Here is a 144,179-nt window from a genome sequence, read left to right on the forward strand (position 1 = left end):
ATTGGACGCTGGTTTAAACGAGGCAGATGTGACATGTTTGATCCTGTTACGGGTCATGAATTCTTTGAACTCAGCACTGGTAAAACATGGCTCGTTGTCGTTCACCAGGACATCGGGTAGGCCGTGTGTGACAAACATGGCCTGCAGGCTTTCAATAGTGGCAGCAGACATACTAGCCGACATTATCTAACATTTAATCCACTTGGAGTATGCATCTACAACCACAAGGAACATTTTACCCAAGAACGGGCCTGCATAGTCGACGTGTACCCTAATCCACGATTTGGAGGGCCGAGACCATAAAATTAGTGGCGCCTCCCTGGGTACATTGTTTAACTGCGAGCATGTATTACATCTGTGCATGAAGGACTCTAAGTCCGCATCGATACCAGGCCACCACACGTGGGATCTGGCTATCGCTTTCATCATTACGATGCCTGGGTGGGTACCGTGGAGGTCATTGATGAAGGGTTCTCTGCCCTTCTTGGGAACCACTACACGATTGCCCCACAGAAGGCAGTCTGCTTGTATAGACATTTCACCTTTGCGCCGCTGGAGCGGCTTTATCTCTTCCTGCATTTCAACTGGGACACTGGACCAGCTCCCATAAAGCACACAGCTGTTGACTAGGGATAATAAGGGGTCCTGGCTCGTGCAGGTTTTGATCTGCCGGGCAGTGACGGGTGATTGCTCACTCTCGAATGCTTCCATAACCATGGCTAAATCTGCGGGATGCGCCATTTCCACCCCCGTGGTGGGCAATGGCAGTCTACTGAGAGCATTGGCATAGTTTTCTATACCTAGCCTGTCATGGATGGCATAGTTGTATGCGGACAACGTGAGCGTCCATCTCTGGATGCGGGCCGATGCATTGGTATTTATCCCTTTACTCTCGGAAAAACAGGGCTATGAGTGGCTTATGATCAGTTTCCAATTCGAATTTTAGCCCAAGCAGGTATTGATGCATTTTCTTTACCCCATAGACACATGCTAACGCATCTTTTTCAATCATGCTGTAGGCTCTCTCAGCCTTAGACAGACTCCTGGATGCATAAGTAACCGGTTGCAGTTTCCCGAAATCATTAGCTTGTTGCAATATACACCTGACGCCATATGATGCAGCATCACATGCTCGTATCAAACGCTTACATGGATCAAACAACACAAGCAATTTGTTTGAGCAAAACAATTTTCTTGCTTTTACAAAGGCATTTTCTTGACTTTTGCCCCAAACCCATTCATCCCCTTTTCGTAGTAAGACATGCAGTGGTTCTAGCCGTGTGCTGAGACCTGGTAAGAAGTTACCAAAGTAGTCCCAAAAATAACCGCAGCTCCGTCACGTTCTGTGGCCTCAGTGCATTCTCGATTGGCACCGTCTTCACGTTGGTGGGCCTGATGCCATCCACCGCAATCCTCCTTCCCAAGAACTCCACTTCAGGCACCAAGAAAATGCACTTTGAGCATTTTAAAATGAGCCCCACGTGGTTGAGTCGACTAAGAACCTCCTCCAGGTTCTGCAGATGCTCGGCTGTGTTCCGACCTATGATCAAGATGTCGTCCTGGAAGACCACGGTTAGCGGGGCCGACTTCAAAAAGCTTTCCATATTTCTCTGGAATATTGCCGTCGCTGATCGAATCCCAAACGGGCATCTGTTATAAATTAAAAGACCTTTGTACGTGTTGATGTAGGTGAGGCCCTTCAATGATTCCTCCAGTTCCTGCGTCATGTAGGCTGAAGTCAGATCCAGCTTTGTGAACGCCTTTCCTCCTGCCAGCATTGCAAAGAGAACGTCGGCCTTTGGTAGTGAGTATTGGTCCTGCAGGGAGAAACGATTGATAGTTACTTTGTAATCGCCACAGATTCTGATGGTGCCGTCACCCTTGAGGACAGGAATGAACAGGCTGGCCCATTCGTTGAACTCGATCGAAGAAATAATGCCCTCTCATTGCAGCCAGTCTAGCTCGATCTCTAGCCTTTCTCTCATCATGTACGGTACTGCTCTCGCCTTGTGATGGATGGATCGTGCCCCCAGAATTAGGTGGATCTTCACTTTTGCTCCTTGGAATTTCCCAATACCTGGTTTGAACAGGGAAGGGAACTTGTTTCAGACCTGGGCACACGAAGTGTCGTCAGCGGGCGATAACGCTCGGACGTCGTCCCAGTTCCAGTGTATCTTTCCAGCCAGCTCCTGCCGAGTAGCATGGGACCATCGCCCAGTACCACCCAGAATGGTAGCTTGTGCACCGCTGCATCGTAAGAGACCTTTAGGTAGCACTGCCAATTACGGGAATCAGTTCTTTCGCGTAAGTTCTTCGTTTGATACGAATTGGAGTTAAGGCTAGCCTTGAGGCCTTGTTGCACCACAGCCTTTCGAAAGTCTTTTTGTCCATGATGGACTGGCTTGTGCCTGTGTCCAGTTTCATTAAAACCGGGAGTCCATTTAGTTCAACATTCAGCATTTACAGGGAACAATTCGTGGTGAATGTGTGCACCCCATGTACCTCTGCCTCCTCGGTCTGAGGGTCTGGTTCATCATGGTGCTCCCTGGATCTGTCCTCCTCTGCAACATGGTGGTGTGCAGATTTAACAGGTTTAGCAGCTCGCCTGCACAAACGCTGGAGGTTTCGCATTGTTCCATAGCCTTACAAACACACCCTTTGAATAGGCTTGAATGGAAACGATGATTACCCTCGCAGCCCCAACAAGGTGTTAATGGCCATGCATTCATCACCCTTGATGGTGGACTCTGATACATCTGCAGATGTGCAGCTGCAGGCATGTGTGACCTGCCGTGTATGTTACAATTCGAAAACAACATCACTTTGTTCACAGTAATTGTAGCAGCACTTTTGTGCTGAGAGAGTTGCTTCATATTGTCACTGGTGGCAATGAGCGCCTGGGCTATCGCAATAGCTTTACTCAAGGTTGGGGTCTCTACAGTCAAAGGTTTGCGAAGTATGGTTTCGTGGCCAATGCCAAGTACGAAAAAGTCTCTGAGTATGTGCTCCAAATGTCCTTCAACTTCGCAATGTCCTGCAAGGCATCTTAGCTCGGCGACATAACTCTCCACTTCCTGGCCTTCATATCTCTTGCATGTGTAGAACCGGTACCTCGCCATCAGACCGCTTTCCTTCGGGTTCAAATGCTCTCGGACCAGTGTGCACAAATCATCGTATGATTTTTCTGTGGGTTTCGCTGGACTGAGCAGATTCTTCATGAGGTCATACTTTGGTGCCCCACAGATGGTGAGGAGGATCGCCCTTCGTTTGGCAGCGTTCTCTTCCCCATTTAGCTCGTTGGCCACGAAGTATTAGTCGAGTCGCTCCACAAAAGTTTCCCAATCATCTCCCTCCGAGAATTTCTCCAGAATGTCCACTGTTCTCTGCATCTTTGGGTTCACGATCTGTATCTCGTCACCAGTTGTTATGTATGGAGAAAGAGTCAGACTGAACACTGTGAGCTCAAATTAAAGTGTGACCTTAGTCTTTTATTGCAAGTCTCCAGAGTGCCTCTCCAACCTGTGAGGCCTCCTTAAATACCTGTGCTCCCAAATTACTATGGGATCCCTTGGGACTCCAGGGGATGAGCCCTCTGGTGGCTGTACAGAGTAAATACAAGTTCACATATATAACATTAACCTTACCAAATTTGCTTGTGGCTCAGATAGTAATCCAGAGATTATTACCTTTGTGGTTCTGCTTTTTAACTTTGGCCTCTGCACATAATCCCTCAGCAGAACCTCTTTCTTTGTTCTATCTATGTTGTTGGTACCCACGTGGACATAACAACTGGATCTTTCCCCCCCTCCCATTCCAAGTTCCTCTTCAGCACTGAGGAGATGTCCGTAGCCCTGGCACCGGGCCGGCAACATTGTGTTTGGGACTCACACGCTCGTCTGCAGGGAACCTTATCTATCCCCGCAATGATACTGTCCTCTACCACTACAACATTTCTTTTTACTCCCCCCACTTGAATGGCCCCTGTACCATGGTGCTGTGGTCAGTTTGCTCATCCTCCCTGCAGTCCCTACTCTTGTCCATACAGGGAGTAAGAGTCTCAAACCTGTTGGACAAGAGCAAGGGCTGAGGCTCCTCCATCACTATATCCTGAGTCCCCATACCTGCCTCGCTCATAATCACATCCTTCTGTCACTGACCTTGGAACAATTTTGAATTAATTTATCTAATTTGTGTGATTAGCTCCTGGATCGCAGCGTCCAGGTAACTCTCCCCATCTCTGATGTGTCGCAGTGTCACCAGCTTGGATTCCAGCTCATCATCACGGAGCCGAATTTCCTCGAGCTGCAGACACTTGCTGCAGATGTCGTCGCTGATGACCTCAATGTTGTCCACCAGCTCCCACATACCTCAGCCGTGATGCATCGTCTACCCTGCCATATATAATGTATTTAGTTAATTAAGTTTTCAAGTTTTGTTTTTAATCCCAGCTCTTAATTCAAACCAGTGCCCCAGAAAAGAGAGAAAAGCTCACCAACCAATCACTTAGAAACATATAAATTAGGTGCGAGCAGGCCATTTGGCCCCTTGAGCCTGCACCGCAATTCAATAAGATCATGGCTGATCATTCAACCTCGATACCCCTTTCCTGCTTTCTCTCCATACCCCTTCATCCATTTGGCTGTAAGGGCCATATCTAACTCCCTTTTGAACATCACGAACGAACTGGCCTCAACAACTTTCTGCAGTAGAGAATTCCACAGGTTAACCACTCTCTGAGTGAAGAAGTTTCTCCTCATCTCGGTCTGAAATGGTTTACCCCTTATTCTTAGACTGTGACCCCTGGTTCTGAAACTCCCCAGTAACTGCAGTAAGATCTCCCTGCTCCTATACTCAAATCTTCTAGCTATGAAGGACAACATGCCATTTGCCTTCTTCACCGCCTGCTGTACCTGCATGCCAAACTTTAATGACTGATGTATCATGACACCCAGGTCCCGTTGCACCTCCCCTTTTCCTAAACTGTCACAATTCAGATAATATTCTGTCTTCCTGTTTTTGCCACCATTATACGGCATCTGCCATGCATTTGCCCACTCACCAAACATGTCCAAGTCATCCTGCAGCCTCTTAGCATCCTCCTCACAGCTCACACCGCCAACCAGCTTAGTGTCATCTGCAAACTCGGAGATATTACACTCAATTCCTTCATCTAAATTGATAGAGAATTCAAGCTCTGCAGCCTGGCTGCAGTTTTGAAAAAACACAGACCACATTAAGTCATCAATCAACTTGACATTTTAGGACCTTGGGTAGTGAGCCAATTAAAGGTTAACAGACTATCAAATGAGCCAATAAGGTCAAAGAAGGCGAGTTATTTTCTGTAAATTGAACCAGGTATAAGTACAGCCATTTTGGCCATGTGGTCTGAGAAGGACAAAGGCCTGGCTTAAAGCCAGAAGCTTGTTGCTGCTGCCAGAATAAAGTTACATTAAAACTACAATCGGAGTTCGTATTTCATTGGAAAATAAGAGATCTAACAATTTTGGCATCACGAACACGATCGCTGAGGGAAGAAACTGAATTTTGGACATCGGACCTATATACTGAGGTAAGGACTCCTCTTTATAAAAGTCCTCGGTCAAAAGTCTAAATTCGCCTCTCCGTCTACGCAATTCCGAAAGCCTCTGGTTTGCGAACCCTCCGGTTGGTAGTCGGCTCGAGGTCCCATAGACATCTAACTTCGGCGGTATGTCACCAACCTACTGATCGACTGGAAAGCCTACGACTCGAGACCCCAGTAAAGAAATCAGTATTATGGCAGCAGGAGATAAGAGTAAAGAATTGCCTACAACTGTTAAAGGCGGGCGGGCACCACCTGAGGTTTCGATAGATGAAATCCTCGAACAGTTGAAAGAATACATAGAGCAACAATTCAACTTATCTAAAACCTGTATTAAGATTGAACAAAAGTACGGAACTTCCAAAGGACAATGGTCCTTGGACGAGATTAAAAGGGTCTGGGGAAAAACAACCTGTATGAAAAATAAAGAGCGAACTAGATGTTCCCTAGCCTTTATGGGACAGATCCGAAAGCAGAATGAAATTATAATGCGTTCCCAACATGATCGAGAACTGACCAGTACAAAGGACCAATTGCAAGCTGTTTGTGCACAGCTGCGACAGAAAAGACTTGAACTTGAAAAATCGGAAGCGAAAGTTAAAGATCTTAAATGTGAAATTAAAGAATGGAAAAAATCATTAGGTCAAGAGACAGTAATAGGAAAAGGAAAATGTATTGGTCAATTCCCAGGGTACCCATGTTTGGATAAATTAAAAGCGCAAACCCGAAGACACGACCAAGGAATAGATACGGATTCTGAATCCTCCAACGATACAGGGTCAGAGGATGAAGAATTAGAGGTGCGCTTTGCCCCGTTTAAAAAAAGACGAGTTGTAGTCAAATCAGAAGAGACTGCGGATGAGGGCAGAACCAAAAAAACGAGGAAAAGGGTGTATGCAGAATACTTAGTTCATGATCTGGCAGACCCAGAGAAAATGTATAAATGGTCCAAGGAATTGCCCAATCCAAAGAAAGGAGGAGTAAAAACGTGGGACCAATTGGACCGCTTAAGAAATATATATCTACTTCATCCCTGGGACAGAGTGCAAATTTTGACCATAATGGTGCCAAAAACACAAGGAAGAAAATTGCACGACAAGGTAGAAGAAGCTTTGGGGCAGGATGAGCAAGAATTAAATGCAGGATGGGAGGCGATTAAACACTGGCTGCAAGCCTTCAGTCCAGCTAAAACAGACTGGGGAAAAATTTCAGCCTGCCAACAGAAAGGAACAGAGGAGGTCCTGGAGTATGACGAGCGGTTTAGATGCACGTGGCCACAACATTCGGGTATGAATAATACAGATGAGGAAATGGATGAACAAGTGTTTGGACCCCTGAAAGCAGCTTTTGTGGCAGGTCTAAAGCCAGAACTGTCCAAAATGCTTAAGGTAGTGTTACCGGACTGGGAAGGTAGAGGAACTACCTTTGCAGCATTGGTGGATCGATGTAACCAATTAGATCGGGATATGGGAGCTAAAGTCCAAGCTGTACAGGCTATGGGATGGAAATCCCAGGATTCCGATAAACAGTTATGAGGAAAATTACCCTGAAAATGTCATTATTGTGGGAAAGAAGGTCACTGGGCCAAGACGTGCAAGGCAAAACAGCAAGGTCGTGGCTGGGGAAGAGGACGCAGCCAGGGATACAATTCAGCCAACAAACCAGGCTTGTCACAAGATAACGACCTCATAGAAGCATTTAAGCGACTGACAATACAACAACAAAAGGAGTTACTTGGGATAGCAAAAAACGATTAGAGCCCACCCTAGCCCCCCTCCTCGCACTACTACAACAGAGGGGAGATGGGATATATATAACTGTGAGGGTAGGCGATAAGGATGTGGACTGTCTTTTAAACACAGGGACAGAATTAACATGCTTACCCCTACAATATGGAGACTTTTTTCTGTTGGATGGTAGGGCACGTACAGCCTATGGAGTTGGGGGCCATAAAATGGAAATTAAAAGGACAACACCGGTACTTATAGGGCTGGGTCCACATGAACTAACCACGCTGGTCTGGATAGGCCCAGTAGATCAACCCCTTTTGGGAATGGACGTTCTAATCCAAATAGATTCATCGTTGCATTTCGAGAATGGTCGGGTGACATGGTCAATTAGAACTTTGAAGAAAGAAGAATTGAAGGAACACCCGATATGGGCTAAAGATAAGAACGATTGTGGCCTACTCCAGATGGAGCCTGCTTCATTTACCGGGACCAAGCCTCCATGCACTAAACAGTATCCCATCAGTCCAACTGCCATCGTGGGAATCTTACTGGTTATTCAGCAATTGGAGAAACAAGGGGTGCTTATTAAAACGCATAGCTCCTCCAATAGCCCCGTGTGGCCGGTACAGAAATCAAATGAGACTTGGCATTTGACTGTCGATTTTTGGAAAGCTAACCAGTGTATTGATCAAAAATCTCCTTTGGTCGCAGATCCCTCCACCAGTTTTAATGCCCTCAAACCGGAACATAAATATTTCTCGGTTATAGATATGGCCAACAGATTTTGGTCAGTGCCTCTGGCACCGGAGGTTCAACAGTGGTTTGCTTTCACGGTCCAAGGACAACAGTATACTTGGACCCAGTTACCGCAGGGTTTCCACAACAGCCCTACGGTATTCCACATGGCTTTACAAAGCCATTTGCGAGAATTACCTCCCCTGTCATCCACAGTCATCCAAGATGTAGATGATATCCTGCTAGCTTCAAACACGGAAGAACAGCATGAACAAGATTTACGAGCTTTGCTGGACCACCTTTGGCTGAAAGGACATAAAGCCAGCATCGAAAAAGCACAAATATCCCAAGAAGAGATTGTATACCTGGAACAAAAGATTTCACAAGGAAAGAGAGAACTTACCCAGGATAGAACTGCAGCCATTCGGGCTGCTAAAAAACCCACCACTATTCAGGAACTAAGGTCTTTTTTGGGATTGTGTAACTTTAACAGAAATTGGATTGACTCCTTCACACAGCTTGCTCAGCCATTGAATGATATCTTAAAGGGGAAACGTGCCTCGAAAGAAGCCATCACCCTCACTAAGGACCAGCAAGAGGCCTTCCTCAGTTTGAAAAAGGCTTTGTGTTCGGCACCGGCTCTGGGAATTCCCGACAGTGGTAAGCCATTTACCCTGTTTGTCCATGAGAAAGAAGGATATATGACAGCTATACTAACACAAGAACATGGGGATCGGCAAAGACCTATTGGCTATTATTCGGCAAAACTGGATGCGGTAGCCCTTGGATGGGAAAGTTGCCTAAGGGCCATGGAAGCTAGATGTCGAGCGGTAATGATCACTGTGGGTCTAGTCCTCGACCAAAAGCTGATTGTCAAGTGTCCCCGCTTTGCTGTCTATGACTAGAATGTCTCAGGTGACGGCAGCTAGATGGACCCACTGGACAACAGTTTTGGAAGCTGCTAATCTCCATATCGTCCGGGCCAGCCCAGTTAATCCCGCAACTATGCTCCCGATGTCAGAATCGAGGGAGCAAGAGCAGGGAGAATGTGAAGAGCATGACTGCGTGGAGATTTTAAAAGAAATAGAAGAAGCAGCCTTAGCAGCAGAGGAGCCTCTGCACAACCCAGACCTCATCCTGTTTACAGATGGTTCCGCCTTTGTTGACAATGGTACCAGAAAAGCAGGATGGGCAGTTACAACCTTATATGAGGTAGTGGCAAAAGGATGCTTATCCTCAGGTACGTCAGCACAACAGGCCGAGTTACGGACCCTGTCAGAAGCATGTTGAATAGCAGAAGGACAGACAGCTAATGTCTACACAGATTTGCGTTATGCTTTAGGAGGCGCTCACGACCTTGGTCTGTTATAGCGGAAAAGAGGATTCCTCACTGCTGCTGGTACACCTATTCGAAATGGAAAAGAAGTCCGAGACTTACTGGAGGCCATACAATTACCTCAGGAAGTGTCCATCCTGAAGTGTAAGGCCCATTCCAAGGAAAATACCACGGAAGCACAGGGAAATGCCCTAGCCGACCAGGCAGCTAAAGGTGCCGCCTCACAGGGCGCTCCCCCAGAAAAACCAACACAGATGTGCAGATTGAAAGCACTCAGGACTCTGACAAGAGACCTTCAAACAATGCAAGGCGAGTGCTCCCGAGAGGAAAAATGGACATGGGTTAAGGCAGGAATTAAGCTATGCGAAGATGGTGTCTGGAGACAAAGAGTTAGCGACAAACCAGTCGCGCCACAAGCGCTTATGCTTTTTTTAGCCCAACAAATCCACTCGTGGGGACACTTGGCCTCACAACAGATGACGGCACGGTTCCAGAAAAGCTGGTGGGGTCGGGAATTTAAAAAACACGCCCAGCTGGTAGTAGACAGCTGTGTGGTCTGCCAGAAAAATAATTCTGGGCCCATCACGGTAATGCCCCAACTGAGGCCCCTGCCCCTGTCAGACCATTCCAGCATCTGCAGGTTGATTATATATCTCTTCCTTCATGCCAAGGATACACTAACATTCTTGTCATGGTCGACAGATTCTCTAGATGGGTAGAATCTGGCCCAACTTAAAGAGCCACAGCCAATCACACTGCAAAGGTCTTGTGTAAGGATTACATTCCGCGATGTGGAGTCCCGAGTAGCATTGACTCAGATCAGGGAACACACTTCACAGGTGCTGTCTGCCAAGAAGTCTGTAGGTTACTGAACATTACATGGGATTTACACTGTCCTGATCATCCACAATCATCAGGACAAGTAGAGCGAATGAATCGAACTCTGAAACAACAGCTTGCCAAATATCACCAAGAAGGAACACCATGGCCCCAGGCACTACCAATAGTGCTATGTAGCATTAGGGCAACCCCGAACAGAACTACAGGTCTAAACCCATTTGAAATTATAACAGCAAGACCCATGTCGCTGCCACGAACTATTGATTTAAGGAAAGCAGCTCACTTAATGAGTGACACTTTGTTATCATACTGTCAGAACCTAACCAATGCTATTAGTTCTGTTTCCCGACAGGTATCGGCAGCTTGGGGTAATCCACCCGAAGGAGGTCACGACATCATCCCGGGAGTCTGGGTGTATGAAAAAGTTGCATAAAGAACCTTTGGGTGCCAAGTGGGAGGGACCTTATCAAGTATTATTGACCACCCAGGCAGCTGTTAAAGTCCAAGGAAAGAAAGCCTGGATCTACGCTTCACATGTTAAACGAGCACCCATCACTGAAGCTGAAATCTAATAAGGACAATTACTTTTTGACAAAATGTATAAATTTACTGTATTACTGATTGTAGGTATTCTAGGCGTAGACCTACTTACTAGCCGACCCTCTGCACCAAAGGGAAATAGTAGAGTACCAAGGGAATTACATGGAGTTCAGAAGAATGAGAGGGGACCTCATAGAAACATTTAAAATTCTGACGGGGTTAGACAGGTTAGATGCAGGAAGAATGTTCCCAATGTTGGGGAAGTCCAGAACCAGAGGTCACAGTCTAAGGATAAGGGCTAAGCCATTTAGGACCGAGATGCGGAGGAACTTCTTCACCCAGAGAGTGGTGAACCTGTGGAATTCTCTACCACAGAAAGTTGTTGAGGCCAATTCACTAAATATATTCAAAAAGGAGTTAGATGAGGTCCTTACTACTAGGGGGATCAAGGGGTATGGCGAGAAAGCAGGAATGGGGTACTGAAGTTGAATGTTCAGCCATGAACTCATTGAATGGCGGTGCAGGCTAGAAGGGCCAAATGGCCTACTCCTGCACCTATTTTCTATGTTTCTATGCTTCTATGTTTCTATATATGTCATACATTTATGCCAAACAAGGTAACATTTCGAGTTGTTGGGTATGTGCGCATATTCCTATTCACTCAAAGGGAGGGATTCCCTTGAGGCCAGTTCCCTTGAATATCTCGGAAATGGCTGAGTGGATAATTAATCAAAACAAAACAGGCAAGGCGTTTCAGGATACGGAAAACTGGGCACGTAAATGGAAGTCAGCAGGTTACAATCTGATGACCTTTGAAGGGGGATACCAACCGTGCTCCAACAATGCAAACCGCCCCCATTTTTTGTTATCACTAATACAACGGGAATAGGAAGACTGGGTGAATCGGTCTGTCTGATTAGAAACATCAAAGGAGGCCAAAATATGGGGTATAGTAACTGCTCCCGGAATTATAATATAATCAAGCCACGGAACCGTCCAAACTGGGCCGATGTGGGAATTCTTAACCCAACAGGGATTCTGAATAAAACAGATGGAAAAGCCTGGACAGGCCCCGGAGTGTTGCTGACAAAGAAACAGCTAACCTTCATTGCATATAATGGCACCTATTGGGTATGTGGCCACAAGGCCTACCCTTGGCTGCCCCAGAATTGGACGGGATCCTGCTATTTAGCCTACATTGTGCCTTATATGTATCATATAAAGTCACTGTCGGAACATTTACACCGTCCTAAGAGAGCTATCACAGAAACAGAGAGGTTCTTTGCCATTCTGATCCCCAGGTATGGGACCGCCAGACTGGCAAGGGAAGCCATTAACATGGCCTCCATTGTGGAACAGCTAGCCAATGATACCTCAGAGGCCCTAGTTAAAATCAATGCAGAAATGGTAGCAATCCGCACAGTAGCCCTACAGAATAGACTGGCCCTTGATTACATCCTGGCTGAAAAGGGAGGTACTTGCACCCTACTCGGAACTGAGTGTTGCACATATATCCCAGATAGCTCCGAAGAAATTACCCACTTAGCGGAGCATATCCAAAAGGAGGTAGAAAAACTTAAGCAACCCCCATCATTCACTTTGTGGAGCGGAGCCACTGAATGGCTAGGTTCAATAGGAACTTCATTGGTGGAAGGTTTAATTCTAGTTGTTGTAATTATTTTACTTTTATATTGTTTGTTTATGTTGATTAAATGCTGTTGCAACCAGGCGGCTGTAGCTGCTGTCCCGCATGAGAGACACCTTGCAGGTCCCAGCAGACCGTCTGTACGTGGCACAGGGAAGGTTGTTTACTGGTTGAATTAAGATTTTGATTTGGATTAAATTGGAATAAGGTTAATTAACCTACTAAAACCAGACTTCCATTGTGGTCACGATGGAACTCGGGTTGGTGTAAATTTGTGTGGAAGCTACTAGTCCGGACATGTGGTGAAACACATCAACAAATTTTAGAAGGAAACTCTATTAACATCTATGAAATTATTTTTTAGAATGTTTAACCAATGATACCTGATGTTTTATGATTCAGTTTGTGAAAGAATCAAAGGGGGGATTGATAGAGAATTCAAGCTCTGCAGCCTGGCTGCAGTTTTGAAAAAAACACAGATTACATTGCATTAAGTCATCAATCAACTTGACATTTTAGAACCTTGGCTAGCGAGCCAATTAAAGGTTAACAGACTATCAAATGAGCCAATAAGGTCAAAGAAGGTGAGTTCTTTTCTGTAAATTAAACCAGGTACAAGTACATCCATTTTGGCCATGTTGTCTCAGAAGGACAAAGGCCTGGCTTAAAGCCAGAAGCTTGTTGCTGCTGCCAGAATAAAGTTACATTAAAACTACAACCGGAGTTCGTATTTCATTGGAAATTAAGAGATCTAACATAAATCATTGATGTATATTGTAAATAGCTGGGGTCGCAGCACTTGAACCCTGCGGCACCCCACTGGTCATTGCCTTTCATTCTGAAAAGGACCCGTTTATTCCAACTCTCTGCTTCCTGCCTGCCAACCAGTTCTCTATCCACATCAATACATTACCCCCAATACCATGTGCTTTAATTTTGCACACAAATTTCTTGTGTGGGACCTTGTCAACAGCCTTTTGAAAGTCCAAATACATGACATCCACTGGTTCCCTCTTATCCACTCTACTAGTTACATCCTCAAAACATTTTAGAAGATTTGTCAAGCATAATTTCCCCTTCATAAATCCATGCTGACTTGGATTGATCCTGTCACTGCTTTCCAAATGCGCTGCTATTTCATCTTTAATAATTGATTCCAACATTTTCCTCACCACCGATGTCAGGCTAACAGGTCTATAATTCCCTGTTTTCTCTCTCCGTCCTTTTTTAAAAAGTGGTGTTACATTAGCTACCCTCCAGTCCATAGGAACTAATCCAGAATCAATAGAATGTTGGAAAATGATCACCAATGCATCCATTATTTCTAGGACCACTACCTTAAGTACTCTGGGATGCAGCCTTTCAGGTGCTGGGGATTTATCGTCCTTCAATCCCATCAATTTCCCTAACACAATTTCCTGACTAATAAGGATTTCCTTCAGTTCCTCCTTTTCGCTAGACCCTCAAACCCCTAATATTTCCGGAAGGTTATTTGTGTCTTCCTTAATGAAGACAGATCCAAAGTATTTGTTCAATTGGTCTGCCATTTTTTTGTTCCCCATTATAAATTCACATGATTCTGAATGCAAAGGACCTACGTTGGTCTTCACTAATCTTTTTCTCTTTACATATCTGTAGAAGCTTTTGCAATCAGTTTTTATGTTCCCTGAAAGTCTCCTCTCATACTCTATTTTCCCCCTCCTAATTAGATCCTTTGTCCTCCTCTGCTGAATTCTAAATTTCTCCCAATCCTCAGGTTTGCTGCTTTTTCTGGCCAATTTCTATGCATCTTCCTTGGATGGCCAGCTCTCTAGTTAGCCCTCGATATATTGGTCTGGAAAGCCATCCACACTCCAGGAAATCCTCCTCCACTGCATTGCTACCAGCTTGGTTAGCCCAATCTATATGTAGATTAAAGTCGCCCATGATAATTACTGTACTTTTATTGCACACATCCCTAATTTCTTGTTTGATGCTGTCCCCAACCTCACTACTACTGTTTGGTGGTCTGTACACAACTCCCACTAGCGTTTTCTGTCCTTTGGTATTCCGCAGCTCTACCCATACAAATTCCACATCATCCAAGCTAATGTTCTTTCTTACTATTGCATTAATTTCCTCTTTAACCAGTAACACTACCCCACCTCCCTTTCCTTTCTGTCTCTCCTTCCTGAATGTTGAATACCCCTGGATGTTGAGTTCTCAGCCTTGGTCACCCTGGAGCCATGTCTCCATCATCCCAATTATATCATAATCATTAATAGCTGCCTGCGCAGTTAATTCATCCACCTTATTACGAATACTCCTCGCATTGAGGCACAGAGCCTTCAGGCTTGTCTTTTTAACACTCTTTGTCCCTTTAGAATTTTGCTGTAATGCGGCCCTTTTTGATTTTTGCCTTGGGTTTCTCTATCCTCCACTTTTACTATTCTCCTTTCTATCTTTTGCTTCTGCCCCCAATTTATTTCCCTCTGTCTCCCTGCATAGGTTTCCATCCCCCTGCCATATTAGTTTAACCCCTCCCCAACAGCACTAGCAAACACTCCGCCTAGGAGGTTGGTTCCGGTCCTGCCCAGTTGCAGATCGTCCAGTTTGTACTGGACCCACCTCCCCCAGAACCAGTTCCAATGTCCCAGGAATTTGAATCCCTCCCTTTTGCACCACTCCTCAAGCCACGTATTCATCTTAGCTATGCTGCTACTTCTACTCTGACTAGCATGTGGTACTGGTAGCAATACTGAGATTACTACCATTGAGGTCCTACTTTCTAATTTAACTCCTAGCTCCTGAAATTCAGCTTGTAGGACCTCATCCCACTTTTTACCTATGTTAGTACCTATATGCACCACGACAACTGGCTGTTCGCCCTCCCCCTCCAGAATGCCCTACAGCCGCTCCGAGACATCCTTGACCCTTGCACCAGGGAGGCAACATACCATCTTGGAGTTTCGGTTGCAACTGCAGAAATGTCTATCTATCCCCCTTACAATCCCCTATCACTATAGCTCTCCCACTCATTTCCCTGCCCTCCTGTGCAGCAGAGCCACCCATGGTGCCATGAACGTGGCTGCTGCTGCCTTCCCCTGGTGAGCTATCTCCCCCAACAATATCCAAAGCGGTACATCTGTTTTGGAGGGAAATGACCAAAGGGGACTCCTGCACTGCCTTCCTGCTCCTGCTCTGCCTGATGGTCACCCGTTCCCTATCTGCCTTTGTAACCTTTACCTGCGGTGTGAACAACTCACTGAACGTGCTATCCACGACATCCTCAGTATCGCACATGTTCCAGAGTGAATCCATCCACAGCTCCAATGCCGTCATGCGGTCTAACAGGAGCTGCAACTGGATACACTTCCTGCAAACATAATAGTCAGGGACACTGGAAGCGTCCCTGATTTCTGACATGGCACAGGAGGAGCATGACACAGGTCTGGGCTCTCCTGCCATGACTTAACCCTTAAAATAACCTAATTTGACAACAATACAAAAGGTTTCTACTGACAAGATAAGGAAAAAAGAAAAACTACTCACCAATCACTTACCCTCTTGGCTCTGATGTCACACTTCGTTTTCTTTTCCTTTCAGTTCGGGGAGACAGCACTGGTGGGGAAAACAAAACAAAGCACCACCTTCCGCTCCTACTTGCCCGAACTGTCCCATTTACCAAACTCTTACCTTTGCACTCTGAGCTGCTGCTGCAGTCCGTTTCCTTTCTTTGCTGTGATATCACACTTAGATTTTTTTTTTTTTACTTTTTGTCTTCAGGTGAGTTGATGCTGGTTGGACTGGCTGTTTGCCATTCCTCCCGACTCTCATGTTGTCATAGCCCTGACTCTCCCACTCACACTGCCTTTATGTTGCTTGCCGCACCTCCTGACTCTCACACTGCAGAGAAATCACCTCCAACTTTTCCCAACATTTGTTCATTTCTTTTGGCTTTAGTTTAACTGGACCTTTGTTCTGAAGCTCATGCCATCTGTTTTCAATGAGAGAAACCAGAGCCTCAGGTTCAACTGGTAGAAAATTCCTGGGGCTAGACTTTCCACTTAGATCGCTAGGGCCCAAAAAATGGGCGATGTTCCAGCCGTTGCGATATTTCAGCTCTCAGGATCACTGGAAGATCGCCCATTTTTTGATCGCAACTTTCGGCATGTTTTTGCTGGTGAAAGCGCAGCAATAGTTCAGCGATGTGCATTGGGCCTTAGCGATGTGAAATGGGCCCCAGCGATGTGGAAGGCACGGCGTCCCTAGCAATGGCCTTTCTGCGCATGCGGTTTATTTGCAAAGAAAGTTTCCCATTATTCTGGAGGTCAGGGGTCATCTGGGCATGCGCAGAAGGCAAAGGGAGGGAGAGAGCAAGCGAGAGAGAGACACACAGACAGAGAGGAGAGATTATTATATAAATATTATTTATGATATATAATATAATATAATATAATCCAACCTGGACCAAGAGTCGGTGGAGAGTGGCCAGGATGTGGAGAGGAGGAGGGAAAAACCCTTCTCCAGAGGCCAACGAGGCCCTCGTCCAGGACGTGCATTCGTGGTGGACCCAATTAACCTGGGGTGGGCATGGGAAACCTCCACCCCAGGCCTACCGTAAAATATGGGGCGAGATCACCAACGTTGTCTCGTTGGCGTCCCATGAGGCCAGAGGATTAGACCAGTGCTGCAAGCAATGGAACAGCCTAGTTGCGTCTGCAAGAGTAAGTATTAAATAGTTTTTGCATTGTATGTAAATCTTCTGTATTGAAAGTAAACTGGTTATTGTTGCATAGATTCCCTGCTAAGATGTGGAGAGGGCTTGGAACCTGTGGCCTTTTTTAAGTCTAATTTTGACATCATCTCCTTTTGGGTTACGTTGGTGGATAGGACAATACTGAGCAATGAGGGGCCCAGTAACCTTCTCCCAGACTCTATCATTCTCTCTGGCCTAGAGATTGTATTCAAGATGTTTGTGTCGAACTTTAGAACCTAAACACGATCTTAGTTATAACCATGCACCAATTGCGGATACAAACAGTATTAGCATATAACGGTTGGAAACTGTTGTCTTTTCATGACAGTATCTAGTCAATTAGCTTATGCCATGCTCTTGTCGTGTTTGCAGAGGAAGATATCTAAGAATCGTGCGGAGCGTAGGTGCACCGGAGGAGGGCCTGCACAGTTATATACGTTCACCGACTTGGAAGAAGGCGCTGCGCAACTGGTCGGCAGCCACAATCTCTCGCCCACTACCCGTGGTGGTGCAGATCCCTCTCTTGCGTCACGTGAATAATGTGTAAAGCAGTGTTAATTCAAAGTAATGTAACAGCATTTCATTATAATATATGAATGATGTCATGTTATGCATGCAGCTTCTGTACTACTCCCAGGTTAACAACATAAGAAATAGTAACAGGAATAGGCCACCTGGCCCCTCGAGCCTGCTCCGTCATCATAAGGTCATGGCTGAATTCCACATAAATTTACTACCATATGATGTAATAATACGTAATGTCTCTCGGTTCCCAATTACTGCAGTACTGTTGCTCTTCCTACGTAGCCAGCGCAGCGCAAGAATCATGTATTCCCTTCTGTTCTAATAAGCTCAATAAGCTCAATTGTGTTTTGCAGCTCCAACTCCACAGGCGCAAAGGGAAGCTGCACCAGTCCCTGTCCCCTTATAGGTGATTATCACCATGGGTACTGAGGAGGAGACCACACAGGGAGAGGAGGAAATGGTGGAGACTGAGGAGGATGCCCCTTGCATCCTGGTATCTGCTGCACCTGCGGCCACATCGTTGTCTTCGACGGAAGAAGTAGTGGACCCAAGCAGCTTGCAACAGGCGACCCCAATGCGTCGAACAGTGCCCACGCTGACCCCACGGAGGTTGAGTCTGTGAGGTCGGCATGCCCTGCGACAGGCAGGTCCTAAGGACGACATAGCTGCACTGTGCAGGGAGAGCTTCGACCTGAGTTGAGAGCTCCTCCAGGCATTCACGGTGATGAGCGGGAACATTGCCACAATATCCGCTCGCATATCGGAGGGTATCGAGCGCATGGCTGTGGCAATGGGCCAGCAGACCGTCATCAATGTCATCTGGCATGCGGTAATGATGGCAGATGGCACTACACTGCAGGGTGCCATCCCACCAAACACCAGGACAGATGCGAGTCAGGAGGAAGAACTTCCATCTGGCTCGGAAGTCGTTTCATCAGGATGTCTTCTCCTGCACCACCCCCTGAGAGGACCCTGCCACTGTCTCCCACCCACACCAGCTGATCTTGAGGTCGCCTATTGCAAGTCATCCAGGCGCGGTTACTCGAGGATCAAAACGGGGACCTAGGACACGGGGGCGTGTAGGACGTGGAAGGAAATGTGGTCGCAGGTAGGGAGGGTCGATTGTTATTACTGTTATTATTTATGTTGGTTCTGTTGCTTTTATTGTTAATAAAAATGTGTTGAATGGTGAGAGGGTGTTTGTTGAATTTTATTGTTGGGTGACTGTTGGGGGGTGTTATTTTTAAAAAAAATTATAATTTTGTCAATTATTAAAAATTTTTATTTGAAATTTTACAATTGCCATGCACTGTCTTCTAATAATGTAAGGTATAACATGAATACAATTCTTGGAAAACAATGGCCAGGCTAGGCAAGGATAAAACATAATGTAACGCAACTGCAACTATCACTGTAACTGTCACCAATGTAAGTTCACGTAAAGCGTTCATTTATGAGATGCTGACGCAAGAGTTTTGCAGCTGGGTAACTCCCATAGGGCCTTTCCAGTCTTGCGTGGGGGCATGGGTTCATCGCCAGGCTGATTGTTCTCCCTGAGGTCCTTGTCATCCTCCTCCTCCTTGACTTCCTCTTCCGCCTCCACTCTCTCCTGAGGTGGACCGGCAGTCTCATCGAACAATTTTTGTCCTCTCCTTAGAGCTAGGTTTTGCAACATGCAGCACACTACAATAAACTCAGTGACCTGGTCAGGGTGGTATTTGAGGCTGCCTCCAGCGTGGTCCAGGCATCTGAAGTGCTGCTTCAGCACTCCAATTGTCTTTTCGACAATATTGCCTGTAGCTATATGGCTTTCATTGTAGTGCTTCTCGGCTTCCGTCTGGCGATTATGCAGGGGGCTCATGAGCCAGCTGGCAAGGCCATATTCTTTATTCCCCAGCATCTAGCCATGACCTTGTGGCTGACTCTAAAAGAACAGGTCACAGAGAGTGCACGTCATGACGCTGCCTGGAAAATTTACATTTACTGCCATGATCATTTGGTTGTGGTAGACAATGAGCTGCACATTGAGGGAGTAGAATCATTCGGTTCCGAAACATCTCCGCATCCTTTAAAGGTGCTTTCAGGGCGATGTGCGTACAGTCTATTGCTCCCTGCACCCTGGGGAAGTTTGCTATTCTCGAGAAACCCAGAGCCCTCTCAGTCTGTGCCTCCCTGATCATAGGGAAACTTATAAAGTCCATCCTGCAAGCGTAAAGGGCTTCAGTCAGTCACCTGTCAAATGGAGCAATGTGTGGCCTGCTGAGAGATAGCACAAATGTCACCAGCTGAGGCCTGAAAGGAGCCCGATGCGTAGAAGGAAAGTGCTGCAGTAACCTGAACTTCAATGGGCAGTGCAGTCCTGATGGTGCTTAATGAGCTGACATATCTCAGCAATTACCTCCTTTCGGAAGTGCACGTATTATAGGACAAGTTCAGGGCCCCAAGTTTCCACATGATTTGTTCCTGATTTTTAGGAGCAACTGGTGGAGAACGGAGTATCTTAGAAATCGCAATTCTCCACATTGAAGTTTTCTGTAGTTCTAGTCATGTAGAACAGTTTCACTTTTGAACAGAATTTTTTTTTCAAAAGGGGGCGTGTCTGGCCACTGACGCCTGATTTGAAAGTTTCCACAGTGAAAACGTACTCCAAACTTTCTTAGAATGGAGCAAGTGAAGATTTTTGTAGGCCTGAAAAAACCTTGTCTACACATTAAAAAATCAGGCGCAGGTTACAAATTAGGCGTCGGGAACGAGGTGGCGGGGGGGGGGGGGAAGGGGAAGGGAAGTCATTACATTCTACAATAAATCCTTAGTTATACTTATACAAATATTATACAAATAATTCCAACCTGAATAAAAATTTATAAGCAAAGAAAAGATTAAATAAACCATGTTCCTACCTGTGTGAAAGTGCTTCAGGCAGGGAGAAGGCTGTAGGAAGCCTCACAAGTTGAGGCAGCCGTTCCCGATGGCAGCGGGGGGGGGAGGAGGCAGTGAGGGCCCAACCGACGGCAGCAGAGGGGAGGCAGGGAGGAGGCAGTCGTTCCCGACGGCAGCAGGGGGGGGCGGGAGGCAGTGCGGGCCCCACCGACGGCAGTGGGGGGGAGGCAGTGAGAAGGCTGCAGGAAGCCTCAGAAGTTGAGGCAGCCATTCCCGACAGCAGGGGGTGGGGGGAGGCCCCCCTGCCGTCGGTCGGGCCCGTCGGGAAACGGCTGCCTCAACTTCTGAGGCTTCCTGCAGCCTTCTCACTGCTGCAAGAAGCCTCAGTGCTGATCATGGAAGGGCAATGTGGTTGTATTAAAAAATGTTAAAAATTAAACAGCTACAAAGAACTACAAAAATGGCCGAGTGCCAATGTTTCCTTCACACTGCGCGTGCGCAAACGCTCCAACGCGCACGCGCAGGGTTGCCGGCATGAAACAAACTCATTTAAATGGTACCCGCCTCCTCCTACTTACAAAATCGGCGCGAGTGGTAGGCTCCGCCCCCTGGGCGCCGCGCCAAGCTGACATCGAGCTGCAAAACGCTCGAGAATAGCGCGTTTTTTTTCAGGCGCCGTTTTCGGCGCGAAAAACGGGCGCCCAGCTCAGAGGGGTGCCTGTTTTGCCGCATGTGGAAACATGGGGCCCGGGTATCATCGCTTTTCCCTGTAACTGTGTCGGGTGTAAGTTCTCCTCCTCCGCAGCTGTCTGCCTTCTACAATATACCTTCTCCCAACTTCAGTCTGCAGCATGTGATTAGTGACAAATACTGGTAGAGAAGTTACAGACACCATCACTATCGCTATGAATGCCCTAAACTAGAAATATGATCAGATGATTGCCAAAGAGTCAATTGAAATGATTGACAAAGAGACACTTAAAATAACTCTCAAATTAAGTCTCCTCATAAGCCCATTCTTCAAGCAGCCTCTCAGTTCCTCCGATGTTTAAAATGGCATCCATAGTGCCGAGTCCTGCTGAATACTGCCAGTCGGGAGCAGCTTTTCTCCAGCGATCTCCAGTGATCTTCTCTGTGGGCAATCAGCCCGGCGATGTGTGGGTGATGTGGCGAAAGTTGCGGTGGGCGATCACCTCGGCGATGTCAAAATCTTGTGTGCCAGAAGTTGGGCCAGTGATCTTTGGCCGATGTAACGGCCCAACTTTTCACTTGTTAGGTGAAATGGGTGATAGCCTGTCTATTTGGGTGATAGATGGGCGATAGCCCAGCGATCATCAGGGGAAGGTCTCGCCCCTGGTCTTTGTCCCACGATTCATATTGCAGCTTCGATTTTTTTACTCACAAGCAGCTCCGAAAGTGCACAGGCACACCCGTCACGTGGAAAGCGACAATTTTTTTTATGCCATTTGTACAGGGATAGGAGCGGCGGTGGGGGGTCTCATTGGCCTGGGATAGCAGCGGCACCAGCACCTGGGGCAGAGGGTCTTTCGGCCCGGGATAGGAGCGGCAGGGGGAGGGGGCCTTTTGTCCCAGGATAGCAGCGGCACCAGCCGGGGGTGGGGGGGCCATTCGGCCCAGTATAGGAGCAGCACTGGGGGCGGGGGTCTTTCAAGCCGGGATAGAAGCAGCGTATATTTCACTTTCCAACCTCAGCCCTTTAGTGCGTCCCTCGTTACCTTGGCAACCTGTTTTTGACACAGAGCTTAAGGACAATATGCACCGCTCCAAATTCAATGTTTATTCAGGCAAAACTTGGAACTTTTTTTGGCCCAGTCGGCCACTAAAAAATCGGATGTACCTCTACAACTGCGCCAAAAATCGGCCATGTGGAAAATTGGCCACAGTGTCCTCCTCACAGCTTACTTTCCCACCTAGCTTTGTATCGTCAGCAAAATTGGATACATTACACTTGGTCCCTTCATGTAAGTCATTAATAAAGATTGTAAGTAGCTGAGGCCCAAACATCCCACTAGTTACAGCCTGCCAATTGGAAAATGACCCATTTATCACTGCTCTCTGTTTTCTGTCCGTTATCCAATCCTCTGTCTATGCTAATATATTACCCCCAAACCCATGAGGCCTTATCTTGCGTAACATCCTTTTATGTGGCAGCTTATCAAATGTCTTTTGGAAATCCAAATATACTACATATACTACATCCAAGAAATAGAAGAAAAGCAAAAACATCGTCACTTAATTTTACACTCCCAGCCATCAGTTCCTCAAAGTCGACCAGTAAGACTATTTGCAGTGTCCCCCACTGAAAGTCAGCAGTTTTCCAGTAGCCATGCTGCAGTCACTGCATGACATCAGTCGGATAGGCAAAGGCACACACAAGACAATCACTAAGCGAATGCTTAAGAATGATGAGTTGATTTCTTGATATCATATTGGATGGATAGATGTATAAAGTTGGATTGGAAAGTTTGCTTTGTGGTGGCTTTTATTTCAGCATTGCAGCCAAGAGGACACTGTGATGGTCAGTAACAGAGGGAAGGCAAGGTGTGGGACAAATGTTGAAAGGGGAATTTGAGTTGTAGTCACTGGTATCGCAGGCAAATGATTCCATCCCAGATATCCCGGCCAGAAAGGTGTTATCTGGGTTGCATCCTTCCATCCACTGCCTCCTCTTCTGCATCTTCCTATTCCTTCTGTGAGAAAATGCTGTATATCTGAAATAAAAGCATAAAATGCTGGAAATGCTCAATAGGTCAGGCAGCAACTTGACCTGACATGTGAACTCTATTTCGCTTTCCATGGATGCTGCCTGACCTGGGGACTATTTCCAGCTGTTTCATCTTCTCAGAGACCCTTTAAGAAGCGTTGACAGTGTCCCTGTCAGTCTGCTGAACGCTCGCTTTTCAGAGTGAGCTTAAGACCCAGTGCTAAACTCAGCACTAAAGTCGAAGTTCGGAGAGCGTGATGTTATGTCGGCGTTGCACACTGACTAATGTCACGCTCTCTCCATTTACATCTCCAGAGCCAGCACTAGCAGTGCTAAATCCCTCAACAAAATGGTGGCCGCTGAGTTGCATGCCAGAGAAGGACAGCAGAGTGGCAGCTTCCATTATTCGTAAGGATAGCGGCTCAAAAGGGTGGCAATAAGCTAGGGAATATCTCCAACCCTATTTACCTAATCAAACTGCTCATAACTTTGAACACTTCTACCATAGATTCATAGAATGGTTACAGCACAGAAGGAGGCCATTTGGCCCATCGAGTCCATGGCGGCTCTCTGCAAGGGCACTTCAGCTAATCCCACTCCCCCGCCCTTTCCCCATTGCCCTGCATTTTTTTATCCTTCAGGTACTAATCCAATTCCCTTTTGAAAGCCATAATTGAATCTGCCTCCACCACACTTAAAACCAATGAATTCCAGATCCTAACCACTCGCTGCGTAAAAAAGTTTTTTGTCATGTCACCTTTGGTTCTTCTGCCAATCACCTTAAATCTATGTCCTCTGGCTCTCGATCGTTCTGCCAATGGGAACAGTTTTTCTCTACTCGGTCCAGACCCATCATGATTTTGATCACCTCGATCAAATCTCATCTCAACCTTCTCTGCTCTAAGGAGAATAACCCCAGCTTCTCCAGTCTATCCATGTAACGGAAGTCCCTCATCCCTGGAACCATTCTTGTAATTTTTTTCTGCATCCTCTCTAAAGCCTTCACAATGGGCGGTGCCCAGAATGTAACACAATAATCCAGTTGAGGCCGAACTAGTAATTTTATAAAGGTTCATCATAACTTCCTTGCTTTAGTACATTATGTCTCTATTTATGAACCCAGGATCCCGTATGCTTTTTTAACCACTTTTTGAACCTGTCCTGCCACCTTCAACAATTTGTGCACATATACCTCCAGATCTTTCTGTTCCTGCACCCACTTTAGAATTGTACCCTTTAGTTCATATTGCCTCTCTTCGTTCTTCCTACCCAAAGGTATCGCTTTACAGTTTTCTGCATTAAATGTATTCTGCCGTTGCCTGACCAGCCTGTCTATGTATTCTTGAAGTGTATTCACTATCCTCCTTACTGTTCATTATACTTCCAAGTTTTGTGTCATCTGCAAATTTTGAAATTGTGCCTTGTACACCCAAGTCTACATCATTAATATGTATCAAGAAAAGCAGTGGTCCTCATACTGATTCCTGGACAACACCACTGTGTATTTTCCTCCAAATCAAAAAATACATTCACCACTACTCTCTGTTTCCTACCACTTAGCCAATTTCACATCCATGCTGCCACTGTCCCTTTTATTCCATGGGCTTCAACTTTGCTGGCAAGCCTATTATTTGGCACTTTATCAAATGCCTTTTGGAAGTCCATGTACATCACATCAACCATATTGCCCTCATCAACCCTCTCTGTTACCTCATCAAAAAACACAATCAAGTTGTTTAAATGCAATTTTCCTTTAACAAATCCATTCTGACTTTCCTTAATTATTCCACACTTGTCCAAGTGACCGTTAATTTTGAACCGGATTATGATTTCTAAAATCTTCCCCACTACTGAGGTTAAATTGACTGGCCTGTAGTTGCTGGGTTTATCCTTACACCCTTTTTTGAACAAGGGTGTAACATTTGTAATTCTCCAGTCCTCAGGAACCAGCCCTGTCTCCAAGGAGGATTGGAAGATTATGGCCAATACCTCTGAAATTTGGACCTTTGCTTCCTTCAGCATCCTAGGATGCAGCCCATCTGGCCTTGGTGACTTATATACTTTAAGTACAGTCAGCCTTTCGAGTATCTCCTTCTTATCAATTTTGATTCCATCCAGTATCAACTACCTCCTCTTTCACTATGACTTTGGCTTCATCTTTTTCCTTGATATAGACAGATGCAAAGTACTCATTGGCTACCTCAGCTATGCCCTCTGCCTCCATGTGTAGTGTAACAATAAAATGTTTATAATGATTAAAATTGATTCTGTGTATGTATAAATGTTAAAAGTGTAGATTATATGGAAAGGCCTGTTTGTGTTGAAACAAAATGAAAGCCCACAGGTTGGCAGCATGGGCTGAGTTTTGTAAGAAATAAAATGGAAGCCCACAGAGCTGCCGCATGGGTTTTGTGTATTGGAAAGTCATTTAGTCTAATCAAGAGATGGCTGAGCCAGGCCAGACAGCCACGTGTGTGAGGAGAGCCAATAAGGAACTGCCCTGGAACCAATCGTGAGGCTTTCGGAGGGACAATGCCTTTTGAGAGGTATAAGGAACTCAACAAAATACTTTTCTCTCTCTCCTGAACCAGCCAGCCAAAGGGAAGTAACGTATATCATTCTTTATTATACCTCATTGTATCTGTTGTAACTAAGGTGGATGTGCATGTTTGAGTGTTTGTTTAATAAACTGTTCCAATTGTTTTAGAAGAATTGTCTCACTGTCAAATTTTATGCCAGAGATTTAGAAATCTTACAGTAGGTCTCCATTTTGGTCCCTAATCGGCCTCACCCCTCCTGTTACTACCTATTTACTACTTATATGCCTATGGAAGACTTTTGGATTCCTGTTTAAGTTAGCTGCCAATCTATTCTCATACCCTCTCTTTGCCCCTCTTGTTTCCTTTTATACTTAGCCTTTGAACTTTTTATATTCAGTGTGGTTCTCACTTGTATTCTCAACCTGACATCTGTCATACGCCCTCTTTTTCTGCTTCATCTTACTCTCTATCTCTTTCATCATCCAGAGAACTCTGGCTTTGGTTGCACTACCTTTCCTCCTCATAGGAATGTACCTCCACTTCTTCTTGTTTGATTACAGTTTTGCCTTCCAATCTTTGATTCCAATTTACCCGGGTCAGATCCATTCTCAACCCTGATATTGTCTTTAATCCAAGTAAGTATTTTTACTCTAGATTGTTCCCTGTCCTTTTTCACAAATAGTCTAAAGCTTATGATATTGTGATCACTGTTTCCTAAATTTTCCCCTACTGACACTTCCTTTACTTGACTCACCTCATTCCCCAGAACCAGATCCAACAATGCCTCCTTCCCGATTGGTCTGGAAAAGTAATGATCAAGAAAGCCAGGTCTCCGTTATCACCCCACATCATAATTCCATATGTCGATTTGTGCCTGCAAATCACAAACCTTATTTACCATGCACTTTAAACCTATCTTAGACCATCTTATATTTTCGCTTAGTCTGACCCCACCTAATACCGTACTATTTCTTACTCTAGTGGTATCTGTCTCTCCCATTCCTTTGTGCACCTTGATTCTCCTTTGTAATGCCAAATATCCTCTTAACCACCAGTGGTCTAATCAAAGAGCACTAGTTTCTCTAGTTATATGGGGTGATTTTCCAAGGGGATTTCCCACTTGTCATCCATACCCTCTGCAGAATAATTACGGAAATGCCAGAAAAATGAAATTCTCTCCCATAAAGTTCAAATCTGTACTTTGAACAGGGAGCTCACTGTGGGAAGTAAATGATGTGCAATCTATGATATTCAACTTGGTGAACTGATTGTGAGGAAATTCAACAACTGTGTGGTGATGATTTCCTTCTATCTGCTTATTTCTATGTTTGTTGCTAACTGTTGGGACCTGACCTAGACTGAGCGGCCAAGCTGCCAATGCCTCACTCGATTCGGAGTAAGCCAGCAGTTCAATAGAATTGTGTTGTCTCCTCATGATGCTGCAGTTAGTCAGTGACAAAAGTGATGAAGTCATGCCCCAGTTAAATGAAGCATCTGTGACCCACTTCCTACATCTGTGGACAGTAAGTTGGCTGACAATGCAAATGTCCCAAGTGCTAGCTTGGAAGGAGGCCAACACATAAAAACTGAGGATAAAACTGGATTTGACAGTTACTTGTCCTGCTGTACTGATGTTACATATTGTGCAGAGGTCATAGAGGATGAAATAGAATAGCTCTTTCAGTGCCTTTCTTTTAAAGCTTAGCCTTTTGGAGGCAGATCTCAATTGCTATGATCAAGTAGCTATGTTTCATGCAAGAGACCCACTCTGTAACAAAAAAGCAGAATTTAATAGCATATCATTTGACATCACAAGCAGCGCTTTCCTATTCTTGTCAGTCCTCCTCTACCAAATACAGTGTTCGTGGAGCACTGAACACAGTCTCCCATAGAAGACAAAAACCGAGAAAGTGAAATACAGCTTGAACCAAATCACCTTTAAATGAAGATGGCATGTATCTTACATTATTATATATAACTGTATCCTAACATGCTATACATGACTGTAATAAGATATGACCTGTAACCACCAGCATACCTTACCACCAGGTGTGCACTTGCAAGAGACAGGTATATAAGGACAGGTCTCAGGCAAGTGCAGCATTCCAGAGCTGTGAAATAAAGGTGCAGGTCCGGTGTGACCTTGACTTCACGACATGCCTCATGTGAATCTGTACTGAGGGCACAGGACTTTACAGTGGCGACGAGTTACGGGATTACGGAATCCACAGAATGGCGAACAACGGATCAGATGAAAAGTACAATGTGGGAGACAATTGGGAGGACTTTATAGAAAGACTCCAGCAAAGTTTTGTAACCAAAGACTGGTTAGGCGACGATAAGGCAGACAACAGAAGAGCCCATCTCTTGACCTGCTGTGGCTCGAAAACATACGCTTTAATGAAGGATCTGTTGGCACCCGAGAAACCAGCAAGCAAGTCGTTTGAAGAATTGAGCACACTGGTAAGAGAGCACCTGAAGCCAGCGAGCAGCCTATACATGGCCAGACACAGGTTCTACAACTACAGACGCTGTGTGGGCCAGAGCATACCCGACTTCGTGGCGGAACTTCGGAGGTTGGCTAGTTTATGTGAGTTCTCCGATGAACTGAGGAGAGAAATGCTGAGAGACTTTTTCATTGAAGGAATAGGCCATGCAGGCATATTCCGAAAGCTCATAGAGACCAAGAACCTGACCTTAGAGGCAGCAGCACTGGTTGCACAGACATTCTTGGTCGGGGAAGAAGAAACGAGGTTGATTTACAATACAGGTACGACAACTAACGAAATATCGGAACAAGAAGTTCACAAAACTAAACAAGCTCCTACCCCCACACACAGACAAAACCGGGGGAACAGACTCTCGACAGCAGGCAGAAGCCATCAAAGGCCATAGGAACGGCCGTTCACACCTCATCAACCCACAATGTGAGCAATCAACGACAAACTGAGAGAAGCTCAAGAGAGATCAGCCAGACGCAGCTCATTCTTTGGGAACACTTTGAACAATGGAACAGGTCTGTGGGCACTCGTTCAGAGGATGTCGATTTCAGCAGGCTGTTTGCAGGAACTGTGAATATACAGGGTATTTGGCCCGCATGTGCAAAAAAATGGCAGCTCGGTTGGTATACGAATCGGATGGGTCGGAAAGCAGACCAGAAGATGGTGGGGACAGTACCCGGAACACCGATGTACAGCGGGTCAACACAATCAATGGCCGCTGCTACTACAACAGGACGCCTCCTATAATGATAAGGGTCCTACTCAACAGGATATCTGTCAACATGGAGCTGGATACGGGAGCGAGTCAATCTCTCATGGGCGCTCAACAATTTGAACAACTGTGGCCGCATAAAAGAGACAGATCAAAACTCACAAGGGTCGACACCAAACTAAGGACCCAGACCAAAGAAATTGTACCAGTCCTCGGCAGCGTCATGCTCTCTGTCACACACAAAGGGACAGTGAACCGACTTCCCCTGTGGATTGTCCCCAGAGATCCCACAGCACTGCTGGGGAGAAGCTGGCTGGCAAAACTAAACTGGAAATGGGATGATGTCCATGCCATGTCATTAGAGGAACGGACCTCCTGCTCAACAGTTATAAAGCGATTTGAACATCTCTTTCAGCCAGGTGTGGGCACTTTCAAAGGGGCCAAAGTCAAAATCTACATCACACAGGATGCTAGGCCGGTCCATCACAAGGCCAGAGCTGTAACCTATGTGATGAGGGAGAAGATTGAACACGAACTAGACAGGCTTCTGCGGGAAGGCATTATATCACCTGTGGAATTTAGCGACTGGCAAGTCCCATCGTCCCAGTCATGAAGCCTGATGGATCCGTACGAATTTGTGGAGACTACAAATCTACCATAAACAGAGTCTCCCTACAGGACCAGTACCCGCTGCCCAGACTTATTTGCCACATTGACTGGAGGTAAACGTTTCTCAAAATTAGACCTCACATCTGCGTATATGACGCAAGAATTGACCGAGGAATCCAAGCTACTCACCACCATCAACACACATCGAGGCCTTTTCATGTACAATCGATGCCCATTCGGCATCAGATTTGCAGCTGCCATATTACAGCGCAACATGGAGAGTCTGCTCAAGTCCATCCGGGGACGGTTGTATTTCAAGATGACATATTTATCCCGGGCAGGGACACCGACTCCCATCTCCGTAATTTGGAGGAAGTACTAAAGAGATTGGATCGGGTAGGCCTACGAGTCAAGAAATCCAAGTGCCTGTTTCTCGCACCCGAGGTTGAATTTTTGGACAGAAGGATTGCCGCTGATGGAATCCGCCCAACAGAGTCCAAAACAGAAGCAATTCACCTGGCACCCAGGCCTGGAATGTCTCAGAACTGCGCGCCTTTCTCGGACTACTCAATTACTTTGGGAACTTTATGCAGAACTTAAGCACACTGCTGGAGCCTCTCCACGTGCTACTCAGGAAGGGATGCAATTGGTTTTGGGTGGACGCCCAGGAACGCGCCTTCAATAAGACACGCAACCTTCTGTGGTCCAACATTGTTTTGACTTTCTTTGACCCAGGTAAAAGGCTAGTTCTCACATGCGATGCATCAGCGTATGGGATCGGGTGCGTTTTGCAACATGTCAATAGTGCGGGCAAATTACAACCCATAGCTTATGCCTCCAGGTCACTTTCGCGGGTGGAGCGCGGGTACGGAATGGTAGAGAAGGAGGCGCTCGTGTGCGTGTACGGTGTCAAAAAGATGCACCAATACCTTTTCGTGGCCAAGTTCGTGTTAGAAACCGACCACAAGCCCCTCACGTCCCTCCTATCTGAGAGCAAGGCAATAAACGGCAACGCCTCGGCGCGAATTCAAAGTTGGGCACTAATGCTGCATCCTATGACTATACCATAAGGCACAGACCAGGCACAGACAACTGTGCCGACGTGCTCAGCAGGCTACCCCTGGCGACCACGGAAGGGTCTGACGAACAGGGCTGTGAGATAGTCATGGCAATCAATGCCTTTGAATCCACAGGTTCGCCCATGACGGCTCGCCAAATCAGAGCCTGGTTGGCCAGCGACCCCACCCCTTAGTAAAAAGATGTGTCCTAACTGGTGACTGGGCAGAGGCTCACGATGCCTGCCCCGAGGAATTAAAACCCTTTCACAGGTGCATGCATGAGCTATCACTACAAGCAGACTGCCTGATGTGGGGCAGCCGAGTAGTCATGCCTCTGCGAGGCAGAGAGGCATTTGTCCGGGAGCTCCACCGCGAGCACCCGGGGATCGTTCTCATGAAGGCCATAGCCAGATCCCACGTCTGGTGGACTGGTATTGACGCGGACTTGGAGCTCTGCATCCGAAGGTGTACCATTTGTGCCCAATTCAGCAATACCCCCAGGGAGGCCCAACTGAGACCCTCGCCCTGGCCTACCAAACCGTGGTCGCAGGTGCACATAGACTATGTGGGCCCATTCATGGGCAAAATGTTCCTCATATTTGTAGATGCATTTTCAAAGTGGATAGAATGCACCATTTTAAACTCGAGCACAACCTCCACCACTGAGTTTGGTGAAACATGGCCCGTTGTCGCTCACAAGAACATCAGGCAGGCCATGCGTGGCAAACATGGCCTGCAGGCTTTCAGTGGTGGCAGCTGATGTGCTTGCCAACATTATCTCTCTTTCAATCCATTTGGAATACGCATCTACAACCACTAGGAACATTTTACCCAAAAATGAGCCTGCATAATCGACGTGGGCCAAGACTATAAACATAGTGGCACCTCCCTGGGTGCATTGTTTCACTGCGAGCATGTGTTACATCTGTGCACGCAGGACTCTCAGTCCGCATCGATACCGGTCCACCACACATGGAATCTGGCTATCGCTTTCATCATTACGATGCCTGGGTGAGTACTGTGTAGATCACTGATGAAAGTGTCCCTGTCCTTCTTGGAAGGCAGTCTGCCTGTATAGACATTTCATCTTTGCGCCGCTGGTACGGCTTTATCGCTTCCTGCATTTTCACTGGGACACTGGACCAGCTCCCATGAAGCAAACAATTATTTGCTTGGGATAGTAAGGGCAGTAAGGGGTCCTGACTCCCGAATGCTTCCATAGCCATGAGTAAATCTGCAGGCTGTGCCATTTCCACCCCAGTAGTGGGCAATGGCAGCCTACTGAGAGCATCAGCTCAGTTTTCTGTGCCTGACCTGTGGCAGATGGCATAGTTGTGTGTGAACAATGTGAGTGCCCATCTCTGGATGCGAGCCAATGCATTCGTATTTATCCACTTACTTTCGGAAAAGAGGGATATCAGTGGCTTATGGTCAGTTTCCAATTCAAATTTTAGCCCAAACAGATATTGATATATTTTCTTTACCTCATAAACACACGCTAACGCTTCTTTTTCAATCATGCTGTGGGCTCTCTCAGCCTTTGGCAGACTTCTGGATGCATAAGCAACCAGTTGCAATTTCTCAGATTCATTAGCTTGTTGCAATACACACCCGACGCTGTACGACGACGCATCACATGCTAGTATCAAACACTTACATGGATCATACAACACAAGCAATTTGTTTGAGCATAACAATTTTCTAGCTTTTATAAAGGGACTTTCTTGGCTTTTGCCCCATACCCATTCGTCTCCTTTATGCAGTAAGGCGTGCAGTGGTTCTAACAGTGTTTTTGAGACCCGGTTAGAAGTTACCAAAGTAGTTCAGGAGTCCTAGAAACGACCGCAGCTCCGTCACGTTCTGTGGCCTTGGTGCGTTTTCGATTGCCTCGGTCTTCGAATCGGTGGCCTGATTCTTCCCGCCGCAATACTTCTCTCCAGGAACTCCACTTCAGGTGCCAGGAAAACGCACTTTGAGAGTTTTACCTGAGCCCCACTTGGTTGAGTCGACTAAGAACCTCCTCCAGGTTCTGCAGATGCTCGACTGTGTCCCAACCTGTAACCAAGAAGTCATCCAGGAAGACCACCGTGCGTGGGACTGATATCAGTAAGCTTTCCATGTTTCTCTAGAATATCGCTGTGGCTGATCAAATTCCAAAAGGGCATCTGTTATAGATGAAGAAACCTTTGTGTGTGTTGACGCAGGTGAGGCCCTTCAATGATTCCTCCAGCTCCTGTGTCATGTAGGCCGAAGTCAAGTTTAGCTATGTGAACATCTTTCCTCTCGCCAGCATAGCGAAAAGGTCATCAGCCTTTGGTAATGGTTATTGATCCTGCAGGGAGAAACAATTGATATTTACTTTGTAACACCACAGATTTTGATGGTGCCATCTCCCTTGAGGACTGGAACAATCGGACTGACCCACTCATTGCAGTCGATCGGCGAAATGATGCCCTCTCATTGCAGCCCATCTAGCTCGATCTCTACCCTTTCTCTCAAGATGTACGGTACTGCTCTCACCTTGTGATGGATTGGTCATGCCCCCGGAATTAGGTGGATCTGCACTTTTGCTCCTTGGAACTTCCCGATGCCTGGTTCGAACAGCGAAGGGAATTTGTTTAAGACCTGGGCACACGAAGTTTCATCAGCGGATGAGAGTGCTTGGACATCATCCCAGTTCCAGCGTATCATTCCCAGCCAGCTCCTACTGAGCAGCGTGGGACCATTACCCGGTATTACCCAGAGTGGGAGCTTATGCACCGCTCCATCATAGGAGACCTTCACAGTAGCATTGCTGATTACAGGAATCAGTTCCTTTGTGTAAGTTCTCAGTTTCGTGCGAATGGGAGTCAAGACTGGCCTTGAGGCCTTGCTGCAACACAATTTACAAAAAGTATTTTTGCTCATAATGGACTGGCTCGCTCCCGTGTCCAGCTCCATTGATTTCAGGAGTCCATTTAATTCAACCTTCAGAATTATTGGGAGACACTTTGTGGTAAATGTGTGCACCCCATATACCTCTGCCTCCTCGGTCTGAGGCTCTTGTTCGTCATGATCTGCCGTAGATCTGTCCTCCTCTGCAACATGGTGGTTTGCAGGATTAGCAAGGTTTGCAGCTCACCTGTACATACATTGGAGGTGTCCCATTGTTCCACAGCCCTTGCAAACATACCCTTTGAAGCGGCATGAATGGAAATGATGATCACCCCCGCAGTGTCAACAAGGTGTTAATGACTTTGCATTCATCACCCTTGATGGTGAACTCTGAGAGATCTGCAGACGTGCAGCTGCAGGCATGTGGGGCCTGCCCTGTGCATTGCGATTTGAAAACAACATCACTTTGTTCACAGTACTTGTAGCAGCACTTGTGTGCTGAGAGATTTTCTTAGTATTGTCACTGGTGGCAATGAATGCCTGGGCTATTGCTATGGCTTTACTCAAGGTTGGATTCTCTACAGTCAAAAGTTTGCGAAGTATCACTTCATGACCAATGCCAAGTACAAAAAAGTCTCTGAGCATGTGCTCTAAATGTCCTTCAAATTCACAATGTCCTGCAAGGCTTCTTAGCTCGGTGACATAACTCGTCACTTCCTGGCCTTCAGACCATTTGTAGGTGTAGAACCGGTACCTCGCCATCGGAGTGCTTTCCTTCGGGTTCAGATGCTCCAGGACCAGTGTGCACAAATCATCGTACGAATTCTCTGTGGGTTTCGCTGGAGCAAGCAGATTTTTCATGAGGCCATACGTTAGTGCCCCGCAGACCATGAGGAGAATCGCCCTTCATTTGGCAGCATTCGCATTTCCTTCCAGCTCGTCAGCCATGCAGTATTGGTCGAGTCGCTCCATGAAGGTTTCCCAATCATCTCCCTCCAAAAATTCCTCCAGGATACCCACTGTTCTCTGCATCATTGGATTTGGCATCTGTATGTCGTCGCCAGTTGTTATGTATGAATAAACAGTCTGACTAGACACTGTGAGCTCAAATTAAAGTGTGACCTTAGTCTTTTATTGCAGGTCTCCAGAGTGCCTCTCCAGCCTGTAAGGCCTCCTTAAGTACCAGTGCTCCCAAGGGATTGTGGGATCCTTTGGGACTCCAGGGGATGAGCCCATTGGTCGCTATACAAGGTATATACAGGTTTATACATATATAACACAATCAAATTGCTGTGAGTTTGGAGTCACATACAAGCCACACCGGGTAAGGATGGCAGATTTCCTTCCCTGAAGGACACTAATGAACCAGATAGATTTTTATGACAATCTGGTAGTTTCATCGCCTATATTACTGATACTAGCATTTTGTTCCAGAATATTTAATTCCATGGGAAAATAATGGGGCGCAAACCATTTCTTACAAGGTGGTGGGTGGGGGGACTGGGGTAGTGCGGAGCGCTACTGACTACCGTGAAATTACACGGGTGTTAGCAGTGATGCAAAACCAGGAATGCTCCGGGCCACTGCGCCTCCGCCGATGAGATAATTGCCATGTGCAGCGTCCCATTTTTGCCCTCCATAGCCTGTTTTCACACCATGGCTGAAATAGGGCAGCGCCCCATGAGGCTGCTGCGGGCGATGTCAGTGCCAGCCTTGTGGGTCACGAACCAGGCTGCACTCTGCTCGCGGGGCAAAATTTAAAGTGAAAGGGCGAGGCACCATTTTGTTTTGTCTTCCGACATACCGGTCCAGTCTCCGTGAGTTTTCCCGCGGTGTTCTGCCGCGATGGGACAGCCCGGCACTCCTCTTCGGTGCCAGGCTGCGGCCATGGCATCCCGTATTCCCAGTAGTCTAGCGGAGGCCTCTAAAACCCATGATCAGCTCGCAGCGTGCCCTCCCATTTAACAGAAGGGGAGAGCCCTGTAATCACATCAGTACCTCGTGGACTTTCGCGCTTTGCACCACAGATCCACTCCTGATATTGTGTTCCACTTCCTCTCGAGGGCAGTAACCCGAATTTAGGTCATGAGCCGAGACTGCCGCACTGGGTGCAGGAAGTCCCACCTGGCCAAGGTTACTGCCCCCAAATGGGCCAATACGTAATTTTGGCCCCTTGAACTCTTATCTCTGGATCATTAGTCCAGACCTCTGGATTACTAGTCCAGTAACAGTTCCACTATGCTACCATTCCCGAGAGAATGTGCACGATACAACATTCCTGACATTACTGATCAATATGGCACAATTGCCACTAATGTAAGGTTTAACGTCAAGAATAATTTTGGGGTTTATATGTTCATGTGTTCATATTTAATCAGAGCAGGATGTCACCTTACCATAATGAGTAACTCTGTGTGAGAATCACGTTTTTTTTTTCACAGATTTTCTTTTACATTTTATTGTTGACATTATTTTTACTGTAGGGGTACAGGAGCAGCAGCAGTGGCGGAGAGAGGATAACAAGCAGCCTGAGAGAGGACCTGAATTAAAGCAACGGTGGCAAGCCTCCGATTCAAAAAGAACAAGAAAACAAAATCGAAGAATGACGTCACAGAAGAGCAGATAGGTGATTGGTTGATGAGTATCACAGCCTACGTTTTTCTTTCTAAGTTAGAATAGGGGGTTAAATTAAGAGCTGAGAAACTGTAACTTTCTAGTACTTATTAACTTAGTAACTTAAACTAGATAAAATAATCAAACAATAAAACTAAAATATCAATTGATTAAAAGTTTAATTAATTCATTCATAAATTAAGCAAGTTTGAGATGGCAGGACAGGTGCTGTGTCGTAACTGCAGCAAGTTGTGGAGCGTATCGCAAACCCGAGCAACCACATCTGCAGTAAGTGTCTGCAAGTCAAGGAACTTCGGCTCAGATTTGTTGGGCTGGAGTATGACCTGCAGACATTACAATGCATCAGGGAGGGAGAGAGTTACCTGGACACTTTGTTCCAGGAGGCAGTCACAGCCTTTAGGTTAAGCAATACTTTAGAGTTCATCAGTGGTCAGGGACAGGAGGGTGTGACTGCGAGTCAAGCAGGTATGGGGACCTAGGCTTTAGTGATGGAGGAGGTACGAGGTACGAGGTACTTGATACCTGTATGGATGAGAAAAAGGAATGCATGGAGGATGAGCAAAATGACCATGGTACAGTGGGCCACGCAAGTGGGGGGAGAAGGAAGGAATGTGGTAGTGGTAGGGGAACGTATAGTCAGAGGGATAGATACTGTACTTTGCAGTCGCAAAAGTGAGTCCAGAGGACTGTTTTGCCTGCCCGGTGCCAGGGTTAAGCATATCTCCTTGTAGTCCATGTAGGAACCAATAACATAGATAGAACTAGGAATGAGGTCCTGTTGAGTGAGTTTGAGGAGCTAGAGTCTAAATTAATCAGCAGAACCTCAAGGTTAATAATCTCTGGATTACAACCTGAGCCATGCGCAAATTGGCACATGATGAAGCAGATCAGAGAGTTAAATATGTAGCTCAAAGAATGGTGTGGGAGGAATTCAGTTCAATTCATGTGGCACTGGCACCAGTTTTGGGGAAAGAGAGAGCTCTTCCGTCAGCATGGGCTCCACTTAAACAGAGTCTAACCAGCATCCTTGTGAATCGGATAACTTGGGCTGTAGATATGGCTTTAAATTAAAAAGGGTGGGGGAGGGGTTCAGGTGAGGGGGCATTTAGAAATCTAAAGAGAAAGGTCAAGGCAACAGAGCAGTGTAGCGATTTGGGTAAAAATAAGCAGTGTGACAGGAAGGGACAGCGAGTTTAACGGTAGTAGTGCAGCAGAAAAAAGGTCAAAGCAGGGAATAATGATTAAAAAGAAATGAAATGCTCTTTATCTGAATGCACAAAGCATTCATAACAAGATAGGTGAACTAGTGGCACAAATAGAGAACAATGGGTTTGATCTAATAGTCATTACAGAGACATGATTGCAAGGTGACCAAGGTTGGGAACTAAATGTTCCAAGGTACTAAATGTTTTGAAAAGACAGGCAGATGGAAAAGGAGTGGGGGTAGCTCGGCTAATAAAGGATGACATAAGGATAGTAGAGAGAATGGACCTCAGCTCAAAAGATCAGAAAGTAGAATCAGTATGGGTGGAGATAAGGAATAACAAGGGGCAGAAAACACTGGTGGGAGTAGTATATAGGCCCCCTAACAGAATATTAATCAAAAAATAGTAGGAGCTTGTAACAAAGGTAATGCAATAATTGTGGGGAGACAAACCAAATTGACAAAGGTAGTCTGGAGGATGAGTTCATGGAATGCATTTGGGACAGTTTCTTAGAACAATACATCATGGAACCAACCAGGGAACAGGTTATTTTAGATCTTGTATTGTGTAATGAGATGGGGTTCCCACTTTTGGGAAAAGTGATCATGATATGATAGAATTTCACATTAAATTTGAGAGTGATTTGCCTATGTCCGAAACTAGAATCTTAAACATAAATAAAGCCAATTAAATAGGTATGAGGGGCGAGTTGGCTAAGGTAGATTGGACAAATAAGATGAAAAGGTATGGTGGTAGATAAGCAGTGGCTCGTATTTAAATAAATATTTCATAATTCTCAACAAAAATACATTCCATTGAGAAACAAAAACTCCATGAGAAAAGTGATTCATCTATGGCTGGCTAAAAAAAGTTAAGGATATCATTAGATTGAAAGAAGAAGCTTATAATATTGCTAATAATAGCAGCAAGCTTCAGGATTGGGAGAGTTTCAGAAACCAGCAAAGGATGACCAAAAAATTGATAAAAGGGAAAAAATTCACGTGAGAGAAAACTAGCAAGATATATGAAAACAGATTGTAAGAGCTTCTACAGTTATGTAAAACGGAAGACAATAGCAAAAATAAACATTGGTCCCTTAGAGGCTAAGACATGATAAATTATTATGAGGATTGATGAAATGGCAGAAACATTACACACATATTTTGTATCTGTCTTCATAGTAGAAGTCACAAAAAGCTTATCAAAAATGGTGAGGAACTTAACATAATTAATATAGGTATAAAAAAGTATGGAGAAATTAATGGGACTAAAAGCAGACAAATCCCCTGGACCTGATGGCCTACATTCTAGGGTTCTAAAAGAGGTGCCTGCAGGGATAGTGGATGCATTAGTTTTGATCTTCCAAAATTCCCTAGATTGAAGAACGGTTTCAGCGGATTGGAAGGTAGCAAATGTAACACCACTATTCAAGAAAGGAGGGAGAGAGAAAATCAGTTAGTCTGACATCAGTCATCAGGAAAATGCTGGAATCCATTGTTAAAGAAGTGGTATCTGGGCACTTAGAATATTTTAACATGATAAGGCAGTGTCAATATAGTTTTAAGAAAGGGAAATCGTGTTTGACAAATTTATTCTAGTTTTTTGAGGATGTTACTAGCAGGGTAGATAAAGTGAACCAATGGATGTAGCCTATTTGGATTTCCAAAAGGCATTTGATAAGGTGCCACATAAAAGGTTATTACATAAGATAGGGGCCCATGGGGTTGGGGGTAATATAATTGCATCGTTAGAGGATTGGTTAATGGACAGAAAACAGAGAGTAGAGATAAATGGGTCTCTTTCAGGTTGGCAGGCTGTAACTAGTGAGGTACTGCAAGGATCAGTGCTGGGGCCTCACCTATATACAATCTATATTAATGACCTAGATGAAGGGATCGAGTGTAATGGATCCAAGTTTGCTGACAATACAAAGCTAGGTGGGACAGTAAGCAGTGAGGAGAACATAAAATACCTGCAATACAAAAAAGATGGACTAAGTGAGTGGGTGTAAGGTGACAGATAGAGTATAATGTAGGGAAATGTGAGGCTATTCACTATGGTAGGAAGAATAGAAAAACAGAATATTTTTTAAATGGTGAGAAACTTTCAAATGTTGGTGTTCAGAGAGATTTGGGTGTTCTTGTGCAAGAAACACAGAAATCTAGCAGGTACAGCAAGCAATAAGAAAGGCAAATGGCATGAAGTCCTTTATTGCAAGGGTTTTGGAGTATAAGAGTAAGGACGTCTTGCTACAATTGTACAGGGCCTTGGTGAGACCACACCTGGAGTACTGTGCATAGTTTTTGTCTCCTTATCTAAGAATGGATATACTTGCCTTGGAGGTGGTGCAACAAATGTTCACTAGATTGATTCCTGGGTTGAGAGGGTTGTCCTATGAGGAGAGGTTATGTTGAATGGACCTATACTTTCTGGAGTTTAGAAGAATGAATGGCGATCTCATTTAAACATACAGGAATATGAAGAGGATTGACAGGATCGATGCTAAGAGGTTGATTCCCCTGGCTGAAGAGTCTAGAACTAGGGAGCATAGTCTCAGGATAAAGGGTAGGCCATTTAAGACCGAGATGAGGAGGAATTTCTTTACTCAGTGGGTTGTGAATCTTTGGAATTCTCTGCCCCAGAGGGTTGTGGATGCTGAATCTTTGAGTATATTCAAGGTTATTAGGTAGATTTTTGGACTCTAAAAAGAAAGAAAGACTTGCATTTATATAGCGCCTTTCACAATCACTGGACATCTCAAAATGCTTTACAGACAATGAAGTACTTTTGGAGTATAGTTGCTGTTGTAATGTTGGAAACGCGGCAGCCAACTTGCACACAGCAAACTCCCACAAACAGCAATGTGATAAGCACCAGATAATCTGTTTTTGTTATGTTGATTGGGGGACAAATATTGGCCAGGACACATAGGATAGCTCCTCTGTTCTTCTTCGAAATAGTGCCATGGAATCTTTTACATCCACCTGAGAGGCAGATAGGGTCTCGATTTAATGTCTCACCCAAGGGAATCAAGGTATATAGAGCTCGGATGGGAATGTGGAGTTGAGATCAAAGATCAGCCATGGTCTCATTGAAAGGTAGAGCAGGCTTGAGGGGCCGTATGGCCTACTCCTGCTCCTATTTATTATATCATTATGTTCTTAAATATGAAACCATAAAAATGCCATTATGTTTCAATGAATAGGATATATTTTCCAGTTGATAAACTACAGGTTGAACCTTCCTTATCTGGAAACCGGGACCTGGCCTCTTCTGGATAAGGGATTTTACTGGACGAGGGGTGGCCATGTTAAATTGGATGGTACAGGTACTAAGCAAGCATCTATCAGGGCTGGTTGGCTTGGGGCCGGGAGTGCGGGAGAGAGATTATGGTGGTCGGGGGGTGGGGTGGCGGGAGTCAGCAGCGAAGAAGGACTTTAATTTTTTGTTCAATTTTGACTTCAAAAGACGCAAAACAGTTGCTCAAACTTACACAGAGTCAGTAGAAATCAAAAAGCAAGTCACCTTCAAGTTGTTGATGATCCCTTCAAATACCACTGGTGGGGGTTCACTCATGCAGTTGAACACATGCTCAGCTTTTCATGTTTTGGAGAGGGCATTGAATGGTGCAATGGCGTCCAAAATGGCAGGTTGGCATTAAATTAGATTGACGATCACGATCTGACTGATTAGCACTTTTCTGGGGAACACAGGTTAAATTGCTGGCCACTGTGGGCTGCGCCGTAAGTGGGCGGAAGCGATGTTGGAGCTCTGCGCATGTGCCATCCGATGGCCGGGAATGGTTCTGGATGAGGGGTACTTTTGGATGAGGGAGTTCTGGATAAGGGAGGTTCAACCTGTATAGGTACAAACTTTTAATATGTTCCTCTATGCACTTATTGAGACAGTCACTAAATGGTTTAATTTTTTTTTATTAGTTCATGGGATGTACGCATTGGTGGCAAGGCATGCATTTATTGCCCATCCCTAATTGCCCTTGAGAAGGTGGTGGTGAGCTGCCTGCTTGAACTGCTGCAGTTTTTGTGTTGAAGGTACTTCCATAGTGCTGTTGGGGTGGGAGTTCCAGGATTTTGACCCAGCGACGATATAGGAACTGTAATATAATTCCACGTCAGTACCGTATATGACTTGGAGGGGAACTTGGAGATGATCGTGTTACCATGACCTGCTGCCCTTGCCCTTCTAGGTGCTCGATGTTGTGGGTTTGGGAGGTGCTGTTGAAAAAGCCTTGGCAGTGCATCTTGCAGATGGTAGACACTTCAGTAATGGTGTGCCAATGGTGGAGAGAAACATAGAAACATAGAAACATAGAAACATAGAAAATATGTGCAGGAGTAGGCCATTCGGCCCTTCGAGCCTGCACCACCATTCAATAAGATCATGGCTGATCATTCCCTCAGTACCCCTTTCCTGCTTTCTCTCCATACCCCTTGATCCCCTTAGCCGTAAGGGCCATATCTAACTCCCTCTTGAATATATCCAATGAACTGGCATCAACAACGCTCTGCGGCAGGGAATTCCATAGGTTAACAAATCTCTGAATGAAGAAGTTTTTCCTCATCTCAGTCCTAAATGGCCTACCCTTTATCCTAAGACTATGTCCCCTGGTTCTGGACTTCCCCAACATCGGGAACATTCTTCCCGCATCGAACCTGTCCAGTCCCATCAGAATCTTATACGTTTCTATGAGATCCCCTCTCATTCTTCTAAACTCCAATGAATAAAGGCCCAGTTGATCCAGTCTCTCCTCATATGACAGTCCGGCCATCCCGGGAATGAGTCTGGTGAACCTTCACTGCACTCCCTCAATAGCAAGAACATCCTTCCTCAGATTAGGAGACTAAACTGAACACAATATTCCAAGTGAGGCCTCACTAAGGCCCTGTAGAATTGAAGTAAGACCTCCCTGCTCCTATACTCAAATCTCCTAGCTATGAAGGCCAACATACCATTTGCCTTCTTCACCACTTGCTGTACCTGCATGCCCACTTTCAGCGACTGATGAACCATGACACCCAGGTTTCGTTGCACCTCCCCTTTTCCTAATCTGCCGCCATTCAGATAATATTCTGCCTTCGTGTTTTTGCCCCCAAAATGGATAACCTTACATTTATCCACATTAGACTGCATCTGCCGTGCATTGGCCCACTCATCTAACCTGTCCAAGTCACCCTGTAGCCTCTTAGCGTCCACCTCACAGCTCACACTGCCACCCAGTTTAGTGTCATCCACAAACTTGGAGATATTACACTCAATTCCTTCATCTAAATCGTTAATGTATATTGTATAATGCTGGGGTCCCAGCACTGAGCCCTGCAACACTCCACGAGTCACTGCCTGTCATTCTGAAAAGGAAAGAGAGTGAATGCTTAACGTGGTGGATGGAGTGCCAATCAAGCAGGCTGATTTATCCTGGATTGCATTGAGCTTCTTGAGTGTGGTTGGAAAGTATTCCATCACATTCCTGACTTGTACCTTGTAGATGGTGGAAAGGCTTTGGGGAGTCAGGAAGGAGGTGAGACACTCACCGCAGAATAATCAGCCTCTGACCTGCTCTTGTAACCATAGTATATATGTGGCAGGCGCAGTTAAGTTTCTGGTCAATGGTGACCCCAGGATGTTTATGGTGGAGGAATTCAGCGATGGTAATGCCGTTTAATGTCAAGCAGCTGTGGTTAGTCTCTCTATTGTTGGAGTTAGTCATTGCCTGGCACTTATATGGCACAAATGTTACTTGCCACTTAGCAGCTCATGTCTGAATGTCATTTCGATCTTGCTGCATGCAAGCACGGACTGCTACATTATCTGAGGAGTTGCAAATGCACCTGAACATTATGCAATCATCAGCAAACATCCCCACTTCTGAACTTATGATGGAGGAAAGGTTTTTATGAAGCAGCTGAAGATGGTTGGGACACTGCCCTGAAGAACTCCTGCAGTGATGTCCTGAAACTAGTATGATTGACCTCCAACAACCACAATCATCTTCCTTTGTGCTAGATATGACTCCAGCCAGTGGAGAGTTTTCACCCTGATTCCCATTGACTTCAGTTTTACTTGGGCTCCTTGATGCCACACTCGAGCAAGTGCTGCCTTGATGTTGAGGGCAGTCACTCCCACCCACCCCCTCTGGAATTCAGCACTTTTGTCCATGTTTGGACCAAGATTGTAATGAGGTCTGGAGCCAAGTGGTTTTGGTGGAACCCAAACTAACCCAAATCAGTTAAATTCTGCCTGAAAATAGAGCGCAGAACAATGTACTACAACTGTGTTATGTTTTAGTACCAGAGCGTCACTGAACTGAAAACATATTAAATATGCAGCATTGTGAGCTTAAAGCACCTCTTTCTGTAACACTGCCCAAGTCTGAGATATATTTCAAGCCTGTCCAAAGTTAAATCTATACATATTATGTAATATATTGCAAGCCTTAATAAAATGGATGTAGAAGTTGTATCACTATCTTTTTATGAACCCATAAAAGATGGCAGGCAGTAATAGTTCAGCTACACTCACCTTTTTTTCAAATTTATGTAGACAATATTATACTTCATGATGGAATAGAAGAAAAAGAAACGTTATTAAAAATATCATAACATTCCCTATATCTGGAGCAGCCAGTAGAATCCAGTTCAATTATGCTATGTACTTCACGACAGATACGTGTGACTTTTGTTCTGTATCTGTGCTAATTTATGAATTAGTGAAGAAGAAACAGATTAAAGCCTTTCAGATGACAGGTCATTGACCTGAAATTCAACAGGTCAGGCACTTTCTGCAGAGAGAGAAACAGAGTTAACAGGAGAAACTTTGCTGGTGGTCAGGCGGGCGCGATCCGTGGCAGGTCAAGAGGGAAAAAATTTTTTTTGGACAGTGGGTCAGGACCCCGCTGTCAACCCACCACCATGCGCCTCCCAAATGTTGGGCCTGTCAGCCCTGAGCAGACCCGACACGCAGCAGCGGGGGCGGCAATTCAGGTCATTATGACCTTGTTAACAGACCTATTTTGAGCTCACCTTCAGAGTTGACCACGTTGCCCACGGGGACCACGCTGCTCGGGGATCATGTCAGGTAAGCAGATCAGAAGTTGAATGACCATGGAATCAACTCATTACTTGACAGCTGCAAATGTGCTATAGAAGCTCCCATCGCACAGCTGTTCACTTTCCAAGCTTAGAAACTGTTGCTTACTGCATTTGGAAGACAGCTTCAGCTTTATGCAAGTTGCAAGTATTTAGAGTAAACTCTCTATCCAGTATCACCTCATTGGAACAACCTTTCTCACCATTGTCAGATCTTTTCTGTCATCTCAAATTCACCTCCCATCTATTACATCAACATCATTGCCCTTGAAACTATCTCACCTTGGTCCTCAGAATCCCACCATGATCATCCCTAACACCAGCAGCACCAACAACAACACCAACCTTCTCCGCAATCAACTGATGCTGCACAAGGCACCACGAGCGATCTGAAATGGGCGTTAGCATTAAAATGTTTTGACCTTCTGCCGTAAAGTGTCGCCGACCACAGCAATGGCATGGCAATGCTCGTTTCCCACATTTCAGGAGGCCAGGGGTCATCATTACATGCGCAGAAGATGAGACAGTGCGAGCAGGAGCAGAAAGGGATTGAAAGTGTGTGTGGATGTGGTGTGTGCTTATTGGGCTGTCGTGGGAGGCAGGAGGGAGAATCACCAGCAGCAAACAGCAAGAAAGTAGTTGGCACCGAGATTTGGTCCAACAAATAATATATAACATGGCGGTGATGGAGGAGGCCCTGGAGCTGTTAGGCAGGAACTCTGATGGCAGAGAACTCCCAGTGGTCCTGGATTGCGGCACTGCACCTCAAGGTGCAACACCCCCATTGCCAATGACACATGAGAGCCAGGAGGAAGATCTTGCTTCTGACTTGAGCACATTCCCACCTCGGGACCGTCCTATCCTGTATCCGTCCAAGCAGCAGTTCTGCCGTCATCGTCCCCAGTGAAGCAGTGCCTGAGGAGCTCCTCAGCAGGGCGGCTTGGAGTCAGGTGGGAAGGGGAAGGGGTAGAGGTGGGGAGGAGAAGCGGGGGGGTGGAGCGGGGTGGGGGAAAGGAAAGTGAGGTGCATGGCCGCAGGTGTTGTTGGGGGAAAATGTTTAGGTTGCTGCTGTTATTTTGGTGGGAGGGTCGGGGCAAGGGGCGAGGGGGTTACCTTGTTGGTTCACATTTGTGTTCTGTATTGCTAGAAATGGGGACCATTGTAATGATGTAAATGTGATAAATTTGTTGTGGGGTTGGGTGGGGTCGAGTGGGATGCTTTTTACAGCTACAATTATGATTTCAGACAAAAGGTCGGGTTAAATGTTTTTTATTGAACATAACCTTGTTGCGCATTGTCTCAGATAGCTGCACCGTTACACACTGGTGATTCCTTAACATCAAAGGCTATAATTACACTCAACTTGAATCAATTTAAACTTTAACTGTCACCAAGGTGATGCACACCATTGATGTATGGCCTGCACACCTAGCAGTGTTGCAGCTTTGTAAATACCACCAACATTCTTTCAAGCAAAGCGCTCATTTATGAGCTGCTGACGTAAGAGTCTTGCAGCTATGTAGCCACCACGGGCCCTTTCCTGCGGTTTAGAAGGGGGCAGAGGCATGGTTTCAGTGTCAGCCTGATTGTCTGGCCCGAAGTCAGCGTCCACCTCCTGATCCTCCTCTTCCTTCGTGAGGTGGACCGTCAGACCCTTCTGGCAATTCTTGTCCCCTCCTGATAGCCAAGTTGTGCAGCATGGAGTACACCACCAAGAATTCAGCTCCCTGCTCAGGGTGGTATTGCAACTTACCTCCTGTGTGGTCCAGGCATCTAAAGCTCTGCTTAAGCACTCCAATGGTTTTCTCGACGATATTGCGAGTGGATCTGTGGCTCTCGTTGTATCGCTTCTCAGCTTTGGTGTGGGTGTCACAAAGAAACATAGAAACATCGAGGTCATCAGCCAGCTGGCGAGGCCATATCCTTTGTCACTCAGCATTGAACTTGTGGCTGTCTGGTAAACATGTCAGATACAGCGCTCTCACGCAGGATGTGAGCATCATGGATGCTGCCCGGATATTTAGCATTCACTGCCATAATAATTTGCTGGTGGCCGACAACGAGTTGCACATTCAGGGAGTGGAATTCCTTTTGGTTCCTATAAACCTCTGCATCCTGAAAAGGTATCCGCATCGCGATGTGCGTGCAGTCTATAGCTCCCTGCACCTTGAGGAAGTTAGCAATTTGGTAGAATTCTAAAGCTCTCTTAATCTGTGCCTCGTGGTCATAGGGAAGCTGATAAAGTCCATCCTGCATGTGTAATGGGCTTCAGTGACCTGTCTAATGCAGCAATGTGTGGCATGCTGAGATATAGTGCAAATGTTGCCAGGTGAGGCCTGACAGGAACCCGATGCATAGAAGGAAAGTGCCGCAGTGACCTTGACCTCGACGGACAGTGCGGTCCTGATGGCGCTGGCAGGCTGCACATCTCCCCTGACGAGCTGGCATTTCTCAATGATAACCTCCTTGTGGAAGTGTAGACTCCTAAGGCAGGTGATGTCAAACAAATTGAGGTAAGACTACTTCTCCTTGTAAGTGTGGGGGGGTCTAACGTCTGGTCCTCCTCATTTCCAGCATTTTCTGTTTTTAAAACTAATTAATCTGCTTTTTTGATGCTGCTGATTGAGTGAGGATTCTTGGCCACGATTCCAAGGCTTCGAACCTATTACATCTCTAACTTTTTCCAATTCTGACAAAAGGACATCGACATTGATAGATTGGAGAAGCTACAGTTGTTTTCCTTAGAGCAGAGAAGATTGAGAGGAGATTTGATAGAGGTGTTCAAATCATGAGGGTTTTAGACAGAGTAGCTCGAGAGAAACTGTTTCCATTGGCAGAAGGTTAGAGAACCACAGGACACACGTTTATGGTGATTGGCAGAAGAGCCAAAAGCGACGTAAGGAAATGTTTTTTTTATGCAGCGAGTGGTTAGGATCTGGTTTGCACTGCCTGAAAGGGTGGTGGAGGTAGACTCAATTTTATCTTTCAAAAGGGAGTTAGATAAGTATCTGAAGGAAAACATTTACAGGGCTACGGGGAAAGGGCAGAGGAGTGGGACTTACTGAGAGTTGGCATGGGTTCGACGGTAGAATGGCCTTCTTCTCTGCAGTAATCATTCTATTATTCTATGACCTGAAACATTAACTCTGTTCCTCTCTCCACAGAAGCTGCCTGACCTGCTGAGTATTTCCAGGATTTTCTGTTTTAATTTCAGATTTCCAGCATGCCTTGTATTTTGCTTTTGTAGTAAGTGTATAATTAATATCATTGCAACTCTAATCCTGTAATTACCATGGTCTGTTGTACCCTAAATATGTCCCTTCTTTAGATATAAGTTGATATTTTCCTCTGTCTGTTAATTTCAATGAATCTGCAAATATGTTTATAGATTTGTTGAAACTGAACACACACAGGAAAATATCAGATATAACAATTTCTTTCACACAATACTCTAAACACAGTGCTTGCACAAACCCGACATGACATCGAGTTCAGTTCTAATGGTCAGAATTGTTATTACCCACCAGTAATTGCTCAATCACCTTTGTTAAATAATCTTTTCTGTTTGAGGTATATAAGCCAGTTTAGTATATCATCTGGAAAATAGCAAAAAACTGGAACAAAGCTGATAAGAGCCTTTAGCAAAATCATTAAACCCGCTTATCCTCTTTTTGTTGCTGATTCCCTCTCATCTAACTCGATAAGAAAGAAAAAGAGAACAAATTTTGAATCAATATCTTGATATCTGTAAAACAGGAAATGGAGCTAATCTTGGGAACAGGTTTGAAATCCCATAGAACAGGACAGAAGACAAAGATTGACTTTAGCAATGTTGCCGTGAATGATAAAATGTTCAAAGATTTCCTTCATTCAATAATGAATATGCATTAAAGGAATAAAAGTGTTTGTGAATCAATATACTTTCAGACATACAGATTTTTAGTTGAACTGAATGTGTACGAGTCGACAAAAATCAGTACAGGCGCAAAGTATAAGTCTTTTAAAATCATTTGGGATCCTTGGCTTTAAAATAGAGGCATAGAGTACAAAAGCAGGGAAGTTATGCTAAGTTACATCGCTGGTTAGGTCTCAGCTAGATAGTGTGCAAATCTGGGCACCAGACTTTCGGATGGATGTCAAGGCCTTGGAGACCGTGCAGAAATTAGCCAGAATGATAACCGAGATGAGGGACTTCGGTTATGTGGAGAGATTGGAGAAGCTGGGATTGTACCCCTTGGAGCAGAGAAGGTAAGGGAAGATTTAATAAAGGTGTTAAAAATTATGAGGAGGGTCAAAATTTGGTCCCACTATTTTTGAGGCGGTGTCACTGCCTGAATGGAGATTTTACCGCCAGGCGGCAATTGCCGCCACCAAATTCAGTTTTGCCACCTGAAAAGGGAATTGCAGCATTAAATCAGGTGTTGCACGCTAGTCTGGAGACGGTAAATGGTGATAAGTGGGGCGGTAAGTGAGGCGGCAACATCCAGGTGGCAATCATCATTTGTAATTACATCACAGACATACTGCCGCCACTTGGATTTAATTGAGGCGGTGATTTGACGTGACACTGCCTCGTGCGTATCTACCCTTCCTACGCACTCACTCAAAGGGTGACGATGGCAGATGCAGCAGCTCGCCAGTGCACTCACCGCTTCTTGGACGCCGCCTTCGATGCACAGCATGATGCCCTGGAGAGATGTCGAGAATTACCGAGGACGGAGGCTGGAAGGAGGGCACAGGACCAAACATTTTGAAGGCTCTGACAGGAAGTCGCTGAAAGAGTCTCAGTGAGTGACACAGTGCCTAAGACAGCGACCCAATGTCGCAAGAAGTGGAATGACATGACTCGGTTTCTGAGGTTGAGTATCTTTAACATTAACTTGAGCATGCCATGCTCTGAGCTCAATGTGCAGTCTCTCCTCAATGTGATGTGTCTGACCCCATGCTCTACGTGGGTGAGGCCAGATGCAAGGTTCGCATTTGCAGCCTGACCCACTCTAAGGGCCTGCATGCACTTTTAAACTTCCTACTCCGTTGTGGAGACTTCCTCAGTCTTAACATGTGTCTGGAAGATACGCTCCTCACAGTAACTGTTACGTCCTCAGCCCCCTCATTCAAGCATTGCTACGACTAGTACTCGCAGCAAATGGAAGTTACATCGACCTTAAAATACTCTCAAACACTAAAATGTTCTGAACTATGTAAGGCACTTCGGACAGATGGATAGAAGGCCACTAACTCTGACATTCTCTTTAATCTTGCAGGCTAAGCTCGAACAGATCAGATTAGACCTTGTGCAGACTGGGAGGGGACTCTGAGATACAATCCCTGACTCCTGTGGAGGAAAGTGTATCAGCCCTGATGAGTGCACAAGTGGATGCGGTGGCAATGGGTGAGGCCGAGCCCTCTCGAGACAGTGATAGTATGTTGAGTTCCTTTGCATCTTCTAGCAGGCCACTTAGCCCTGATACCACAATCCTTCACCACTTTCCATGAGACTGATGTTGTGTATGTATAAATAACTGACAAACTGAGCCAGGAGAAAAGTAATTTAAACTGTGTGCTTTATATAACCCAAAATGGAGTCCCAAACCGGCATAAACCAGCATGACTGCAGCCACTGTGAATAGCTCCTGCAGGGTCCTAATGCCCTCCAGTGAGTTATAACAAACAAACAGAGTATGAACACAACATATCTCCCTTCTTTTTAAAACCTCAGTCTATGTAGAGAAAAATCATTTAGATAGCCAGGCCGTGCTCTGATACACTGAGACCAGCATGAAGCTTGTAGTGTTTAATCGAAGTTTTTGGTTGGGAAACAGAACGGTGCCACTGTTCCATCCTGTTGGTCTGTTGGCCTGTGAGTTGGGATCAGTCTACGAGCATTCCATCGAGTTCCATCATTGAGCTCGTAGGTGTGAGGGCTGAACTTGTGCCTGATCTGTCTTGGAGGCGAAAGTGAAGATGCGAGCTTATGACTACCGTTTGGGCGCTTAATTCTGACCCAATCTCCATTTTTCAGTTAGGGCTTTTGAGCGCGTCGTTTTGTGTCAGGGTACGATTTCGCTTTTCGTTGGCATTCCAAAATCTGGGATGCAAGTGTGGTTATCTTCGCGTTAAGCTTGGCTGGGAGTTTGAGAATGTTCAGTAGCCAGCGAAGATTCCACCCAATCATGAGCTCAGCGGGTGTCTTCCCCGTTAGCGAGTGCTTTGTCGAACGGTATGTGCGGAGAATGGTTTGAACTGCTTCGTCAAATGTTTGGCCTGCTGCGAGGTTGGCTTTCAAACCCTCTTTGATGACATGGTTAAAACGCTCAACAACTCTGTTGTTTTGAAGATTGTACCGAGAAGTAAGGCAATGCTTGATAGCATGACGAGTGAGGAAATCCGCGAACTGGTCAGACACAAACTGTGGTCCATTGTCAGTGATTAGGAACTCTGGGATGCCCCACTTTGTGAACATATGCTGCAGAATAGTGACAATCGTTGGTGAGGTCACTGAACTTGTAGTGATTTCTGGCCATTTGGAATGCTGGTCATGTATTACAACAAGGAAATGCTGATGCTGAGGAGCTGCTTCAACTGGACCGAAGATATCCAACTGAAGTTGCTATGGTTTTTGTGGCCAAGGAATGGGCTTCATTGGCGCTGGTTTGATATTTGTGGCCTTTTCACTCAGACAGCATGCTTCACAGTGCGAGACAAACTCCTCGATGAGAGTGTCAATCCCAGCCCATCATATTGAATTGCGACATCTCTGCTTCTTGCAGACAATGCCATGGTGTCCACCGTGTGCCAATGAGAGAACGTGCCATTGAAGCGACTTGGGAATTACTGCTCTATTACCACGAGCTAGGCAGCCATCGTTCTGAATGGAAAATTCATCACAAAGTCTGTGGAATGTTTTCAGCTCTTCCGGAATCTGTTTAGGCCATTCAGTCTGGAGGAAGTGGCACATGTGCTGGAGAGTTGCATCACTCTGTGATTCGGTTTTGAGTTTGTCGCAGCAGACAAGGTTTCTGATGGACTGAGTGATGATCGATGTGACATATGTGTCGTCATCTGTGAACAAGTCAGCACCAGAGTCCGAAACTGGTGTTGAGCAGCTGAGCATGTTAGCTACGTGTTTGTGACTGCCAACGATGTACTGTACATTAAAGTTATACAAATTCATAGTGGTCTGTGCCCAGATCCAGTTGTAGCGAGTAGTGTAGTTAGCGCTTGGTGATCTGTATGGAGGGTAAATTTCCTGCCATAGAGTTAGATGAGCCAGCTTTCACATATATAGATGCAAGTGAGTGCTTTGCATTCCCGTGTCGAGTATTTACATTCTGCAGATGAGAGCATGCGAGAGGCGAAGGCGACTGGGCATTGCAGGCCATCAATCCATTGCGAAAGCACAGCACCCAAGGCGGTGCCTGATGCATCCGTGGTGATGTACATCGTGGCATTCGGATTAAAGTGCGCAAGGATAGGAGGGAATGTGATTGTCTCCTGAAGCATGGTGAATGCCTGAGCCTGGGCATGTGTCCATTCCCAAGGGATCTCCTTGCGCAGCAACCTGTGAAGTGTTTCGGCAATGTGTGCATAGTGCGGGACGAACTTCAGATATAAGTTGCAAGTGCCGAGGAATGATGAAAGTTCTTTGACATTGATTGCCTCCTGCATTTGCTGGATCACATCAATGGTGTCAAATGGAACTTGTGCTGTGAATCTGTAGCCCAGAAAGTATATTTCTCCAGCAGCAAATGTACACTTATCGGCATTAAGTGTAATGTTATGTGTAACAAGTCTAGCCATAGCTGCGTGAAGACGCTGGTCATGTTCTTCCATTGTCCGTCCATGGCCATGGACAATGATATTGTCAAGTAGATTGAGGGCTTCTTCAATGCCTGCTAGCATAGTAGTGACAATCTTCTGAAATGCTCTTGGTGCAGAAGATAGTCCATATGGCATGCGCCAATACTGATATAGATTATCATGCGTCACGAATGCCATGAGCGGTTTGCTGTCCTTCACCAGGTGTATTTGCAGGTAACTGCGGCTCATATTGAGTTTCATAAAAAATATTGAGCCGTGGAATTCTGAAGAGAGTTTGTCGATGGTAGGAAGAGGGTAATTGTCGGGGATGATAGCCTTGTTGACCTCTTTCAGGTCGATGCATAGGCCGATCTTCTCATTTTTACACCAAGCAATGACTAAGTTCGAGATCCAGGGTGAGGTGTCGATGCTCTCAATGATTCCCTGAGATTCGAGTCGCGTTAATTCTGCGGATGCTTCATCGCAAACCGCGAATGGGAGACAGCGAAGTCGCTGCGTAACCAGTTTGACGGAAAAGTCAACGTGGGGAAGATTGCAGCATTTTGTTGTTACTCCAAACCCTGTGAAGATTGAGGGAATACCGCTTGTCAAAGTCCACCATGTACACAGGTGTGCCAGTTGGGTCGTAAACTTTGAACCCAAGCTTGTCAAAAAGGTCAACACCCATGAAGCTTCGACTCTTCGTGACATAAAAGGAAAAGTTCTCCAATGTTATGTCCTTGTATATCAGGACAGATATGACCCCAAGTACCTCAATTTTGGAGTTGGAGTACATACATAGAGTGGAAGTTGTAAGCTGTAGTTGACAGTGAGTGAAGTGGGTTTTGTAAACAGACTCGCCCAATATGGAGACTTTGGCTCCAAGTTCAATGAGAAGGCAGCATGCCGTGCCATCAATATTTATCTTACAGTCCTTGAATTTGCCTGAACTGATGTGCGAAATGTCACTAACGGTGTAAACTATACTGGGTTTATCACTAATGTAGGTCCCTTGCAGTCAGGATCAGGTGAATTTATAATGGGGAACAAAGAAACGGCACATCAATTGAACAAATACTTTGATTCTTTCTTTACTAAGGAAGACACAAATAATGTTCTGGAAATAGTAGGGGACCGAGGGTCAAGCAAGAAGGCGGATCTGAAGGAAATCCTTATTAGCCAGGAAATTGTGTTAAGGAAATTGATGGGATTGAAAGCCGATAAATCCCCAGGGCCTGATAGTCTGCATCCGAGAGTAGTTAAGAAAGTGTCCCTAGAAATAGTGGATGCAATGGTGATCATTTTCCAACAGTCTATCGACTCTGGATCAGTTCCTATGGACTGGAAGGTAGCTAATGTAACACCACTTTATAAAAAGGGAGGGAGAGAGAAAGCAGTGAACACCATGCACATGGGCTGTAGCTGCAGTCTGCTGCACAGGGGGAGCAGGGGATCTGATCGCTTTTGAATCGGAAAGTGCTGATTCAATTTGGATGGGCAAATTAGTTGCTTTATCCAATGTTAATTTGTCATCCTCAATTAGCAAGCATTCCTGAATACGGGAGATCGTTGTTTTCTTAATTATTTGATCCCTGATCACTTCCTCTGTAAGTGCTCCAAAGTTAAACGTAGCGGCCAGTTCAGCTAATGAAGCGATATATTGTTTGATTGGTTCGCCGTTCCCTTGCAACCTTTTACGCAATTGGTGTCTCTCTGTCATGTACTTATGTTTGGTTTACTAGCCACCAGGTGGCGCCACTGCTGAAGGGCATTGGGCTGTGCGCATGTGTGTGCAGCCCAGGTATAAAAGGCCAGCCTCTTGTAATGTAATCACTTTGGGCCGTCATAAAGTAGAGCCAGGTTTGTACCTGTTCGGAGTTTACAGTATTCAGTCTATTGAGGTATAGCACACACAACATTTGGCGACGAGGTAACAAGAACCTACGCATGCAAAAATGAACACAATTGGAATTCTGGAGCGATTAATGGAGGGAGAAGATTGGGCAGGCTTTGTAGCCCGCTTGAACCAGTACTTCATGGCCAACTGTGGAAGAAAATGATCTATGTCCTATTATAAAGGAAAGGGTTAAATTCACTTTTTGCTGAGTTTGTAGAATTAGTGGAGCTAGAAAAAACACCCAAACTTCTCATCCTTGAAACAAAGAATGTTGTGAATACATGACTATCTGGTATTTATATGAGTTTCCAGATACCCTGCTTATCAGGATACAGACAGGGAGAAACTATGCAAGAACAGAGAGTGTGCCTCCTGGAATGACCTTTGTATTTACAGGATGTATGATTAATGTTCATGTGTGGTCTTTTAGATAAAGTTCCTGCTTTGATTGCATTTACAGAATGTATGATTAATGTTCATGTGTGGTGTGTTTTAGATAAAATTCCTGTTTTGACTGTATAAATATAGAGCGGGTTTGCTTGTAAAACTCAGAGTATTTGCCTCAGTGCGGACTGAGCAAGCTCTCCGAGATATCTCATTTGTAAAATAAAATTAACTCGAAGCACGACTCTGAAAGTCTCCGCCTGAGTTAATTTAACTTAGAAATTTCCTCGACAGATTCTGGTGTAGTCAGCAGGATCTCTAAAAAACGAGATCCAAAAGAACTAAATTTAACTTTTAAAGAGAAAAGAGGAATTTTAAGGCCCTTCCTAGCTGAAAGGAGGAACGTGCCTAGGCCGTCCTAGCTAAAAGGGGGATGAGCCGCCAAGATCCCCTGGTGGGTGAGGCATAATTTAAGGTAGCTACCGCAAAGAAGCTAAAGTAACAAAAAGGCAAAAGGAGACCCCGAGCTGAGCGGAAAAGAGAACACCGGTGAGCGCTTTGTAAATTACTGTATATTTTGTAGGATTGTCCTAACTCTCATTTCAGAAAAGATCGCGAGACGTTGCACCCGGAAGAATGGGAAACGGCTCTAGTCGAGCAGGGCGCTCGCGCCCAGCTCCTAGAAAAGGAAAGAAAGAAGACCTCTCGACTGAAAGAATGAAAGTACATCCTAAGACCGAGAAAAGAATCCGTAAGGTAGTAAAGCAACGAGAGAAGGTAGGAGATCCCATTGTGCTGCCCGGCTCGCCGGCGGACACTGTAATTAAGGAAACAGGAGATGACAGTTATGCGGTAATGTTTAGCAGCGATTTGTACGGTTGGTCTGATGGGGATTGGCCATATGGAGGAAGTTTTAAGTTATCTTTGATTGAGAATGGAGAAAAACAACCAAGGGAGGAGGGGGAGACCCTACTTGGGATAGGGACTATATGGAAAACTGTTTTTTAAAAAATGAGAGGTTGCTAAGAGGCATCAACCCCCTAAAAATAAATCAGAAGAAAAAGAAAGAAGGGAAAATGAAAAACCTCCCTCTTATAGTCCTCCGGGCCGTCCCATCCCCTCAGCACCAGCAGTAGGACTCTATCCCCGCATAGAACCCCCAAAACAAGATAGTTGGCAGGAAATTATAGAAATTATCGCTGCCCACAGAAATCAAGCTCCAGGGGGGCGGGTAAACCCCTCAGCTCAGCCACCTGATGAGGTAGCCGGTGGAGAAGATCCGGGAGCATCAGGATCAGGGGAAGCCGAAGCAGTAGAGGGAGGGGTAGCAAACCAGGACACAGGGAAGAGAGGTCCTCACAAAACAAGGCTACAAACGGCAAAAGAAGCAGCCGACTCTACCGTCCACCAAAATCCTAGGGTAATGATAGGAACTATGGCAGTTCTGAAACCCTGGTACCCTGGAGAAGCCAGAGATATGAGCTCAGCCGCCCCAAATCCAGTAAAGAAACCGGTAGCATTTCACAACTGGCTTGAGCAAAAGTGTACAATTTACAATCCGCTCCCAGGAGATGTTAAATTATTATTGCAAGCGGCCTATGGATCTTCCTGGCAGGGAGTAAAAGATATGTTCCCCATCCCACCAGGGGAAAATGGAGACTGGAGAGTTAATGATGACTTGCTGAATGACGGCAATGAGTCATTAACCCATTGGCTGAAAAACCGAGGAAAAAACGCGATTCTACAAGGGGCTAAAAAGCATGGGGATATAGGGGAAGTCACCCGCTGCTTGCAGAAAGCAGAAGAATCAATGATAGATTTTGCAGGCAGATGGAAAAATAGTTGGGACGAACATGCAGGAATACCGATGGATCAAAATGAACCTTTGGCAGTACAAACCTTGTTAAATTGTATGTTGCCACAACAAGCAAGAACATACAAAATAAAGGTTTTGGACTGGCAAGTTGGAAAGAGACAATTACAGTACTGGCCTATATGGATAGGGAGGGACTATTCACCTATAACTGGTCAGTACTATCAGCAAAAGGGAAGAGGACAGTGGCCCCAATGAGATCGCTCCCAAGATGAGTGTAGAAATTGCGGAAGGAAAGGGCATTGGGCTCAAGATTGCAGATGCCCACCGAAACAGCTTGGAGGGTTACAAGGGGATTTCCCCGAACCTCCACCTTCATTGGCCCCTCAGTTTTCGTTCTCTAACCCCAACCCGCACCAATCCGCATCGGGATGGCCCGGAGGCTTAGTGGTACAGGCGGCAGCCCTCCGCTTATCAGCAGACATAGAAGAAAACTCTTTAGCAATAGTGAAAGTGGGAAACACTTATGTGAAGTTCCTGGTGGATACCGGTGCTACTATGTCTTCTGTACCACCCTCTGTGGGACTACCTGTAAGCAACACCACCGTCTTGAGTTTGGGTATGGCCGGTATCCCCATGAAAGAATTTTTATCTGAACCTACCAAATTGATAATTGAAGGACAACAAGTTAATAATGAGGCTTTGATAGTCTCTAAAACAACATCTCTCCCTTTATTAGGAAGACAGACTTTGTGCAAACTAGGAGCCACAATTTATTGCACAAAGGAAGGGATGTTCACGGAGCTCCCTCCAAATAAAATCCATCAGTTCTTTAATGGGATTGAAGGGAAGATAACAAAGAAAAGGCTACACTCTAATGTTGGCAATTGAATGGCAACTTCTATTCCCCCTTGATACATGAAGTTATACAAAATCTAAAAGCTAAAATTGACTCTAATACTGAAGAATTGATGTATATAATTTTGACAAACTTTGAGGCAGTTCAGCTTCACTGTACAGCCTGGTACACTCGACAAAAAGCTGAAACTTACCAGTGTTTGGTACAATCCTCTTTAAATAGAGAAGAAATAGTAGAAGCTATGCCCCGCATTTATTTTGGACCAGAAGGATTGGGGGTAACCGTGGATTTGACACCCTTACAGCAGCAGCGGTTTAGAGAAGAGAACTCGACACCCCATCTGACATTGGCTGTAAAACCGCCAGCGAAACCCAAAGATATGGGTCCGATGATTGTAGAAATAGAAAAGGAAAAACAGCAACAAGGCTATCAACCTTGAGCAGTAATAGAATTGCAGAATGTTCTGATAGAATTTATCACCCGCACCAGGGGGATTCTCCAGTGGAAAGGTAAAAATCATGCCTCCACTTTCGAAAAACAGCAACCCCCTGAACAACCAAGCCCTAAGCTGCCAATGGCATTGAATCAAGTATCTTCAGAACTTTGGGCAAAACATAAGAATCATGTTGGGCAAGTACATTCTGCAGTACCCCATCCGGTACAATTGATAAAGAACACCGTGTTACCAAGCATTAGGCAGTACAGACTGCCTCCAGAGGCAGAAGATGGGATAGAGCCAGTCATTTCTGCATTGTTGGATCAAGGAGTTCTAAAAAAAGACACAGAGCCCGTGTAACATTCCGATACTGCCCATACCCAAGTTTAATAGGCCGAATGAGTGGAGATTTGTGCAAGATCTGAGAGCTATTAATAAGATAGTAGTCCCTATCACCCCTGTGGTACCAGACACCAACATTATACTATCTGCTATCCCACCAACAGCAACTGTCTTTACTGTGGTAGATCTGTGTTCAGCCTTTTTCTCCATCCCATTAAATCAAGATAGTCAGTATCTGTTTGCTTTCACCTACAAGAAACAGCAGTACACATGGACCAGGTTGCCCCAAGGATATACCGAAAGCCCCGCAGTATATGCAGCAGCAGTGAAAAGAGACCTCGAAGACTGTTCATTATCGGACCAGTCTGTGCTGTTGCAGTATGCGGACGATTTGCTTGTGGCTTCCAGCCACGGATACAGGAGCATGCAAGATTCCCTGAAACTACTACAACACCTATGTGAAAGAGGGCACCGAGTGTCGTTACAAAAGTTACAATTTTGTCAGACTCAAGTCCAGTACCTGGGTTTTCACATATCTCAAGGGCAGATGCAGCTAGGACCAGAAAGAATTCAGACAATACAAAGTGCCACCATACCGAAGACAAAGAAGGATATCTTGTCATTTTTGGGGATGGTTGGGTACTGTAGACAATGGATCCCTGATTATCGAGAATGGGATGCGGTCCTAAGATCAGCTGCCCTAAATGATGCCCCACCCAAGGTGGAATGGACCCCAGAGAGAGAGGAGGCATTTAAACAGTTAAAGAAAGCCATCATTAATGCTCCGGCTTTGGGACTTCCGAATTATGGTAAACCTTTTCAGATGTATGTGAATGAGAAAGAAGGATTTGCAACAGCAGTACTAACCCAAGAACATGGTGGGGGAAATAGACCAGTTGCTTATTATTCGGTTTTGCTGCCTCCAGTAGTAAGGGGAATGCCAGCATGTCTACGTGCTGTAGCTGCTACTGCGGTCATGGTGGAGAAGTCGGTACCTATTGTTTTGGACTATCCATGTACTGTCATTACAGCCCATGCTGTGTTATTACTTTTGAATTCAGCTGCCACACAACACTTTACAGTGTCTAGAAGAACAGGTTATGAAGTATTACTGCTGTCACACCCTAACTATACCTTTCGACGCGCACTGGAAGTAAACCCAGCCACCTTTCTTCCTACTAAAGAAATAGAGGATCCAGACCACCATGATTGTCTGTTAACAGTGGAAATAGCCACCTTACCAAGACCAGATTTGCTCACAGAGCCCATGGACAATCCAGATCTTATTCTCTATACGGATGGATCATCACATAGGCCATCGGATGATTTGCTTTTGGCAGGCTATGCTATTGTAAATCCCCACGAAACTGTTGAAGCATTTGCCCTGCCTCCCGGAACCTCGGCTCAGGCTGCTGAATTGTTTGCCCTCACTAGAGCTTGTGTAATAGCTAAAAATCAAACTGCTAATATCTATACTGATTCTAGATATGCATTCGGTGTGGTCCATGATTTTGGACAACTGTGGAGAAATAGAGGCTTTATCACCTCTGGTGGAAAGCATATTAAGCACTCTCAACTGGTGCTTAATCTATTAGACACCATTCAGTTGCCAAGTAAGGTAGCCGTTATCAAATGTGCAGCTGACACAACCGGTGAGGATGAAGTATCAGTAGGAAATAGGAGGGCTGATGAAGCAGCAAACAGGCCGCTTCAGCACAGGCAGACTGCCTTCAAGCAGTCGCAGATACTAGACATCCAACAACTTAAAACAGCCCAACAACAAGTTACTATACAAGAAAGAAGAACTTGAGAAAACCAAGGTTGTTTTCTCAAAAACAACATTTGGTGTCACCCTGATGGGCGAACTGTTTGCCCTAGGTCTCTATTTTTGCCCCTGTCTCGCCTAGCACACGGTCAGGCTCACATGGGCAAAGGAGGGATGATACATGCTATTAATTCACAGTGGTATGCACCAGGAATAACAGTAGTAATTGAAAAAGTTGCTAGAACATGCCAAATTTGTCAACAAAATAACAGAGGTAAAACACCTGCTGAATATGATCATCTACCCCAGCCAAGTATGCCCTTTGAAAATTTGCAAATTGATTTTGTCCACATGCCTCCAGTATCAGGTCTTAAGTACCTATTAGTCATAGTAGATATGTTCACAAGGTGGGTAGAAGCGTACGCCACGAGGAGAGATGATGCCCGAACAGTAGTAAAAATTCTATTTAAAGAAATAGTACCAAGATATGGGATACCTATGGGAATCAACAGGGACAGGGGAACACACTTCACAGGAAAAATAGTGCAAAATCTTGCAGAAGCATTAGGTTTCCAGTGGAAGTTACATATACCATATCAACCACAGTCCTCGGCAATGGTAGAAATGGGATAATAAAATCCACCCTTACCAAGGTATATCAGGAGACAGGACTAAAGTGGCCAGATGCCTTACCATTGGTACTGTATGCAATGAGAAACCCCCCAAAAAAACAAAATACTGGTTTGACACCACATGAAGCTTTGTTGGGACGATCAATGCCTACCGGCGTAAAACCACCACTGGTAGCTGAAAAAATAGCATTTATTTGGAATTATGAAAAATCACTAAAGTATGCTCAGGCCATGTGTGAAATAGCGAGGAGTCTGCACGAACAAATAAAGCAGACACAGGTGCCCCCGTCGGAAGGAAATATGCACCCTTTCAGGCCTAGAGACCAAGTGTTAGTAAAAACATTAAACAAAGAATCCTTTTCTCCTAGGTGGAAAGGACCGTATCAGATAATTTTCACAACACGAACTGCTTTGAAGTTGGAAAAACATCCAAATTGGGTGCATGCAACCCGTTGTAAATATTATTTCCCCGACGAATTACAGCCGAAAGGAAAAGCATTGAACTAGGATGTGCTACGGTTGCCCGACTAAGAAGACAGCCATCTTCTCGCTGAAGAACTGTACCTGCTCTTATTTTGTGTTCACTCATTGTGTATTTTGGACTTAAAAGTATCTATAGTTACCCAAAAGTCCAGGGACGAATGTCAGAACTCATTTGTATGCCAGTTTGGGCCTTTATTATTTGGGTTACTGTTACTATCGTACTTGCGTGTTGTTATTGTAACGAATTAGTTCAAGAGTGTTATAGAAGTAAACAGAAAAGGGAAGATGAGGCGGGACTCTTGGAAAAACTATAAGTGGACATTGGGCGTTCTGATCATTTTAGCAGTAAGGAGAGTCAGACAGGAAGAAGAATTACTTGAAGAAGGAAAAGTATGGAAGGGAGATATGGAGTGGGGAAAAAGTGATAAGGCAAGGCAGCAAGATAACTTTACATGCCCAAAGAAAAAAAATTGTAAGGTAGGGAACTTCAAAGTGATGTGTAAGGCTTGTGGAGTAGGGATAGATCAGCGATCAGGAGAAGTGAAAGTGACCAGTGAGGAGGGATTTAATATATCCCTGAACTGGAAGGTAAACATGACTTGCCTAACCAGCACGGACCAAAATGAGAGTCAAGAGACCAATGGCACATTATGTAGACTGGAAGAAGATTGCTACTTTGAAATAGGAAACAGAGAATGGGTAAAGTGTATGAACCTCACGAAAATAATAAATGGAATAACCTGTACTAAACAATGGACCCATAATAAAAATAAGCATTTCCCGCGAGATACAGGACACTTGAAACGAATATTGACCACCTGCATCCCAGTGGTAAGGTCCCCAGGTGTATTAAATTTAACAATACGAATTATATATCCCCCAAAGAAAGAAGATGGCTGCAACACAGCCAGTGTTGAGGTATCTCTGGGAAAAGAAAGGCCCCCGAGAAAGAAACGGGATCTATTAGAAACTGTGTTAGGTGGAATGGGAGCCGGAATAGGAGCATTGAACTCCATGGATATCGAGATCCTACAAAATAAAATCCAGGTCGTCGGAGGACTGATAGGGGAAGGCATAAAAATAAGAAATGCCTGGGATGAAGGATTACAGCAACTGCAGATATCAGGTTACGTCACAGACGAAATGACCTGGAAGCAGAATGAAAGGATAGAGAAGGAAATAGAAAACCTGATGAAGGAACAACAGGGGGTAAACAGGTACACCCATTGTATGTTTAAAGAAATGATCAGACAGTTATTGAGAGACGAGCTAGAAAGGAAAATATTATCCTTCCATGCTGACACATGGGAAAGGTTGCTGAAAATCAATCAGAAGGTTAAGCTTCTTAATTTAACCATTAAACCCCAAGAAAGATATACCAGTTGTGATTCAAAAGGATGTAACATAACTATGGAAATAGTAAATAAGACGAGAAAAGAAATTTGGTGTCAGTTCCAAGTAATGCCCCAATTGTTTGGACAGAACTTTTGGTACCCAGAATTTAAAGGAGATTGGGTCGAAGAAAATAATTTGACACATCACCATAGGGGATGTGCTAGGTGGCCATTCGGAATGGTATGTCCTTATCAGACTGCCACATACGAACCATGATCATTACAGCACTCCATTGGAGTATGTAAATGGAAACTAAAGCCAACAAGTGACACTGATATTACGGAAATAGGACAGAATGAGGTCTGTGTGACCGGAAATAAACCTGTCTATCTGGATGGAATTTTGTATAGGCCCCCCGCTAATAAATGCGTGAGAGGAGTCTACACACTGTTTGACCCAGAAGAAAAAAGAACTTATACCTTTGGGCAATGGCAAAATGTAGAAAAATATCTGTCTGTGCACAAGATTGAACCCTTGCCCCCTGTAATTAATTTGACCAGACTGCACAATTTGATACGTAATGACAAGCAAATTGAGGAAGCTCTGTCAAAACGAGGCAGAGACATCTACCAATTTAGAGTCGAAATGAGTTACAAGAAGGGGCAACTAGTAAGAATCGCAGATGAAATCACCTCTTTGACAGTACACCACTGATGGGATGTGTTTTTCGGATGGTCCCCAAAAGCTTCAGCAGTACTGAAGCTTGTCATACACCCCATAGTAATCTTAGGTGTGGTTATGCTTATATTGTTAATCATTTGTGGAATGTGGATAAAATTGAAAAAATTAATTCGTCAAGTAATGGGCCTGGTATCCCAAGTAGAAAGGAAAAATGTGTTCGTGAAAGGAAGGTTAAGTCGCATAGAAGGAAAATTAGATGGTTACAATGAAGAGGAATGTCTTAAAATGCGACCCTACCCTGAGGGGTATGAACCCCCTTTTGAACAAGAAAACAATATATAAGAAATTGTGTTGATCTAGTAAAAGATCAACAAGGAGGGAATTGTGGAAGAAAACGATCTATGTCCTATTATAAAGGAAAGGGTTAAGTTCACTTTTTGCTGAGTTTGTAGAATTAGTGGAGCTAGAAAAAACACCCAAACTTCTCAGCCTTGAAACAAAGAATGTTGTAAATACATGACTATCTGGTGTTTATATGAGTTTCCAGATACCCTGCTTATCAGGATACGGACAGGGAGAAACTATGCAAGAACAGATAAAGTGTGCCTCCTGGAATGACCTTTGTATTTACAGGATGTATGATTAATGTTCATGTGTGGTCTTTTAGATAAAGTTCCTGCTTTGATTGCATTTACAGAATGTATGATTAATGTTCATGTGTGGTGTGTTTTAGATAAAATTCCTGTTTTGACTGTATAAATATAGAGCGGGTTTGCTTGTAAAACTCAGAGTATTTGCCTCGGTGCAGACTGAGCAAGCTCTCCGAGATATCTCGTTTGTAAGTCTCCGCCTGAATTAATTTAACTTAGAAATTTCCTCGACACCAACAAAATGGAGAACGAGGCAGACGCAGTTCGACGCCGAATGGTCCTCCTCACGGTTTGCGATCCGAAAATCTATGGACTTTTAAGGAATCTCCTCTCACCCTTAAGTCCAACGGACAAGGACTATGAAACATTGTGTGCTCTGGTACGTGACCATCTCAAACCACAAGAAGGCATCATCATCTCAAGATATCGATTCTATACGCACGTTTGTTCTGAGGGCCAGGATGTATCACAATTTTTTGCCGACCTAAGACATCTAGCTGGACCGTGTAAGTTCGAAATTGCATTGGCAGACATGCGGGACTTCTTTGTAATTGGCCTCAAGCATGAATGATCCTGCCTAAGCTACTGGCGGTGGAGATGCTGGATTTGAGCAAGGCCATCACGATTACCCAATCATGCATGACAACGGACAAAAGCTTAAAGTAGATATCATTGAAAAATCGGAACTCGAGAAGTACTGTAAACAAGATTGCATCGTCGATTGGCAGAGCTGTATATAACAGGGCCTAGCCGACTGTGTACGCAAAATCTGTGGCTGCTCAAAGTCCGCCAATGTGAATGAATCCGATATCACCATGTTGGCGTTGTGGGGGAAATCATCGGCATCATCAGTGTCGGTTTAAAGAGGATATTTGTAAAGGCTGTTCGAGAGTGGGGCATCTCCAGCGCATGTGTCCGTAACTGAGCAAGCATGCTGCGACACACCACCTGGAGCATGATGACCAGTCTAGCATGGATCTGAATACGCAATCCGAGATACCAGAGGAGGAAGTGTATGGACTTTATTCATTCCTCACAAAGAGCCAACCGATAATGATTAATGTGAAACTTAATGGTGTGCCGGTATCGATGGAATTGGACACGGGTGTGAGTCAATGAATAATGAGCCAGAGGACATTCGACAGGCTATGGGATACTAAGGCTGTGAGGCTTAAGCTGAGTCCAGTCAATGCCAAGTTGCATACGTACACTAATGAACTCATAATGGTGATTGGCAGTGCAGTAGTCAAGGTGTCATTTGAAGGTGTGGTACACGATGTACCATTATGGATTGTTCCAGGCAATGGTCCAACGCTATTCGGCAGGAACTGGTTATAAAAAATCAAATGGAACTGGAACGAGATCAAAGCGTTGTCATCGGAGGAGGATACTCCATGTGCTCAAGTGCTGAGCAAGTTCCCATCGCTGTTTGAACAAGGCATCAGTAATTTCACGAGAGCTAAGGTGCATATCCACGTGGATTCGGATGCAAGACCTATCCATCATAAAGCTTGGGCAGTTCCGTACATGATGAGGGAGAAGGTGGAAATCGCACTGGACAGACTCCAATGTGAAGGGATCATATCACCAGTCAAATTTAACAAATGGGCCAGCCCCATTGTTCCCGTGTTGAAAAGTGATGGCACTGTCAGGATTTGTGGAGACTACAAGGTTACGATCAACCGAGTTTTGAAACAGGATCAATATCTGTTACCGAAGGCTGGTGACCTGTTTGCAATGCTAGCTGGGGGGAAGTCATTCACAAAACTGGATCTGACATCGGCCTACATGACACAAGAGCTTTTTGACATGTCGAAGAAACTTACGTGCATCAACACTCATAAAGGACTGTTTATCTACAACAGGTGCCCTTTTGGAATTCACTCGGCTACAGCCATATTTCAGAGGAATATGGAGAGTCTACTGAAGTCCATCCCCAGAACCGTCGTGTTCCAAGAAGGCATACTGTTCACAGGTCGTGACTCTGATGACTATCTGAACAACCTGGAAGAAGCTCTACATCGTCTGGACAAAGTGGGACTCAGACTGAAATGCTTGAAGTGTGTCTTCATGGCACCGGAAGTCGAATTCCTGGGGAGGAAAATTGTTGCTGATGGTATCAGGTCTATGGACACGAAAACCAAGACCATCAAAAATGCACCCAAGCCTCAGAATGTGACGGAGCTGCATTCGTTCCTTGGTCTACTCAACTACTCCAGTAATTTCTTACCTAGATTGAGCACCTTATTAGAGCCATTGCACATGCAGCTAAGAAAAGGCGACAACTGGGTTTGGGATGCGTCTCAAGATAGAGATTTTGAGAAAGCTACTAATCTGCTTTGCTCTACCAAGCTGCAGGTACATTATGATCCGTGTAAGCGTCTAGTATTGGCCTGTGATGCTTCATCATATGGAGTTGGTTGCGTACTCAAATAAGCTAATGAGTTGGGTAAACTTCAATCAGTCACCTATGCTTCAAAATGTTTGTCTAAAGCAGAAAGAGCCTACAGCATGGTAGAGAAAGAAGCACTGGCCCATGTGTATGGGGTTAAAAAGATGCATCAGTACCTGTTTGGTCTTCGCATTGAACTGGAAACAGATCACAAGCCACTCATTTCATTGTTTTCGGAAAACAAAGATATCAATACCAATGCATCGTCCCGCATTCAGAGGTGGGCGCTGACATTATCTGCCTATGATTGTCATTCGCAATAGACCTGGCACTGAGAATTGTGCCAATGTATTGAGCCGTCTGCCGTTGCCCACACCAGAGGTGGAAACGCCACAACCGGCAGACCTACTGTTAGTTATGAATGTTTTTGAAATTGAAGGAACCCCTGTCACAGTGCAACAAGTTAAGACCTGGATCAGCCAGGACCCAATATTATTGCTTGTGAAACATTGTATCCTTAGTGGTGATTGGTCTGCCATACCCAAGCAGATGTGTGAGGAGACCAAACCTTATGTTTTGTCTCGAATAAAGCAATGTGATTGAGTACTGTAGATGTGAGTAAGTGTGATCTTAGTCTCTTTACTCCAGAGTACTGGTACAGCATGGGAGGCCTGCTTATATACAGTGCTCCCAAAGGATGCTGGGATCCCTTGGGACTCCTACAGATATGCCCTCTGGTGGTGGTAGAATGCTGGTGACATAGTGTTGCATACATAACATCACTCCCTCCCAAAGTCACTAGTATACTTATTTACAGGGTGAGACGAACTGGGGCTTTCCGCTCCCTACTCGATCGTCTCAGTACAAATGCAGGTGCAGGTGAGTTGGTTGGTTCTTCACTGGGTTGCCTTGCAGCTGGCCTTACTGGGCTGCTGGTGTTAATGAGTTCAGCTTCGTGGTCAACCGTAATGTCGGTTGTGTGTGTGTGTGTCGGAGGGTTGAAGTTGGTGGTGTCCTCTTCAGGTTGCTCGTGGCTGTCTGTGAATCACAGATTGGTTTGGTCCAAATGCTTTCTGAAGTTAGTCCATTTGTGAGTTTGACCTGAAACATCCTACTCCCTTTGGCTATGACAGTGCCAGCAAGCCATTTGGGACCATGTCCGTAGTTGAGTACAAATACAGGGTCATTGACTTCAATATCACGTGGCAAATTTGCGCAATCATGGTACATGCTTTGTTGATGCCGCCTGCCCTCGACATGATCATGGAGATCAGAGTGGACTCGAGAGTGCCTTGTTTTGAGCGCCCTTTTCATGAGCAGCTCGGCTGGGGGATCCCCAATGAGCGAGTGGGGTTAAGTGCGGCAGCTGAGCAGGACTCGGGACAGGCGGATCTGCAGGGAGCTTTCCGACATGCATTTCAAGCTTTGCTTGATGGATTGTACTGCTGGTTCTGCCTGGCCATTGGATGCGGGCTTGAACGGGGCAGATGTGATGTGCTTTATCTCATTGTGGGTCATGAATTCCTTGAATTCAGCGCTGGTGAAGCACGGCACGCTGTTGCTGACAAGGACATCAGGCAGGCCGTGCGCGGCAAACATGGCTCGTAGGTTTTCGATGGTGGCAGTGGACATGCTTACAGACATTATTACACACTCAATCCATTTGGAATAAGCACCCACAACAACCAAGAACATTTTGCCTAGAAACAGGCCAGCGAGGTCAACGTGGATCCTTGACCACAGTTTGGAGGGCCATGACCACAAACTTGGCGGTGCCTCCCTGGGTGCATTGCTCAGTTGCGGGCAGGTGTTGCATTGGGCACGCAAGACTCCAAATCTGAGTCGATGCCAGGCCACCACATGTGGAATCTGGCTATAGCTTTCATCATTATTATGCCTGGGTGGATAATGTCTAGGTCGCGTATGAATGTTTCCCTGCCTTTCTTGGGCAAAACCACGTGATTACTCCACAAAAGACAGTCCGCCTGTATGGACATTTCGTCTTTATGCCGCTGGAACGACTTGATCACTTCATGCTGGACCAGCTCCCATGGAGGACACAGTTTTTTACAAGGGACAGTAAAGGATCCTGGCTCATCCAGGTCCTGATCAGGCGAGCCATAACGGGTGACTTTTCATTTTCAAATGCATCCATCACCAAGAGCAAGTCTGCAGGCTGTGCCATTTCCACCCCGGGCGGTGGGCAATGGTAGCCGACTGAGGGCATCAGCACAGTTCTCTATGCCTGGCCTTTGGCGAATTACATAGTTATATGCAGACAGCGTGAGAGCCCATCTTTCGATGCGAGCAGAGGCATTGGTATTGATATTGGCTTTGCTCTCTGAGAATAGCGATATGAGTGGCTTTTGGTCAGTTTCTAACTCGAACTTCAGCCCAAATAGATACTGATGCATTTTTATACACCGTAAACGCATTCCAGAGCTTCTTTTTCAATCATGCTGTAGGCCCTTTCAGACTTGGACAAGCTCCTGGATGCATAAGCGACCAGTTGCAATGTTCCAGATTCGTTTGCTTGTTGTAACACACACTCGACGCTGTACGAAGATGCATCGCAAGCTAGCACTAAATGTTTACAAGGATCATACAGGACAAACAGTTTATTGGAACGTAACAGATTTCGGGCTTTCTCAAAAGCTATCTCTTGTGATTTCCCCCATACCCAGTCATCACCCTTGTGTAGCAACACGTGTAGAGGTTCTAGCAAGATGCTTAACCCGCGTAGGAAATTACCAAAATAATTGAGGAGTCCCAGGAACGACCGCAGCTCCATCTCGTTGTGTGGTCCTGGCGCGTTCTTTATGGCCTCCGTCTTGGCATCGATGGATCTGATGCCGTCTGCCGCGATTCTTCTCCCTAAGAACTCAACCTCTGGCACCAGGAAAACAAACTTCGAGCATTTCAACCTGACAATCTAGCTGACTTAGAACCTCTTCCAGGTTCTGCAATGGTGTCCCGACCTGTGATCAATATGTTGTCCTGGAAAACCACGGTGCACGGAACTGACTTTAGCAGACTCTCCATCTTTCTTTGAAAAATAGCCGCGGCCGATTGAATCCCAAATAGGCATCCATTGTAGATGAACAGACCTTTTTTTGCGTTTTGATGCAGGTGAGGCCTTTCGAAGATTCCACCAGCTCCTGCGTCATGTAGGCCGAGGTCAGGTCCAGCGTGGTGAACGTCTTTCCTCCTGCCAGCGTCACAAATAGGTCGTCTGCCTTCGGTAGCGGGTACTGGTCCTGCAGTGAAAAACAGTTCATCGTTACTTTATAGTCCCCACAAATTCTGACTGTGCCATCGCCCTTGAGAACCGAACAATCGGACTGGCCCACTCGTTGAACTCCACTGATGCGATTATGCCCTCTCGCTGCAGGCTGTCCAGCTCGATCTCCACTTTCTCTCGCATTATATATGGCACCCGAGAAACTGCCGATGCCTGGCTCAAACAATGATGGAAACTTTCTCAGAACCTGGGCACGTGAGGCGTCGTCGACGGACGAAAGCGCTTGGATGTCGTCCTAGTTCCAGCGGATTTTTCCCAGCCAACTTCTGCTGAACAGTGTGGGCCATCTCCTGGTATAATCCATAGTCGGAGTTCGTGCACTGCTCCATCATAGGAGACTTTTACTGCTGCGCTGCCAATTACGGAGATCAGCTCTTTAGTATAAGTTCTCAGCTTGGTATGAATAGGGCTCAGCTTGGGCCTGTGTGCCTTGTTGCTCCACAGTCTGTGGAAGGCCTTTTTGCTCATGATGGACTGACTTGCACCCGTGTCCAATTCCATGGATACTGGAATTCCGTTCTGTTCAACTTTTAACATGATCGGTGGACATTCCGTGGTGAAGGTGTGTACCCCGTACACTTCTGCCTCCTCAGTTCAAGTCTCTAGTTCAGTTTGATCCGCCATGGATCGGTCTTCCTCTGCAATGTAGTGGTTTGCAGGGTTTGCAGCTCGTCTGCACATTCACTGGAGGTGTCTCATTGTTCCACAGCTTTTGCATGCATACTGATAGAAGCAGCATTAATGGGCTCAATGATCACTTCCGCAGCGCCAAAAAGGTGTCAATTGCCTCGCATTAACACTTGATAGTGGACTCTGAGCATCTGAGGTCATGCAGCTGCAAGCATGTACGTTCTGCCATATGCATTTCTGCCTGACAACAACGTTACTCTGTGTACAGTACTTGCCGAAACATCTTTATGCTGCAAAATTTGTTTGGTGTTATCGCTGGTGGATATAAATGCCTGGGCTATCGTTATGGCTTTGCTCAGGTTCGGTGTTTCAACAGTCAATAATTTGCGAAGGATAACCTCATGGCCAATGCCAAGCACAAAAATGTCTCTTAGCATTTGCTCAAGGAATCCATCAAATTCGCAATGTCCTGCAAGGCGCCTTAGTTCGGCGAAGTAGCTCGCCACTTCCTGGCTTTCAGACCGTTGACATGTGTAAAATCGATACCTTGCCATCAGAATGCTCTCCTTCAGATTTAGGTGCTCCCGGATCAGCGTACACAGTTCTTCATATGATTTGGTTGTTGGTTTCACCGCAGCAAGAAGATTCTTTATGAAGCCATAGTTGTTGCCCCGCAGACTCTGAGGAGGATCGCCCTTCATTTGGCAGCGTTCACACTCCCTTTCAGCACATTGACCACAAAGTATTGATCGAGTTGCTCCAAAAAGGCCTCCCAATCGTCCCCTTCTGAGAATTTCTCCAGGATACCAACATTTCTCTGCATTTTCGCGTGATGGTTCATTATCTCGTCGCCAATTGTTATGTGCCGAATAAAGCAATGTGATTGAGTACTGTAGACATGAGTAAGTGTGACCTTAGTCTCTTTAGTCTAACTCCAGAGTACTGGTACAGCATAGGAGGCCTGCTTATATACAGTGCTCCCAAGGGATGCTGGGGTTCCTTGGTACGCCAACAGAAATGCCCTCTGGTGGCAGTAGAATGCTGGTTACATAGTGTTGCATACATATCACCTTATATCCATCACCAAGATGAACTAGCCATTCAATCAGATTGTATACCGTGGGGTAATCGTGTTCTTATGCCCAAGAAAGACAGAGAGAAATTTGTGAATGATCCACATAGCACGCATCCCAGCATTGTCATGATGAAAGCCTTTGCCAGGTCTCATGTATGGTGGCCTGGAATTCACTCTGATCTGGAATCATGTGTGCATCAGTGCAACACTTGCATGCAGCTTAGTAAAGCACCAGCAGAATCGCCGCTGAGTTTGTGGTCGTGGCCATCTAAACCATGGTCCAGGATCCACATCGACTTTGCAGGTCCCTTCCTGAGAAAGATGTTCTTAGTTGTAGTGGATGCTTATTCCAAATGGATAGAGTGTACAATCATGTCATCCAGCACATCCACAGCTACCATTGAGAACCTTCATGTCATATTTGCTACGCATGGTCTGCTTCACATCGTTGTAAGCGACAACGGATCTCGCTTCATCAGTATGGAGTTTCAAGAATTCATGAAACTCAATGGCATCAAACATGTGAGGTCAGCACCATTCAAACCTACATCCAATGGACAAACAGAGTGTGCGGTACAAACCATTAAGCAGAGTATGAAACATGTAACTCAAGGTTCACTGCAAACTCGCTTGTCACGCATATTGCTTAGTTACAGGACAAGACCCCATACGCTTATCAGGGTCTCCCCTGCTGAACTATTGATGAAGAGAGGTCTCAAGACCAGGCTCTCTCTTGTCCACCCTAACTTGAATAATCGTATCAAATACAGACATCAAAGTCAGCAAGGGTATCATGATTGCGCTACTGTGTCACTCGACATTTCTATCAATGATCCTGTGTATGTCCTGAATTATGGTCGAGGTCCCAAATGGATCGCTGGTACTGTTACAGCCAAGGAGGGTAACAGAGTGTTTATCGTTAAGCTCAAGAATGGGCAGACATGCAGGAACCATGTTGATCAGATAAAGTTGCAGCACACGGATGAACCGGAACAGTCTGAGGAAGACACAATCAGTGACCAACCAACCTACCCTCAGTCATCAGAGGACTCCGCTGTCATCAATGAATCTGGGCTTTCAATCACTGACATGGTCAATGAATCTGGACTTTCAATCCCTGACGTGGTCATTGTCATTCCCATTGGATCGGCTACCCAGCCCCCAGTCATAACAGACTCAGAACGCTCGCCCAAGGCTGGAGTTGAACTGAGACGTTCAACTCGGGACCGGAAAGCCCCAGACCGTCTCAATTTGTAAAAAGACCGTTACTAATATCTTAAAGGGGGATATTGTCATGTATGTATGCAAGCCACCAGGTGGTGCCACTGTCTGAGGTCATTGGCTGTGTGCACATGTGTGTGTCCCAGGTATAAAAAACCAGCCACCTTGTAATGTAATCTCTTTGGGCCCGAATAAAGTAGAGCCAGGTTTGTACCTGTTCGGAGTTTACAGTATTCAGTCTATTGAGTTACTGCATACACAACACTCTCCATTGCGATACTTTTCTTTGGCCCAAAATAGTTCTCTGGGGCACTTACCATTTTATAAGTCTCCGTGTCTTCGATTTGGCCAAAGTTGCATTGGCCTTCGGTGCCGAGGCAGTGGATAAGTATTGCACAGTGGTGAGCTGGTGTTATGTTGTCACCGTTTAACCCACTCGCCCTGAGATATGTAGAAAAACTTGTTATCCATCTTGGCCACGGAATTGGAGGGTCCCCGGATGTGGAGAGGAAAGGAGGGGGGGGGAGAGGGTAGGGAGTTTAATTTGAATCATCCTCGTCGCCAAATTATGTTGTGTACGCGTAAATAACTGATACACTGAGCCAGGAGAAAAGTAATTTAAACCATGAGCTTTACATAACCCAAAATGGAGTCCCAAACCGGCATGAACCAGCATGAGTACATGCACTGTAAATAGCTCCTGCAGGGTGCTAATGCCCGTCCAGTGAGCTGTAACAAGTAGAGCATGAAAACAACAACTGGCATTTGTGAACTCCTTTTCCAGTCCTGACCCTCTCCCCTGCAGGTAACCACTCTTCTGCCAGCCAGAGTCAGGAGGACACCCTTCAGGCCATGACAGATATTGCCAGAATGTCCGATGAGGGTGAGGAAGAGGGGGACAGTCCTGGCAGCAGCTCGTCACTGCTTCTTACACTCGCATGTGCCAGCTCAGATACTGGGAGTACACGGTTCGGTCAGTTAGATTTAGGACAGGGGTCCGCAGAGGGTGATGCACCGGTGCCTAGCGGGTAGCAGCATGGTCAAGGGCCAAGGGAACCTCAGATGCCATCTCTCTGGGGGTAGATTTTGCAGTTGTGCTGCCGAGGACTCAGACGAGCCCATCAATGTTGGGACTTGTGAAAAATGGGTAGAGGCTATGCAATCCTAGCTTGTGGTGGCAATGGAAAGGAGTTATAAGGAGATGTTTGATAATTGATAATATGTATGTTTTGTGAATCCATTGTTTTGGTCTAATAAATTTTTATTTTGGTTTGCAATCTCTGTTTACGTCTCTCTTTTAATTATGGGGAATGCTGTGTGTGAGGGCTCATAGGTTTGCCCATTGGAGATGCACAGATAAAGGCTGAAGTACGCATCAACTTATCAGAAACGCCCAGCAATGAGATGGCTTTGTGCTTCTCTTGCAGGCTCAACATGTCAGTGCTGCCTCCTGTGTGGATGGCCACCCTCATCCTGGTCCTCCTCCTCTCCCTCCTCCTGCTGCTCCTCAGGCGCATTGGGCTCCTGCACCTCCTGCTCCTGGTCCTCCTCCTCTGCCTCCTCCTGCTGCTCCTCAGGCGCATTGGGCTCCTGCACCTCCTGCTCCTGGTCCTCCTCCTCTGCCTCCTCCTGCTGCTCCTCAGGCGCATTGGGCTCCTGCACCTCCTGCTCCTGGTCCTCCTCCTCTGCCTCCTCCTGCTGCTCCTCAGGCGCATTGGGCTCCTGCACCTCCTGCTCCTGGTCCTCCTCCTCTGCCTCCTCCTGCTGCTCCTCAGGTGCATTGGGCTCCTGCACCTCCTGCTCCTGCTTCTCCTCCTCTGCCTCCTCCTGCTGCTCCTCAGGCGCATTGGGCTCCTGCACCTCCTGCTCCTGGTCCTCCTCCTCTGCCTCCTCCTGCTGCTCCTCAGGCGCATTGGGCTCCTGCACCTCCTGCTCCTGCTTCTCCTCCTCTGCCTCCTCCTGCTGCTCCTCAGGCGCATTGGGCTCCTGCACCTCCTGCTCCTGGTCCTCCTCCTCTGCCTCCTCCTGCTGTTCCTCAGGCGCATTGGGCTCCTGCACCTCCTGCTCCTGGTTCTCCTCCTCCTCCTCCTCAACAACCTCAGGTGGCACTGCTGCCTTGTCCTCCAATGGTTGTGCCCTCATGATTGCCAGGTTGTGAAGCATGCAACACATGACTATGATTACTGCAGCACACCTCCTGAGCGGTCCAGGCAATGGAACCTCCGTTTCAGGATTCTGATGGTGTGTTCAACCTGGTGGCCTAATGACTGTCCTTGCAGGCATGCCCTAAATGGAGGAAGCGCATCCGGGAGGGCGCTGAGCACCTCGAGTCTTATCGCCGAGAGCATGCAGAAATCAAACGCAGACAGCGGAAAGAGCGTGCGACAAACCAGTCCCACCCAGTCCTTCCCTCAATGACTATCTGCCCCACATATGACAGAGACTGTGGTTCTCGTATTGGACTGTACAGGTTCCTAAGAACTCATGTTAAGAGTGGAAGCAAGTCTTCCTCGATACCAAGGGACGGCCTATGATGTTGCGCATCAGTCCTGGGGTTGCGAAGGGGAATCAGCAGCTAAGTGCACAGTGCGTAGCCCTTGTCTCCAAGGAGCCAGCCTCAATTTTAATTCGGCCCATTAAAGACACCTGGCACACTGGTCTGCCGAAGGATAAAAGCATCGTGACTGCTGCCAGGATACCGGGCATCAATTGCCATGATTTTGCCGCTGTGGTCACACAGCAGCTGCACGTTGAGGAAGTGTTATCCCTTACGGTTTTGGAACATCTCGAGAGCGTTTTGCGGTGCCCTCAGTGCGACATGGGTGCAGTCAATGGCCCCCTGAACCCTGGGGCAGCCCGCAATATGCAGGAATCCAGTCTGCCGCTCCAACTGCTTCTCCCTGCTCATCGGGAAGGAGATGTAGTCACTCCTCCTCTTATAGAGAGCATCTGTGACCTTACGTATGGATGTGTGCGCGGCAAACTGCAAGATGTTGGAGATGTCTGCTGTTGCAGCTTGAAAGGATCCAAGGCATAAAAGTTGAGGGCGGTGATCACTTTTGATACGAAGCTCAGGGATGTTCTCAACCTTGTTTACAGCTGCAAGTCTGGCTGCATGATATACGGAATCGCAGTCTACAGAGACACTGGTCATCAATTAGGTCCCTTGTAAGAGAACTGCTGCCGATAGACCCTTTGCCAATAGTACTTCTGGCACCACATCTGTGCAGGCATCTTCCTATCTCAGTTGTGTCATTGCCTTCTCCCTCCTGGTTTGGTTGGTCCTCAACCTCAGCATCTGCCTCCTCTGTAAGCTGCCTCCTGGCCAGCTGGCTCAGTTTCTGCTGGTGGAGGCGGGGGTGTGCGGTTCGTGTACCTCACCCTCCTCCTGACCTCATGCCCTTGCTGATACCCTTCCTATTGCAGCTCTTTGGGCTGACCTCTCTCGCCATCTCTCTGGCCTTCTGCATGCTGGTCAGCCATGATTGCTGCGGCCCCTACCCTCTGCCTCGACAGTCATTGGACCCAGAACTACCTTCTCCTGCGTGCCTCACTGTCACATAGAAACATACAAAATAGGTGCAGGAGTAAGCCATTCGGCCCTTCGAACCCGCACCACCATTCAATAAGATCATGGCTGATCATTCACCTCAGTACCCCTTTCCCGCTTTCTCTCCTTACCCCTTGATCCCTTTAGCCGTAAGGGCCATATCAAACTCCCTCTTGAATATATCCAACGAATTGGCATCAACAACTCTCTGCGGTAGGGAATTCCACAGGTTAACAACTCTCTGAGTGAAGAAGTTTCTCCCCATCTCAGTCTTAAATGGCCTACCCCTTCTTCTTAGATTATGTCCCTGGTTCTGGACATCCCCAACATCGGAAACATTCTTGCTGCATTTAACCTGTCCAGTCCATCAGAATTTTATATGTTTTTATGAGATCCCTTCTTTCTAAACTCCAGTGAATACAGGCCCGGTCGATCCAATCTCTCCTCATATGTCAGTCCTGCCATCCCGGGAATCAGTCTGGTGAACCTTCGCTGCACTCCCTCAATAGCAAGAAGTCCCTTCCTCAGATTTGAAGACCAAAACTCAACACAATATTCCAGGTGAGGCCTCACTAAGGCCTGTACAACTGCAGTAAGACCTCCTTGCTCCTATGCTCAAATTCCCTAGCTATGAAGGCCAACATACCATTTGCCTTCTTCACCTCCTGCTGTACCTGCATGCCAACTTTCAATGACTGATGTACCATGACACCAAGGTCTCGTTGCACCTCCCCTTTTCCTTATCTGCCGCCATTCAGATAATATTCTGCCTTCGAGTTTTTGCCAAGAAGTAGATAACCTCACATTTATCCACATTATGCTGCATCTGCCACTCACCTAACCTGTCCAAGTCACCCTGCAGCCTTTTAGCATACTCCTCACAGCTCACACCGCCACCCAGCTTAGTGTCATCTGCAAACTTGGAGATATTACACTCAATTCCCTCATCCAAATCATTAATCTATATTGTAAATAGCTGGGGTCCCAGCACTGAGCCCTGCGGCACCCCATTAGTCACTGCCTGCCATTCTGAAAAGGACTCGTTTATCCTGACTTTCTGCTTCCTGTCTGCCAGCCAGTTTTCTATCGACGTTAGTTCACTACCCCCAATACCATGTGCTTTAATTTTGCACAATAATCCCTTCTGTGGGACCTTGTCAAAAGCCTATTGAAAGTCCAAATACATCACATCCCCTGGTTCTCCCTTTTCCACTCTACCAGTTACATCCTCAAAAACTTCGAGAAGATTTGTCAAGCAGGATTTCCCTTTCATAAATCCATGCTGACTTGGGCGATCCCATCACTGCTTTCCAAATGTGCTGCAATTTCATCTTTAATAATTGATTCCAACATTTTCCCCACTACCGATGTCAGGCTAACCTCTCTATAATTCCCTGTTTTCTCTCTCCCTGCTTTCTTAAAAAGTGGTGTTACATTAGCTACCCTCCAGTCCATAGGAACTGATCCAGATTCGATAGACTGTTGGAAAATTACCACCAATGCATCCACTATTTCTAGGGCTACTTCCTTAAGTACTCTGGGATGCAGGCCCCGGGGATTTAGCGGTCTTCAATCCCATCAATTTCCATAACACAATTTCCTGCATAATAAGGATTCCCTTCAGTTCCTCCTTTTCACTAGACCCTCGGTCCCCTAGCATTTCCTGAAGGTTATTTGTGTCTTCCTTCGTGAAGACAGAACCAAAGTATTTTTTAACTGGTCCGCTATTTCTTTGTTCACTATTATGAATTTACCTGAATCTAATGTCAAGGCACCTACATTTGTTTTCACTAATCTTTTTCTCTTCACATATCTATCGAAGTTTTGCAGTCAGTTTTTATGTTCCCAGCAAGCTTCCTCTCATACTCTATTTTCCCCCTCCGAATTAAACCCTTTGTCCTCCTCTGCTGTGTTATAAAATTCTCTCAGTCCTCATGTTTGCTGCTTTTTCTGGCCAACTTATATGCCTCTACCTTGGGTTTAACACTATCCTTAATTTCCCTTGTTAGCCACGGTTGAGCCACCTTCCCCGTTTTATTTTTACTCCAGACAGGGATGTACAATTGTTGAAGTTCATCCATGTGATCTTTAAATGTTTGCCATTGTCTATCCACCGTCAACCCTTCAGGTATCACGCGACAGTCTATTCTAGCCAATTCACATCTCATACCATCGAAGTTACCTTTCCTTAAGTTCAGGACCCTAGTCTCTGAATTAACTGTGTCGCTCTCCATCTTAACAAAGAATTCTATCATATTATGGTCACTCTTCCCCAAGGGGCTTGCACAAAAAGTTTGCTAATTAGTCCTTTCTCATTATACATCACCCAGTCTGGGATGGCCAGCCCTCTAGTTGGTTCCTCGACATATTGGTCTAGAAAACCATCCCTAATACACTCCAGGAAATCCTCCTCCACTGCATTGCTACCATTTTGGTTAGCCCAATCAATATGTAGATTAAAGTCGCCCATGATAACTGCTGTACCTTTATTGCACGCATCCCTTATTTCTTGTTTGATGCTGTCCCCAACCTCACTACTACTGTTTGGTGGTCTGTGCACAACTCACACTAGCGATTTCAGCCCTTTGGTATTCCGTAGCTCCACCCATACCGATTCCACATCATCCAAGCTAATATCCTTCCTTACTTTTGCATTAATTTCCTCTTTAACCAGGAATGCCACCCCAACTCCTTTTCCTTTCTGTCTATCCTTCCTAAATGTTGAATACCCCTGGGTGTTGAGTTCCCAGCTTTGGTCTCCATTGAGCCATGTTTCCGTGATGCCAATTACTTCATACCCGTTAACTGCTATCTGCGCAGTTAATTCGTCCACCTTATTCCGAATACTCCTCGCATTGAGGCACAGAGCCTTCAAGCTTGTCTTTTTAACACACTTTGCCCCTTTAGAATTTTGCTATAATGTGGCCCTTTTTGCTTTTTGCCTTAGGTTTCTCTGCCCTCCACTTTTACTTTTCTTCTTTCTATCTTTTGCTTCTGCCCCCATTCTATTTCCCTCTGTCTCCCTGCATAGGTTCCCATCCCCCTGCCATATTAGCTTAACCCCTCCCCAACAGCACTAGCAAACACTCCTCCTAGGACATTGGTTCCGATCTTGCCCAGGTGCAGATCGTCCGGTTTGTACTGGTCCCACCTCCCCCAGAACCGGTTCCAATGTCCCAGGAGAGATTGACCTGCCAGCACTGCCTCCATTTCTAATTCCTCCACAAGCCCAGCTTCCTCAATCATGGCTCCCTGTTGGAGTTGGAAGAGCTTGGAGCACTGTCAATCAAACACGCTGTCTGCAAGGCTATTGCAATGCTTCAAAAAGTCAGAGGAAAAAGTCGCCGACAAAACTGCTGCTAAACCCAACACACCTTTAAACACTGCTGATGATCTTCAGCAAGCTCTGTGTACTGACACAAAAACCTAATGTAGGCACTGTCAAGTGGTGGCAAAACCTTTTGAGGTGAATTTCGCTTCTGGGGCTGGTCCTCGACGGTGTGCGCTCTGATGAGTCACTTAAGGCAGCAGCGGGGTAGAAGTCGAGGGGAGCAGGGTGCGTATGCTCACTGCCGGAAAATCGCATGAGGGTAATTGCACGAATGGCGGCCATTCTGCAGAAACTCGCCGACCATTCTCCACCACTCTGTGTTCGCCGTTTGCCGGTGGCCAGAGGCCTTAACGAAAGGGGCAATTTCGGCCCTGTCATCTTTTGCCAAATTCAAAAACAGAACTAATGCAGGTTGTTATTTAGACATGGCATGAGTTGTAAGGTTTGTTTTGCTGATGGAGACCGATTGAAGATCTGATAAATTTGTAATTAATGCCATGGAACTTAAAAGTACGTGGAAAAAGTTGACATTTAGTTGAAAATAAACACATTTTTTCAGTTTGGTTTACAATTGAGAAACTTCAAGACAGCCCACTCAAACACCAGATTGTCCAATTCAAATCCAGGAGATGATTCTTCTGCTAGGTATTTGGCCCATTACCACAGATGATAAACTTGGTGGAGAACAATATAAATGCCATTACGGATGCAAGTTGAAGTTCTCCTTGGCTCCATAATGGAGTTAAAAGGGTTCCTTCCATGATTTCACACTCTTAGCATGTAGCTGCTCTGATAGAAAGAATTTGTGCTGCAGTGTTCTCACCTTCTCATATCCCTTCAGCTGTCCAATGGGAGTGTAGGCTGATGAAATTAGCACTAAAATCTTTAACAGGATTTTAATTTTGCTGTATCAAACTTCTTGAGGCCAATTAGTTCATTACGTTGCTAGTTCTTCTGTTGCTGCCCTCCACCAGTTTGTGCTGAAGTAATCAGTTATTCTTACCATTACTGAGAACTGGAGTTAGAATATTGGGAGCAAATGCCACACAGTTTGTATAATCAGCAGTATAGCCCAGTGTTTGTATTTATCACATACGCAGAAGGCTGAGGGCTGAAGATTCCAAGCATTAGACAACCATAGGAAGGCATTTATAACCTCCGGTATGACTGTGAAGCATTGCATGCAAGGCCTGTGGTTATCCAGTTACTGAACAGCGCCAGCTCATGACTACAGTCCATAGTCAGTGACTATAGTGCCGAATTTTCTGCTTCAAGATTCTTTCAAACTGCCGCTGGGAATTTGACAGAGTTAGCCATTCTTTGCTTCACCAATGTAACCAAAATGTCACAATGGCTCTGCTGAGACATGCATTCCAATTCTGTGCATTTTAGCACCAAACATCAGCAGCAGAAATCTAGGGCTAGAATTTCCACTTTCAGGCTAAGGCCAAAAAAAATGGGCCTTGTTCCAGCGATGCGGGACCTATCGCCCGTGCTGATCGCCGGCTCAAGGCCCATTTTTTTTTTTGCGATTTTCCACTCGGCGTTACCCCAGCGATGTCAAATGGGCGATGTGATTTCTCGGTGATCACACGATCGCCCAAAGAAAACGGAAGTGAATGACAAAAAAGCTTCCCTAGCAACGCATCACTGTGCATGTGCAGGTTGATTTTTTTTTCAGGTTGATGCTCCTTCTCATGTTTTGGGAGGTCAGGGTTCATCACACATGTTCAGAAGCTCTCTGAGTGTTGCGGGGAGAGAGAGAGAGAGAGAGAAGGTATTTTGTGGTCTGAATCAACTCATAATAATCGACATGGAGGCAACACTTGAGAGGCGTAGGGCCAAACCTTTCAGCGAGGTGGCCAATGAGGCCCTCGTGAATGTTGTCAGGACCAGGTGGGAGGATCTGACACTGGGTGGGCATGGGAAACCTCCACCTCATGCATATTGGAGGATTTGGGCAGAGATTGCCGACGTGGTCACGTCAGCATCTAATGAAGCCCGGACACCGGACCAATGCCGCAAACGTTGGAACAGCCTACTGGCAGCTGCGAGAATAAGTTGAAATTTATAATGATCTAAATAGTAACAAGAATCTGCAATGTTATTTGGTTACATTTAAACATAACTAAGTTATGAATAAATTTATGCAACCCAGCATAAAGTTAAATGTTGAAATTTGAAATATGCAACGTAATGCTAATTTGTAAAAGAACATTTTAATCTGTCAGTCTTAAATGTCTTCAATGTCTTAACTTGCCTGATCCATTTGCTTATGCCGTGCAATGTTATCGTATCATTTACAGAAGAAGATCTCGATCAATAATCGGGAGCAGCGCAGGAGGGGCGGGGGATCTGCCATGTTGCACACTCCGACTGTCTACGAGGAGCTCGCGGTGGCCTTGGTGGGACCAGAAAGCTGTTTGGTCACATCCCATGGTGTGGCCAAACCCACCCTTGAGACATGTGAGTAATGAAAAATGTGCATTGTTCAATGTGTGAATCATTAGTAAATACTGAAAATATCGTAGTTACACATGTAATGTTATGCAATTAAAATGTAATTTGATGTTATGTAATGTTATGCAATTACAATGTAATGTTATGCAATTATAATATAATCTCATATATAATGGTGATGTACTATAGATGTTCGAATGTTAGGTCATGTTAAAGCTTGTGATCACTTGTGCATATGGAGTAAATGAAAGCATTGCAATGTTTTGACTTTGAGAAAAATTATAATGCAATGATTTGAATAGTTAATCGTTGTTTATCAAATTAAAGGTCAAGTGGTCGTCGAGTCAATGGAGTCCACTACCACTGAACGGTCTCCAGCATCACAGGAGGCAGAAGAAGAAGAGGAGCCACTGCAGACTCCTGCTGCTGTGCTTCAGCAGGAGAAGGAGGAGGAGGAAGAGGTGGAGACGGAAGAAGAAGAAATATTTTTTGCGGGGGGGGGGGGGTGGTGGGGGGGATCAACCTGCGGCCATCTCAGTTGAGATGGAAGAAGCACCGGGACCAAGCGGTGTGCAGGTGGCGACGCCAAGGCGCGTCACATTGCAAACGCCGACCCTACGGAGGTCTGGTCAGCGTGGCGAGCAATCGCCTGCCTTGGAGGGCCAGACAGAGAGCTTGATTTCCCTGTGCAGGGAGGCGGTCGCGATTGGTCACAACGTTATCCACGGATTTGAGGGATTCTCTGCAAACTGGAGCCAGTTCTCTGCGAACTGGAGCCAGTTTCCAGCATCCTGGAGCGAGTTCTGCCAGAACTTCTCGAACTGGTCTTCTGAGCAGTCACTGACTGCAAGGGAGACCTTGGAGGCTATTCGGCAGCAGACAGCCGCAACCAATGCCCTACGGCATGCGTTGCTGGCTGGACACAGCGCTGCACCCCAAGGTTTTGTGTCTGCACGCAGCGAAACTCTGAGCACGCAAGTGAGTACAGAGGGCACAGTTCCTCCGGACTCGGAAGTAGAGCCTCAGACTTCCGCTTCGTCTCCGTCACCTCCACCACGGCAGGAAGTCTTGACATCCCATTCTGCACGACGTCTTGGTGTCGGTCTGCGTAGACCAAAACGGGTGGGTGGGGTACGAACACGGGGTAGAACAGGATCTGGAGGGAAACGTGGCCGCAGGTAGGGAGGGGGAGTCCTTTTCTGTGTAGTTCACTTGCTTTAAAATGTTCACTTGCTGTTATCAATTTATTATACTCTTGTTATTATTATTGTTATTGTTACTAAATTGGCCAATTGTATTCAATAGTTAAATGTTCACTTGTTCATTTTTATCATTACTTAACTGTTCACTTTCCATTCTTTCTGAAATGGTCACATTTTAGCTTTACTGAAATGGTCACTTGTTATCATGACTGAAATGGTCACTTGTTGTCATGACTGAAATGGTCACTTGTTGTCATGACTGAAATGGTCACTTGTTCTTTAAAATGTTTAAATTATTCTTCTTCTAACGTTTTGGGGACTTTGAGGGAAGGGTGGGTTGGTGCGGGGTGTGGGGGGTTGGAGGGAGGGTGTTGTTCATTAGTTCTTAAAAAATATATATTTTTGTTAATAAAAAAAAACTTGAGACAACTTTTGTACCTTATCTATTATTTACATAAGTTTTACAATATACAGTTCTTCATGCAGATTTGTTTGTTTATTCTGTTTCACCACGGAATATCATTACATAACTTCAGTGTGTAAAAACTGTTTATTAAATAATTCCGATCTATCATGAGATCTATTTAGCATAGATAATGTGATAATACCTATTTATATTCCCTGTCCCAAATTTCTGAGTACAATTTGCATCAATTTTACTCTCTAAATAACTCAGAACAATTCTCTACCCTTCCTCAGAGGCTAAAAATGGCATCCGTAGTGCCCATTTCCCTCTCTAAGGCCCTGAAAAAGCAACTATTTTTGAGCACTCTTTTGGGCCTTGCATCGGCCCAGTGAAGTGCATGCTAAGTGCTGAAACTTGGGATGGGCCTTGTGTGGGCGATCATTTGGGCGATCATCTCAGCGATCAAAGTGGAAAATTGGGGGCCTATTTTTCCAGCGATATTTTGGGCCTAGTTTTGACTTTTGCTCAAAATGGGCGATAGAGGTCCATTTTGGGTGATAAATGGGCCATATTTGGGCGATGTGAACTGGAAAGTCTAGCCGCTAGTCAGCAAGGTTTCTTTGATATTGAAAGTTTCCCAAGGGTGTAGGGCATCATCAGTTGCATACAACTATTCATTTGAACTCCAGCAAGGAAAGCTTTTCAAAAGCAGTTAATGCGCCAACAGTGTGTGATGCCAACCTGAACATCCTTCTGTGTTAATGCCAGATATCCTGGGAGCAGCTATGATTATTACATTCAGTGACATTCCAAGATTAACGACCTGTTCCACAGAGACGGATGGCTGCTGAGGGGTTCTGGTTGTCCTCTTCAGCATTGGGTGATGTGCCAGTTGCTATGACAATCAATACAGCTGAGAATACCAATTAAGCCCATGCAAAAGCCAGGGTGCCACTAAACAGTGCTTTGGAGTCTTAAAGCAATGATTCCATTACCTCGATCATTTGGAGGTGAGATGCCCTGCTGGGCACCGAAGAAGAGATGTCCAAAATAGTAATGGTGTGATGTATGCAATCATGAAAGAGGCATCAGAATACAAATGAGCACTATCCTACAGGGGATGAGCAGAATAAAGAATGACTCAATAAATGACTGATGTGGAAGAATTGTTAATACCAGGCCAATCAAGAGCGCCAGCAGGTCATTGCCATTCAGCTGAGCACCAAAACTCACTGTTGAAATGTTGTGGGGCAATGATGACCATCCCTTCTGCTTGTCGCTTAGAATATCGATGTTGCTGTGCCCCTCCATATTTTCTTTATCAAAGCTCAGCACCTAGCAGTTTCAACGGTGGGGACGCAGTGAACTAGACAGTTCTTAGACATTTAAGTTTTTTTTTTAAATGCTTGCATATCATTGTTGCACCTGAGATGATAGTTGCATAAAGTGAGAATTTCATATCTCTGTGACATTTCTTAATTGGTAAATGGGCTAATTAACATTCTATTCTCTAAGACAACTCTTCCCAGCATTTTGACATTTAACCCTTTACAGACTATAGAAATTTGCCACGTTGTATTAGAAATATAGAAACATAGAAAATAGGTGCAGGAGTAGGCCATTCGGCCTTTCTAGCCTGCACCGCCATTCAATGAGTTCATGGCTGAACATTCAACTTCAGTACCCCATTCCTGCTTTCTCGCCATACCCCTTGATCCCCCTAGTAGTAAGGACCTCATCTAACTCCTTTTTGAATATATTTAGTGAATTAGCCTCAACAACTTTCTGTGGTAGAGAATTCCACAGGTTCACCACTCTCTGGGTGAAGAAGTTCCTCCACATCTCGGTCCTAAATGGCTTACCCCTTATCCTTAGACTGTGACCTCTGGTTTTGGACTTCCCCAACATTGGGAACATTCTTCCTGCATCTAACCTGTCTAACCCCGTCAGAATTTTAAATGTTTCTATGAGGTCCCCTCTCATTCTTCTGAACTCCAGTGAATACAAGCCCAGTTGATCCAGTCTTTCTTGATAGGTCAGTCCCGCCATCCTGGGAATCAGTCTGGTGAACCTTCGCTGCACTCCCTCAATAGCAAGAATGTCCTTCCTCAGGTTAGGAGACCAAAACTGTACACAATACTCCAGGTGTGGCCTCACCAATGCCCTGTACAACTGTAGCAACACCTCCCTGCCCCTGTACTCAAATCCCCTTGCTATGAAGGCCAACATGCCATTTGCTTTCTTAACCGCCTGCTGCACCTGCATGCCAACCTTCAATGACTGATGTACCACGGCACCCAGGTCTCTTTGCACCTCCCCTTTTCCTAATCTGTCACCATTCAGATAATAGTCTGTCTCTCTGTTTTTACCACCAAAGTGGATAACCTCACATTTATCCACATTATACTTCATCTGCCATGCATTTGCCCACTCACCTAACCTATCCAAGTCGCTCTGCAGCCTCACAGCATCCTCCTCGCAGCTCACACTGCCACCCAACTTAGTGTCATCCGCAAATTTGGAGATACTACATTTAATCCCCTCATCTAAATCATTAATGTACAGTGTAAACAGCTGGGGCCCCAGCAGAGAACCTTGCGGTACCCCACTAGTCACTGCCTGCCATTCTGAAAAGTACCCATTTACTCCTACTCTTTGCTTCCTGTCTGACAACCAGTTCTCAATCCATGTCAGCACACTACCCCCAATCCCATGTGCTCTAACTTTGCACATCAATCTCTTGTGTGGGACCTTGTCGAAAGCCTTCTGAAAGTCCAAATATACCACATCAACTGGTTCTCCCTTGTCCACTCTACTGGAAACATCCTCAAAAAATTCCAGAAGATTTGTCAAGCATGATTTCCCTTTCACAAATCCATGCTGACTTGGACCTATCATGTCACCGCTTTCCAAATGCACTGCTATGACATCCTTAATAATTGATTCCATCATTTTACCCACTACCGATGTCAGGCTGACCGGTCTATAATTCTCTGTTTTCTCTTTCCCTCCTTTTTTAAAAAGTGGGGTTACATTGGCTACCCTCCACTCTATAGGAACTGATCCAGAGTCAATGGAATGTTGGAAAATGACTGTCAATGCATCCACTATTTCCAAGGCCACCTCCTTAAGTACTCTGGGATGCAGTCCATCAGGCTCTGGGGATTTATCGGCCTTCAATCCCATCTTCTTATATTCTTAATGATTACAGTCTATCTAGGCCATTGCATTTTAACATTATTATGAGGAGTTACCTAACATCTTCTGCCCTTGACTACCAAGGATCAATGATGTCATGTATTCAACTATCATTGTAACCCATGTATAAACTGACCTAAGTTGTACACCTTGAGAACACTGACCTCTGGGGGTGAACTTGTGGGAGGCACTCCTAACCTGGACTTTCAGGTATCAAAGGGGAAGCTCCATCCACCTTCATCACTTGAGGTCTTGGTAATAAAGGTAACTGCTCACAGAGTGGCCTTCTCTCAAGTATGGACCTCGTGTGCACTTGTATAGTAAGGACATATCATTGACGATGAGAAACTGGGATTTAAACCACGCGAGCATGGCCACTAGCAGCACAGAAGAGAGGTACTGTGTTGGTGATGATTGGGACGACTTTATTAAGAGATAACAGCAAAGTTTTGTCACTAAGAAATGGTTGGGACAGGATTCGGCCGACAAACGCAGGGCTCATCTCCTGACGGTTTCTGGATCCAGAACGTACTCCCTGATGAAGGACCTTCTAGCGACAGAGAAGCCGGCAGACAAGATGTTCGAAGAGCTCATAAGTTGATCGGGGAACACCTTAAACCGTCAAGCAGCATGCACATGGCGAGACACCGTTCTTACATGCACCGGCGGCGAGAAGGGCAAAGCGTTCCAGGCTTCGTGGCAGATCTCCGGCGACTGGAGAGCCTATGTAAGTTCCGAGATGCATGCAGAGAGCGGAGATGCTGCGAGACTTTTTTTATTGAGGGCATCAGGCACTCTGGGGTTTTCAGGAAACTGATTGAGACAAAAGACTTGACCTTGGAAGCGACAGCTCTGATAGCCCAGACATTTATCTCAGGGGAGGATTTACCAGAATGATGTATGACAAAAATCTTGGCTCAAATGCGGCAAACGACCAGGGAATCAATATTGTTAACGCGGCACACAGTTCTCTAGGCAGACAAGGGCAATCGGACATGCCCCAGCATGTAGTTGAACCCAAAGGGGGAATTCAACAGAGACAATGGCTAGCTGAATGGCGATTCATGCCATCGCAATGGAAAATGCGGCCAGTAATGGGGCCATCAACACCTGTTAATGGTGCGCTTAACGAGAGTTACAGAGACAGTCAGAGACGATCGACTGGTAATGGACCTTTTGTTTCCAACAACGGGGCTGGAGGTGTGGAGGCAAACACCCAGCCAGAGCTTGCAGGTATCAGCATTATACCTGCAGAAACTGCAATGTCAGAGGTCACTTGGCGCGTATGTGCAGGAAGCCTGCAGCCAGGTTGATGTACGAGGAGGACGGGCCTGATATAAGCCCTACGAGACCAAATGAATACTGGGGGAAATCGCTGGAAGCTGAAGTTCAGCGAGTTCATGTGGAGCACATATACAGTTCATATACGAGGACGCCACCGATAATGATGAAAGTGCTCCTCAAAGGCATCCCAGTATTAATGGAGCTAGACACGGGGGCCAGCCAGTCCTTGATGAGTATCAAACAGTTCGAAAGATTGTGGGTGGCCAAGGCCAGGAGGCCAAAATTATTGCCGATTGACGCACAGCTACGGACTATACAAAGAAGATCATTCCGGTGCGAGGCAGCGACACGGTAGTCGTGACCCACAAAGATTCGGAGAACAGGTTGCCACTCTGGATTGTCCTGGGGGACAGTCCCGCACTACTGGGGAGTAGTTGGCTTGCTGTCATGAATTGAAAATGGGGTGATGTCAGTGCAAATTCTTCTGTGGAGCGAGTATCATGCTCACAGGTCCTGGATAAATTTGACTCCTTATTTCAAGCCGGCATCGGCACTTTCCTGGGGGCCAAGGCAGTGATTCACATAAACCCGGACGACAGGCCAGTACATCACAAGGCCAGAGCGGTGCCGTACGTGATGTGGAAAAAGATTGAATGCAAATTGGACCGCCTGCAGAGGAGAAGGCAACATCTCGCCCGTCAAATTCAGTGACTGGGCGAGCCCGATCGTGCCAGTGCTCAAGGCGGATGGGTCGGTCAGGATATGTGCCGATTACAAGTCCACCATCAATCCATCGTGTTACAAGCTCTGGGTGCTGTCTGGATCACTTCCGTTTTGGAAGCAGTAGGTCTGATCCCGTCTGCTTCTACCCTCCTCCCCAGGAATTTTACCTCTGGAGCTAAGAAGACGCACTTCGTCTTTTTCATTCGCAGCCCTACCCGGTCCAGTCTGCGTAGCACCTCCTCCAGGTTGTGGAGGTGTTCTTCAGTATCGCGACCCGTGGTGAGGATGTCGTTTTGAAAAAACCACCATCCTTGGAATCCAAATGAGGAGGCTTTCCATATTTCGCTGAAAGATCGCGGCGGCCGAACGAATCCCGAACAGACATCTGTTATACTCAAACAACCCCTTGTGTGTCGCGATGGTGGTCAGCTTCTTCGACTCACTCGCCAGCTCCTAGGTCATGTAAGCTGAGGTCAGGTCCAATTTTTTTTAAAGTTTGCCACCGGATAGCGTCGCAAAGAGGTCCTCCGCTCTCGGTAGCGGGTACTGGTCTTGGAGTAAACCGTTTCATAGGCGCAAGGATGAACTCTCGATTCAGGCTGATTGCCTACTGTGGGGAAACCGAGTCGACATGCCCCAGATGGGCAGAGAGGTGTTTATCAGAGAACTTCACAATGAGCACCCGGGCATTGTCATGATGAAGGCAGTTGCTAGGTCACACGTTTGGTGGCAGTCCTGGAACTTTGTGTTCGCAGGTGCAACACGTGTGCTCAGCTAAGCAACGCACCCAGGGAAGCCCCCCTTAGCTCCTGGTCCTGGTCCGCCAATCCATGGCCACGCATCCATGTGGACTCATGGGAAAAATGTTTTTGGTTGTAGTAGACGCCTACTCCAAATGGATTGAGTGTGCCATTTTAAATTCAAGCACATCCTCTGCTGCGGTAGAAAGTCTATGGGCAATGTTTGCTGCCCATGGTCTACCAGATGTCTTGGTCAGTGACAATGGCCCGTGCTTCACAAGCACTGAATTCCAGGACTTCATGGCAGGCAATGGAATCAACCATGTCAGAATGGCACCGTTCAAGCGCCGGCCTCAAATGGCCAGGCGGAACGAGCAGTGCAGATAATCAAACAGGGGATGCTCAGAATCCAAGGAGTTTCCCTACAAAGCCCCTTATCACGCCTCCTGTTGGCCAATAGATCCCGACCTCGCTCACAGGGGTTCCACCCGCAGAGCTGCTCATGAAAAGGATGCTCAAAACCAGGTTATCCCTTATACACCCTACTATGAAAGAAGTTGTGGAGAGCAGGCGTCAGTCACAATGTGACTACCATGACAGGAATGCGAGGGTGCGATGTATTGATGGCAATGACCCTGTTTTTGTCCTTAATTACGCTGCAGGACCCAAATGGCTTGCAGGCACTGTGATTGCCAAAGAGGGGAATAGGGTTTTGGGAGTTAAACTTACCAATGGACAAATCTGCCGCAAATACGTGGATCAAACTAAACGGAGTTTCAGCAACCCCATAGAAGAAGCAGAGGAAGAACACAATATAGAGTTTACTCCACCACAGGAGCAGGCCATTCAGTCCCTCAAGCTTGCTCAGACATTCAGTTAGATCATGGCTGATTTGTACTTTGATTTCATTTAGCCGCCTTCGCTCCGTATTCCTTGATCCCCTTACCCAACAAAAATCTATCAATCTCAGTCTTGAAAGCTCCAATTTAGAAACATAGCCTTTTAGAAACATAGAACATCGATATTTATGGCAAAAAAGGAAGCCATTCGGCTCATCATGTCTAAGTTGTCCGAAAAAGAGTTATCCAGCCTCATCCCACTTTCCAGCTCTTGGTCCGTGTAGGTTACGGCACTTCAAGTGCATATCCAAGTACTTTTTAAATGTGATGAGGGTTTCTGCTTCTACCATCCTTTCAGGCAGTGTGTTCCAAATGCTCACCACCTTCTGGATAAAAAAGGTTCTCCTTAACTCCCATCAAATCCTTCTACCAATTACTTTAAATCTATACACCCTGGTTATTGATCTCTCTGCTAAGGGAAATAGACCCTTCCTATCCACTCTATCTAGGACCCTCATAATGTTATTCACCTCAATTAAGTCTCCCCTCAGTTCCTCTGTTCCAAAGACAACCCCAGCCTATCCAATCTTTCCTCATAGCTAAAATTCTCCAGTCCTGGCACCATCCTTGTAAATCTCCTTTATCCTCTCTCTAGTGCAAACACAGATTTTCTGTAATGTGAGAGAGAGGTTTCAGGGGGAGAGATTTATAGATTTCTATTACCCTTTGTGTAAAGAAGTACATTCTTCTTCCCTCCTAAATAGCTTAGCTCTAATTTTAAAATTATGTCCTATCATTCTTTGATTTCCCCAGCAGAGTAAATAATTTCTTTGCATCTACCCTATCGAATACTTTTAACATATTAGACACAAATTTGTTTAAACAATTGGTCCTAACTATGTTTTAGTGATAAGGCTGCTATGTGAACAGTTAAGGATGAGAGAACGCTTTTTGGGCCACTAAAGCCCATTCTAATTATTTGAGCCCAGCCAACGTTTCTGTTGCCAAAGTTCTAGAACAGCCATTTTTCGAATGAATTTGTCATGGGACAATTTAGCATTTCCCATAGATGCAACTCTGATTCTGTCAGAAATCCTGGAGTCAAGGATATTTTCATATTGTGGGCAGGCCCTCATGGCACAATTTCAAATTTTACAGATAACACAAAACTTGGCAGTACAGTGAACAGTGAGGAGGATTGTGATAGACTTCAAAAGGACATAGATAGGCTGGTGGAATGGGCGGACACGTGGCAGATGAAATTTAACACAGAAAAGTGCAAAATGATACATTTTGGTCGGAAGAATGAGGAGAGGCAATATAAACTATCGGGTGAATTTCAAAAGGTGGCAGGGCAGGTAAAGAAAGCGGTCAAAATGCATAGGGGATCCAGGCCTTCATAAAAGCAAAGAAGTTATGATGAAGCTTTATAAAACACTGGTCTGACCTCAACTGGAGTATTGTGTCCAATTCTGGGCAACACACATTAGAAAGGAAGTAAAGGCCTTAGAGAGGTTGCAGAAAAGATTTTACAAGAATGGTTCCAAGAATGAGGGACTTCAGTTACGTGGATAAACTAGAGAAACTGGTGTGTTTTCTACTTAGAGCAGAGAAGATTGAGAGGAGATTTGATTGAGGCGTTAAAATTATCAGGGTCCAGACAGATTAGATAGAGAGATACTGCTCCCATTGGCAGAAGGGTCGAGGACCAGAGGACACAGATTTAAGGTGATTGGCAGAAGAACCAAAGGCGACATGAGGCAAACTAGTGGGAGGACAGAAGATTGGGAAGCTTTTAAAAGCCAGCAAAGAACGACTAAAAAAATGATTAAGAAAGGGAAGATAGACTATGAAAGTAAACTAGCACAAAATGTAAAAACAGATAGCAAGAGTTTCTATAGATATATAAAAAGGAAAAGAGTGACTAAAGTAAATGTTGGTCCCTTAGAGGACGAGACCAGGGAATTGGTAATGGGGAACATGGAGATGGCAGAAACTCTGGACAAATATTTTGTATCAGCCTTTACGGTAGAGGACACTAACAATATTCCGACAGTGGATAGTCAAGGGGCTATAGTGGGGGAGGAACTGAATACAATCACAATCACTAAGGAGGTGGTACTCAGTAAGAAAAAAGGCAGATAAATTCCCTGGACCTTGTTATATATGTAAACTTGTGTTTACTCTGAAAAAGCCACCAGAGGGCTCATCCCCTGGAGTCCCTTCGACCCCCGAGAATGTCACGTCGCCCCCAGCTGAACTGAGTGCAGGTGGTGCAGCATGAGCCATCAGGTTCTGTTCTGGAGTCAGCTCATTTGTATCCTCCCCCTCCTCCAGACAATGGTCTGATGTGGAGGGATCCCTTGAGGGATGCGGCGCCTGTCGCTGGTCATCTGAAAGTAGAAAGCAACAGACAAGTGGTTAGCAGCAAGGGAGGGGGCAGGGTGACATGAGGAAGGTCACATAGCATAGATTCATTTGAAGGACTGCTGCTACTCCATTATATCTAGTCCAGAGACATGGCAGGACATTGCCCCAACATAGTCCAGAGACACGGCAGGACACTGATCCAACCTAGTCCAGAGACACTGCAGAACATTGCCCCAACCCAGCCCAGGGAATGTGCAGGACATACCTTCAGTACCCAAGGGGGGGGGTCAGCACCCGCAGTGGCAGCTGCCCAACCTGTGATGCCGATGAGGCCTGCCACTCTCTCCTCAATGTCAGTGAGTGGCAGGGTCTCAGGTGGACTGCCGCCTGTCCGCACCTGCTCACGGCGATTATGAGATTTCTTTGTCTGCAAAAATGAAAATGGGAATGGACACAAGAGGGTCCATCTGCTCTTGTGGCACAGATAGACACCAAAGCACTTATGCCATACTGTCTGAATGTAATAGAGTCCTGTTTAATGGCCTTGGAAGTTGCACGTGCAGGAGGACATCGAAGCGGGGAGCCATCTTATGAGGTCTCAGAAAGCAATCTTAATAATGTTTAAAACATAGAAACATGGGAAATAGGTGCCGGAGTAGGCCTTTCAGTCCTTCGAGCCTGCACCACCATTCAATATGATCATGGCTGATCATAAAAATTAATACCCCATTCCTGCTTTCTCTTCATAGCCCTTGATCCCTTTAGCCGTAAGGGCCACATCTAACTCCCTTTTGAATATATCTAACAAACTGGCCTCAACAATGTTCTCTGGTAGAGAATTCCACAGGTTCACAATTCTCTGGGTGAAGAAGTTTCTCCTCATCTCGGTCCTAAATGGCTTACTCCTTATTCTTAGACTGTGACCCCTGGTTCTGGACTTCCCGAAAATCGGGAACATTCTTCCTGCATCTAACCGATCCAATCCCGTCAGAATTTTACATGTTTCTATGAGTTCCCCTCTCATTCTTCTAAATTCCAGTGAATATAAGCCTAGTCGATCCAGTCTTTCTTCATATGTCAGTCCTGCCATCCCGGGAATCAGTCTGGTGAACCTTCGCTGCACTCCCTCAATAGCAAGAATGTCTTTCCTCAGATTAGGAGAGCAAAACTGTACACAATTTTCAAGGTGTGCCCTCACCAAGGCCCTGTACAACTGCAGTAAGACATCCCTGCTCCTATACTCAAACCCTCTCGCTATAAAGACCAACATGCCATTTGCCTTCTTCACCGCCTGCTGTACCTGCATGCCAACTTTCAATGATCATTCATGGCAAATGGAGTGCCAAACTAAGCCTACTTATGTGTCATGCATTTTAGGAAGCAACACACAGCGTGCTGAGAGGCACCAACAGCATAAGAACAAATAGTGTGTCAGATTTATCCTTGAAGTAATGAAGGTGAAGGAGTGCATAAATGAAAATGGTACTCACTCTGACGACTTTGGTGAGATCATTACATTTCTTTCAGCACTGTGTGCCATTTCTGACCACAGTGTCTGAGGCAGAGATCTCCTCTGCTATGTTTCTCCAAATTCTCTTAAATATGAACCATCTCAAAGATGCAAATCCTGCCATCTCCCACTAAAGCTTCATTTGCCTCGTGGCTGAAGCGCAAGGCACGTGTCTTCCCTCATCCGCATCCATCATCGAATTCAAAATCAGAAATGGCTGATTGTGCCCCGGTTGTACTGTGCATGCATTTGCAGCATGTGGCCGCGCCCTGCATTAGCGTTTGTGACAGGAACGGAAATGGAAACCAGAAGGTGGAAGCGCGGTGGAAAAAATCACAATCACAAAATGGCAGATTGAGACAACGCCTGAAATTTGCACAGAATTCATGGTGCAATGACCGAGTTAATGCTACTCGTGAACTTTCATTCGGCGAAAGTTCCTCGCTCTGGTGCTAACGCTATCCCGGCACTAAATTTTTTGCTCCACCGTAAATTGCGCCTGGAAAGGCTCGAAAATTAAAAATAACTAAAATCCAGCCCAACAACTCCTTGTCATGCTGATGTAGATTGCATGGAACAATTTGTCCTCTTCCCAGAAAATCCACATGCTGCTCCTTCATGGTCATTTAGTCTATTGGTCAAATGACTGTTTCTCTCACTTGCTGACATCCCACCAGGTCTTTGGGAATCCACTGATCTGTTACACTTGCAGAGGTGTTATAGGCTACATCAGAAGCAATGTCTCAGTGCTCCATTACTATTTGCATGCCATAAAATACATGTTCATGTTTTCTAATCTAAACAGGGGATATACATGATGGTTTGGAGTTATGAGAGGGAGTTTCAACACTATTCCTACCCTTGTATTCTTTGGTGCTGTTTTTAAATGATACATTATTATAGTTTCATGGTTTACTTCTTCATTACTTGAATATTTTCCTGCCATATTATTCCAAAATGCACTATGCTTGCAATAATATCTGTCTTTGTAGTGCTTATTCCAATTCGGCAAACAGTAAACCACGGAATGATTGGTTTCGAACAATCTTACAGATGCAGCCGGTTCTACATTTAACCTTTCCATACTAGATTTTCCCGGTGTCGGTGTGAACAGTACTATGTCTGTGGCATTACGTAAATTAGGTATTGTGCACTTGTTACTGTTATGTATGTAAACTTATATATACCTTGTACAGCCACCAGAGGGCTCATCCTCTGGAGTCCCAAGGGACTCCACAATCCCTTGAGAGCACAGATACTTAGGGAGGCCTCACAGGCTGGAGAGGCACTCTGGAGACCTGCAATAAAAGACGAATGTCACACTTTACTTTGAGCTCACAGTATCCAGTCAGACTCTTTATTTATACATAACAACTGCCGATGAGATACAGATGACGAACCCAACAATGCAGAGAACAGTGGGCATCCTGGAGGAATTCTCGAAGGAAGATGATTGGGAAACCTTCATGGGGCAACTCGACCAATACTTCGTGGCCAATGAGCTGGAAGGAGAAGTGAACGCTGCCAAACGAATGGCAATTCTCCTCACCGTTTGCGGGGCACCAACGAATGGCCTCATGAAAAATCTGCTTGCTCCAGCGAAACACACAGAGAATCATACGATGATTTGTGCACACTGGCCTGGGAGCATTTGAACCTGAAGGAAAGCGTTCTGATGGCGAGGTACTGGTTCTACACCTGCAAAAGGTCTGCAGGACATTGCGAATTTGAAGGATATTTGGAACACATGCTCAGAGACTTTTTTGTACTTGGCAATGGCCATGAAGTGATACTTCACAAACTTTTGATTGTAGAGACCCCAACCTTGAGTAAAGCCATAGCAATAGCCCAGGCGTTCATTGCCCCCAGTGACAACACTAAGCAAATCTCCGCACACGAGTGCTGCTACAAGTACTGTGAAGAAAGTGATGTTGTTTTCAAATCGCAGCGTACAGGGCAGGCCTCACTTGCCTGTAGCTGCATGTCCGCAGATGTCTCAGAGTCTAACATCAAGAGTGATGAATGCAAGGCCATTAACACCTTGTTGGCACTGTGGGGGTGATCATCGTTTTCATTCATGCCGCTTCAAAGGGTACGTTTGCAACAGCTGAGGAACAAAGGGACACATTCAATGTGTGTGCAGGCGAGCTACAAACCGTGTTACTCCAACAAACCACCTTTTTGCAGAGGAGGACAGATCCACAGCGGATCACGATGAACCAGAGCCGCAGTCGAAGGAGGCAGTGGTATATTGGGTGCACACATTTACCACAAAGTGTCCCCCGATAATGCTGAAGGTCGAATTAAGGTCCCGGTGTCAATGGAGCTGGACACTGGAGCGAGCCAGTCCATTATGAGCAAAAAGACTTTCGATAAATTGTGTTGCAGCAAGGCCTCAAGGCCAGTCTTGACTCCCATTCGCATGAAACTGAGAACTTACACAAAGGAACTGATTCCCGTAATTGGCAATGCTACTATAAAGGTCTCCTACAATGGAGCAGTGCACAAGCTACCACCCTGGGTGGTACCGGGTGATGATCCCATGCTGCTTGGCACGAGCTGGCTGGGAAAGATACGCTGGAACTGGGACGACGTCCGAGCAGCCTCGCCCGCTGACGACACTTCGTGTGCCGAGGTATTAAACAAGTTTCCTTCGCTGTTCGAACCAAGCATCGGGAAGTTCATGGTTATGGAGGCATTCGAGAGTGAGCAATCACCCGTCACAGCCCGACAGATTAGAACTTGAACGAACCAGGACCCCTTACTGTCTCTAGTAAAAAATTGTGTGCTTCACGGGAGCTGGTCCAGTGTCGCAGTGAAAATGCAGGAAGAGATAAAGCCGTACCAGCGGCGCAAAGATGAAATGTCTATACAGGCAGACTGCCTTCTGTTGGGCAATCGGGTAGTGGTCCCTAGGAAGGGTAGAGACACTTTCATCAGTGACCTCCACAGTACACACCCATGCATCGTAATGATGAAAGCGATAGCCAGATCCCACGTGTGGTGGCCAGTATCGATACAGACTTAGAGTCCTGCGTTCACAGATGTAACACATGCTCGCAGTTAAGCAATGCACCCAGGGAGGAGCCTCTAAGTTTATGGTCTTGGCACTCCAAACCGTGGTCCAGGGTGCATGTCGACTATGCAAGCCCATTTTTGGGTAAAATGTTCCTTGTGGTTGTCGATGTGTATTCCAAATGGATTGAATGTGAGATAATGTTGGCAAGCACGTCCGCTGCCGCCACTGAAAGCCTGCTGGCCATGTTTGCCACACACGGACTACCTGATGTCCTTGTGAGTGACAACAGTCCAAGTTTTACCAGTGCTGAGTTCAAAGAGTTCATGACACGTAACGGGATCAAACATGTTACATCTGCCCCGTTCAAACCAGCATCCAATGGTTAGGCTGAGAGAGCAGTGCAAACCATCAAGCATGGCTTGAAGAGGGTAACTGAAGGCTCACTGCAGACTTGCCTATCCCGAGTTCTGCTTAGCTACCGCATGAGACCCCATTCGCTCACTGGGATCCCACTTGCTGAACTGCTCATGAAAAGGGCATTTAAGGCTAGGCTCTCGTTAGTTCACCCTATTCTACATGAACAGGTAGAGAGCAGGCGGCTTCAACAAAGTACATATCATGTTAGCGCTAATGTGTCACGTGAAATTGAAATCAATGATCCTGTATTTGTATTCAATTATGGACAAGGTCCCAAGTGGCTTCCCGGCACCATTGTGACCAAAGAGGGGAGCAGGATGTTTCGGGTCAAACTATCAAATGGACTCATTCATCAGAAACATTTGGACCAAATCAAACTCAGATTCACGGACAATCCTGAGCACCCAACTTTGGACCCTACCTTCTTTGACCCTGCAACATACACACCAGTGGCAACCAACACCGACATTGGCCACGAAGCAGAACCCATCACCCACAGCAGCCCAGCAGGACTCACCATACCAGGCAGCCCAACAAGGCCAGCTGCACAGCAGCCCAGCGAGGGCCCAACAAACAATTCACCAAAACCAGCATTTGCACCGAGATGATCAACCAGGGAAAGAAAGGCCCCAGATCGACTCACCTTGTAAATAGTTACACTATTGACTTTGGGGGGGGCGGAGTGTTGTTATGTATGTAACCTTGTATATACCTTGTACAGCCACCAGAGGGCCCATCCCCTGGAGTCCCAAGGGATCCCACAATCCCTTGGGAGTACAGGTACTTAAGGAGGCCTCACAATTTGGAGAGGCACTCTGGAGACCTGCAATAAAAGACGAAGGTCACACTTTAGTTTGAGCTCACAGTATCCAGTCAGACTCTTTATTCATATATAACAACTACCATCCCTGGATTACTCAAAGCTACATTTTAACCTTTACTTTTATCACCTTTACCAAACTATATTATTCTTGTACCCCATTGCCCCTTTTTCAGAGCTATTGTTACTGTCAAAAAGACACGCAAAGTACAGTTGGTTTCAGTATGTTTCAGCTTCGGCCGCTTTCCCCAGGTAGGTGGCCGTCAATGAGCACCAATCTACTTTGGAGATCACACTTTTGTGCTACACGATTCCCAAGAGAAGCACCAAAAAACTTCATCTTATCCTCCTTTTCCATTTTTCCTGTAAAATTAAACAAAGGTTTGCGCTGCATTGGCTCCTACAAACTATCCAGGCCACGCAGATCCGATTGTTTAAAAAAAGTAACTTATTCATTTTCAGAATTTATATGCATGCCCTTGGCATTCATGACTATGTGAAGTGGTTTTGATTCCGTGCCAGCAAGAGTATTTCCTGTAAATCCTCCCAACACGTAGGGTTCGCCGCTAGACTAATTGGATCTCATTCTTTTCTCATTTTCCCAATGTGAAAACCTCACAAGGTGAAAGTTTCATGTTGTGACCACAATGAAAGTCTGGATTTAATAAGTTAATCAACCTCAATAACTCCAATTTATAATTTAAAGAAAACATTTAAACTTAACATTCAAGTGTAACTGTGTCTCTGCAGATCGCTGCTCATTACAGAAACCGCTTCATTTTTATTTCCATTGAAATCAGCGGAAAGGTGAATCAGGCAGTCTGGACCCCTAAAAATTTCAACTACTGAACAAAAATGGTGTCTGAAAATAGTTTTTAAAAGCATTCGTGTGGAATGTTTAATTCGTCAAATTAAATGAAGTTTAAAGTTGACAATTGATTGGAATGGAATTTGCAATTGAAATAGTTGACACAAAATTCTGTCCAAAACGTAGCTGCCAGGAAGTAAGATTGCTGACAGGTAATGCATGAAGATGTAATATTTAATATTTTTGATATAATACTAGTTGATCTCCTGCACTGTTACCCACGAGGTGTCAACACCAAATGTGGTCTTCAGGTAAAGCATAATTGGACCAGGGCACACAGATGTATTTCAATACCAAATTTAAAGATATACATGCAATCCTTACATGTTTTAAGATGGCCGCCGGAGTGGCAGCTCCCTCGGGGAGCTCCCCCACTAATCAATTCCCATCCTCTACCATTGGCAACTTTCAAGAGTCAACTTCCCCCTTCCCACTATCTAAACTTCCCCTAGCACAAATAGACCCTAATAAGGGGTCTTAAACACTTAAACCCGTACTTTAAATACAACCCCATCAATTCGGGCCTACCTCAGGCTTCCCACCACACCTCCCATCGGCAATCGGGACTCCAGCGATGAAGATCTGGATCCCTGCGGCGAAGATCGGGACCGCTGCGGTGAAGAATGGCACCCCTGCGGTGAAGACCGGGGCCTCCTGCGGCAATGACCTGGACCTGGTGATCGGCACCACCCACCTCACCCCCACCCCCCCCCTCCGCGGCGATCAGAACACCTTCAGCAGCGGCAGATGGGCCTCTCTTCCCCGACGAAGACTGGGCCTCCTGCAGCGACAGGCAACCTCCTCCTCAATGGCGACGCGATGACTGGAGCTCTCCTGCCCCACTGGTGACCTGGCCTCTTCTCCCCCTCCAACATGCGGTGAGCATCATTGCTATGACCCCCCTGACCTCCCACTCTGAACCCTAGTGGGCCAATGACCCTCACAATGCCTGTCCCCAACCAAGCCTCGGAGCACCGACCATCAAGGGCGCTACTCAGCGCCAAGCCTGCGGCCAACATCTCGCTGTAGGCAACTAGGCCCATATAGCAATGCCTGGTCTCCAGTCATCTTGGACTCCCTTGTCACTGGACCAAGACCTTGCTCAGCTAAGCCCGTGTGGTAGCCGGTGTGCAACAACTACCCCACGTTAAAAGAACTCACACACAGGCATCTTCCACTCCTCTAACAAGAAGTTCGGGACCTGGAATTTCTGGACCCTCATGGACAACTCTAACAGCGACAGGCTGGAACGCTGCACAGCTATAGTTGCCCAGTAACTCAGATGCTTTGATATCGACATCACTGCCCTAAGCGAGACCAGGCGGGCAGGGGAAGGCCAGCTCAAGGAACAAGGTGGAGGTTACACCTTCTTCTGGAAAGGGAAACCAGAGGAAGAATGCCGTCTCCACGGAGTCGGCTTCGCCATCAAAAATGAGCTGGTCGACCACCTCAAAGACTCGCCCTGCGGGGTTAACGAACGCCTCATTACTCTTCGACTCACCCTATCCCGGAATCAATGCGCCACAGTCATCAGTGCGTATGCCCCAACACTCGATGCAACAGATGAGACCAAGGAGGGTGTCTACTCCAACCTCACAAAATCCCTGTCCCACGTCCCCACAGACAACAAACTGATCCTCCTCAGTGACTTCAACGCCAGGGTCGGCAAGGACACAGTCCTCTGGGGAGGCGTGGTTGGCAGAGCGGGGGTAGGGAAAGCCAAATCCAGCGGGACCCAACTCCTGACAAAATGTCTAGAACATGAACTTGTCATCACCAACACCTTGTTCCACCAGAGGGACAAATACAAGGCACTGTGACAACACCCTCGCTCAAATCACTGGCACCTGCTCGACTATGTCATCGTCTGAGCCTGGGATCGCAAGGATGTGTGCATCACCCACATCATGACAGGAGCTGATGACTGTTGGACGGACGACCACCGAATCCGATACATCATTGACATCAACATAGCCCCAAAGCAAAGCAGAGGGGGCAGCAAAAGCAGTGCAGCAAACAGTCAATGCCGGGACACTTAAAGACCCAGCTAAGAGAACCCTATACAGTCAGCTCCTCACAGCTAACCTGGTGTGCCTTGATGACCCCGAGATGCAGAATGCCCACAATGCTTGATCTGCCCTCCAGGCTTCCATAACCAGTGCCTGCAAAGAGCCATTTGGACACTCGACCAGGAAACACCAGGACTAGTTTGATAAGAATGATCAGGAGATCCAAGAGCTAATAGATCGCAAGCGCAGGGCATTTCAGGGCCTTAAACAACAACCCAACTCGGGAGCAGCAAAGCAGCATTACAGACAATTTAAGGCTGAGATCCAACAAAAAACCCGGGACCTAAAGAACAGGTGGTGGATGGAGAAAGCACAGGAGATACAGCAGCTGGCCGACAGCCATGATGAGCGAGGATTCTTCAACGCAGTCAAGGTAACCTACAGTCCAAACACCCAAAGCCCCACCCCACTGCTGGCCAAGAACAAGGAAACACTCATCAAAGACACCGAGGAAGTCAGGGCATGCTGGAAGGAGCACTTCAAAGATCTCCTCAACTGAGACTCTGCCTTTGACTCGAGTGTTCACGATTCCATCCCGCAGCATGCCACTCGCCACCACCTCAGTAAAACCCCAACATTGCACGAGGTAGGAAAAGCCATAAGACAGCTTAAGAACAGTAAGGCTACGGGAGCGGATGGAATCCCTACTAAGGCACTGAAGTATGGCGGAGAGGCACTACTGGCGCGAATACATGACCTCATCTCTCTCATCTGGAGGGAGAAGAGCATGCCGGATGATCTCAGAGATGCAGTGATCGTCACCATCTTTAAAAAAGGGGACGTCCGACTGTGGCAACTACAGAGAATCTCCCTGTTTTCAGCCACTGGGAAAGTCGTTGCTAGTGTCCTCTTCAACCATCTTTTCCCTGTGGCTGAGGAGCTTCTCCCGGAGTCACAGTGCGGATTTCGTCCCCTGCGAGACATAACGGACATGATTTTTGCAGCAGGGAAAATGCAGGGAACAGCACTAGCCCTTATTCATGTCCTTCTTTGACCTTACAAAGGACTTTGACACTGTCAATCGTGAGGGTCTATGGAGTGTCTGTCTCCGTTTCGGATGTCCCCAAAGTTGATCACCATACTCCGCCTGCACCACGACGACATGCAGGCCGTGATCCTTACCAACGGATCCATTACTGACCCAATCCACATCCGGACCCGGGTCAAACAGGACTGCATCATCGCTCCAATCCTCGTCTCAATTTTCCTCACTGCCATACTCCATCTCACAGTCAACAAGCTCCCTGCTGGAGTGGAACTAAACTACAGAACTAGTGGGAAGCTGGGTCAACACTTGTAAATTGGGTGTAGCTCTTAAGAGTATAAAAGTAAACAGTTTTTCAGAGCATAGAGTGGTCCGCATTGAGTGGTTTATTTGGGAATTTGGAAAGAGTGGGAATTCGGAGAAGAGGGGTAATGAGATGCAGCTAAATTGTAAACGAATTTACTTAAATACAAATTGAATTACATTTAATTAAATAGAACAAGGTCATATAGGGATAGTAGTGCAGGTGGTGTGCTGTAACTGCAGCAAATGGGAGGTTGTCGACTTTGCATCTTGAGGAGATTCAGCTCAGAGATATTGAGCTCGAGTCTAAGGTGCAGACATTGCGGGGCATCAGGGAGGGGGAGAGTTAGCTGGACACTTTGATCTAGGAGGCAGTCAGATTCCTTAGGTTAGCATATAAGTATATAAGTAATAGGAGCAGGAGTAGGTCATTTGGCCCCTCGAGCCTGCTCCCCCATTCAATAAGATCATGGCTGATCTGATCATGGACTCTGCTCCACTTCCCTGCCCGCTCCCCATAATCCTTTACTCTCTTATCGCTCAAAGATCTGTCTATCTCCGCCTTAAATATATTCAATGACCCAGCCTCCACAGCTCTCTGTGGCAGAGAATTCCATAGATTTACAACTCTCTGAGAGAAGAAATTTCTCCTCATCTCAGTTTTAAATGGGCGGCCCCTTATTCTAAGACTATGCCCCCTAATTTTAGTTTCCCCTATGAATGGAAATATCCTCTCTGCAGCCACCTTGTCAAGCCTTCCCATTATCTTATAAGTTTCAATAAGATCACCTCTCATTCTTCTCAACTCCAATGTGTATAGGCACAACCTACTCAACCTATCCTCATAAGTCAACCCCCTCATCTCCAGAATCAACCTAGTGAACCTTTTCTGAACAGCATCCAAAGCAAGTATATTCTTCCTTAAATATGGAGAACAAAACTGTAAGCAGTACTCTAGGTGTGGCTTCACCAGTATCCTGTACAGTTGTAGCAGGACTTCTTTGCTTTTTCACTCTATCCCCCTTGCAACAAGGGCCATCATTCCATTTAGCTTCCTGATTACTTGCTGTACCTGCATGCTAACTTTTTGTGTTTCATGCACAAGGATCCCCAGGTCCCTCTATACTGTAGCACTTAGCAATTTTTCTCCATTTAAATTATAATTTGCTTTTCTATTATTTCTGCCAAAGTAGATAACCTCACATTTTCCCACATTATACTCCATCTGCCAAATTTTTGCCTGTCTATATCGCTTTAGCTTGTCTATGTCCATTTGCAGATTATTTGTGTCCTCCTCATAATTTGCTTTCCCACCCATCTTCATACCATCATCAAACTTGGCAACATTACACTTGGTCCCTTCATCCAAGTCATTAATATAGATTGTAAATAGTTGAGGACACAGCACTGATCCTTGCAGCACTCCACTAGTCACTGTTTGCCAACCGGAAAATGACCCATTTATCTCGACTCTCTGTTTTCTGTTAGTTAGCCAATCCTCTATCCATGCTAATACATTGCCCCCAACCCCATGAGCTTTTATCTTGTGCAGTTAACCTCTTATGTGGCACCTTATCAAATGCCTTCTGGAAATCCAAATACACCACATTCACTTATTTCCCCTTATCCACCTACTTGTTACAACCTCAAAGAACTCCAGCAAATTTTTCAAACATGATATCTGTTATGTATGGAGAAAGAGTCAGTTTGAACACTGTGAGCTCAAAGTAAAGTGTGACCTTAGTCTTTTATTGCAGGTCTCCAAAGTGCCGCTCCAACCTGTGAAGCCTTCTTAAATAACTGTGCTCCCAAGGGATTATGGGATCCCTTGGGACTCCAGGGGATGGGCCCTATGGTGCCTGTACAGAGTAAATAGAAGTCCACATATGTAACAACACTCCCCCCCCCCGCCCCCAAAGTCAATAGTGTAACTATTTACAATGTGAGTCGATCTGGAGCCCTTCTTGCCCTGGTTGGTCACCTCGGTGTGAAAGCTGGTGTTGTTGAATCATTTGTTGAGCCCTCGCTGGGCTGCTGTGCAGCTGGCCTTGCTGGGCTGCCTGGTGTGTTGGGCCCTGCAGGGCTGCTGTGGATGATGGGTTCTGCTTCATGGTCAACTGTGGTGCTGGTTGCCACTAGTGTGTATTTTGGGGGATCAAAAAAGGTAGGGTCCAAGGTGTGTTGCTCAGGGTAGTCTGTAAGTCTGAGTTTGATTTGGTCCAAGTGTTTCCAGTGAATGAGTCCATTTGAAAGTTTGACCCGAAACACCCTGCTCCCCTCTTTGGCCAGAACAGTGCCGGAAAGCCACTTGGGACCTTGTCCATAATTTAATACAAATACAGGATTATTGATTTCAATTTCGCGTAACACAAATACGCTATCATGGTATGCACTTTGTTGAAGCCGCCTGCTCTCTACATGTTCATGTAATCAGGGTGAACTAACGAGAGCCTTGTCTTAAGAGCTCTTTTCATGAGCAGTTCAGCAGGTGGGATCCCAGTGAGTGAGTGGGGTGTCGTGCAGTAGCTAAGCAGGACTCGGGATAGGCGAGTCTGCAGTGAGCCTTCAGTTAACCTCTTCAAACCTTGCTTGATGGTTTGCACTGCTCTCTCTGCCTGACCATTGGACGCTGGTTTAAACAGGGCAGATATGACATGTTTGATATCATTACGGGTCATGAATTCTTTGAACTCAGCACTGGTAAAACATGGCTCGTTGTTGCTCACCAAGACATTGGGTAAGTCATGAGTGGCAAACATGGCCCGAAGGCTTTCAGTAGGGACAGTGGATGTGACAGCCGACATTTTCTCACATTCAATCCACTTGGAGTATGCGTCTACAAACACAAGGAAAATTTTACCCAAGAACGGGCCTGCATAGTCGACGTGTACCCTAGACCACGGTTTGCAGGGCCAAGACCATAAACTTAGCGGCGCCTCCCTGGGTACATTGCTTAACTGCGAGCATGCATTACATCTGTGAACGCAGGACTCTAATTCCGCCTCCATACGGGCCACCACACGTGGGATCTGGCTATCGCTTTCATCATTACGATTCCTGGGGGTAGGTACTGAGGAGGTCATTGATGAAGGTGTCTCTGCCCTTCTTGGGGACCATTACTCGATTACCCCACAGAAGGCAGTCTGCCTGTATAGACATTTCATCTTTGCGCCACTGGAATGGCTTTATCTTTTCCTGCATTTCCACTGGGACACTGGACCAGCTCTCGTGAAGCACACAGCTTTGACTAGAGATAATAAGGACTCCTGGCTTGTCCAGGTTTTGTTCTGCCAGGCATGATGGGTGATTGCTCACTCTCAAATGCTTCCATAACCATGGCTAGATCTGCAGGCTGCGCCATTTCCACCCCTGTGGTGGGCAATGGCAGCCTACTGTGAGCATCAGCGCAGTTTTCTGTGCCTGGCCTGTGGCGGATGGTGCAGTTGTATGCGGACAACATGAGCGCCCATCTCTGGATGCGAGCCGATGCATCTGGTAAAAGCAGGCACATAGCCTACTTTTACTAGCATAAAAGTTTTAAAACATATAAAAATAAAATTTAAAAACACATTTTTACATTAAAAACCCTGTCCACTAAAGTAAGTTTATTTTAAACCGTATTAAAACACATTAAAAAAATTCCAAAAAATATATATTTTTTCTGAAACATTTAATTAATTTTAATTTCAATTAATGTTAGTTATGTGAGGTGTTTTTTATATTTTTTATGTTGCGTTTAATGCATTTTGTTTTGTTTTTCTCATTGATAGCAATAATAACTCAGAAATACTGAGTTCTCATTGCTATCGATGAGAATACTGTACTTTGATTGGTTGTCCAGTCACGCATGACTCCATTTTCTTCGTGTGAACCTCGACGACGTGGGCATGCTTCGAAGCGCAGGAAGAGAAGGCCTCCCACCGCAATCGCAGACATCTCTGGGACCACCGGGTACTTTCTGAAAAAATTCTCGGGTCAGAGGTGTTCGTCCGAAGGAAGCCTCCGACCCGAATTTCAGGCCCAATAGGTTTGATCTAATAGCCATTAAAGAGACGTGGTTGAAAAGTGACCAAGGTTGGGAACTAAATATTCCAGGATACTTAACATTTGGAAGAGATAGGCAAAATGGAAAAAGAGGAGGTGTAGTCCTAATCATGGGATAAAGTCAGTAGAAGGGATCTTAGCTCAGAAAATCAAGAAGTAGAATCAGTTTGGGTGAAGCTAAGAAAATGCAAGGAGCAGAAAACATTGGTGGGAGTTGTTTAGAGGCCACCAAACAGTAGTAGTAGTAATGTAGAGTGCATGTCACAAAGTTAATACAATAATTATGACTTTAATCTAGAGATAGACTGGGGAAACCAACATTGCAGTAATAGTGTGGAGGATGAATTCATGGATTGTATACAAGATGGTTTTCTAGATCAGGATGTTGAGGAATCAACTAGAGAACAGGCTATTTTAGATCTAGTATTTTGCAATGAGAATGGGTTAATTAATAATCTTGTACTAAAGGGGCCCTTCGGGAAGAGTGACCCTATTGGGGGGGAAAAATTGCGGTTGGAGACTTCCTTCAGACGAAATTTTTTAACGAAAATACCTGATGGTCCCGGAGGAACATAGGATTGTGGTCGGAGGCCTCCATTCGCTGTGCAGCGTACGGGTACATGTCTTCCAGGTATGTATTCGTATCCTGGAATCACGTGGGCCTGGACCAGGAATCACTATCTAGTATACTCATTGATAATAATGGTGAGCTCTGTCAGTATGAGCTCCCATTGCTATCAATGAGATTACCGCCCTAAAATAAGAAACACAACATAATAAATTTTAAAAAACACCTCACATATTTAAAATTAATTGAAATTGAATGTAATTAAATGTTGTAGTAAAAGAAAAGTGTTTTAATAGGGTTAAGAATACACTTATCTTAATGGACAGGGTTTTTAAATATAAAAATTTGTGATTACATTTAATTTTTCTATTTTTTAAAACTCGTACGCTGGTAAATGTATGGCTGTGCACCTGCTTTTATCAGGCATAAGAGTTTGAAGGACAATCGCTGGGCAAGAGTTGCAAAAATAGCCCAATCTCTGCCCCATGGAAGACCTTCCTGCGAGGATGTGTTGGATCTGTCAAAAGACATTTGACAGATCGCAAAAGCCGAGAACTGGCACATCAAACATGCGGTACGGCCGCAATTTTCGGGCCAATATGATAAAAGTTTAGATTAAGTTTAGTTAAATCCAAAACTAGGGTCTTAAATCTAAACAAAGGAAACTATGAAGGTATGAGGGGTGAGTTGGCTAAGGTAGATTGGGAAATTATATAAAAGTATGATGGTAAATAATTAATGGCTCGCATTTAAAGAATTAATACATAATTTACAACAAACATACCATTCTTTAAGGCACAGAAACCCCACAGGAAAAGTGGTCTAAGCATGGCTAACAAAAAAAGTTAAAGATAGTGTTAGATCAAAGGAAGAGATTAATAATGTTGCCAAAAAGAGCAATGCCAGAGAATTGGGAAGATTTTAGAATTCAGCAAAGGATGACCAAGAAATTGATAAAGAAAGGGAAAATAGAATATGAGAGTGAACTAGCGAGGGACATAAAGACAGACTGCAACAGCTTCTGTAGGTAAGTAAAAAAGAAAATATTAACAAAAGTAAATGTGGGTCCCCTACAAGCTGAGACAGGAGAAATTATAATGGGGAATAAGGAAATGGCAGAGAAATTAACCAAATACTTTGTGTCTGTCTTCACAGAAGAAGACACAAAAATCCTCCCAGAAATATTGGAGTATCAAGGGTCTAATGAGAATGAGGAATGGAAAGAAATTAATATTAGTAAAAAAGTAATACTGGAGAAATTAATGGGACTGGAAACCGATAAATCCCCTGCACCTGATGGCCTACACGCTAGGATATTGAAAGAGGTGGCAATGGAGATAGTGGATGCATTGGTTATCATTTTCCAAATTTCCTTAGATTCTAGAACGGTTCCCGCAGATTGGAAGGTACCTAATGTAACCTCGCTATTTAAGAAAGGAGGGAGCGACATAATCGGGAACTACAGACCAGTTAGTCTGACATCAGTAGTAGGAAAAATGCTAGAATCTATTATTAAGGATGTGGTAACAGGACACTTAGAAAATAATAATAGGATTGGGCAAAGTCAGCACAGATTTATGAAAGGGAAATCATGTTTAACAAATCTGTCAGAGTTTTTTGAGGTTTAACTAGCAGAATAGATAAGGGGGAACAAGTGGATGTGGTGTATTTGGATTTTCAGAAGGTATTTGATAAGGTGCCACACAAGAGGTTATTGAACAAAATTAGGGCTTATAAAATTGGGGGTAATATACTCACGTAGATTGAGAATTAGTTAACGGACAGAAAACAGAGAGTAGGAATAAACAGTTCATTTTTGGGTTGGCAGGCTGTAACTATTGGGGATTGCTGCTTGTGCTTCAGCTATTCACAGTCTATAGCAATGATTTGGATGAGAGGACTAAATGTAATATATCCAAGTTTGCTGATGATACAAAGCCATGTGGGAATGTAAGTTGTGAGGAGGATGCAAATAGACTTTAAGGAGATATAGACAGGCTAAGTGAGTGGGCAAGAACATGTAAATGGAATATAGAGCTAGACTTTCCACTTTTGTGCAGATTGCCTAAAAATGGATGTTATTTCCAGCGTTGGTGGTAAATATGGCTTTTGAAATCGCCGGATTATCGCCCATTTTCAAAACCCCAACTTTCCATTTTATAAAATGGGCATTACCGCGAGCGATCTGAAATGGGCGTTAGCGTTAAATTTTTTGATCTTCTGCCGTAAAGTGTCAGCATCCATAGCAACGGCATGGCAATGGTCATTTCCTGCATTTCAGGAGGTCAGGAGTCATCAATACATGCACAGAAGAGAAGAGAGAGAGACGCTTGTTAGGCTGTTTTGAGAGGTAGGAGGGAGAGTTACCAGCAGCAAAAAGATTGCTGAGCACAAAGCAACGTTGTTCCCGAGTTTTTGTCGAAATTGTTTTTTTAAATGGATGGGATGGAGGAGGGGACACAGCATGCTGTGGAGATTGAGGACGCTGGCAAAAGCAGTTGAGGTGGGAGAGGAACAATTGGGAGGACGCAAACGAGCAGATCAGCAGATCCTACAGACAATGGGGGGCATATCCCAACAGATGGCAAGCATATCCGCCACCATGAGCGAGTACCCCCTGCTTCTCCTCCCCATCTCTAGCCTTTCCCCTTCCCTTCCTGACTCCAAGCCGCCTGGCCAAGGAGCTCCTCAGGTGCTGCTTCACTGGGGGGGGATGACGGCTGAACCGCTGCTTGGACGGATACAGGAAATGACGGGCCAGAGGTGGGAACGTGCTCCGAGCCAGAAGCAAGATCTTCCTCTTGGCCCTCATGTGTCATTGGCAACGGGGGTGTGGCACCTTGGGATGCGGTGCCGAGCTCCGGGACCACTGGGAGGCTTCTGCCATCAGTGTTCCTGCCTCTCAGCTCCAGGGCCTCCACCATCCACAGATCGTACTCCGTCATGGTGGTGGCTATGCTGGCCAGCTGGAGAGATATGCCCGCCATTGTCTGTTGGATCTGCTGACCTATGTCAACACACCTCCTGGACAAGTGTACCATATCCCCGCTCAGATCTGCCGCTCGTGGAGCAGACCTGCCACGTCGAACCAACCTCCGCTTGGTCGGCGCCATCATGGAGACACCTGTGATGCCCTGTGGCAAAGTGCTTGGGCATGGTGAATGTGGGAATGGCTGCAGGAGCACTGGATGTCATCGGTGTTGAATGGATTATGGAGGTTGGGGATACAGGCTCCTCGCAGTCGGCACTGTCATCCATTGAGAAGGGACCCAGCGGATGCACAGGCGAGAATCGTTGCTCCTCAGCACCAGATGGAGGAGAGTCCGGCAAGTCTGTCCCCGCGCCCTCACCTTCTGAGCTCAGTGTTCTTGCATGGGGCTGCGCTGCTGGCTGAGCTGCAAAACATAAGTGAGGTTATTAGAGGAGAAGGAGGTGCTAGGGTCACAAGGGGAGTCCCGCGCTATACACAGCACATGCACGACAAAAGCATCACCGCTATCAAGACATCACATTTCATGACCATCACCAAATTCTGCATTGCAATGATTCTCATGAGGACATCATTATCTAGAGAAGAATTTTATGAATCATCTATCAGATAATATTGGTCGGATATGAGGGGGTGTGACATTTATTGATTTTACATCACGCAATGGTGTATACTTTACTCATGTGCCATCACATCAGGCTCTGCTCGTGCTTGCATGGTCGACCGGGGGTGGGTCCCCACCAGTGCCAGCACCCGCTCCTCGATGTCGGTGAGATCGATGATGACTGGCCCACCCATTCGCCTCTGCTCGGCCCTATTCCTTGAAAGCTTCTTCTGTAAAAGGTAACAACAGCACGACATGGCATGAGATCATTGCGTGATATCATTGCTAGGTATTGTCACAGAGACTGATACAACACATAACTGACAGATGTAATCAGGATTATAATGAAAATTATCATTCTTTACGTAAAGATGTACATCATGACCGCAGGCTTTGAGTACAACCTTCCCGGTGTAAGTTCAAGACATCACGTCTGATTTTAATCACTCATTACACTTGTAATTCCAATTATATAACTATATAAGTATATGTAAATAAATGTAATACTTACTCTGATGGATCCGACAAAGTCGTTCCATCGCTTGCGGCATTGGTTGCTCTCACGCCCCTCGTTGTTCGCCGACGAGATTACCTCGGCTATCTCAGCCCATATCTTCTGCTGGGCCTTTGAGATGAGCTTCCCACGCCCTCCCTGGGTCAATTGACCCCAGCGTGACTTGACCACCTGCATGAGGGAGGCATTGCCTCATCCAAGAACCTCCTTGTTCTTTTGCGTCCTCACAATTGTTCCTCTCCTAGCACAATGCTTTCGCCACAGTGTGCTGGGTCATCTCCTCCATCTCTTCCATGTTAAATATTATTTTTTGCACAAAAATTTGGTGCCAACTACCACCTTTGTGCGTAGTAGGCTTTTTGCTGCTGGTGAATCTCCCTCGTGCATCCCACAACAGCCAAAGAAACACACACCATATCCACACACGTTCAGTCTCTCTTTCTTCTCCCTCTCTCTCTGTCTCCTCTTCGCCGCATGTAATTATGACCCCTGACCTCCTGAAATGCGGGAAATGAGCGTTGCCATGCCATTGCTGTGGTCAGCGACACTTTACGGCAGAAGGTCAAAAAACATATCGCTAATGCCCATTTCAGATTGCTTGCGGTAACGCCCATTTTCAAATATGGAAAGTTAGGTTTTGAAAATATATGATACTCCAGTGATCTCAAAACCCATTTTTATTGCCACGCTGGAAATAACACTCATTTTTGGCTGATCTGCACAAAAGTGGAAAGTCTACCCCTCAGACTTTGAGTATAATCAAGTCAGCGATAGATAGATTTTTGGATATTAAGGGCCTAAAGAGATATCGGGACAGTGCGGGAAGTTGTAATTGAGGGAGAAGATCAGCATGATCTCATTGAATGGTGGAGCAGGCTCGAGGGGCCGAATGGCCTGCTCCTGCTAATTTTTATGTTCTTATGTTATGTCCCTTCCCCTCAGCAGCCATGTAATCTCGTGGGAGACGCATTTTTTTTAAAACCAGAATGATTCATAGAAAGAAGAATTCTCGGAAATTATGTTCTTAAAATGCAGTTCCTTAGAATATGTTTCAGTTCGGCCGATTTCCCCAGGTAGGCGACCATTGATGAGAATGAGTGGCCGGATAGTCTACACCTGCTCCTAAATCTTATGTTCTTAAGTGTTGAACAATCTGTGAGCACTTTCTTCCCACTTTTCACCATCATTTATGAATGTCTACTTTTCTGATAAATTTATCAAACTGAGAATTTTTCTTTCAGGCGTTGAGACTCTTGATTCAGCTCGCCTTCTCTTGCTCCAATGATATCTGACCACAGCACTATAGGTAGGAAATACCCAGCCTATATCATGTTTACTTAGCATTAAAATATTATTTTCTTCTATAAAATTGAAAATATAAAGTGCTCTCCTTGGACTTTCCTTCAACTTTAATTAACATACATTTTCACTGAAATGCTGCAAATGGATGTTTATTTGTGTATTGACCTTGGCCGGAAAATGGGTTTAAGTCGGTTTTCAGAATCAAAATCTACGCCATACTTGGACCACTTGCCAGATATCAGCGGCTCGAGGCTGACCCAATATTGAGCCTTGGGCATCATTAGTGGATGTATTGGTGATCAGTTTTCAACAGTCTATCGACTCTGGATCAGTTCCTATGGACTGGAGAGTAGCTAATGTAATACCACTTTTTAAAAAAGGAGGGAGAGAGAAAACAGGTAATTATAGACCGGTTAGCCTGACATCAGTAATGGGGAAAATATTGGAATCAATTATTAAAGATGAAATAGCAGCGCATTTGGAAAGCAGTGACAGGATCGGTCCAAGTCAGCATGGATTTATGAAAGGAAAATCATGCTTGACAAATCTTCTGGAATTTTTTGAGGATGTAATTGGTAGAGTGGACAAGGGAGAATCAGTGGATGTGGTGTATTTGAACTTTCAAAAAGCTTTTGACAAGGTCCCACACAAAAGATTGGTGTGCAAAATTAAATCACATGGTATTGGGGGTAATGTACTGAAGTGGATGCAGAACTGGTTGGCAGACAGGAAGCAGAGAGTTGGGATAAACGGGTCCTTTTCAGAATGGTAGGCAGTGACTAGTAGGGTGCTTCAGGGCTCAGTGCTGGGACCCCAACTATTTACAATCTACATCAATGATTTAGATGAAGAAATTGAGTGTTATATCGCCAAGTTTGCAGATGACACTAACCTGGGTGCCGGTGTGAGCTGTGAGGAGGATGCTAAGAGGCTGCAGGGTGACTTGGACAGATTAGGTGAGTGAGCAAATGCATGGCAGTTGCAGTATAATGTGGATAAATGTGAGGTTATCCACTTTGGTGGCAAAAACACGAAGGCAGAATATTATATGAATGGCGGCAGATTAGGAAAAGGGGGGGTGCAATGAGACCTGGGTGTCATGGTACATCAGTCATTTAAAGTTGGCATGCAGGTACAGCAGGCGCTGAAGAAGGCAAATGGTATGTTGGCCCTCATAGTTAGGGGATTTGAATATAGGAGCAGGGAGGTCTTACTGCAGTTGTACAGGGCCTTGGTGAGGCCTCACCTGGAATATTGTGTTCAGTTTTGGTCTCCTAATCTGAGGAAGGCGTTTTTGCTATTGAGCGAGTGCAGCGAAGGTTCACCAGACTGATTCCTGGGATGGCAGGACTGACATATGAGGAGATACTGGATCGTCTGGGCCTGTATTCACTGGAGTTTAGAAGGATGAGAGAGGATCTCATAGAAACATATAAAATTCTGACGGGACTGGACAGGTTAGATGCAGGAAGAATGTTCCCTATGTTATGGAAGTCCAGAACTGGGGACACAATCTAAGGATAAGGGGTAAGTCATTTAGGACTGAAATGAGGAGAAAGTTCTTCACTCAGAAAGTTGTTAACCTGTGAAATTCTCTACCGCAGAGCGTTGTTGATGCCAGTTTGTTGGATATATTCAAGAGGGAGTTAGATATGGCCCTTACTGCTAAAGGGATCAAGGAGTATGTAGAGAAAGCAGGAAAGGGGTACTGAGGTGAATGATCAGCCATGATCTTATTAAATGGTGGTACAGGCTCGAAGGGCCGAATGACCTACTCCTGCACCTATTTTCTATGTTTCTAAGTTTCTATTAGCATATTGTTGGCGAGATGAGGATACCATTCAGGCATCCAGAGGCTGGTCTGCAGGCGACCATTTTGGGCTGGCTACCTCACTGACAGTGGTCTTTAGGTAAGTCCTTTGGGGAGGGAGAACAAGAGGGGGTGATCGCGAGACAGGAGCAGCCTTCTGGAGTGCAGTGGAACCAGAATGAAAACTCAAGCTTCTCTCTGATACACATCAAGTTTAATGAAAACTTTATCTTGCCTGTTTGTTGGCTACCGCTGGTTAGTCCACACCAAATGCTGAAAAATCTGAGTGGCACATGACTGGTGCATGCTCCCCTCAGCACTGAAGGATTTTGCAGAAGAGTCTTTAAACAAGAATTCAGCTCCTCATTAGCATATACAAGCAGCCTGTTTAAGGTGACCGCTAGGAACATATGAATATCATCAAAGGTCAATATGATATCGAACATATTTCAGATGTCTTTGGTGCGTGTAATATAGCCACACAAAATTGGCCATTTGTTACCCCATTTTATGCCCAAAACACGGGTGATATGAGGTGCAATGCCTTCCCCAGCCCCATATTTAAAATGAAGTCCATTTTTGAATCTAAGTGTAATAAGATTCCAGACTACAAGTTACCTTTAGTTTTCGACACCATGGTTTGAAGCCTTAAGCTATGTCTTTGAAATCTGGCTGTGATAGGTCCTTATTATACAGTATAAATGTACACGAGGCCCATGCTTGAGAGAAGGTCAGTCTGTGACCTGTCCTTTATTCCTTAGCACTCCAAGTGATGAAGGTGGGTGGAGCTTCCCCTTTTGTACCTGAAGGCCCAGGTTAGGAGTGTCTCCCACCTCGTGGTCATTGTTCTCACAGTGTACAACTTCGGTCAGATTATACATGGGTTACAATGCTGGTTGAATACATGACAGGCTGTACTGACAACTCATCAAAGCAAATGCAGCCAGCACAGTGAGTGATGAGGAAGAAAGAGTTCAGAGGCAGATGAACTGAATTAATGTGTCACTGGGCAATTGCAGTGTGTGTAGGTGTGAGAAAATCTTGTTCAGAAATATTTTCATTATTAACTTCATTTAAATGGTGTAACGTCTTTCATTTTGATTATATAACAGTGCCGATTAACTTGGAGTAGTGCAGATTAATTTGTAATTATTGTGAAGTTCGAAGCCAGTTGGTCAGACTTCTTAATGAGAAAACCTAATTATCTTACCCTACAAAATGCTGGAAACCAATGAAGTATCATTTTTTTGGGGAGAGGAGATACTGTTATATTCCCATGCAAAATAAATGTGGTGACTTCAGCACAGCAATAACCCCATTTCAGCATGTTAACAAAAACAAGACAGGAGGATAGTGAATTCTGCCAGAAATCGTAGATAAGGGTAGGTAAAAAGTAAGAACACTATATACTGATTATACTCTAAACAGTATTTGCCAGTTGTTAACTTTTAAATTAGAATAGAACAGCAATCAATTGTGCAGAAAAGCTTAATCAACATATATATATATATTTGTTTTTCTGCTCTTTCCCCAGAGTGTGCACTCACTGGGGGAGGTTTTGAACTTGCTGCCCGGGTGTAAATCAAATATTGGGGATTTTAAGTGGAGCTTGGGGTGTGGGTTCAAATCCACACTCCCCTTGGGTTCTGTACGTGCGATTTATGAGGGTGGGTGAGTAATGAGGCACCAGGCACAGTGGGTAAAAGTACAAAATGGCTAATGTTGTTTATTTAGAATAGCAAACACAAAGATAGAGGGCATAGGAAGAGGTCATAAAATGGCAGTAATGGCAAAATCTCATTCAACAACCCGAAAAATCTCGCAACAGGGAAGGGGAAAACAAGAGGTTAAAACATTCCACTCACACACAACCACACCTCCCACTCCCATCCTTCCTACCAATTCCTATCCTAAATTGAGTCTGTGAGGGGGTTTGGGCTTTACTCACAATCCTATCACTCCGGGGTTCTGTAGCACTTATTTCAGCTCGGGGTCCCTCTGGGGTGGGTTTTATGTTGTTCGGTTTTCCTCTTCGATGTTGCGTCAGTTTCTTCTATCTGCCTCTCGGTTATCGTCAGACTACCGCTGTGAATCCAGGTTATTGAACCAGGTGTCCAGGACTGCACAGCTCTGCATGCCCCAGCCTGATGCTTCGGCTATTCTCACCCTGTCCAGTGTGTTCAGGGCTAACAGCAGCACCTGCTGCCACTTACCAACCAGGAGGTTGGCTCGTGGGTTTTTAAGTCTCGACCAAAATCAAAGTTTGCAAAACTCTCTCAGCTTCTTCCACCCCCCCACGCCCAGCAGCCAGCAGCCCTTTCAAGAACTGACCCCAAACTGTTTTTCTCCACAACTCCTGCAAGTCTTTTTGTCTCCATACCTTTCCTCCCCTGTGAACTCTACCCAGCTCCTTTTTGGTCCACAACTCCCTTTCTCCACAACTCCTTTTCTCCACAACTGTTTTCTCCACAACTCCTTTTCTCCACAACTGTTTTCTCCACAAATGTTTTTCTCCACAACTGTCTTTCTGGTGGTTCTGTGTCCTATATTTGTATTCAATTCAGTTCTGGTCTTTTCACGCTCAAACCCAGTGGGTGGTCCATTGTGTAAGTTTGGGCGGGGAGATAGCTTTGAATATTTAATCAGAAGATGTCACAGGTACACGCAGGTGTGAGGACCAGGGTATTGTTTCAGTGCACATAGGTGCCTGAAAGTCTGTGGGTCCTTTGTTATAGTCCTGGGAGTCAGTGGGCCATTCCTGCAGTGATTCATAGTTTTGATTCAGAGCTATTGTCCATATTAATTAGGTAAATAATGGTCCACATTCGTGGTTTGATTTGGGGGTGGGAAGTCCTTATTGAAGATTTCCCCACTTCAGGCCCGACTCGACCCCTGATTGGCCTGCCAGAATGCACTTTTCCCCCATTGGCCAGTGCCTTGGTCTCGCTTGTGAGCCAGACTCCACAATGTCTGTATCCGCCCACACGTTTTCCCAGCCTGCTTTTACTTGGCCAAAAATGTTCATTTAGTGTATGGAACGATCCCATGTTAGTTTTCTTGTCCTTATGGTGTTTCAAATGCGGCCGTGGATTTTCGAACCTTACACACCCCCATTAAAACACTCTGTCTCAGGGTGTTTTCAGAATGTGGAGCAAAACCTTTTCCCTCTCACAGAGCCAATCTTCCCCAAATCTTACCTAAACTCACGATAAACTTTAAAATACACCAATGGTATTCATACATTTGGAATCAATACAATACTGAAAATGTAAAATCTCAACCAATACCCTTCACCAAAATCATAATAGCACATAATATCACACATCATAGTATTACACTGGCTTTTTGTTGTTATAGGGTGAAGTAATGTTTCTGGGATTTTGTACTGCTTTGAACAGATCTGTCAGGTGCTCTGGTAAAAGAAATGGAATGTGTTATCCGAAATGTGCTACATAATTGTCCATGCTATTAATCATTGATGCCCCGGTGTTGAAACCGGTAAAAACATCATTCCAGATCCCTCTTCTGTGTCTTTTTGGTTTAATGTTGTCTCTGGGTTGTAGACTGTACAGCAAAGTCTTATTCAAATAGCCAAAATCGAGCTCGTAGACTGTCCTGAACATTTCTCGAAGGAGAGCCTGGTGGAGGCGTTCTGTCTCTTTTGGGCACCACTCAGGTAGATGCACCTCGGTAAGGTTTAGGATGACAGAGGCCATGGCGTAGTGTACCCCCCGGTATAGCAGCTTGTCGGTGGGAACCAAAACCAAACCGCTGTCTGGTCCCTGGGTGGTGGTAGGGCATCTGTCCGTGTCAGTTGGTTCGGTCGGGGCTGTGGGCAGCGGCTGTCTGGGGTGTGCGCTTAACTCGATGGCGTGGATAGAGCTGGGGTAGCTTACTATGCATGCGACCATGCTCCGGTCCCATCCCATCCCCTCCCCTTCATCCCGCCACTGGCGAGAGAACGCTATGGAGAAGCCTGCCGGGCATATCTTCTCTGATCCCCACATGTACACATACACTCCTAACTCCGCCTCCCACCATTTATCCCAACACACACTCACTCCCCCCCCCTGGGTGCCCGTGATAGTCCAGTATGTGCTGTTGTCACGTCTCTCCCAATCTGCTGTCGTGTTTCCCATGTCCTTGCTCAGCTTCCTGAGCCACCACCACCTTCCCACCGGGATGTGCCCGTTACAAGTCAAGCGAACTCTCTTCCCAACCACTACCCTAACCCGGGATGCGGTCACCTCAATGCTGGGGCAGGAGACTGATGCGTCCCCATACGTGAGCCCGGGGTGGCTGGAGTATCGAGTGGAATTGGACCCCACCCACCCTGGCCACCTTCCCCTGTGGGTGATGGTCAGTGCCTGCCCTCCTGAGTACCCAAAAATAATGGCTTCTTCAGTCTCTTCCCCGGTAGCCGATGCACATTCTGATGTAGGTGCATAGGAGCCGGATTTTCCTCATCTACGATTCCTCTTCTGAAAGACAAAATCTCATTTGGTTTAAAGACCCAGAGTCCCCTGGCTCATCCCTCCCTTTCCCCTCTGTCTGCACCTCACAGTTCCCTGTACGGGTTTAAACTGTGTGTGCTTATTTTTGCTGTGGAAGTCAAGACATTGGTCTAACCGCAAACTGCAACAAACCCTTAAAAAAACAAACAACCTGACACAAAAGAGGAAGTGAGAAAAAAGTCAAGGGGTTTCACCTAATAAACCCATGGAAAAACAAATACCCTTACACAAAAGAGGAAGTGAGAAAAAGTCAAGAGGTTCCAGGCTCCCCCATCCTATTGGCTCAAAAACCTCACTGTTATAATCCTTATATTGCAGAGACCACCTGAGCCCCACTACACTAGAGAAAACTTTATATATATCTGTACACACCTACTGCTCTCCTTTTTAACTTGCTTGCCACCCTTCCTGGGTGGCTGTGCAAATCTCTGGGACACTCCTTGGTTTTCCTTTTATGCGGGGGAATGTAGGGGGGAGACCACCTCTCCTTTGGCCTCTTGGGCCGGACCGACCTCCGCGGCCCCTCTGTCTCCCCTGCCAAGGTGTCCCCCAAGCTTCGAGTGGTGCTTACTGGGCTGGTACAGCCCCTCACCCCCTCCAGGGATGGCTCACTGCCCTCGGGAGCAACGAAAATTCCCCCGGCAGGCTCCTCACTGCCGGTGACTCCCGTATCCTCTGGGGGCTTTGGGTTGTACAAGGGTTCCACCCGAAACCACTCGCAGCTGATACTCTCACAGCATTTCCTCCGTTCTTCCTGGGACCCCTCACTACTGGGACCCGCCGCCACCCTCTCTCCTGCAGGCTCTGGGCTGGCTGCACCAAAGGTCAGGCTAGCCCCGACACGCTCCTCACTGTCGGCAACCCCTTCCTCCGGTACAACCCCTTCCCCGTCAGGAGACCTTGGCTGCGGGGTCACGTCCAGTGACTGGCTGCCTGCCCTGTGCGGCCCTTTTCCCCTAATATCTCTCGGGAAAGTAAAACAAGCTGCTAGGGACGGTGGCACCCTTGGCTGCGGAGTCCAAGCGGATCTCCTAATGGGTGGAGGTGAGTCCTCGTCCCATATGTAAGGTGGGAATCCCCCTTCCTGTGTGTCCCAAATCTGTGGGTAGTTTGTAGCTGTGAAGCAGCTCAGTGCTCCTTGTGGTGGGATCGATGGGGCTGCAGTGGTGGGCTGGGGGCCTGGGCTTCCCATTGGGATTATCCCTCCGGGCTGCCCTTTCCCACGAGGTTTTGCCTTGTTGGGGTTAAACAGTTTACATTGGTTAATGTGAAACCATTTAACCCGGCGGGGCATCTTGACCGCGTATACCATGGGGCTTGCCTTGCCGACAATGCTGTAACGCCCCATGTATAGTGGCTCAAAGACTCCCACCCTGGCAAAGTTGCGGACCATGACCTGGTTCCCCACCTGCCACTCGTGGTGTTTACTCGGTTCCAGCAGCAATCGGTTGGTCTGATCCTGCTTCCCTATGTTAGTGGCCGCCTGCCAGTGAATCTGCTTGAGGTGCTCCAACAGACTCTTGGTAAAGCGGTCCCTATTCACCTCGATTATCTGAGCTTCTGTCAGGACCGGGGCAAGTACATGGGTGGGGGTTCGCATGGCTCTTCCAGTCATGAGTTCGTATGGGGAATACCCCGTGCTTGTCGACTGGCTGGCCCGGATCCCCATCAAAACCAGGGGCAACCTCTCCAGGGAGTCCCCAGTCTCCTTCCTGAGTTTTTTTTTCGAGGTCCTATTCATACGCTCCACTAGCCGCGAGGACTGGGGTTTGTAGGCGACGTGCCACTTCCCCTCAATCCCCAGCACCTTTAGGGTTGCCTGCATGATCTGTCCCGTGAAGTGGCTTCCCCGGTCGGACTCCACGTACTGTGGAAGTTCCCACCTGGAGAACACCTCCCTAACCAATATCCTGGCGGTCCCTGCTGCTGTGGCTGTTCGGCAAGGGAAGGCTTCAACCCACTTTGTGAAAGTGTCCACCAAAACCAGGCAGCACCGGTACCCTCCCTTAGCCACAGGTAGGGGCCCTATGAAATCGATTTGTATCGATTGCCATGGTCCCTCTACCCTCCTTGCGTGTCCTAGAGACACCTTTCTTTTCTGGGGATCTGGATTATTGGTTGCACAGACAAGACAGTTCGTGCAAAATTCACGAGTGTCTTCCCGGAGCTGGGGCCACCACCCGACCTGTTCCACCCGTTGCCAGGTAACCTCCGGTCTGGGGTGTCCAGCTCCAGGGCCTGCGTGGACCAGCTGAAGGAACTCCCTCAGGTGCTGCTGGGGCACTATCCACTGCTCTCCTTTAAACAACATCTTCTCCCTAACATGGATGCCTGTGCCTCCGTACGGTCCTTCGACCTTTTCTCCCGCAGTCAGCTTGTCCATAACGGACTTGAGGACGGGATCTCGTGCCTGTACCTGCTGGAGGTCCGGGGCCAGCGCCACCCCTGCACTCCCTTGTGTCTCCTGTCCGCTCCGGATAGCTGCTATGGGGCCTGCCTCGAGTGGGTTCCACTTGGTTCCCGATCGGGCTCCCTCTTTGGCCAGCTGATCTGCCTTTTGGTTCCCTGCAGCCCTGGGCTCATGTTTGTTATGGGTCTTTACTTTGTAAATGCCCATAACAAACTGCCCCGGTCCCTACTGCCTGCATGATGTGCTGCAGGAGGGATTTTATGGCCAGGGGCTTACCGTCTGCAGATGTATACCCGCGACGGGAACAGATGGCTAGGTACTCCGTGCAGGCATTGCAGGTGAACATACTATCTGAAAAGATAGTATAGGGCTGTGGGAATTCGTCGGGGTGGGTGACTACATACATGACTGCCAACAGTTCAGCATGCTGGGCGCTCATGGTGTTTGGGAGCTTTATGGCCCTGGCAATGCCTGCCTGGGGATCATAAATCCCGCACCCTGTGAGCCTTTCCCCCGCCACCACCGTGCTGGACCCGTCAACATAGATCTCCCGGCCATGGGGATGGATCCCCGCCCGGAGCCCTGTGTCCACGTCCCAGACCCCCTCAACGGAGCAACGGTGGGCTTTCCCGGGGTACAGCATGTTGGCTGCCAGTCGGGGCTCACACATCCCTTTTACTCTCAAATCCATCTGTGAGAGCAGGAGGGTCCAGCGCGTAATGCGTGTGCTGCTCACTGTCCCATCCTTAATTCTCCCATCCAGCAGCATCTGAGTGGGGGTGTGATGAGTGAGGAGGGTGATTGGGGACACTCCTGTAAACACCTGCGACTGCTTCACAGCCCAGTGGGTGTCCAGCAGATCCTTTCACAGTTTGAGTAACCCCTCTCAACCTCAGTGAGGACCCTGGAGGAGTCGACCACCGGTCTCAGCTGGTCGTGCCGCTGTTGCATCAGCACAGTACTAAAGCTATCCCCGCTGGCTGCTACCTCCAGGAAAAATTCCTTGCCCTCATCTACCGCTCCCAGGGCCGGAGCTTTCTGCATGTCTCCCTTGAGGCGGGTAAACGCTGCATCACAGTCCTCATCCCACTCCCACTCCACGCCTTTGTGCAGGAGCCGGAGTAGGGGGGCTGCAATGGCTGCGTAATCCTCGATGAAGTCCCTGCAGTAACCAGTCAGACCCAGGAACGACCTCACCCCTGTAACTGTAGTCGGGGCCAGTAACTCCTGAACTGCCCTCCTCTTAGCCTCATCAATGGTTCTCCCCCCTGCCCGCACAGTCAGCCCCAGGAATTTCACCTCTGTCTGGCCGATCTGTGCCTTCTTAGGGTTTACTTTAAAACCCTCCTCGTGCAGCAGTCCCAATAGCTCTGCCAGCAGGGGACCGTGCTCTTCCTCCGAATCGGAGAATAGCAGGAGGTCGTCCACATACTGGACTAGCTGTCTGGGTCTGCTGAACTTTTTCGGGCAGTTGGTCATACACTGATGAAAAATGCTCGGACTGTTGTGAAAGCCCTGGGGAAGACAGTTCCAGGTATACTGCTGTCCTTTGAATGAAAAGGTGAATTTGTACTGGTCCTCCCACCACAGCGGGATGGACCAGAACCCATTCGAGATGTCCAGCACCGAAAAGACGGCTGCAGACACGGGGATGGCTGTGACTAGGTCGGCTACGGCTGCCACTGTGGGCGCACAGGCAGGGATATTTTTATTGAGGACTCGGTAGTCCACTGTGGCCCTCCAAGAATTGTCCGGTTTCCTAATCAGCCAAAGTGGAGATTTCACATGTGTGGCTATAGGTCTCAACACTCCCTGTCTTACTAGAGATCCCAATGCGACCTCTAGGTCTGCCTCAGCCTCCCTGGGAAAATTATACTGCTTCTGGGGCTTAGACATGGGGTCGCCATCTACTCTGACCTTGACCCCATTTACCCGTCCACAGTCGTGCTTATGCCTGGCAAATGCCGCCAGGTTGGCCCGCACAAAAGCCTGATAGATCATCGAGGTGCCGTCTACCAGAGCGCCGAGGTCATATCCCTCCTTTGGCTTTACAGTGCAGAGGGAACCCTTCCCCTGCTTCCCCTGGATGACTGCTGTACCTTCCCCCTCCCCAGTTTCAGCTGTGCCCCACAGACAGTGGTTCCTCAGGTCGACCAGAATTTTCTGGCCGCTGAGGAAATCTGCCCCTAGGATCCTTTACCCACTCCCTCCCATGGCAGAAGGACACACTTCCACATGGTGTGGAAGGTGCCTATGTGTATCTGCAGTGGTTTGGAGAAGAAGCCCTCGCATTCTTCTCCAGTGAAACTGGTTAGGCAGTAGGGGATCCCACTGGATAGGGGTGAGGTGGTTGGGTCGTCTACATGAACCAGGGTGCACGAGGCCCCTGTGTCCAGCAGATACTCCCCCCGGACCCCCTCAATGCCCATCATGACACGTGGTCTTTTCCACGCATCATAGATGATCAGGCAGAGGTACACGGGTTCCTCGGGGTCTAGTCATTGGGGGGGTGTTGGTCTGGGCCTGAGGGACTTCGCCCCCGGTCACGGCTGCGACCTTCCCAGTCTGGGTAAGGAGTGCCTGCAGAGCCGCGAGGAGACCCTTGAGTGGGGCGGCAGGGCTGGGCACAGCTGGTTTGGGAGGGCTTGGTGCCGCGGGGACTGGGGCTAAAGTTGGGACCTGTGGACTTCTCTTTTCCTGCCTCGGATCCCGGCATTCCCTCCTCATGTGCCCCGTCTTCCCGCACCCATAGCAAATCACCTCTTTGCCTGCCTGCTAATTCCCTTCTTGCCTCCACTCTCTCTTTTCAGAGCCGGAGCGGATCTCACACATCTTCCCCTTGGTGGGTTTGTCCACCCCGATTCTACCATTGCAAAAAGAGAGGGTCAGCTGCCTCAGCACCATCTCCTCTGTGGCTTGGGGGGGTCTCTGAAATCGAACCACAGGTTGGCCTGGGCGCGCAACTCAGGTAGGCTGTTTGCCATCAGTGCACGCAGCCAGCAACCATGTTGATGTGCATCCAGCTGGGTTCGGTCCAAATTCCCTCCACTGGCTTCCTCATAGACTGGCCACAGTCGATCAGCGAATGCCTGGGGGGTCACCCTGGGTCTCTGGACAGTGGCCTGTACCCGGTCGAACGGACAGCCGTCGTTCAACCCCATGGCCTCCAGGATATCCTCCTGGAGAGCGGCCACTGTTCGCTGACCCCTCTTACTCTCAACAGAGAGAGCCTGACACAGGGCTGGGTCCAGTGAGAACAGGAGCAGTTTGCTCCGTTCGGCCTCATCGCAGTCATTTATGTCTCCTACCTGCTCTACTTCCATAAAGTGGACAGAAGGGTCTCCTTTTCGGGTAAGTTTATTCACATGGACCACCATCTGCCGCAGCTGGGTCGCACTGTGGGGAACCACGTACTGGTTCTGTAGGGGACCCTCAGCCTGACCCACTGTGGGTGGTCCGAATCTACTCTGCCTGATGGGGCACATTGGGGCTGGTCCCGGAGGTTTACATTCCAGCATCTCACCCTGCCTCTCCTCCGGTATCCCCAATAGTGCTGTGGGAGAGGCCTATGGGATTCTTCCTCCCTACAGCCTGTTTCACTATGCTCCCCCTTCCGTACCTCAGCTGGGCTGATAAGGCACACCACTCCTTTACTAGGTGCCTTGCTTTCAGCCCAGCCAAGGGCTTTTGCCTCAGCTAGGGCCAGAGCTTTGGTGTCGGGCCGGGTGGGGATTCGAGTCTCGGGCATTTCCAGAGCTTTTGCTCCGGCTAGAACAAGTGCTGCTTTGGCTTCAGCCAGAGCCAGGGTGAGTCGATCAATTTGTTCCTGAAAGGAATGATGATCCGCCTCTGCCCTGCTGTGGTACGCCTGAAGCGCAGCCTGCAGCTGGAGAGTCTTACCCTCTCCCAACCTTCCCTGGTTCTGAGCCTGGGCAAGTTCCTTCTGCAATCCCCTGATGTAACCTTTTCCCTCAGTTACCTGGGACTGAAGGTACTCCCTGTGGTTGCGATAGCTTTCTCTATCTCTCTCTCTTTCCTGCCTCTCCCACTTTAAATCCCAATCCAGCTTTTCCCTTTCTTTGCTGGTCTTTACTAGCTCCTCTCTCTGCTCAGCTAATTCTGTCTGCAGGATGTCTACCTGTCTGTCCAAAACCTGTATTTGCTTCTGAAAGCAAGTCAGCCACACTGCCTTTTCCACTAATTTTTTTATTATCTTTACTCTGGGTCCACCTGGCTGCTGCGTTCTCAGGCCGTTCAGCCTCCAGCAGCACCTGCACCCACTTCCTTGAGCAGTTTATCCTTGCTATTACATACCTAGTAATCCTACCCTCCATTTTATACTCCTCTTCAACAAGACTGACTGTCTCTTCACCCTCACTCAACGCACGTCCCTTCTTCATGGTCGCCAGGGGAGCTTGGGGTGTGGGTTCGAATCCACACTCACCTTGGGTTCTGTACGTGCGATTTATGAGGGTGGGTGAATAATGAGGTAAGAGTAAGAGTACAAAATGGCTAATGTTGTTTATTTAGAATAGCAAACACAAAGATAGAGGGCATAGGAAGAGGTCATAAAATGGCAGTAATGGCAAAATCTCATTCTGTAGCACTTATTTCAGCTCAGGTTCCCTCTGGGGTTTTATGTTATTGTTCGATTTTCCTCTTCGATGTTGCGTCGGTTTCTTCTATCTGCCTCTCAGTTATCGTCAGACTACAGCTGTGAATCCAGGTTATTGAACCAGGTGTCCAGGTCTGCACAGCCTGATGCTTCGGCTATTCTCACCCTGTCCAGTGTGTTCAGGGCTAACAGCAGCACCTGCTGCCACTTACCAACCAGGAGGTTGGCTCCTGGGTTTTTAGTCTCGACCAAAATCAAAGTTTGCAAAACTCTGTCAGCTCCTTCCCCCCCCCCAGCAGCCAGCAGCTCTTTTAAGAACTGACCCCAAACTGTTTTTCTGCACAACTCCTGCAAGTCTTCTCTCCACACCTTTCCTCTGCTGTGAACTCTACCCAGCTGCATTTTGGTCCACAACTCCTTTTCTCCACAACTCCCTTTTTCCACAACAGTTTTTCTCCATAACTGTTTTCTCCACAACTTTTTTTTCCACAACTTCTTTTCTCCACAACTGTTTTTCTCCACAACTGTTTTCTGGTGGCTCTGTGTCTTATATCTGTATTCAATTCAGTTCTGGTCTTTTCGCGCTCAAACCCAGTGGGTGGTCCATTGTGTAAGTTTGGGCGGGGAGATAGCTTTGAATATTTTATCAGAAGATGTCACAGGTACAAGCAGGTGTGGGGACCAGGGTATTGTTTCAGTGCACATAGGTGCCTGAAAGTCTGTGGGTCCTTTGTGATAGTCCAGGGAGTCAGTGGGCCATTCCTGCAGTGATTCATAGTTTTGATTCAGAGCTATTGTCCATATTAATAAGGAAGATAATGGCTCACATTCGTAGTTTGATTTGGGGGGGGGAAGTCATTTTCAAACTGGGCCGGGGAGTCCTTATTGGTTGAAGATTTTCCCACTTCAGGCCCGACTCGACCCCTGATTGGCCTGCCAGAATGCACTTTTCCGCCATTGGCCAGTGTCTCGGTCTCGCTTGTGAACCAGACTCCACAATGTCTGTATCCGCCCACACGTTTTCCCAGCCTGCTTTTACTTGGCCAAAAATGTTCATTTAGTGTATGGAACGATCCCATGTTAGTTTTCTTATCCTTACGGTGTTTCAAATGCGGCCGTGGATTTTCGAACCGTACAGGATCAGCCGCATGTTATAGAACCGTCCAAATGTAATTTCCATTGATTTCATTTAGGATTATTTTTGGTACAGGATGATAAATAAAAGTTAGAAACTAAAGATGTGTTCTGCTAGAACCTTTCATAATGATGTATTTGAATGGATTTAAATGCTTAAAATATTGTGACTTAACACTCAATATGCAAATAAGTTTCATTTTGGATTCTCTGGTAAAAATACACTGATGCTCATGACTGACAGCTGCAGGTAGATGGGATTGTACAACCTTCCCACATTAAAAGATATCAGGGCCAATGTTAACACTGGGCAGACATTGGGCGAGTGGTGCACTCTGCATTCATACTGCCTGCCTGATGTCCTCTCTGAGAGGTTAGAGCCATTTTACTTCTCAAGCCTCATTTCAGCATGCACGGTGAGCTGAACCAGTAGTCACAGGCAAGTTGGCATTCGAGCTAATTTGAGGCAGCGAAGTAATGAGTAGAAAGGGAACGCAATTGTGGTAAGAGATGCAATGGGCTGGCAGGGAACCGGACGATACCTATGTGGCCAGGAGAAATATTCATGCTTTTCCTGGCTTTGCAAAAATCTATCAAATATGCAAAACATAACTGTATAAATGTCTTTCAGCGATCCAACATTTGGAACAAATTGATGACTGTTTCTTTGCTCTTGTGTCTGAGTTTAAAAGCCAGCTAAACTTTCCACTATGATTGCTATCGCCCCAAAATGGGCGATATTTCCAGCATTAGTGCTTTTTTTATTTTTCAGGATCGTTGGAATATCTCCCATTTTAAAAACTGCTAGTTTCACCTTTTTAATTTGGGCGATAGCCTTAGCGATGTGAAAAGGGCGATAGCGATGTATTCAGTCGTGCAAGGCTGATGTCCATAGCAACGGTCATTCTGCGCATGTGCTTTTTTTTCAGGCAAAGAACTTTTCCCACGATTCTGGAGTTCAGGGGTCATCTGTGCATGCTCAGAAGGCAAAGGGAGGGAGAGAGAGAAGGAAGGTTTTTGGAGTCTTGTGCATTTGAAGGAACTGATACAAAGAATAATCAGATAACATGGCGATGGAGCACGAGGAGTCGGGAGAGAGTGTTGAGGAGGTTGCAGGGAGAAGGGAAGGCGAAAGCCTTCTCCGAAGAGGCGAACGAGGCCTTAGACCATGAGGTGAAGACTTGGTGGGGCCAATTGACCTGAAGTGGATGTGGGAAACCCCCCCCAAGAGTATACCAGTGAATATGGGTGGATATTGTCATGATAGCCTCTTCGGTAGCCCACGATACAAGAGAGGCAGACCAGTGCTGCAAGCGCTGGACCAGTCTTGTTTCATCCACAAGAGTAAGTATTAAATTATTAAATTTATAATTGTAATAATGCACTGACTCATTAATTCGAATGTAAATCTGCTGGATTTAAATTAAGCTGGGTAATCTTGGGTAGCTTCCCTGTTAAGATTTGGACTGGGGTCGGAACCTGCGCCCTTTTACTCTAATGTTGATGAGATGCCTTAAACTTAATCAACAGTATTAATTATCATTTAAACGCTTTGATCGAAAATTGGGGTCAAAGAAATGACTGGAAACAGACAGACCGCAAACGCTCGGCATTTCTACCACTTTAGTTTGGAAGGAGAATTATTAAATTATATCGCTGTTTGTGTGCTGTGAGCAACTCTTTAACTTGGGTACCATTTCCTTTTTGGTTCGGTTGATGGATGGGGGAACGACTGAGCGCTGAGGGGTCTGGTCAGCTTTGCCCAGACTGTGAGTCTCTCCGGCTGCTGTCAGTCACACAGTGACCCAGCCTGGACTGGGGGCAGAGCTGCCCTGGCTCAATGTCTGCCCTGGGACACTTTGGGACATTTGCTCCGGCCACACAGAGGTCACCGAGCACAGCCCAGGGACATGGCGCCCCCTCCCCTCATGGTCCTGTCATTGTCAAGCTCACCAGCTCAACAGCAGTCCTGATTCCCCACCCCGCCTTGGGGACATCCATCGATTGCAATAACCCGGCTCCCTCCTCTCAGGTGCCGAATAACATGGCCCGTGGATGGGGCCTTTCCAGGGGATTGTACGCAAGAGGGTTGGTGTCAAGCATTAGTTCCTAAACACAATCTTATTAAATATTTTCTCTGAATGTAGATGTTATAATTATGGATCCATCGGATACAAACCGTATTAGCATATGACATCATCATCATCATCATAGGCAGTCCCACGGGATCGGGGAAGACTTGCTTCCACTCTTAGCATGAGTTCTTAGGTGGCTGTAGAGTCCAATACGAGAACCACAGTTTCAGTCGCAGGTGGGACAGATAGTCGTTGAGGGAAAGGGTGGGCAGGGAGCCTGGTTTGCCAAACGCTCCTTCCACTGCCTGCGCTTGATTTTTGCATGCTCTTGGCGACGATACTCGAGGAGCTCAGCCCCCTCCCGAATGCACTTCCTCCACTTAGGGCGGTCTATGACCAAGGACTCCCAGGTGTCAGTGGGGATGTCGCACTTTATCAGGGCGGCTTTGAGGGTGCCCTTGTAACGTTTCTTCTGCCCACCTTTGGCTCGTTTGCCATGGACGAGTTCTGAGTAGAGCGCTTGCTTTGGGTGTCTCGTGTCTGGCATGCAAACTATGTGGCCTGCCCAGCGGAACTGATCAAGAGTGGTCAGTGCTACAATGCTGGGAATGTTGGCCTGGATGAGGACGCTAATGTTTGTGCATCTGTCCTCCCAGGGGATTTGCAGGATCTTGCGGAGACATTGCTGGTGGTATTTCTCCAGCGACTTGAGGTGTCTACTGTACATGGTCCACGTCTCTGAGCCATACAGGAAGGCGGGTATTACTACGGCCCTGTAGACCATGAGCTTGGTGACAGTTTTGAGGGACTGATCTTCAAACACTCTTTTCCTCAGTCGGCTGAAGGCTGCACTGGTGCACTGGAGGAGGTGTTGGATCTCATCATCAATGCCTGCTCTTGTTGATAGGAGGCTCCCGAGATAGGGGAAGTGGTCCACATTGTCCAGGGTCACGCCGTGGATCTTGATGTTTGGGGGGCAGTGCTGTGCGGCGAGGACAGGCTGGTGTCAGACCTTTGTCTTACGAATGTTGAGCGTAAGGCCCATGCTGTCATATGCCTCAGAAAATATGTCAACTATGTCCTGGAGTTCAGCCTCTGTGTGTGCACAGACACAGGTGCCATCCGCATATTGTAGCTCAATGACAGAGGTTGGGGTGGTCTTGGACCTGGCCTGGAGACGGTGAAGGTTGAACAGCTTTCCACTGGTTCTGTAGTTTAACTCCACTCCAACTGTGAGGTGGAGCATGGCAGCGAGGAAGATTGAGAAGAGGGTTGGGACAATGACACAGCCCTGCTTGACCCTGGTCCGGACATGAATTGGGTCTGTGATGGATCCATTGGTAAGGATCATGGTGTGCATGTCGTCGTGGAGCAGGCGGAGTCTGGTAACGTACTTTTGGAGGCATCCGAAACGGAGGAGGACGCTCCATAGACCTTCGCGGTTGATAGTGTCAAAGGCCTTTGTAAGGTCGAAGAAGAACATGTATAAGGGTTGGCACTGTTCCCTGCATTTTTCCTGCAGCTGTCGCGCTGCAAAAATCATGTCCGTTGTGCCCCAGAAGGGACGAAATCCGCACTGCGTCTCTGGGAGGAGCTCCTCAACCACGGGGAGAAGGCAATTGAGGAGGACTCTAGCGACAACTTTCGCTGGTTGATAGCAGGGAGATTCCTCTGTAGTTGCCGCAGTCAGACTTGTCCCCTTTTTTAAAGATGGTCACAATCACTGCATCTCTAAGATGACATTATCGTTAATGATAAATAGCATGTGAGGTGACTAATTATCTCTTATATTCTGTAATATAACGAGGCAATTAACTTATGCCATGCTCTTGTCACGTTTGCAGACGAAGATATCGAAGAATCAGGCAGAGTGGAGGTGGATCAGAGGAGGGCCTGATGACCTTCACACTTTGACTGATCTCGAGGAGCAGGCTGCATTCTTAGTAGGCACGTATAATCATTCTGCCACCCGTGGTGGTGCAGATCCCACTGTTGCGCCACGTGAGTAATGTGTAAACCAGTCATAATTTAATGTAATTTAGTGCTATTTGATTATAATATAAGAATGATGTAATATTATGCGTGCAGCTTCTGTACTCTTCTGTACTCACATGTTAATTATATGTAATGTCAATTGTTCACATAAATGCAGCAGTGTTGCTCCTTGTACATATACCTGCACAGCACAAGCATTCTCATGTCTCCACTTCTCTTAAATCTCAATTATGTTTTCTAGCTTCCCAGGCTCCCCAGGTGTAACGGGATGCCCCTGGAGCATCACCCCAATTGCTGCAGGTCGTGCTGACCACGAGGGAAGAACAAGATACGACCGAGGAGGAGGATGATGAGCCTGAAGGGTCATCTGTAATACCTGCGGCCACGTCATCCTCAAAGGATGAAGTAGCGGGGCCAAGCGGCTTGCAGCAGGGCACTCCGAGTCAAACAGTGCCCACGCCGACCCTGCAGAGGTTGGATTAATGAGGTAGGCACATGCAACAATGGGCAGATATGAACGAGGACATGGTGTCTTTGTCGAGGCCAAGCGTCGACATTGGTTGAGAACTCCTCCAAGCAATTGGTGGGCTGATCAGCAACATTGCCACACTACCTGCTAGAATCTCGGATCATATGGGGCAGTTGGTTGTGACTATGTGGCGAATGTCCGACTCCATCATTGCCATTCGGCAGGTGATATTTTCGGGATATGGCACTGCACCTCAAGGTGCCGTACTACCATTAACTTCGATAGTTGCGGGTCAAGAGGAAGCAGTTGCTTCTGACTCGGAAGTAGTTTCTTCAGAAACATCTTCGCCTCGGCTACCTGGTCAATCTGCCAACGTCACCGGCCCACCCCCCACACCAGCAGCTCTTGAGGTGCTCTATTGCAAGACGACTTGGCCCCGTTACTAGGGGTGTAAGTGGGCAAGGGGGTGTTCCGATGAGGGGGGGTTAAGGTAGAGGAAGGTAGCGTGGCTGCAAGTAAGAGGGGGAGCCTATTCTATTTTTGTTATTAAAAATTTGTTGAATGTTGGGAATGTGGGAGGGTGTGATCGTTAATTAAAAATTATTGTTATTGGAAAAATGTTGTTGAATTTGGAGTGGGAGGAGATGGGTGTTAGAGTTTGTTATAGTTTGTTGCAGTTTGTTGTTGTTTGTTGACATTTTTTTTGTGGCACTTGTTAAATTATTAACATTTTTTATTGACATTTACAATTGTTGTGCAGTGTCTTCCAATAATGTAAGGTAAAACATCAATACAAGGGTTGCAAACAATGGCCAGGCCAGCCCAGGCAAGGATGAAACCGAACACAACTGTGAATGTCACCAATGTAACTTCATGTAAAGTTTTCATTTATGAGCTGCTGACGCAACAGTTTTTCAGCTGCATAACTACCATGGGGCTTTTCCAGTGGTGTGGGAAGGGTATGGGTTAATCGCCAGGCTGATTGTCCTCCCTGAGATCCACGTCCTCCTCCTGCTCCTTCTCGTCCTCCTCTTCCGCCTCCCCTGTCTCCTGAGGAGGACCAGCGGTCCCATCTGATAATTGTTGTCCTCTCCTGATAACTAGACTATGCAACATGCAGCACATCACAATGAACTCAGCTACCTGCTCAGTATGATATTGTAACATGGAAATACAGAAACATAGAAAATATGTGCAGGAGTAGGCCATTCGGCCCTTCGAGCCTGCACCACCATTCAATAAGATCATGGCTGATCATTCCCTCAGTACCCCTTTCCTGTTTTCTCTCCATACCCCTTGATCCCTTTAGCCATAAGGGCCATATCTAACTCCATCTTGAATATATCCAATGAACTGGCATCAACAACTCTCTGCGGCAGGGAATTCCACAGGTTAACAACTTGTTGGTTGCCTCCTGAGTGGTCCAGGCCTCCAATTCGACGATATTGCATGTGGCTATATGGCTTTCGGTGTAGAGCTTCTCAGCTTCTGTCTGGGGCTTACACTGGGGGGGTCATGAGCCAGCTGACAAGTACATATCCTTTATCGCCCAGCATGCAACTGTGAATTACATAAGAACATAAGAATTAGGAACAGGAGTAGGCCATCTAGCCCCTCGAGCCTGCTCCGCCATTCAACATGGCTGATCTGGCCATGGACTCAGCTCCAATTAACGGCCCGCTCCCCATAATCCTTAATTCACTTATTGGTTAAAAATCTATCTATCTGTGATTTGAATACATTCAATGAGCTAGCCTCAACTGCTTCCTTGGGCAGAGGATTTCACAGATTCACAATCCTCTGAAAGAAGAAATTCCTTCTCAACTCGGTTTTAAATTGGCTCCCCTGTATTTTGAGGCTGTGCCCCCTAGTTCTAGTCTCCCCGACCAGTGGAAACAACCTCTCTGCCCCTATCTTGTCTATCCCTTTCATTATTTTAAATGTTTCTATAAGATCACCCCTCATCATTCTGAATTCCAACGAGTAAAGACCCAGTATACTCAATCTATCATCATAAGGCAACCCGCTCATCTCCGGAATCAGCCTAGTGAATCGTCTCTGTACCCCCTCCAAAGCTAGTATAACCTTCCTTAAGTAAGGTGACCAAAACTGCACGCAGTACTCCAGGTGCGGCCTCACCAATACCCTGTACAGTTGCAGCAGGATCTTCCTACTTTGGTACTCCATCCCTCTCGCACTGAAGGCCAACATTCCATTTGCCTTCCTGATTACCTGCTGCACCTGCAAACTAACTTTTTGGGATTCATGCACAAGGACCCCCAGGTCCCTCTGCAACACAGCATGTTGTAATTTCTCCCCATTCAAATAATATTCCCTTTTACTGTTCTTTTTTCCAAGGTGGATGACCTCACATTTTCCGACATTGTATTCCATCTGCCAAACCTAAGCCCATTCGCTTAACCTATCTAAATCTCTTTGCAGCCTCTCTGTGTCCTCTACACAACCCGCTTTCCCACTAATCTTTGTGTCATCTGCAAATTTTGTTACACTACACTCTTCCAGGTCATCGATGTATATTGTAAACAGTTGTGGTCCCAGCACCGATCCCTGTGGCATACCACTAACCACCGATTTCCAACCCGAAAAGGACTCATTTATCCTGACTCTCTGCTTTCTGTTAGCCAGCCAATTCTCGATCCATGCTAATACATTTCCTCTGACTCCGCATACCTTTATTTTCTGCAGTAACCTTTTGTGTGGCACCTTATCCTATTGCCTTTTGGAAATCTAAATACACCACATCCATCGGTACACCTCTATCCACCATGCTCATTACATCCTCAAAAATTCCAGTAAATTAGTTAAACATGATTTCCCCTTCATGAATCCATGTTGCATCTGCTTGATTGTACTATTCCTATCTGGATGTCCCGCTATTTTTTCCTTAATGTTAGCTTCAAGCATTTTCACCACTACAGATGTTAAACTAACCGGCCTATAATTACCTGCCTTTTGTCTGCCCCCTTTTTTAAACAGTGGCATTACATTAGCTGCTTTCCAATCCGCTGGTACCTCCCCAGAGTCCAGAGAATTTTGGTAGATTTTAACGAATGCATTTGCTATAACTTCTGCCATCTCTTTTAATACCCTGGGATGCATTTTATCAGGACCAGTGGACTTGTCCACCTTGAGTCCCATTAGCCTGTCCAGCACTATCCCCCTAGTGTAAGTGATTATCTCAAAGTCCTCCCTTCCCACATTCCCGTGACCAGCAATTTTTGGCATGGTTTTTGTGTCTTCCACTGTGAAGACTGAAGCAAAATAATTGTTTAAGGTCTCAGCCATTTCCACATTTCCCATTATTAAATCCCCTTTCTCATCTTCTAAGGGACCAACATTTACTTTAGTCACTCTTTTCTGTTTTATATATCGGTAAAAGCTTTTACTATCTGTTTTTATGTTTTGTGGCTGACTCTTAAGCAGATATGCTGATCATGGATGCACCCTGGAAAATTTGCATTTACTGCCATGATTATTTGCTTGTGGTCGACAACGAGCTGCACATTCAGGAAGTGGAAGCCCTCTTGGTTACAAAACACCTCTGCATGCTGTAAAAGTGCTCTCAGGGCGATGTGCGTTCAGTCTATTGCTCCCTGCACCTTAAGTTTACTATTCACGAGAACCCCAAAGCCCTCTCACTCTGTGTCTCACTGGTCATAGGGAAGTTGATAAAGTCCATCCATCCAGAATGCAAAAGCTTCGATAGATATGTGAAGAGAAAAAGATTAGTGAAGACAAAAGTAGGTCGCTTGCAGTCAGAATCAGGTGAATTTAGAATGGGGAACAAAGAAATGGCAGACCAATTGAACAAATATTTTGGTTCTGTCTTCACTAAGGAAGACACAAATAATCTTACGGAAATACTTGGAGACTGAGGGTCTAGCGAGAAGGAGGAACTGAAGGAAATCCTTATTAGTCAGGGAATTGTGTTAGGGAAATTGATGGAAGTAAATGTCAATAAATCCCCAGGGCCTGATAGTCTGTATCCCAGAGTACTTGAGGAAGTGGTCCTCGAAATAGTGGATGCATTGGTGGTTATTTTCCAACATTCTATCAACTCTGGATCAGTTCCTATGGATTGGAGGGTAGCTAATGAAACCCCACTTTTTAAAAAAGGAGGGAGAGAGAAAACAGGCAATTATAGACCGATTAGCCTGTATCGGAAGTGGGACGAATGTTGGTATCAATTATTAAAGATGTCATAGCAGCGCATTTGGAAAGCAGTTACAGGATCGGTCCAAGTTAGCATAGATTTGTGAAAGGGAATCTTCTAGAATTTTTTGAGAATGTAACTAGTAGAGTAGACAAGGGAGAACCAGTGGATGTGGTGTATTTGGACTTTGAAAAGGCTTTTGACAAGGTCCCACATAAGAGATTAGTGTGCAAAATTAAAGCACATGGTATTGGGGGTAATGTATTCATGTATATAGAGAACTGGTTGGCGGACAGGAAGCCAAGAGTAGGAATAAGCGGGTCCTTTTCAGAATGGCAGACAGTGACTAGTGGGGTACCGCAAGGTTCAGTGCTGGGATCCCAGCTATTTACAATATACATTAATGATTTAGATGAAGGAATTGAATGTAATATCTCCATGTTGGCATACACTAAGCTGGGTGGCAGTGTGAGCTGTGAGGCGGAAGCTAAGAGGCTGCAGGGTGACTTGAACAGGTTAGATGAGTGGGCAAATGCATGGCAGATGCAGTATAATGTAGATAAATGGGAGGTTATCCACTTTGGTGGCATAAACAGGAAGGCAGAATATTATCTGAATAGTGACAGATTAGGAAAAGGGGAGGTGCAACGAGACCTGGGTGTCATGGTACATCAGTCATTGGAAGTTGGCATGCAGGTACAGCAGACAGTGAAGAAGGCAAATGGTATGTTGGCCTTCATAGCCAGGGGATTTGAGTATAGGAGCAGGGATGTCTTACTACAGTTGTACCAGGCCTTGGTGAGGCCTCACCTGGAATATTGTGTACAGTTTTGCTCTCCTAATCTGAGGAAGGACATTCTTGCTTTTGAGGGAGTGCAGCGAAGGTTCACCAGACTGATTCCCGGGATGGCAGGATTAACATATGAAGAAAGACTGGATCGACTAGGCTTATATTCATTGGAATTCAGAAGAATGAGAGGGGATCTCATAGAAACATATATAATTCTGACGGAATTGGACAGGTTAGATGCAGGAAGAATGTTCCCAATGTTGGGGAAGTCCAGAACCAGGGGTCACAGTCTTAGGATAAGGGTAAGCCACTTCGGACCGAGATGAGGAGAAACTTCTTCACTCAGAGAATTGTGAACCTGTGGAATTCTCTACCATAAAAAGTTGTTGAGGCTAGTTCTTTAGATATATTCAAAAGGGAGTTAGATGTGGCCCTTACAGCTAAAGGGATCAAGGGGTAGGGAGAGAAAGCAGGAATGGGGGTACTGAAGTTGCATGATCAGCCATGATCATATTGAATGGTCGTGCAGGCTCGAAGGGCCGAATGGCTGACTCCTGCGCCTATTTTCTATGTTTCTATGTTTCTATGTCAAGGGCTTCATCACCTGTTGAATGCAGCAATGTGTGGCCTGCTGAGAGATGCAGCAACTGTCGCCAGCTGAGGCCTGAAAGGAGCCGATGCATAGAAGGTAAGTGCTGCAGTAACCTGAACCTCAACGGGCAGTGCAGTCCTGATGGTGCTGGTCGGCTGCAGATCTCCTTACCTAGCTCGCATATCTCACTGATGACCTCCTTTCGGAATCACAGCCTTCTAACACACGTGTTATCGGATAAGTCCAGTTAAGATCGCTTATCTCTGTAAATGCGTTGGGTGTAAGGTCTCCTCCTCATGAACAGTCTGCCACATCTTTGATTGGGCATATAATGCTCTTCAATGAATTTTCTCCCATCTCTATGCTGTAGCATGTGAGTAGTCATCAATATTGGTTGAAAAGTTACAGGTAACAACACTTTAAATCATTATAAATGGCCTAATCTGTCTTCTTCCGTTGTCCTCAACAAATACAATATAAACTGGAAATTAACCACAATGTGATTAGATGATTGGCAAGATTCCAAAATGCCCTTAAAATCTCTCACAAATTACTTCAATGATCCCAACCACTTCAAGCAGCCTTTTATTAAACTTTGTTCATACTGCTGTGTTGAGGTCAGGTGAGTGCAGCTTTTCTTGAGCGTCTTTTTGGGCGAGTGATCATTTTGGCGCAATACGGGCGAAATGTCGAAAGTAGCACTTGGCGACAATCTGGGTGATAGTCAGGTGCTAATTTCCATTAAAAACAGTATTCCGGGCCTTGCATGAGGGATGACGTCAATATATACCTAGCGATTCAGCTCATTCCTTATGCCGAAAGTTGTGCCGGCGATAAATGGGCAATAATGGGGCTCTAGTTTCCATTTATCATCAAATATGGGTAATAACCTGAATCTCAGCGCTAATATGGGTGATAAATGGGTGATTATGTGCCGAAAGTCTAGCCCCATAATTCTGTTTTTACTTGCATTTGCACTTTCAGGAAATTATGTATTTGAAGATTTTGAGCCACACTATTTATTTTCAGTAAGCATATATTTCCATATTTTTTCTCTCCCAAAATGTATTACGTCACAATTAAATTATTTTTGTCACTTACCTGTCTATTTCACTAGCCTGTATATGTCTTCATGAAATCTTTCACAGTCCTTTTCACTGTTTGCCAAAGTTTGATTTTGGAATCATCAACAAAGTATGAGATTGTGTTCCCTATTCTCAATTCATCAATATATGCCAGCAACAAACGTGGACTTGACTTTGACCCCTGTAGCATACCACTTTCAACTCTTCCCTGCTCCTAGCAACCATCAGTTACCCTCACTCTCTGTGTCCCATGCTTCTGTTTCCTCTAATACCATATTCCTTAATTTTTCGAGCATGTCTCTTGTGTGACATCTTCTTAAAGGCCTTCTGAAAATTCATAAGCATTACATCTACTTGAAATTCTCTTGTCTGTGCAATTGGTCATTTCTTCACAAAAATTCATAGTGGGAATAAATTTTTGCTGCCACAGGGTAATGGCTGCTGAAAATGGACAAAGCGCTACCGATGAAAAATTCTCACTGGGGTCTATAGATTTTTAGCCCACTGCTAATTTACAGTGTAATGCCCTCCTGGTGACTTTAGTACTGGCATCGAAGGCAAAGTTCCCATCCAAAAGTGGCATTCCAGCATCTAACAACTCCTGGGAGCGAGGCTATGGAGGTTGCACAGAATTGCAGCTAAATAAAAGGGCTATGAATTAAAGGGGTAATGCGTTCAGAACTAATAAAAATTAAAATGAACTGAAAAAATGCAGTTCCCAGCCTTTATTGCCTTTGAAAAAAATATTAAAAAGAAGTCCCAAATGGGTGTCTTAAGCACTTAAATCTTAATTTCCTTCCAAACCTCAAAAAATGGGAAAAGTGCTTCAGCACTAACACAAATGGCTTAGCAAGCCAGGGAAGGGTCTCAAATGAAGCACTCCAGCTTTGTGCCGGGTGTCAACACTGGAAGAGAGGTGCTCCACAGGGGAAAGCAGGCCCTCCAGAAAGAAGGATATGGGACCACATCACTGAGGTCGTCACTACCAGCAGTTTTGCTCCCCCCACTACCACCTGGCTGCAGTGCTCAAAGAAGCTTCATAACCCCAGACCACTGGTCAAGGCCAGTGAATGCATTTTCAAAAGCTATCTTCTACCAACTGCACTACTAGACTCCCACATTGCTCAATTCACGGCTACCCACCCCCAATCACTCACCTACCAACAATCTGTACCAATCACGAGACTCATCTCCCATTCCTAGCCTCACTTCATCCCTTTGAAAGAAAAAAAAGAAAGACTTGGATTTATATAACGCCTTTCACGACCACCAGATAGCTCAAAGGACTTTACAGCCAATTAAGTACCTTTGGAGTTTAGTCACTTTTGTAATGTAGAAAGAGACGATGCTGTCCATTCTTTGCAGGGCATGGCTGAGCCCTTGACCAGCGGCAAGGCTGAAAGAATCCAAAATGCTGGTATCCTCATACATTATCCTCCTTCTGCTTTGCAGCTCTTACTTCCACCAACCCCACCCCCCTCCCCTCAATACAACTCCATCCTTGTGACTTCCTCATTTCACACATCCAAGAAATACAGCCTGCCCAGCCAGTGGTTGGTCAAGAAGAGGGAGAAGAGAGTGAAGATGAAAATAAACCATCACTTGATTTAGCACTCCCAGCCACCAGCTCTTCAAGTTCGATTAGCTAGGCCATTTGCAGTGTAACCCACTGAAAGCAGCAGCCTTCCACCAGCTATGCTGCAGCCATTGGGGTAACAATGTGTGACATCAGTAGCATTGGCAAAAGCACACAAAAACATTCACTAAGAGAATGTTTTGTGGTGGTTTTTATGTCAGCATTTTGGCCAAGAGTATGCTGTGATGGTCTGTAACAGAGTGAAGGTAAGGTGTGGGACTAATGTTGAAAGGAGAATCAGGATTGTGGTCACTAGTACTGTAGGTGGATGATTCAATCCAGATATCCTGGTCCGAAAGGGGCTGTCTGCATTACATCCTTCCTTCTGCTTCTTCCTTTTCTGCTTCATCCCTTTTGGTTTCCTCCTCTTCCATCTGTGAGGGGATGTTGTAAATCTGAAATTACAGCATAAAATGCTGGAAATACTCAGCAGGTCAGGCACATCTTGACCTGAGAAGTAAACTCTGTTTCTCTCTCCATGGATGATGCCTGACCTGCTGAGTATTTCCAGCATTTTTGGTCTTCTCAGAGGCCTTCCTTTACCACCTGAGGCTTTGCGAGAGTCCAGCAGCAATTCCAGCAAGCCACTACTTCAGCAAAATAAAAAAAAAACATCTAAAAGCTTAAATGCAAACCTATCTGAAAGATGTGTGTCCCTTTAAGAGGTGTCAACAGAGATTCTGTGAATCTGCTTGCACGCTGGGTTTACCTGGCGAGCTGAGGACCCAGAGCAGAACTCAGCGCAAAGGTCTAAGTTCGCCGTGATGATGTTAAGTCGGTATTGCACTGATTTCACTGCTACCTTATTTAAATCTGCAGGGCTGCCGGGCCTGGGAAAGGGCAGTAGCGCTGACTTTTCACCATTATTTGCCGGTAATGGGTGGCGTAAAGCCCCCGAATTGTTAGTACTTCATTTTTTTTTTTAAATACAACTTGCATTTAACAAATTCATGCTGGTTGTCCTTGATTAACCCATGCATTATAAATGCTTACCAATTTTATCTTGGATTATGGATTCTAAGAATTTGCCCATAACTCATGTCTGACTGTATCGCACCTTATTGCATCCTCAGAGTAATGTAGGTGCTTCACATCCAATGAATTATTTTGATCTGTAATCATTATTGATATGTAGGTAGACATTACTACGTTGTGTAAAGATAGAAACACATACCATATTGATATTAATAGCTATATACCACAAATAAATACACAAGTAATACCACTAGTCCCAACTATGGTATCTTGATTCTTTAAACAAAGATGGAAGCATGTAATTGACCAAAGTTCACAAAGATAAGGAAGGCCATTCAGTCTATCCTGCATTGAAACCTACCAGCCTCTACATTGCAGCTTTATGTTTTCGATTTATTACAGAGTTTTGCCTCACTACACTAACAAGAAAGCCATTTTAGCTATTAATCACTAAGGTCCTCAAAATCTGCAGAATGGCACATAACATTGCATTTATTAAGATATACTCCATGGCGATGACCATCTAAGGGATGGGAAGAGGCTCCACCCACATACCTCCATCCTGGATCCTTCAGTATTAGGTTGGTATCCAGCTTCACTGAGTCCTGGCCTAGCTTGAGCCATTCCAGCATTCTATCAGTGAAATGAGACAGGTAATACGCTAGAACAGCTGTAGATTTTCAGGGTTAAAGAAATCCCAGTTCATGCCCAAACTCTTTAGTGCTGAGGCAGAGTGCTGGCATAAAGTGTTGGGGGAGGATAGGTGGGGACAGGACCTGGTAACACCTGGATCTCAACTTGAAGATCATTTTGAGGGAATTACTTCTGGTACTTGTGGGACAGTTCGAATGGCTCCTATGAAGCCTGATCAATATTAAGGAGGTCGACTCAACTGGACAGCATCAAACACCAGAATTTTTACTGTTCCCGCCTCCTCTGTCTGGATTGGACACCGAAAAGATACTAGAATCTAGTTGAGCGCAGCAGTGTAAGTGGGGCCTACAGGAGTATTCCAAGGAACAATTCAGAAGATAAATGACTGCCCAAGTAAAATGGACTTACTTGAACCTTCAAAGATATTTTAAGCTGGCCCTGCTCATTTTTCCCTCACATGGTTGGCAACAGTTGCATTTTTCTGCCTCACCCAAAAGCATCCAAGATGCACAGATACTGATGTGAGCACTCACCTGACTTCTGCAGATTGCCAAATAATCAGCAATCAACAGCAGCAGTGGGGAGAGAGGCAATAGCCTGATCCATGTAAATCCATGAGCTATGACTTCGGAGAACCATTTGTTCTTTTATTACAATGTCCCTGGTCAAATTAAATTATTAGAATGTTAACAATATGTGCATTTAGGAAATGGTCAACTTTGATTTGGTAATAGTTGAATGATTCAAACTGGATTGCATACTATTTGAGAAATTGCCATTGGCCACATATTGGCCTGGATTTTGTGGTCAGCAGCGAAGGAAAAGAGCTAGCCATTCACCTCGCTGAAAACTGCCCACAAGGTTTTTGCAGACTTTAGAGTGGAGACTTGATGTGATCTGGCACCTGATCCAGCGTGGCATCCTCTACAGGGCAACTGTGTCATCTCTGAGCAGGTAAAGAAACAGCGAGGCTCTTTAACTAAACAGATTGAAAAATCCTCACTGCAACACGCAGGGGCCAAAATGTAGTGGTTTGCACCACCCATTAGCATCCTAAGAGTAGTGTGCAATGCTTTCCTTAGTGCTCCACTCCCCTCTTGGGGTGCTAATAGTGAATATCCCGGTTGGAGGCGGTAAACATCGCCCGGCGCAAAAATTAGCGCTCAGGTGATATCACCACCTCAAAGCGAGCGATACTGAATTTCCTGCACTAAATCAGGAAGTCTAAAGCAGAAAATAATGGCCTTGAATTTGCAAATGTATGACAGCAAAACTGTCAGAATTCCCTGTCCTTACTCTATGAAATTGAAAGCAACTTCTGGCATCCACACAGGCACAGTTAAATGTGGAAATGCAGAGGTTGCTGTCTCTGATTCCCTGCTCCTTCACAGGGTGCTCTTTTGAAGTCCTCACAGTTGAAAATCTTACAAAATCACTTGAATTGATATGAACTTCCACTTTTTACTCATTAATCTCACTGTAAAACCCCCCCAAAAAGTTAAGCTTTGTTGTGTAACTGGGTTTTTAATGCTGTACTGAATCATAATTACTGCTGAACAACCTCGATCGCACTGAAACATTAATTTTGTATTTGTGGAATGCCAAATTTCTCCATGATAAAACATTTCCATAGATTATTAAAATAATATATTTTTTTCATGTATGTTTATGATATTTCAGCTTCTACCTTAATCCTATGTGTATGTACCAATTTTTATTTCACTCTCTGGAAAATGATTAAAAAGTGAAGGATAATCAGTGCTTTTTATTTGATGGTTTGGTGTCTGTGAGAATTTTTCATTGTGATTGGCTGCTGAGCCAGCATGATATCACATCACTGTTGCTAGATGCTGGAGATCCCCTGTAGATGATGCAAGAATGAAATTAACATTGGGAAAGGTGAAATCCATGTCACAGAATTCGCTAGATATTTGCAGGCAGCTTTCCTCGAGATTAGAGATTAGCATCAGTTTACCAGTGACCACAAACTCTGGTTCATTAATTACATTTTAATATGTACAGAAAGCAAAATAAAGATTCGGAAATACAGATGGGATTAAGAGAGAGAGGGAGGGAGAGAGAGAGACAAAAAAAGTTTAACAATTATAGTTTTAATTTTTTTTTAAATCTCCAAAACTAATTAACTTCAAGTGAATGAGACTGCACACTTGTAAAATTACATTTTCAGTGCCAGAGAGATTGTTTGGCAGTAATCATGTTATTGTCACACTGTTAAAAATTCATTTACTCCTGAATGCACCAGCCGCAATGTTTTATGGCTTTTTTAGTGTGGAACTAAAGTTCATACCATTGCATGTCTTTCAATGCCGAGTTTATTGGCGAGGACTATAATAGCACAGCCTGTGAAGGAGTGGGTTATCACTGACAACTTCTGGATTTCTTTGTTTAAGTGCATATGTGCGGATGCCAGAAGTTGCTCTCCGATTTACTTCATAATAATGGTTAGCGTTTTTAGCCTCATTGTTATTATTAATGCAAATCCAGGCCAGTGTTCGGATTTTGAGATGCTGAGAATGACGTGAATGACGTGAATAGCACGTTTAGTGAGTTGGTCTTACCGCAGGTGAAGGGTCCACAGCCAGCTAGGGAATGGAAGACCAGCAGGAAGAGCAGTGCAAGGAAGGTAGTGCAGGGGTCCCCTGCGGTCATCCCCCTGCAAAACAGATACACCATTCTGAGTACTGTTGAGGGGGATGACTCATCAGGGGAGGGCAGCAGCAGCCAAGTTCATGGCACCGTGGCTGGCTCTGCTGCACAGGAGGGCAGGAAAAAGAGTGGGAGAGCGATAGTGATAGGGGATTCGATTGTAAGGAGAATAGATAGGCGTTTCTGCAGCTGCAACCGAGACTCCACGATGGTATGTTGCCTCCCTGGTGAAGGGTCAAGGATGTCTCGGAGTGGGTGCAGG

The sequence above is a fragment of the Pristiophorus japonicus genome, chromosome 2 (genome assembly GCF_044704955.1).
Source record: "Pristiophorus japonicus isolate sPriJap1 chromosome 2, sPriJap1.hap1, whole genome shotgun sequence".
Taxonomy (NCBI): domain Eukaryota; kingdom Metazoa; phylum Chordata; class Chondrichthyes; family Pristiophoridae; genus Pristiophorus; species Pristiophorus japonicus.